General features: G+C 52.5%; 5 protein-coding genes across 22 annotated transcripts in view; 1 reads left to right on the top strand and 4 right to left on the bottom strand.

The window, feature by feature from the left end:
- Positions 1-37,114, bottom strand: part of MKNK1 (MAPK interacting serine/threonine kinase 1) — a 43,351-nt gene extending 6,237 nt beyond the window's left edge. For 2 of the 5 annotated variants that reach the window (XM_043963748.1, XM_043963751.1), the window contains exons 1-10: positions 36,997-37,114; positions 27,645-27,835; positions 25,168-25,233; positions 22,138-22,239; positions 18,496-18,593; positions 16,595-16,674; positions 14,306-14,379; positions 12,084-12,188; positions 8,044-8,099; positions 2,359-2,454 (exon numbers count right to left, since the gene is read on the bottom strand). In XM_043963748.1, the coding sequence (XP_043819683.1) occupies positions 2,359-2,454; positions 8,044-8,099; positions 12,084-12,188; positions 14,306-14,379; positions 16,595-16,674; positions 18,496-18,593; positions 22,138-22,239; positions 25,168-25,183 (627 nt within the window). In that variant the 5' untranslated portion in view covers positions 25,184-25,233; positions 27,645-27,835; positions 36,997-37,114. Of the gene's footprint in view, positions 1-2,358; positions 2,455-8,043; positions 8,100-12,083; positions 12,189-14,305; positions 14,380-16,594; positions 16,675-18,495; positions 18,594-22,137; positions 22,240-25,167; positions 25,234-27,644; positions 27,836-34,904; positions 34,956-36,996 lie in introns of those variants that run through there. The other 3 variants (XM_043963750.1, XM_043963749.1, XM_043963752.1) reach the window with 3 other exon arrangements.
- Positions 37,115-42,442: 5,328 nt separating this feature from the next.
- MOB3C (MOB kinase activator 3C) lies at positions 42,443-59,571 on the bottom strand. Of its 8 annotated transcripts, XM_043963929.1 has the most exons (5): positions 59,369-59,571; positions 53,350-53,442; positions 51,840-53,177; positions 46,725-46,927; positions 42,443-45,868 (listed from the first exon to the last, which is right to left on the bottom strand). In XM_043963929.1, exons 3-5 carry the CDS (start codon positions 52,255-52,257, stop codon positions 45,839-45,841), a joined length of 651 nt encoding a protein of 216 aa, XP_043819864.1. In that variant the 5' UTR covers positions 52,258-53,177; positions 53,350-53,442; positions 59,369-59,571; the 3' UTR covers positions 42,443-45,838. The 8 variants fall into 8 exon arrangements, with proteins under 8 accessions (XP_043819864.1, XP_043819862.1, XP_043819861.1 ...); XM_043963927.1 differs by lacking the exon at positions 53,350-53,442; XM_043963926.1 differs by lacking the exon at positions 53,350-53,442 and having other exon boundaries at positions 51,840-52,295.
- Positions 59,572-84,074: 24,503 nt separating this feature from the next.
- ATPAF1 (ATP synthase mitochondrial F1 complex assembly factor 1) lies at positions 84,075-97,289 on the bottom strand. Of its 3 annotated transcripts, none has more exons than XM_043963268.1 (9): positions 96,949-97,289; positions 95,534-95,642; positions 94,580-94,630; positions 94,003-94,065; positions 92,693-92,743; positions 91,319-91,366; positions 90,910-91,005; positions 88,860-88,967; positions 84,075-85,153 (listed from the first exon to the last, which is right to left on the bottom strand). In XM_043963268.1, exons 1-9 carry the CDS (start codon positions 97,287-97,289, stop codon positions 84,959-84,961), a joined length of 1,062 nt encoding a protein of 353 aa, XP_043819203.1. In that variant the 3' UTR covers positions 84,075-84,958. The 3 variants fall into 3 exon arrangements, with proteins under 3 accessions (XP_043819203.1, XP_043819205.1, XP_043819204.1); XM_043963270.1 differs by lacking the exon at positions 96,949-97,289 and adding an exon at positions 96,441-96,796; XM_043963269.1 differs by lacking the exon at positions 91,319-91,366 and having other exon boundaries at positions 96,949-97,241.
- Positions 97,290-99,417: 2,128 nt separating this feature from the next.
- On the top strand, positions 99,418-100,345 carry TEX38 (testis expressed 38). The gene is made up of 2 exons (XM_044000180.1): positions 99,418-99,454; positions 99,804-100,345. The coding sequence occupies exons 1-2, from the start codon at positions 99,418-99,420 to the stop codon at positions 100,343-100,345; spliced, it is 579 nt and encodes a 192-aa protein (XP_043856115.1).
- A 1,478-nt stretch (positions 100,346-101,823) lies between these two features.
- EFCAB14 (EF-hand calcium binding domain 14) lies at positions 101,824-137,122 on the bottom strand. 5 transcript variants are annotated; one of them, XM_044000920.1, is made up of 11 exons: positions 136,823-137,122; positions 136,248-136,396; positions 127,733-127,878; positions 122,539-122,637; positions 118,508-118,618; positions 116,136-116,210; positions 115,041-115,232; positions 113,361-113,432; positions 109,091-109,205; positions 106,999-107,112; positions 101,824-104,496 (listed from the first exon to the last, which is right to left on the bottom strand). In XM_044000920.1, the coding sequence occupies exons 1-11, from the start codon at positions 137,062-137,064 to the stop codon at positions 104,303-104,305; spliced, it is 1,509 nt and encodes a 502-aa protein (XP_043856855.1). In that variant the 5' UTR covers positions 137,065-137,122; the 3' UTR covers positions 101,824-104,302. The 5 variants fall into 5 exon arrangements, with proteins under 5 accessions (XP_043856855.1, XP_043856857.1, XP_043856856.1 ...); XM_044000922.1 differs by lacking the exon at positions 115,041-115,232; XM_044000921.1 differs by lacking the exon at positions 116,136-116,210.
- Between the last annotated feature and the right edge of the window lie 1,972 nt (positions 137,123-139,094).

Raw genomic sequence — 139,094 nt, 5'->3', positions numbered from 1 at the left:
AGAACAAAGGTGGCAAACCTCAAGGGAAAGCGAGAATGAAGGGGAACAGGGTGTGCATAGGACTTCCACTTCTACTAAGAAGCACTGGTTTGCCAAGAGGATGGGGTCCTGGTTAAAAACCCAGGGAAGTGGCTCAAGGGGCTTCTCAGATGACAAAGAATCAGAAACCAGAGTTTCGTAATGTGAGGACATAGGTGACCTGACACCACAAGTTACTTGGGGAAGATCTCTACTTCTTCCTGAGGTCAGTCAGCTAACAAGCACTTATTAAGCACCAACTGTACGCCAGGCACTGGGTTAAGTGCTTTGGATTCCAAAAAAGGCCAAGACAGACACTGGCCTCCAGAAGCATCCCTTTCAAATGGAAAATCTATAAACAGACCCAACGGCGGGCAGCTAGGTGGCACAGTGGATAGAGCACCAGCCCTGGAGTCAGGAGGACCTGAGTTCAAATCCGGCCTCAGACACTTAACACTTACTAGCTGTGTGACCCTAGGCAAGTCACTTAATCCCAATTGCCTCACTAAAACAAAACAACAGACCCAACGGGTTGCTCCTAGGAGAAGCTGCCTCTGCATAAACCAAAGGTTCTGTTTAAGTGGGGAATCCTTGTATTTGGACCGCATCCCAACTAAAGAGAGGCTCGGGGCACCCCAGGAACGCCAATTCTCTATTAGAATGCCAAGCAGTTGTCAGTGGTTTTTTTAATTGATCCAACCTGTGTCCCAAGCATTTAGTTATTCTATTTGTTAGGGTCTGAAACTAGAAGGAACCTTAGAAAACCTCTGGGGGAGCTCTTTGGCCCCATTTTCAAGGCAGCCCCCCATAATCAGTGCCCATCTACCCCAAGACACACTTGATCTCACAGTTGTCTTAATGAAGCTGCTCATGGGGAACGCTCCCAATGAAATGAAATCTCCCAATCTGATGAGAGATGGGGAGGATAAAAAAGGATTTTTGTTTGGGGCAATGAAGAGTTCCTGGCTGCAAGAAGGTAATCTGGAGTCTGAGAAGCCAGCAATGCTTCCTTATAATGACACACAAATGGGTGCCTTGCATCTTTAAATATGTTTAAAAAAAGGACATGCAGGAAAATCACTAATGAAGCTTGTAAATCTCTTAAAAGAACCTTAACAAGAAACGGATCTCAAGTGTGTTCAAGAGAAATAGCAGAACGTCTGGGCTCCCAGAGGCCCCATCTATGCCTCGAATGTGTCTGAGAGGAAGAAAACAACAAGACTTCTCATCCAGCCCCGCAGGAGTTGAAGAATCCTCCAAAGAGGGGGAGGGCACTCTGGGGTGGGGGGGGGGGGCGCCTCATGAAACCACTGACCTTAAATTGGTCACCTCAAGGTCACCCTGGGTCCATAATCTGATCCCATCCCTTCACACAAACCCCGCCCCCTCCCAATTTCCCTATTTCCACCATCTTCCTAGGTCTCTCCCTCACCCCCCATCCATAGCCACTGAGCTGGTAGAAGTGAAGCACCAGAGTACACAGAACACTGGGGCCTGGTGTCAGGAAGCCCCGAGTTCAAATCCCACCTCAGACACTGACTGCAGCCTCAGTTTCCTCAGCTGTAAAGTGGGAAGAATAATAATAGCAGCCACCTCCCAGGGTTGTTGTCAGGCCCAGATGAGATATCTGCACAGTGCCTGGCACATACAGTAGGTGCTTCATAATCGCTTGTTCCCTTTACTTTCCCCTCCCCTCCACTTGTGTGGTCCCCCTCTAGTTCAGACCCTCCTTGGCCCTGTGTTTCACCCTCTTCCACACCAACCTCCCCCACCTGAGCTCCTGCCACCTTCCCATTACGTCCAAGATAAAACAAAGGCCTCTGCTGGGCCTCCCCAGCCCGGCCTCCACCTGCCTTTCCAGCCTTGGCAGCCGTGACTCTCCTTCCTTCTCTGCAGACTTCTCGGGGCTCCTCCTGGGGGCCTTCACTTCTGAGGGCACTGACTGAGCCCCATCGCTGGGATGTCCTCCCTCCTCGCTTCCCCGGGCAGGGTCCTCCCCTCCTCCCTGCTCACACGCCATCTCCTCTAAGTGGCCTCATCTGGTTTCCCTCCCGGCCTTCCTTCCGAAAGTCCTTGCTCTGTGCTCATCTCGGCAGGGTGGCTCCAAAGTCTGGGGGTCTCTGAAGGCCTTTGGGGGATGCACATGTCCCGCCCCCCCCCACCAAGTCTTTCATGAGGACAGCAAGTTTCCTTTTTTCCGTTTGCACCCCCAGCGACCAGCACGGTGCCCGAATCACAGGGGTCCTTTAAAACGCTCCAACTGCTCTACACACACTTAGCCCTGCAGCCCTGGTGGCTGTGGCGGGGGAGGGCACAGGGAGACAGGACCAGGACACTCACCGGTGTGGTCAGCTCTGGCGTGGTGATGGGGGTACAGGAGTTGTTCAGCTTCACCCCACTTCCCAAGTCAAAGTCACAGATCTTCACTGGGGACACCTGGAATGGACCGAGAGCACGGGTTACGGGGGGCAGTGGTCATAGCAAACACTGACTCAGTGTGGCCTTCCTCGAGGTGGAGAGAGCCTGCTGCTCGGCACAGTGCCTGCCCTCAGGGAGCTGACCAACGAGAGTCAGCCTCGCCACAGGCAGCGTAGGGCTGCCCTGACCCGCACTGAGACATTCTCAGCTCCCTGGGCCCCTTCCTCAGAGAGGTCTTGCTACCCCCCCCCCCATGGGCTGGCTTCCTCAGCTGGCCAGTCCCATCATTTCCTAGTGGGGAGGCTCTGGCCCTGCCCAGACCTCTTCCTACAGCTAACTGTGCCCAGGAACCCAGAGCCACAAGAGAGTCGTGGTGGGAGGCATGTGCCCGAGGTAGAAGAGCTAGCTATGATCCCATGCTGGCTTCCTCTGTGCCCCCAAACTCAGCAGTGTCACCTTCTCCCAGAAAAGCCCCACCCCTCCTGGTCACTAAGGCCAATCCCACCGCGTCCTTGGCCCCATCCCCTCTTCTCTCTCCCAGGGCCAGGACCCAGAAGCTACCACCTCCCCTACTCTGGGGTCCCTGGCCCCTTTTTCATCCATCCACCAACACGCACAGGTTTGCTGCACCCTAGAAAGCCTTCCAAGAGCCTTCCCACTGACCGCTGCTCATCCTCTCCTCTCCTCCCTCTCTGGGCCAGACTACTGGCAGAAGGTGCCCGAATGCGGCACCTCCAGCTCCTGGCTGTGCCTTCATCCCCTGCCAGCAGACTTTCATAGCTACTTTCATAGACTGGACACACCCTAACCACTGCCTCCTCACAGCCCAGCTCTCTGGACACTACTCATTCGCTTTGCATCGGAACAAAGAGTCACAGTATATGACGGATGAAGGGACCATCTGGCCCAACCCATGCACCAAAGGAATCCCCTCACCCAAGACACACTGGACCAGTAGTCCAAGAAGGGAGAGCCCCTTGCACGGGGGGTGGGGGGGGGACATCGGCTATAGAGCTATCACAACCCTCGCCCAAGGAAGCAAAAGTGACCCCGTAGGCATCCCTCAGATTTGTGGGACAGCAGCCAGAACGTGACATGACTCTGGGAAGGTCAACCTCATTTAAAGAAAACATAAGAGCCAGATTTTACAAACATACTCGTGTGGAGAAACCTGAGAGGGCAAAGCCTGGCAGAGAAGCTGGAGGCAGAAAGACAATGGAAGGAAAATCAGAAGCAAGACTTTGGGGGCAGATCCCTGGCTCCGCCCAAAGGCTGGAGGCAGAGCCAGCGGGACAAGCGGGAGCCTCTTGGCACAAGAGCTTATAAAATGTCCTGCCTTCCCTCAATCATTTCAGTTCTCAAAAGTTGGAAGGGAACCGTTGTCTGAAGCGGAGCCTGACCACAGGAAGGAAGCAGCTCCTGAAGGGGAGAGGATGGGACGCCTCGGGAGGGAAAGGAAATCCAAGCAGTGTCACCCGTCCCCTCCTCCATCCGGGGTTCAGAGGAAGGAGAGGCAGGATCCCATAACTAAGAATGAAATTCAAGCACGCAATGCTGATGACAAAGTGTGACAATTCTGAGAAGGAAGACGGAAGGAAGTGAGTGTCAATGTGCACTGACCTCACCACTGACTTCACAAAGCCTCACGGGGGAAGAGTGATTGCATCAGTCAAAAAGCAGGACCCCCATGGCAGGCGGAAAACAGGCTGGGTCTGGAGGTGGAGGGCCAGGGTTCAAATCCTGCCTTGGCTATTTTGGACAAGTCACTCTTCTCTGGCCTCGGAGGGCCCTTCCGGGTCTGGATTTAGCCATTACAGATGACGAAACAGGAGCCCTTTATGAATGCATCCTCCCAGGATGTACTTAGAGACATAAACATAACCACCAAAGAGTCAGAACTCTTTCAGAGGGCCGGGGTCGGAACATTCCTCTTTCCTCTGTTAAGAAACCGCAGAGTCTAAGTGCGAAGTGGGTCTTGTTCTGCTGGTCCCCATCACTAGACTGTAGGGCTCAGCTCAATGAGAGCTTGATTTGGTTTTTCAGGGAAGGTTGGATGGGAGGAAGGTTGATGGAGAAGTCATTCAAGTCAAAATAAACCCACCAAAGCTTTTTTTTTTTTTTTTAGTGAGGCAATTGGGGTTAAGTGACTTGCCCAGGGTCACACAGCTAGTAAGTGTTAAGTGTCTGAGGCCGGATTTGAACTCAGGTACTCCTGACTCCAGGGCCGGTGCTCTATCCACTGCGCCACCTAGCTGCCCCACCACAAAAGCTTTTAAAAACAAAGCCCCACAAAGACGACAAGTGCTAAGGTAGGTAAGGGAGGTTAAAGACGGCGGGGAGCCACAGGTCCACAGGAAGGCTCAGGACTATGAGAAGCCATCTGGAAAGCCTGGAGGGAGTCAGGAGATCCAGAGGGAGGCTGGACAGGGAGGCAGGAGGCCTGGGTTCTAATCCCACCTCAGGCATTTATCAGCTTGGTGATCCTGTGCAAAGCACTCGCCTCCTAAAATGAAGGTGAGTCCTCAAAATGCCTGCTTCCGAGGAGGGTTGGGAGGAAGGCACATGGAAAACCCGACAGTGCTATCTCAGACCTATTACTGCTCCACTAGAGAGCAGAGAAAGATTTAAGAAAGGCTTAGAGCACGGCTCAAAGGGCAGCTGGGGGGAGCCCAGCCTGAGAGCTGGGAAAGGTCCCCATTTACAGAGTAGCTAAGTACAGCCACAGAGGGCCCAGGCCCAAGATCTCATGGGTAATGGAACAAAGAATGGAGAGAAGAGAAACCACTCGATTCTCATTCTGTCTCTTTTCTTTGCCATGGAGATTTAAGCCTAGTGGGGACTTTCTTTATTTTGGAGGCAACTGGGGTTAAGTGACCTGCCCAGGGTCACACAGCGAGTAAGTGTCTGAGGCCAGATTTGAACTCAGAGCAGAAAGGTCAAAACAAAACCAAGATAAGTAAAGATAATGAGAGCACTTAGCAGCCCTTGAGCTGTCCAAGTTACAAGGCCCAGATAACTACGTTGGAGAGCTGAAAGAACTGGTGGATGGGAGGACTGAGCCACTGCCAGTGATCTCTGAAAGTTGTTCCCTAATAAGCAAGTGAGTAAAGGGTACGAATGAACAATTCTCAAAAGAAGAGCAAGCTACCAACAAGCATATGCCATAATGCTTGAATGAGAGAAATACAAACCAAAACAATTCTGAAGTTTTTTTCTTTTTTGGGGGGAGGGCGGGGCAATGAGGGTTAAGTGACTTGCCCAGGGTCACACAGCTAATAAGTGTCAAGTGTCTGAGGCCGGATTTGAACCCAGGTCCTCCTGACTCCAGGGCCGGTGCTCTATCCACTGCGCCACCTAGCTGCCCCCTCAATTCTGAAGCTTCACCTCAAACTCTGTGACGACAAAGATGAGAATAGACCGTGGGGCTGGGGTGGGAAAACAAGCACACAGGTGCATCGTTGGTGGAGCTACAAATCACTGCCGCAATCTGGAATCACACAAAGAAAGTGACTCTCTGACTCAGAGTTCACATGTCCCCCCCCAGGAGGTCATTGATAAGAAGAAAGTCCCCCGATGCACCAAAATATTTAAAGGAGCACTTTCTGTGATAGCAAAGACCAGGAAACAAAGTGGAAATGTGCAACAGGAAGGCACGGAATCTTCGTCTCACTAGGCTGAGAGAGACAACGAGTGTGAGGAATAAGGGGAAGCCTAGAAAAAAGGGGCACGATTTGAAGGAACGTGAAGGAACATACGAAGCAGGGCCAGGAAGACGAGCCACTCAATGGTGACAACTGTGGAAATGGGAAGAAACCAAGCGTGAAGGTAGCAAGTGACATCATCGCACCTGGCCTCAAGGAAGAGACAGAAAAGATTCCCTCCCCGACCCTTCATGGGGGTGGAGGCCCATGGACAGGAGGGGCACTGCTCCTGCTGCAGACTTGTGGGATGGATTCAGTGGTTTTGTCATGAGGCACAGATCTCTGGGAGGGAGGTGCAAGGATTTGGGGAGAAATCCTGGTGATGTAAAAAAGATCAACGGTTGATGATTTTCTTCAAAAGAGATCACTGCAGGCTAGAACGCTAGGCCAAACTGAATCAGCTGCAACTTAACAAGAGATAAACACAGCATTTTACACATGGGTTCAAAAGCCTGACTTCCCGAATACAAGCGAGGAGAGGCATGTCTCAAACAGTCTGGGGATTGGGGGGAATCACAAGCTCTGTGGCAGTCCAAAACACAAACGTGACCTTCGGCCTAGCTGCTGGAAGAGACAAGGCAGGAGGAGAGAGGCCTGCCCTCCTCTGTGCTGGTCTGACCACCTCTGGGGGGCCAGGCTCAGCTCGGGGACTCAGTCACCAAAGGCCAGGGATGAGGTGGAGCATCCCTGGGAGGGCAGCCGGGAGACCAGGCCCCGGGAGGACCAGCGGAAGGAAGCAGGGCCATGTGGCCTGGAGAGAAGAAGCTTCAGAGGTTCAGGAGATGGCTCTTCAACTCTCCGAGGCAGGAAGCCACACGGGAGAGGCCCCAAAGGGCAAAAGGAGGAGTCATCAGCGACTATTACAAGGATGCAGATTTCAGTTCAAAACATGAGAAATCTCCCTTCCTGCCCAGCAAGAAGCAGGGTGGCATGACAGGAGCCCTGGGCCTGAGGTCAGAGGGCGGGAGCTAGAACGAGGGCTCTGCTTCTTACCCCTGCTCCAGGCCTCAGTTTCTCCCCCTATAAAATGAGGGGCTTGGCCCAGGTGATCTCCAGGTTCATTCACTTCTAGCTCTAAAGCTCTGCTCTTGTGAGCAGCTATCAGGGCCCTGGACTGGATATTTATTCTCCTGGTTAATGACATAAAACTAGAATGAGCTGCCTCGGAAAGTGGCGAGTCCCCCATCCCAGGGGTCTTCAAGCAGAAGCCGAGTCACCACTTGAGGACAGGAGCCGTCCGGCTGACCACGGATGGACTAGGCCTCGGAGTTCCAACCCGGTTCTGCAACTCGACGGTTCTGAGCCAGCTTCTGAATTACAGGCGCAAACTGAAAGCAGCTCTTAGCCCTCTTGTCATCCTTTCCTGCAGTCACTGGACGGCGCTGTTAGGTTTGCAAAGCACTGCTTTTCAACCCCGGGAAGGAGATCATTCAGTACTATTGCCCCCATCTCACATATGAAGAGACTGAAGTTAAGTGCCTAGCCAACGGCCACCGAGCCAGTGCTAGACTGGCTGGAGCCTGGGCCTTCTGGAGTAGGTGCAGGTCCTTTCTACTACTCCACAATGTCCCAGATTGATAGTGTGCACCATAAGCACGCAAGGAAATGCTTCATGCCAAACTCAGACTTGCTTTCTGGAAGGAGTCTGGGAAGGGGTTCAGAGCTGGGCCCCCCGGAAGGCCTTTCTTTGCGCAGATCAGGCATATTTTAAAAACTGAACACACTACCAAGCTTGCCTTGCCACCACTGAGAATGAGCAAAGGAGCCTGGGGACATGCACATTCGGGAATACTGAGAGAGGAACTCTCTGGGGTCCAGCCACACAAGCTGCTCCAGGCTGGAGCCCTCCCTGAGACTTGGGGCCAGTGGCAGGCTCCCCCCACCCCAGCATCAGGGCCCGAAGTACCTCTGAGGGAGATTCACACAGGATGTTCTCTGGCTTCAGATCCCGGTGAGCGATGCCTGAAATGAGGGGTGGGAAAGAAATGGTTAAAACACATACAATTATTAGACATTCCACACGCAATTAATTTTTTTCAAATGCTGCTGCTCGCAGATTAATTCCCAATTATGGTACATTAAAAAATTAACGAGCTGCAGGAGACAGAAGTAAGCAGAGCCATAGGGAGGGCCCCCCTGACTGGGGAGCCTGCGGAAGCCAGGCCGAGACAGCCAACTGACTTCAAGCCATCCGGCTTTGAGCGCTGCCGTGAGGGAGGACAAACTGAGGGCAGTCGAGAGCCCAGCAGCCCAGAGTGTTCCAGACAGCAATGCAGGAATAATTAGGTCCTCATTTAGGAGCGTCTCAGGGGCATCAGCATTGCTTCACCTCATTTCTTGTGTGACCACAACAAAAGCTTTCCGCCACAAGGATGCCCTGAATTTCCAGTGGACCAAGTGTTAACAAGTCTCCTAATGCTTGCCTAATTCCCCTCCCCTCCTCTGGCTGCAGAACAAACTGACTGTTGCAGGGGTTAGGGCATCCCAGGGATGATCTGATTTGTCCTTGGAGAGCACTGCAAGGGGACAGGACCAAGACCCTCTCTTCCCTGTGGGAGCCTACCAATGTGTGACCAGCGGTAGGCCATTATTAACCGCGGTCCTTGTCGGCAGAACACCCCTCCAGCTACCAGGTTGCCCTTAGGCACCCTGGGAAGCTGGTGGGACTAGACTCACTCAGGCCACAAGGTCATACTCTTCCTCCCAGCTCGGGGCAGAAAGAGCAGGTGAGCTCTACATCTCCCCATCTGAGAGCCAAAAAGAATCCTAGAATTGGGTTGAGCCAGGGCTTGAGGGCCTGAGATCCAGGCCTGGCCAGCTTGCCATCCCCATCGTGGAAGTCAACTGGAAAGACGGGATTTCCTTTCACAGACATTCCTACAGGCTCAGCTCCGGGGACCAGAACTTTTCAGAAATCTGTCTCTTCCAAAGTGTGCCCCCCACCCCGCTCAGTCCGCTTGTTACTGCTCCACACCAGCTGAAGCTTTGTAGAGCTGACTCACTTCATCCCAGCCACCTAATTGAATGAAAACCCGCAGCAACCGGGTTCCAATTTGCCCAAATGGAGCTGGACAACCACTGGGAAAGTACTTTCCCATTACAGCTAATGCTTCTAAAGGTGGCCGGGGGTGCCCCTCGCCTCCCACTGCCCAGGGCCGGGCAACAGGCCAGGGAGTCCTGACCCGGAGTCGCCGAGAACCACCGGACACCAGCCGATTTCCCCGAGGCCCTGCTGCGGCCTGGCTGGTATTTTAAAAGTACAGACCTTGTTTCCAGGCTGACCATTGAGGCCCTATCCATCTCGGCAGAGTAAAGTGATTTATCAAGCTACCAGGTTCAGTTGGCAATCGTTTTTCAGCCACTTCAAGGATCGTGTGATGGAGCAGGCCGACAGCGGGGAACGAGAATTCCTGAGACGGCAGCAGCTCCCCAGTCCCGCCCCCGCGGCCCCCAGCACACACCTGGAAGCTGGCCAGAGCCCAGCCCCCACTCCGCGCGGGGGCTCTCAAGGAGGCGTGACCCACTTTTGCAATCGACAGCGGCAGGTGGGGAGACGTTGTAAATCTCTGTCAGGCAGGTGTTACCTGCACGTATCCCAGCCTTCAGATGCGGCACCTCTGCCATTCATCACATATGCCACGCATCAGACACCCGCACTCCCTGGAATTCTCCTCCCAGGTACGAATCCTAACCCCAACCACACTGTCTGAGGGAGGAGGCCGAGGACAAACAAGCGGAGGGGGGAAGGTACAGAGTCTGGAAGCATGACTGTGTGTGCACATGGGTGATGTGTCACACGGCAGACCGTGGTCTGATGGGGGGCACACGCTGCAGTGTTTGCTGGCTGAGCGGCCTCTACACCGCTCTCAGACACTTAGGCATTACTTTACACAACGGTGTTTCCATATCTATCACTGTTGTCATCATTATTACAGGTACTTTCCCTCCTGGCTCCTATTATTCCAAGGAGCCAGGTGGTACAATGGATAGAGCACTGGGCCTGGAGTGCAAATCCCATCTCAGACACTTCCTAGCTGGGTCACCTTGGACGAGTCACTTAACTTCTGTTTGTCTCAGTTTCCTCAACTGTGCAATGGGGATACCATTACCTCACAGGGTGATCACAAATGAGATCATCTCTGTAAAGCTCTTAGGATGGTGCCCGGCACACAGTAGGCACTACATAAATGCTTGTTTCTTTCCCCTACTTGACTACAAGTTCTGTGAGAACAGGACCATAACAGACTCTTTGTTACAGCCACACCTACACCTACCCCCAGGGCCTGGCAAAGGAGGCTACCCTCAGCGAGGGCCCAACATTTGTGGAACTGAACAACTTCAGAATCCTCCCAGCTAACTCACTGAAGTAAAAACTTCTACCTTGATTGAGCCCAGGAGATGAGAAAAATTTTTGAGGTTCAGTGTGTGTGACAGGCAAACACAGATCTGGAAAAGGCAACACAATCCCCCAAAGCCTTCATCGGCTCTCGCACAATTGTTGTTGTTTGTCCTTTGCTCACAAAGAGGACTGTGACATCGGGAGGCGATATCATGACTTGCAGTGAACTGGATTTAAGTGAGGGAGGGCTGAGCAAGGTTGCCACCCTCACCCTCTCCTCCAAAGCCTCTGGGTCCAGTAGCAGGTCATATATCAGGACAACTGGAGATGGCCCCAGATGTTTGAGGCAATCAGGGTTATGTGACTTGCCCAGGGTCATGCAGCTAGTAAGTGTCGAGTATCTGAAGCTGCATTTGAACTCGGGTCCTCCTGACTCCACTGTGCCACCCAGCTGCCCCAATTAGTTTCAGGAAAAGGCATAGACTAGAAGATTTCACCTCCCATGGATGTTCATCTGAGCATGCACCACCCCCTGCTCACACACCCCTCTATCGTGCATTCTTCTCCCTGCAAGGCTGGAAGCTCCTTCAGAACAGGCGGCCTGTGTTATCACTCATTCTATCTCACCCAAAGGAGGTGCCTTCACAGAGGTCAGAGGGGGGGGCAGGAGGAACTCTTAGATGAGGCATCGAGGATGCCCCAGACAGAGCTCTGTCCCCAGCTCTGCCTCTGCTGTCTGGTGACCTTGGCCAAGTCAATGAACTCTTCTACACCTCAGCGTCTTCGAAGATAACGCTTACACTACATCTTCAGCTTGAGAATGGCCATGGACAACACCCTTTGTTGACCCCAAAGTTTATAAAGGGAGTGGAAGCCATGTTAAAAATATAAGTCTCTTGAATGAAAACTATCTACCCACAAACGTAAATGAGAAGTCTACTACTGCTCCCTGCCTACGACGTCTGTAGGCCGGATGCAAAAGATAATTAGATCCACAACACACAGGCCCAGACTAGCTCACCAGTGTTTGACTTGGCACGCTTCAGAACGAACGTGTGCACCAGGAAAAATAGACCTCAGCCTGGGCCCCTCTAGACAGATACTTGTACGCTTGTGTAGACACACACCCATTTCTGAGGGGTCCTGGCACTCCCAGTGCAGTGGGATTGCTGCATTGAGCCCGCCAGGGGTAGGGCCCACAACAAGAGTCCAAGATAGCCCGGGCCCAGAGCCCCAGCTGTGCCAATTCTCCTGGCTAGGTCACTTTTTATGACTGGACTGCTAACAGTAAGCAGGGGACCTCATTGACGGAGGGCTTTGGGAAGGGGTACCGGCTGCTTGCTGGGTCATGGAGTAGGAATGATGTATCTTATGACAACTGACAAGGCTGCCCTCCATTTGACCAGCAAGGGTCATAGTCTCCCAGTTAGGGGCACAGTCCACAGAGTTCCGCTGAAAAAGAGAAAGAGGAGACTTTGGGGTCCCCAAGCTCCAGAACATCCATCAAACCCCAAACATTTGCCGAGCAGTCAGGCCTTTGAGCCTTTGAAGAGCCTCGAGCAAGGCGAGCTTTCAGGGAAGTGAACCCAGTGGCCCAGGTCACTCACCCTTCGTATGCAAGAAGTCCAGCGCAGAGGCAACATCCCGGACCACACGGCTGGCTTCCCGCTCATTGAAATGCTTTCGTTTCTGGATGTGGGTCAAAATAGAACCTTCGGCGAGAGGACAGAGGGGATGGAGAAAGGGGGTCTGTTAGACACAAGGTGGTCAGACAGTATGGTGACCAGACACCACGGGCTGCTGGGGAGTTAGGAGGGCGCTGATGCTCTCGGTGACACCGAACCATCCCCAACGTCTGGTTCGAGAAGAATATGGCAGAAAGTTCTGTAATAAGAGCTTAGCGTTTCTAGAAGGCTTCAAGGTTTGCTAAGCGCTGAACTCTATTTGATTTTTATCCTTACAACAACCCTGGGAGGTAAGTGCTATTATTCCCTCCGCTTTACAGATGGGGAAACTGAGGCAGGCAGCAATTAACTGACATGCCCAGGGTGATACAGGTAGTGACTGACAAGGTTTGAGCCTGGGTCTGGTGGTCTCCAAGTCCTGTGCTCTACGTCCTGAGCCATGTGCAAGCCAGGAGCCCCCTGCAGGGGCTACCTCCTGTCCACAGGGGGCCTCTCTTCAGAAGAATTGTAGCTCCCGACTACAGAGGCAAACACACATTGTCTGTCGCACCTTTTCCCCCCTCAGGATTCCCCACTCTGTGGGGAAAGCTAAAAGGATTTGGGAGGGAAGACAAAATGGGAAAAACCCATGTTTACCCCCCCCATGTACTCCCTCCTGGGTCAATATCGTGTGTTCCGAATCATGTCTTTCACCAGCGGAGGCAGGCTGCCCTGCCCTGCCTCCCACATTGGGCACAGAATGTGCCCGGGAATGGGCACATGGCCCAAGCACCTGGGTTGAGTGTGGGAGGGCTTTAGCCTGGTGGTCCTGCACAGTCTCTGGCTGAGGCTGCCTGGTTCCCTCAGATACACAGAATTCCAGCAAGAGTTAGGGGCTGAGCAGCCTTGGAAACATCTGAGCACCCCCCCCACTAGGGTGGGTAGTTCCCGCTCTGGACAGACAGCACACCACTGGCACATCAAGCTGAGCCCTTCACCGTACAGACATCTCTCGTTTCCCCAAATAAACCCGTGGCCTCCAGGGCTCTCCTGGTCCAGGCTGCCTTCCTCTGGACCTGCTGGGATCCACTCTCCCTGGCTCTGGCCTCACCAATCAAATCACCCTGCAAATGCCACTAAGAACCCCAGCTCCACCTCCAAGTAGGGGGCACACCTCCTGGAGGGAGGAGGGGGAGGCAGCTATATCTCTGCCCTGATGGATCGATGGAGCTGGTCTGGGCTCCATCCCATGTTTGCCCTGCCAGTCGCCTAGACAAAGAGGCTGCTCCCTTTGGGAGGGGTGGCTGTGAGCTGCCCAAGGGGCAGCCAGAGGCCAGAGGCCAACTTTCAGTTCTCTGGTCTATGTCAGCGATGACAGCGGCTAGTCACTCCCCCTCTTAGGGCCTGTTCCCTCCTGGATACTCCCTAAGAAGCCCTGCAGCTCTCACACCCTATGCTCCGTGAAGCATTCGGTCAATGACCCTGTGGTAGTCAGCTCAGCTGGCGCAGACCGAAGGCCGATGAAGCCAAGAGGGGATGCCCGATCCCCGGCAATGCCAACACACTTCAGAGAGAAAAGGTTGCCCCTGGGCTGGCTGTAGCCCACCTCACCTCTCCTCAGCCTCACTCAGGTGCATCCCAATGGGCTTGGAGTAAGGAGGGGCGGAACGGAACATGGGGAGAGGAAGCGAGCAGCTGGCTCCCTCAGCAGTGGTGCCAGGACAGATGGTGGGCCAAAGGGCCAGCTTCCTCCCAGCAGCTGGCACGCTGCTGGTCCCAGTCAACCTTGGCTCCAAGCCCTAAGCAACAAGGCTCTTCCCTCTTCCAGTGAATGTTTCTGGCATAACCGATGCATTCAAAAACTCCCAGCCCATAATTAATTTTGTTAAGTGGTGAATCTGTCAAAGCAGGGGATTGGCAAATTGATGACTAAATTTATCTATATGAGATTCCCATTATAATGAAAAGGCGCGTATAGAATGCCAAACGGCGGCCTTTTAAGCTGCACAAATGTTAATTATCCCCTTCCCCCAGCCTCCCTTCTCCCAAATCAAGGGCAGTTCTAAAGTCCTTCATCCTTTTCATTCCAGAATCCGGCTCGGGGCCTCTGGGAGTCGCGACGGATCATCGCTGCCCATGGCAGCAGCAGTAGCTACAGTAAGTACCTCCTTGCAGTTTCTCGAAGACCAGGTAAAATCTCGCATCGTCTTCAAAAAATTCGATCAGCTCCAAAATGTTCCTAAAAGGGAAGCAAAAAAAGAAAGACACGCTGGGGACAGTGGCATCACCCCTCCTTGATGGTCGCTGGACACCCTGCTGGGGGCCAAAACTCAAGCTGGAATGGGCATGCTGGCCGGGAATCAGCCGGGGGTGCGGGCTGGCTCCAGGTCACCTTATCTTTCCATAATGTTGGGTCCCTTGTGCCTTTCCTCCAAGCCCGTGCTGTCAAACCCCAGCCTGAAAATCCGCCAGGTAGGGTTATAAAAAAGTCCCGGTCACATTAGACCCAAGAAAACCCAGAGCAGCCGACGGTAAGCAATTGCGGTTAATAACGTGGAATAGGAGGCGTGTGTCCTGGAGGCAAGTATAAAATAATTACTTGCCCTCCTCCTCTCCCATAAATCACGGGGCAGTATTTACATGGCCTGGAGAAAATGGAAACATCTGTCAAACGGGCTGGGGGCCGAACGTGGGCGCCACCAGCCCCCGACTGCTAAGTGCTGCTTAATGAAAGAGCGGCGCTTTGCAGCCGTGGGTACTTGTGTCGCTCCCCGCTGAACACTCTCGTCTGCCCGGCATTACATGCTCTGCCAACAAGGTCGTCTTGTAGCTCAGCAGGGAGGCCGACCACCGGCCTGGATTCCAGGCGGGGAGGGAGGGATGGCAAGGGGGGCTCATTCGCTCACTCTCTTTCTTCTGTTTTTTCTTGGAGTGAAACAAACTGAGTTGAGCTTCTGATGCTGAAGGAAGAAGCCACAGGCTGAAAACCGAGCTGGGCCTCTGCCTATTATAGACAGGCTGACCCCTCCAAGAGAGGCCAAGGACGGAGGCTGCAGATGGTAACCGGCCAGACAGTCAGGCAACAAGAGCCCAGTAAATACCTACTGTGCACCAGGCCCCGCCCTCGAGGCACTCCCCCTCCGATAGGAAGAACACACAAACAATTGTGTACAAACGGCACACAGAGGGATCAACTGGAGATGACAGAGGGAAGAAGAAAGGCAGGAGGGGAACCAGGGGAAATGCGGAGTCGGGACATGAAGGGCACATCTGTGGGGCAGCCAGGAGGCAGGGTCCCCCAGTGGGCACAGGGTGCGAGGTGCAAGAAGACCAGACAGGCAGGAAGGGGCCACGTTAGGGGGGACTTGGAAAGCCATAGGGAGGATGGTCAGTTTGATCCTGGAGGAGTCTGGTCAGTTTAGTGAGTGCAGGGTTACATGAGGCCATAGGAAGTGGGGTGAAATCCCCAGCCTTCACCCCTCTGAGCCTCATTACAGAAGGACAGGGAAAGGGGAAGAGTGCTCCCTCCATCCTCCCAAAGTGGCGTCCTGAAAAAGCAATAAAAACTTCCTCCACTGAGATTTTCCGGCAATTCAACTCAACAAGCATTTACTAAGTGCCTACTACATGAAATGCACCATGCTAAGAGACCAGATGCAGAAATACAGGAGCCCAGACTTGGTCCCTGCCCTTGCTGGAGTGAGGGGATGGGGGGAGACTCCAGTAGGGGAGATACAAGGTGTACATGCACACACACACGTGCACGAGCATGTGCACACATACACACACACACACACAGGCACACACAGGCACACACTGAGCCACAGTCAGTCCTATTCAAGGGTTGAGAAGAGAAAGGCACAGAATGCATCACCCCTACAGAAGACCTTGATCAGAGCATGAATTGGGGACACCAACGTCAGCCCCTCCTGGCACTCATAAATCATGCCATTTCTCAAGGGCCCTGAGACTTACAAAACACTTCTCCCCCAAACAATTCAATGGGGCGGGCGGGCAGGTGGTGTCCAGGGTATTATCCCCACCTAGAGCCCAGAGAAGCCTGAGGGCTGAGACTGGAAGTGACCAGCTCAGGGTCACAAAAGAGCCAACCACGTTGTGCGAAGTAAATCAGTAACTGGGTTAGCTCCCGAAGCCAGGGAAGGGGGCATGGGCACCTCAGCAGCCAGCCTGCAGATAATGTGCCCATTACAAACTCTCCCCAGCCTCTGGTGAACCAAAGGCCCCAGGCTGGAATCCTGGCTGTGACTGTGGACAGGTCAGGGACCCCTCCAGGACTGAAGCTCAAATGTCAAGTGCTTTATAAACTGTCCTCCCCACCCCACCCCTCCCCCCATAGGGATGAAGGGGCAAGTCAGGGAAGTCCCAGGCAGCCCACTGCCCTGGTGGCAAAAGGGGGGACCCCTAAGAAGCAGCCAGGCCCCTCTCAGACTCACTTGTTGCCTTGGCACTGATACAATGTCTCTACCTCACGGAACACTCTGCTCCGACTATGCCCGGCTTGTTTCTCGATGATCTGTGGAATGAATAACATCGGTCAGGCATGAGCCCACAGGGCCTCGGGTGTAGAATGGAGGTGGCTAGGCTGATGCGTCCAGGCTGAGCCAAATGAAGGCCGCAGCTAGAGCCAGAGGGGGCTCTGCAAGCCCTACAGGATTCCGACAATGTCAGCTCTGTCCAGGAGATGGGTTGATGGCTGCTTCCCTCCAGAATCCAGTCCAGTTCCCAGACTCACCACAGGCTGGGTTTTGAGGTACAGCCAAACCCCAAACCATCCTGGCCCCAAAGGAACTCGCCTTCTACTAGGGCAAAGCTTCAGAACTGGGGGTTGGGAATACGTCTGAAAATATTCTGATGATTGTATTTCAACATGATTTCAATGTCATTGTTTCCCTTGTAATCCTAGGGATTTTATTTCATGCATTTAGAATAGGACTCTGAGAAGGGTCTGTCCCGAGGCCTCTCCAGACGCTCTGCCCAAGGGGTCCAGGACACAACAAAGACAGAACCCCTGGTCTAGAGGTTCTTCCAGACAAGCACACACAAGGCAATAAGTAGAGGGAGGATCAGAGCTGTGGCACCAGGGCAAAGTCTCACAGAAGCCAATGGGGCCTGACAGGTTGGGGCGAGGATCACAATAGTTTACATTAATACAGCGCTTCAAGGTCTGCAAAGAACTTTACACAGCATGAAGCAGTTCGTTACAGGCGTGAGGCACAGCCAAGGCAAAAGCATGGAGGCGGGAGACATCAAGTTCTGAGAGCAGCTAATAGACCAATCTTGGTGGACCAGACCTGGTGTGACTAGGTGGGCACAGCATGAAACCAGGATGGAGAGGTGACTTCAATGCCACACTTGGGAGGAGGTGGGGGCCCCTGAAAGTTTTATTTAAGCAGGGCACATCATGATCCAATATAGGCCAGATGTGTGGGGCATGGACCAAGGAGAGAAGAGACCGGAGCCAGGGAGCCCAATGAGAAAGCCAGCACAGAAGGCAAGAACGGAGGGGGGCGGGGCGGGGGGGGGGGGGGGGGGACACGACACATCTCCTGTGCTAGCCCTACCCCCTCCCTCTCAGCTGTGGCCTCTTCCTGCTTCACTGGAAAAATGGAGACTGTGGACAGTGGATAGAGCACCGGCTCTGGAGTCAGGAGGACTCGAGTTCAAATCCGGCCTCAGACACTTAACCCCAATTTGCTCACCCCCCAAAAAAAATATGGAGACCGTTCTGAGAGCCCCCTCTTCTCCCCTCCCCCTCACTGCTTCTTTCATCACCTCCTGGTCCCTCACAGAGTCTGTGTGCCTGCTCCTCATCTCTCTCTATACACACATACCTTTGATCCCAGTTCTCCCACTAATCTGCAGGACTGTCCCCTCTCATTGATCTTCCCTCTCTCCCCATCTACTGGCCATTTCCCTCCTGCCTATAAACAGGCCCACATCTCCTCCATTCTCAAGACACCCTCCCCTCAGCCCATCTATCCCTGCTAACTCTCCTCCTTTATCTCTCTTCCCACTTTGGCTAAACTTCTTGATAAAGCCATCGAGGCTACTCACACCCTACTAGGGATCTGACCTGGGAGGGCCTGACCTGCTCCACTTTTGATCTGGCATGGCTCACGCCTCCCAGGGGGCATCAGACAGGAGCTGGGATCGATGTGAAGGGATCCAATCAGCTTAGACCACTGAAGCTCGGGACTCCACCAGCCTCAGCCCCTCCAACAGCAACAGGAATTACAGGTATTCCATTCGTTTCTCAAAGGGTGCAGCTACACTCTGTAAGGCCACCCAATAACGGCTTAGAAACCCAGACCTGGGCCCATCTGGGGACACTCACCTTTACTGCATATTCTTTGCCATTCTGCAGACTCACAGCACCTTGAACTTTGGCATAGGCGCCTTCTCCGAGCAGCTCCGAGGTCAGTCTGTACAAATCTGGCAAGGAAGGACACAAGAACAAGGACAAAGGCTGTCAGCTGGTGGAATGGCAGGAGCGGCCTCCTGGGCAGAGCTCCCCCCAGCAGGCCCCTGGGCCCTCACCTGAAGAATGAGGGGGCCTGCCTAGAAGACCACTAAGCTGGGTGGTCATCAGCAGCCGGGCTCCCTCTCACCCACACAGGAGCTGAGAGGCAAGGGGGCCAGTGGCCTGTCAAACGCAGAGCCTGGTGGGGGCAGAGGGATGAGACGAGAGAAGGGCATGCTGGTTGCTCCAGCCGCTGAGGGAGGTTGGGCCCCCTGAGGAGGCCGGCCTGCAGTGAGGAGGCCCAAGCCTTCCGAAGGAGGTGCAAACCACTGCATGCCTGGCAGGCTCCATGATTCCCACGTCTGCTGTTCTCTAATTCTACCTCCTGAGGCGTCCTGACATAGGATCTTTCTTGCTGAGCAATGAGATCTTTTTTTTTGGGGGGGGGGGGAACTGGTTTTGTTTTTGTTTTGCAGGACAATGAGAGTTAAGTGACTTGCCCAGGGTCACACAGCTAGTAAGTGTCAAGTGTCTGAGGCTGGATTTGAATTCAGGTCCTCCTGAATCTAGGGCCAGTGCTTTATCCACTGTGCCACCTAGTGGCAGCCTAAGCAATGAGATCTTTATTGCTGACTCATGAAAACCCCCCCCAACTTGTGCCTGAACAAAATACCTTCTCATAACAGGAGGCCCCTGATCCTGTCTGTGGGCAAGGAAACGCTGCTAGAAACTGTGGGGTGTCTAGACCCTGCCTCTACCTGAGCCCGGCATGCTCCCGACGGCACCAGTGCCACTTACATCCTGTACTCGGGGATTGAGATGTCATGTCTCCTAATAGACTCGGTGCTTTGGAATCAGTCTCACAACAGCCAATGACAGTGAGGAGAACCAGAGATATCCCGGCCTGCCTCACAGAAGGCTCAGCATGGAAAAAATCAATTCCCTCTTGGTCTGCAGAGCAGGGAAGCAAGGCCTGAAGTGTTAAGGGACTCCATTCATTAATGGAATGAGACAAAGTAGAAGCCACTCTGTTCAATTAGCCCTGACATAACTGTTTACCAAGAATCTCCAAACCTCAGGGCAGGAAGTGACCTCAAGAGGCATCTAGTTCACACCATGCTAGAACCAAAAAGACTAGAAAACACCTCCAACAAGGGACTTGCCTCCAGGGAGAGGGACAGGGACCTCACTACCTGTGCCTCCTGAGAAAGCAGCTCTGAAGACCAAAACTGGTCTTTGTGAACACTCTGAGTACTAGGAGATGGCTCTCATGCTCTCCCGCCTCCCTGAAGAAGCCCTGCCTCCTCTTACACCCAGGGAGTGTACACACCACCAGGGCCTCAGTGCAGCACGTACGCTGGAGAAGAGAAGCAGGAGCGTAGGAGTTACAGGGAGGAAGTGAAGAAAGGAAACTGGCCGATGATGGGCACTTCAGCTGGGAGCTACTGAGACACCCAAATGGTTGTCAGAGGTGGGACTTGGACCGAGCCCACCCTGGCTCCGAGGCTGGCGTGCTTTCCACATCACACAGTCCTCCCCAGCTCATCCTGTTGAGCCAGTGTTCACCTTTACATGCCTGTAGCCACGCTCCCAGGCCCCACTGCCATCCCCCTGACCCATGCGTGTACCACCCACCACCCTCCCCCAACAGCTGTGGCCACAGCCACCCAAACAGTGGCTGGTTTGGATGGCTTCCATCACTTGGCAATCTGTGGTCCTATGACTTGCTCTGCTTAGCTACCAAGGACCAAGCCAGGGGCAAGGGAAAGCTGTCCAAAGAGGCAGATTTAGACTTGATGTCAGGAAAATTCCTTAATGACGAGGGCTGTCCTAGGGAAGGGTGGGGAGCTCTCCGTCCCTGGAGGGCTCCAAGGAAAGGCTGATGGTGTTGAGATTTTTGTTCAGGCATCAGTAGAATCAAATGGCCTCAAGGTCGCTTCAACTGGGAGGTTCTGCGATTTTGTCTCCTCCATCTAGAAGGTCCTCATGGGGCTGGGATGATGGATTCTCTCTGTTTTAGGATAAGTGACCACCCAGGGCTGCGTAGCCAGGAAGTGGCAGAGCCACTTCCCCTTGGAAGGGAGGGAGGCAACCGGAAGCTATGGCTGGGCAGGGCTCCTAGGGCCCAGTCATTCTGCCTAGGATAAAGAAACCCACTTCCTCTCTTCTAAGGAGAAGAGTGAGGGACAGGCAGCTGTGGGCAGAAGTGGTTAGCAGGAGGGCGGGTTTGGCTCATTTCTGTTGTGGTTCCCAACAACCAGAGTTTCTAGAGTGTTTGGAGTTTATCAAAGCACTTTACACTTTATCTGGTGAGGTGGGTACTATCATCTCCAGTTTACAAATGAGGAAACTGAGGCTCCAGGGCCTGTCAATGACTGGGCCAGGGTCATACCATTAGCATCTGAGGCAGGACTCAAACTTGGGTCTTCCTACCTCCAGTTCAGTATGTTATCCTCTGAGCCATGCAAGGATGGAGGGGGAAAGGCTATGGTGCAAAATGCAGGGATGAAAGAGCATTTATCAAGCACCTACTATGGGCCAGGACACAACCACAGAGGGGGAGTCAGCCCCTGCCCTCAGGGAGACAACGCTGGGATGGCATAGGTGGCCAGGGGCTTTGAAGATGGCGAGTAGGGAGATGGGGAGGGGAGCGCCAGGGCAAGGACTAGACCCTCCCAGCGGTGATGGAAGCCATCCACACCAGTCACTGTTTGGGTGACTGTGGCCACAGCAAGAGGCAGAGAGTTTTGGGGGAGGGCGGTGGGTGGTACACGCATGGGTCAGGGGGATGGCAGTGGGGCCTGGGAGCGTGGCTACAGGCATGTAAAGGTGAACACTGGCTCAACAGGATGAGCTGGGGAGGACTGTGGGGTGTGGAAAGCACGCCAGCCTCGGAGCCAGGGTGGGCTCGGTCCAAGTCCCACCTCTGACAATCATTTGGGTGTCTCAGTAGCTCCCAGCTGAAGTGCCCATCATCGGCCAGTTTCCTTTCTTCACTTCCTCCCTGTAACTCCTCCTCCTCCTCCTCCTCCCCCCTTCCCCATCCTATCAGCCCAGGCATCTGATAACTGACTCACGCAGGGGAACAAGATGTGCTGCCCTGGGAAACCTGAAGTCAGAACAAGGATGACAACATCCCTGATGGGGAAACTGAGGCAGAGAGCAATGGCGTCACACAGCTAGAGTATCAGAGCTGAGACATGACCCCAGCTCTGACCTTTCACTGACTGCTGGTTCCCATGGCAACCTCTCTGAGCCTCAGTCTTCCCTTCTTTCCCTCCCTCCCTAACATCCTGTCTTTAAGTCTTGGGAAGGGTACCACCCTGGTGGTTGGGCCCCAGGGGGACAGAAGCAGGAACAAGGAGGGGAGCTTGGGAAAAGGGCAGGGTGGAGGGGGCTGCCTGGGGGTAGGGGGACTTTGGGGGCTCATGGCAGATGAGCCCGTCCTTTTCTAGGGCACTACGGGGGCACACGAATCAACACATCCAGACCTGGAGAGCAAAGTACCCAACTGACCTTCAAACCTCTCGGGCAAGGAGTCGGTGGCTCGGGTCTTCCGCTTCTTCTTTTTCCTGGTGCCACTTTCAGAGATAGGAAGGGGCTCACTGCTGCCCATCTCTAGGAGAGAGAGAAGGAGAAGTGAATGAGAGCCACATCGCTGCCCCTCCACCCCAGCCCTGGAGGAAGGGAGGAAAAGCCAGGGAGGGCACAGGGAAGCCTCCACCAGAAGGAGGATCGATTTGCTCGGCCCCAGAGGCAGCAACAAAAGGCAAAGCCATTAGAGAAGATCATTAACTGTGAAAAGAAACTCAGACAGGCCGAGCAGGATCAAAAAAAAAAAGCTCAGGAGTGCCCAGACAAGCTCCCCCTCTCTCCCTGGCCTCCCTGCCCAGCACGTGAAGCACCAGAAGAGGAGACGGCTCTCTTTGGGCTCTGCGAAGAAAACCTCAGAAGGGGCAGCCACATGAACCCAGGTTCCAGAGGGGAGAGGCCAGGCTCCCAATCCTGCCCCTCCCTGGACTGCTCCAGGAAAGTCCTTGCCTTGGTTTCCTTGTCTGGAAAATAACCCTGCCCGCCCGCCCACCTGCCCTCTTCAAGGCTGTGGAGGGGAGAGACAAGCTCAGTAAAGACACACACGAGGTCTTCCTGCAGACTGGACATCTTGGGTTCCTTCCAGCCCTAAACCCTTTGATCTTAGAAGAGGAAAATGCAGAAGTGGTCAGGGTGCAGGGCAGTCTGGGTACAAAGGAAGTAGTGAATTACTCAGGAATGAATCCTTGCTGTTAAGGAAAGTGGAGGGAGAAAGACGACAGCCCCAGTTCTAATGGCTGCAGTACAGAGCAAGGTCAGCTGACAGCTGAAGAAGCCCCTTCACTGGAGGGCATGCAGGCCTAGAGGGACAGAGACAGAGAGAGACAGAGCCAAGAGAGATGAGAGACACAGAGAGAGAGACAGAGAGAAGAGAGAGACAGATAAGAGACATGGGGGTGGGGGGAGACAGACAGACACACACACACAGAGATCAGGACAAAGTGACTATGGACAGATGGACGTGGGCACCAAAGTGGGAGCGATCAAGGAAGCAGGTTCGAGTCTAAGAGGTGGAGAGAGGGAAATAAATAAAATCCTGCCCAAGGAACCAATCACAAGGCTGCTTTTAAGACCCTATAGCGAGGGCCTTGCCTGGTTCAAGATAAATCACTCGCAGCACATGCCACACACTGATCCAGAATGGAGGCTTAACACTCTTTGCCTGCAGTTGGAAATAATAAGCTTTCTCCAAGTCTCTGTGTCTAAATCCCCACCTGGGCAATTAAACCTTTACATCTTTCTGAAATAAGGGCCCTGGTGCACTGATGGGGGAGGGAGGAGGAGGCTTCTGGACGACCTTCAATAAACGCGGGCTTCGTTTTTTCTCTGGGACTTTAAACTGGAAGGGGCCGAGCTGCTGCTGCTGGGTCTGGGCCTCCACCACGGGCGGGCTCTCCCCCTCTTCTCTAAGGGCCCCAGCTGAAAACTACCAAAGAGCCAGCAGGCAGGCAGGCCTGCCTGGGAAGATTGATGCCCGCGGGGCAGCTCCCAGGCAGAGCTCAGACAGCCAATGGGGCCCTCAGTCAAGCCCACCATGTGCAAGCAAGGATGGGGGTGCACTCAAGTGTCTGACAGCTCAATCTGTGTGAAGTCAAACCTAAGCACTGCTCAGTCTCCATTATCCACAGTCACGGAGCAGACCCACGACCTCAGCCATCAGCTCCAAGCCCAGGCGCTCCTGAACCGTCCAACGCCCCCCAGAGAGCTCTGAGAGGCGTGCCCTTCTCCCCAGGCCCCACCTTCATTCGCTCAAACATTTATGAAATGCCAATGGTGTGCAAAGTTCAGATGAGAAAACAGCCCCTGCCCCCTTGGCGCTCAGCAATCCCCGTCCCCTCCCACACACATGGCACATTCACAAGGTGGGCCAACTCGAAGGGGGGCTGGAGGGGGCAGGGAAGAGAATGGCCTTGCTCTCGGGACAGCAGCAGCTTCCTCCTGCCCCTGGGGGCCAGCACAGAGAAAGGGGCTCCTGGCCTGCACTGGCACCTAGCTTGGCTCTTGGAAAGCCTGAGGACTGCCAAGGAGCCGGTGGATCTCTGGATGTCTCACCACCCTCCTCCCTTCCCCTGACCACAATAATCTGACCGAAGTGGTGAAGGCCAGCCTCATGCCAGTGACACTCCAGGAGAGGAGCAGGCAGCCTCTGCCCCATCAGCGAGGCCAAGACGTTCCTAGGACCCGGGCAAGGAAGTTCAACCAACTGCTCGGCTCCTTGGCTTTTGTCAGAGAAATGCTGAGGCAGCCCCTGGTGGAAGCAACACGCCTGCACACAACCAAGCTAGAGACGCGCATACTCCCCACGCAGGGCAAGCACTCGCGTGCGCGCACACACACACACACACACACACACACTCACTCATCCTCACACATGCAAACACATATGCGTGCATGAGCACACACTCATCCCCCACACACATCATATACACACCCACACACCCATACAAATCACACACACACACACACTCATCCTCAAACATGCAAACACATGCATGCATGCGTGCACACTCACCCCCCCACCACACACACACACACCATATACACACCCACATTCACCCATACAAATCACACACACAGACACACACACTCATCCTCAAACATGCAAACACATATGCGTGCATGAGTGCACACTCACCCCCACACCACACACACACACACACACACACTCATCCTCACACATGCAAACACATATGCGTGCATGCGTGCACACTCACCCCCCCACCACACACACACACACACACCATATATACACCCACACTCACCCATACAAATCACACACACACAGACACACACACTCATCCTCAAACATGCAAACACATATGCGTGCATACGTGCACACTCACCCCCCCACCACACACACACACACACACACACACACACACACACACACACACACACACACACACACTCGCCCCTCCACCCCACAGCCTCAGGCCTAGAAAACCCAGCGAGTACCTGCTCCCCTCTGCATGGATCTCAGCAAAGGAGGGACAGCACCTCAGAAGCACAGATGTGTGGTAACTAGGAGGAAAAATGGGGAATAAGATGGTGTGAAGACAAGCCAGCCAAGCCTTACTCTGCCACTGGTATCACTAGCCTGAAGCCTGAGGGCTCTTTCCCCTCCCCCTTGACACAAACCCAGCCTTTTTACCCCCAGGAAACTGACTCTTGTTTTTAGAGATTCCTAGAACCCTATACTGTTAGACCTAGGGGGGACCCTCTGAGACCAGGGGGTCTAACTCCCCAAGATTTTAAACACGGGGAAAGTGAGGGAATAAGAGGAAACATAACTTATCCAAGGTCACACGGGGCTCCAGCAAAAGCGGGGGCAGGGCTCAACCACAGGCCTTGCATCCAGCAGGCCAGGGCTTTCCTCATTCATTCCTTCATTTGTCAAATAAACACATGCCCCAGAAGCTCAGACTGGAGAAGGATGTCTGAGGGCCTCTGGCCCAGCCCCTGCCCAGATTCCCTGGCCCCGTCTCTAGGGGAGAGATGCAGATTAAATGCACTCGGCAGGTGCCTATATGGGAAGACTTAACAACTGGAGTCCTGCCAGACCATGGGATGAGCTGGTTCCCCATCACTGGGGCCATCTGGGCAGAAGCAGAGAGGGAAAAGAGGGTCCAGGACGGAGCCCTGGACGAGGCTCCAGCATGGGGGACGAGAGGCATTCAGAGATTATAATGGATGGTGTCAGAGGGAGCAGAGGGCAAGAAGGATGAGGACTGAGAAGAAGTCACTCAGGCTGATGATGGAGAGATCCCCGGGAACCTAGGAGAGAGTTAAAGGAGTGAGTGCTCGGGGACAGGGCTGGGCCTTCTCAAGCTTAGCCCCCAAAGGGAGGAGGGACAGGAACAACAGCTCATGGGCATGCAAGTGGAGGTCGTAGGAAGCTCAGGGAGACATGGCCCTGTCTGGGGCAAGGCAAGACTGAAAAGGGAGTGGGGATGCTGGAAGGGGAGAGCTGGGTCAGTCTTGGGAAGGACCAAGAGTGAAGGAGGAGGGGCAGCTAGGTGGCACAGGGGATAATGCACCGGCCCTGGAGTCAGGAGTACCTGAGTTCAAATGCGGCCTCAGACACTTGACACTTACTAGCTGTGTGACCCTGGGCAAGTCACTTAACCCCCATTGCCCCGCAAAAAAAAACCCCAAAAAACAAAACAAAGAATGAAGGAGGAGACCGTGGTGGAAGGCACATGAGTGATCATGATCGATGAGGAAGAGGAGGGAGAAGAGGCAGCCCATGGCCAGTGGCCACACACACGCACACACGCACACACGCACACACGCACACACGCACACACGCACACACGCACACACGCACACACGCACACACGCACACACGCACACACGCACACACGCACACACGCACGAGGTCTAAAAACACAGAGAGGGGGAATTCACTGGATGGTCTGAGGGAAGAAAAGATTTGGAGGGGCCCCTGTAGCAGGATGTGTACAAAGATTGCCACACAGCGGTGAGGGCCCAGCTGTGGTCATGACAGCAGGGATGTCTTCCCGCTTCATTCAGCCGCCCAGGTGTAGGAGTGACGCAGCAGGTGGGGGAACGAGACTGTGGACTGTAGTTCTTTTGGTGACCACTGCAGCCAATGTGTATGTTTTCTTACTAGCCTTCCTTCTGCACATTTTCATCCCTGCTGGCTAACACACTGGGGTGTGGGGGTGGGGGCAGGAGCCAAACAAATAGAAGTGACAGAACTTTTAGGGAAGAAGAGGCCTTGTGCAGGTAGACCTGAGCACACCTGACAATTGAGGATAGGCCCCCCCATTCACCCTACAGAGGCCTGAATTCAGAAGAAGATCCCGGGAAGGCAAAGACTGCAAACATGGTTACTCCCATTTTATACAAGAGAGAGCTGAAGCTCAGAAGAAAGTAGGGGACTGACTCAGGAGCTGAGCATCAAGTCTCTCTCAAGCCATTTCCCCAGGCCAACAGTGAGGAAAGGACCTGAAAAGTCCAAGAGGACTCACGTTTCTGGTCTGAGGAAGGGGATGTCAAGGGGCTGGTCTGACAGGTCAACCAGCGCACCATCAGAGAGGGCTCAACAGCAGCAATCAGCACGTGTGAGGAGTCTTTGGGACCCATGCCTGTAGGAATCTTGTATGGGAAAGCCCACGGTGAGCAGGTGGGAGATGGGAAGGGCAGGCACTTCCTGAATACATGCCGTGTACCATCCCTGGTGTTGTCATGAGGAAGGATCCAGAGCATGAACCACGGGGTGAAAGCGAGTGAGCATCTCTAGCTGGGCCACTTGGGAAAGCCGAGCCTTCCTGGCTAGTCTGGGATTCTGCTGGCAGCTTCATCCAGGCGCCCCCCACCCCCCTCCTTTCCCAAGCCCCACAGAAGAGCCGGTCCCAGCAAAGCCAAGCCCAGATTCCTTTAAACCATGACCTGGAGCGAGTTCTTACCTAGGCTTCCTCTCACCAGGTGAAGACGCAGACCAAGTGAATGTGCTTCTCAGTGGAACTTGAAACTGGCAAGGCTGTCTGTCCTTCTGTCCCGCAGCTTGGGGGTGCTTTCATCGGTCCTTGTAACTCACCTGAAAAGTGCAGTGAGCATTCAGTTCCCTAGTTGGCTGGTAGCTCCCCACAAGTGACATCTAAAAGAGACCAAGAGAAAGCCTTGAGCTCCCTGCAGGAAGGTCCAAAGGCCCCCTCCCAGCACGCACTCATGTGCAGAGCTTCCCCATGTTGGCTTTTTCATCATCAGACCTGAGAGCCCAAAAACAGGCCCAGCCCATGAGCACGGCACGAGGAACAGGAAGCTCTAAGACACTGCATCAAGGAGACATGAAGCCACAGTGAGAGCTATGGCCCAGAGACGAGAGATTCCCACGGAAAAAGAGCTCTGGGGGCAACTCAAGAGAGAGAAACCATGGGCATAGAGTCAGTCAGGCCACCTGAGCCACGTGCGGCATGCCTCAGCCTGGCCTAGAACAACCAGAAGTAGGGAGCTGCTGAGCCTCAGGCTTGGAGACAAATGGGCTCTCTCCTCCAAGACGGTTTTTGTCTTGAGGCTCCAGCCAGTGGTCTGGCCACTTCCCTCCCCTCAAGCCTGAACTTCCTCCCTCTACCCAAAAGTGCTGACTTGACATCCCTAGTGTAATTTCCGGGCTCCTGTTCAAAAACTGTCCAAAAGACCCTTCCCAGTGAGCAGAACCAAGAGAACATTGTACACAGCATCAACAGCATCGTGGGACAATCAAGACCGGTTCTTCTCCGCAATACAATGATCCAAGACAATGCCAAAAGACTCATGGTGGAGAATGGCTCTCCATATCCAGAAAAAGAACTACGGAGTCTGAATGCAGATTGAAGCCTAAGATTTTCGTTTTTGTTGTTGTTGTTTCTTCTTTCTTGTGTTTTCTCCCCTTTTGTTCCGATTCTTCTTTTACAACATGACTAATGTGGAAATATGTTTAACATGATTGTACTGTATAACCTATATTGGATTGCTTGCTGGCTTCAGGAGGGTGGAGGGAAGGAAGGGAGGAAAAAAATTTGGAACTCAAAATCTTACAAAAGTGAATGTCCGGGACAGTTAGGTGGCGCAGTGGATAAAGTACCAGCCCTGGATTCAGGAGGATCTGAGTTCAAATCCAGCCTCAGACACTCGACACTTATGAGCTGTGTGACCCTGGGCAAGTCACTTAACCCCCATTGCCCCACAAAAAACTCCCCCCCAAAAAACAAAACCAAAAAAAAAAAAGTGAATGTCAATGGGGCAGCTAGGTGGCACAGTAGATAGAGCACCAGCCCTGGATTCAGGAGGACCTGAGTTCAAATCTGGCCTCAGACACTTGACACTTACTAGCTGTGTGACCTTGGGCAAGTCACTTAACCCTGATTGCCTCACCCAAAAAAAAAAAAGTGAATGTCACTGGACAAGTCACTTAACCCCCATTGCCCCAGAAAAAAAAGAAAAAAAGAAAAAACAAAATTGTATAGAAAACAATCTTTACATGTAATCATGTAATTAGAAAAAAAAATAAAGGTCTGGTAAAGAAAAAAAAAGACCCTTCCCACCACCTGATGGAACTTGTACTTGGCTGCAAGGTCCCCCCTGGACTTTCTTCACACCATCAAAAGCCTCCATCGTGTCTCCCTCCCCCTTCTCATTCAAACAGAAAATCCCTTTTAATTATCTATCAGGGGCCAGCTGGTGGCCTGCTGGTGAGGGCCTGCTGTGCAGCCTTACACAGCCTGTCTCCCTCTGTCTCTCTGCTGCTCTTGGGCACCCTGCCGTTTTCCATTTTTAGCATCTATAGGGGAGCAGATTAAGAGAATTAGTAATAGCTCATATCGATGTACACCGTGTATCAGTATTTTCTGGCTAGGCCTGTGATTTCAGGGGGGCAGGGAACTTCCTGTGAGCAAACTCCTTCCATCAGTGCAGCTTTGCATCTGCCCTACAACTCAGTGTCAGAAAGACCCAGTGACCGTCCCCGGGCCATACAGCTAACAAGTGTCTGAGGCCAGATTTGAACTGGAGTCTTCCTGACTCCATGCCCAGTTCTCTAACCACTATACTGCCAGCTGCCCAGGTGGCAAGACACATTACGTTTCTGGCAGAGCTCAAGATTCAAGGAGCAAAGCCACCAACTAAAGTTCTAAGCAAAGTGTGCCAAGGATTGAGTATAGAGGGTGACACATATGACTTTCAAAGGGAAGAGGGGCAGAGAAGCCAAGGTGAGGAGTCACAGCACCTGGCAGGTAAACCTAGTGTCAGGCCAATAAACAAAGTCCAAACAGAAGGCCTGGCACAGTGGAGACAAATTTCTTTTCTTTTTCCTTTTTTTTTTTTTTTTTTTTGCAGGGCAATGAGGGTTAAGTGACTTGCCCAGGGTCCGGAGACAAATTTCAAATATCAACCATCTATTATGTACAAGGCTCTGTCTCCTCTGCTGAATCCTCCACCAGGTCACCCCCTCTACCCATAGGTCTCCCCCAGGGCTGTCTTCTTCTTCTGTACAACTTCACTTGGGGATCTCAGGAGCTCCCAAGGATTTAATTATTATCTCTATGTAGAATGCTGTCACAAATGGAAGGGTCCTTAGAGAATATCTCATCTAATTCCTACACTTTACAGATGGGGAAACCGAGGCTCAGAGATGGGGAATGAATGGCTAGCCCAAACTCAAAGAGCTACTTTGGGAAGAGCTGGGACAGCCCCAGGTCTCCTGCCTCCCTCCATCCCCAGGGTCTTTCCTAAGATGATTCCAGGAGGCCATTGATAATGTCAGTTACAAGATCCTTTAGGAGTTTTGCTAAAAAACATTCAGCAGAAGTCATTTTCTCCAACTGAACTCCTTGAGAAAACTTAAAGTATAATCTAACTGACACTCAACTTTTTACAGAAAGTGAGGTAGACCTGTATTCACTTCAGAGCCTGGTCTGCCTTGCAGCTGGTGCCTCCCATGATGTCTTAGGCTACTTCAATAAGGAAACATGCACAAGGTTCACTGAATTGAGTTGAATTTGGACTTGATGTAGGGGGAATCTCCTAACAATTAGAGCTAGGTCAGAAGGGAATAAGCTCCCTCTGGGGTAGAGGGCTGGCTCTCCCCCAACTCCCTAAGGGCCTTCTGGATGCTGGATGATAACTTGGGGGGCGGCAGGAAGATGCCACAGATATGGGGATTCTTAGACAGGTAGGGATTGGACCTGCACCCACTGAAGTCCCTTACAGCTCTGACATTTTATGAGCATGTCCCAAGCTAAAGTGAATGGCTAATTAAGAAAAAACCAAAACATTTTCCTCACCTGAATCCAGGTCCCAACACTAACCGCAGTCCCCAGGAAGTGTTGACAAGTGACGCAGAGAAGGCAGCGGCGGCTGACTCCTCAGACCACAGGGACAGCAAAGAAGACGCCATAATTAATGCCCTCCCTCCATTAGTCACATCCTCATAGCACCAGACCAGAAGCCAAGAGGGAGGCCAGAGGCCAATGAGGCTGGCATGACTTGCCAATAAAAGAGCCAAGGGCAGGGGATCAAAGGGTCCAGTTGGGGGCCTCAAAGTGCCTCACATTTCCAGAGGACTTTCAGGATCCCCTGAGGCCTCAACACAATGCCTGAGATGCAGAAGGAGCCCAATAAATGCTTCCTGGCTGACTTCTCAACAGTCCAGCAGGGAGGTGGTACAGGTACCATCAGCACTCTCATTTTACAGACCACACAAAAGCCTCAGGGAGCCCAAGTGATTCCTTCAGGGAACAAACCCTCTGACTTGTTCCTTCTGGCTCCATGCCCAGAGCTCTTCCCACCAGGCCAAAGGGCCCAGCGACTGAGGCCTGATCAAAGCTGAGGAGCCTGGGGAAGGAAGGGCTCCTGAACCCTCTTTCGACCCAAGCCAGGAGACTTTCCACAGCAGTTCAATGAGCACTCATCAGACGCCTCAATTGCATGGAACGGAAGGCGACCTATGTGCTTCCCTCTGGAGCATATGGCCCACCTCCCAGGACAGGGCCCTCAGGTACTGGGAAAGATGCAAACACCTCTGTTTCCAGTTGGGAGCCAGAAGGAGGAGGCCTGCCGAGTCACAGGAGGCCCCCTCAGCCCACGCTGCGCAAGCACCCTCTCCTCACCCGTGCTCAGACCCCAGGATGGAGGGGCCCTCTTCACTCCAGAGTCCAACCCCCATGTTCTGCAGATAGGACACCGAGGCCTGGTCAGGGGCATGGCCACTTAGTGGCAGGTCTGGAACAAGAATCCAGCACCCCGACAAGGTATCTAACACCCTGCACCTCTGCTGATAACCCCCATCCTTCTCAGATGCCCTATATCCCAAGGAGTCCCCAAACAAGCGCCAGACCCTCTGCCTGGAACGCCCTCTTTGCTTAGCCTCTGAAGACCAAGCCAGAGGCCATCTCTTCAGGAAGCCTGCCCAGATCGCTCCCATTGGGAACAAGCATCCTCCTTGGGCCTCACAGAGCCCCTCTCTGGTGCATGCATCGTGGGATACTAGTTGTCTCTGTATCTGGTCAGCTTCAGAGACGTGCTCTCTTTTGGGAGGGCAGGGATTGGGTCACACCTAAGCTATGTGCCTCCCCCAGGCCCAGCACAATGCTCTTCCCTCACAAAGTACTTTAAAATGGCTGTGTGGCCAAATGCTGATTACAGAGCTCAGCAGGGGAGGAGGATCTGGTCATGGAGATAGGGCATACTCCACCAGCTCCAGGGTTAGGAGAGAAGGGACAACCAGCAATGGCAGGGAAGGCCAAGGATGCAGAGGGCCATCTGGTGGCAACCGGGTCTCAGTGACGGCCAGAAGGTGGACAGAACATTAGGGCAGGAGTCTAAAACGAAGGGACTGTTTTTGAGTTCCGGGAGCACAAAGGAGGCACGAGCAGATACTCAGTGGGATGCTGACAGGAGGGGTTCCCATGGATGTGCCGAAAGAGAAGAGGTCCTAGGGCAGAACCCTGGAGTTACTCCCATGGGGCAGGGGGGAGACACAGAACATGGGTGGGATCCCTCAGAGGAAACCAAGGAGCGATCCAACATGGAGGGTGAGATAGAAGGGGATGGAAGAGTCGGGTGAAACCCAGGCAAAGAGAGAGGAGGGAGGGAGAGGGAGGGAAAGGGAAAGAGAGAAAGAAAACTGAAACAGAACAAAGAGAAAGCAGTGGGGGAGGGGGAGGGAGGGAGAACAGAAGAAGGAACTTTCTATAGAAAACCAACTGATAGACTTCTATCAATGAGGCGTCACAACAGAACCTAGAATTCATCTCAGAGAATCCTTGATCTCCTTGCCAAAGAGGGAAATGTAGAAGCCAAGGGCAATACCAGTAGATAAACTGATTTGCATTACCTGGAAGATGGCAAAAGACAATGAACAGGAATGTCTATCAACTGAGGATTGGCTGAACAAGCTGTGGTGTATGATTGAGATGGAATATCATTGTGCTATGAAAAATGACAAGCAGGATGATTTCAGAAAAACCTGGAAAGACTTACATGAGCTGATGTATAGTGAAGTGAGCAGAACCAGGAGAATGTTGTGCACAGAGACAGCAATATTGTTGGATGAAGGACTGTGAATGACAACTATTCTCAACAATACAAGGATCCATGACAATCCCAAAGGACTAATGATGAAGCATGCTATCCGCCTCCAAAGAACTGATATTGAATGAACCAACTGAAGCATGCTATTTTTCACTTTCCTTCATTTTTTCTTTTATTGGAGTCTTCTTATACAAAATGATTAATACGGTAATGTTTTAGATAATTATACACGGATAACCTATATCTGATTGTTTCCAACCTCGGGGAGGGAAGGAGGGATAAAATTTGGAACTCAAAACTGGAAATTAAAATGTTAATAAAAGAAAAACAAAATATGATGAACAATAATACCTCTTTTTTTTGGGGGGGGGGCAGGGCAATGAGGGTTAAGTGACTTGCCCAGAGTCACACAGCTAGTAAGTGTCAAGTATCTGGAGGCTGGATTTGAACTCAGGTCCTCCCGAATCAAGGGCCGGTGCTTTATCCACTGCGCCACCTAGCTGCCCACAATAATACCTCTTAATCTAGGGGAAAGTGGAGGGGACAATGATGTTGTAAAAAGCATCCATTGTTCTGGAACACAGCTCCCTCAAGCTTTAAAGTCTCGTTAGAAAGAAGAAAGGCTGGGTGGCCAGTGCATGAGTAAGAGAGATCCCCAGACACGGAGACAACAGATCAAAGCCCAATGGCCTTCTGAGAAATCTTGCCATCAAGCTAGACATAAAACAGGGAGATGTTTGCTCCCTTCCCCCCATCAAGAATGTCCAGCTCACAATCAGAATAGAAAGTGATGTCTTCCAGAAACTCCAGACTGCAAATGGCCCTAGAATGAAGGATGTCATGGCTTAATGCAAATATCTGGAGAACACTGGAGCTCCTGGGACACAGCAGTGGATACAGTGCTAGACACGGAGTCAGGAAGACCTGAGTTTAAATCCAGTCTCAGACACTTAGTAGCTGTGTGACCTTGGGCAAGTCACTTAACCCTGTTTGCCTCAGTTTCCTCATGTGTCAAATGACTTGGAGAAGGAAATGGCAAACCACTCCAGTATCTCTGCCAAGAAAACCTGAAAGGGGTCAGGAAGAGTCAGACATGACTGAAAATGACTGAACAACAAGACAGAGAGCCTTGGTTCATAACATACAAGAATCAAATGAAGGAGCTGGAGGGCTCTTTGGCCTAGAGGAGAGGGATGAGGATGGGTCAAATGTCAGAGTGACAGTCTGGATATTTTTAGGCGCACATATTCATAACCCCAGGCCTTCCCCGAACTGCAAAAATGCCCTGGGGAAAGATGAGCACAGTCTGCAGGGATCCAAAGGGCTGCCATGTCACAGACCAATTGCACTTGTTCAGCGTGGCCCAGGAGGACAGAACAAGGAAGAAGAGGAAGAAGCTGCAGGGATAAACTTGGGCTCGATCTAAGGAGAAGCTTCACCCATTCCAAGTCAGAGTTGGAATACTGCGGCAACTAAAAGTGGGATATTTCCATTGAACTTACAAAGCTGAGCCGAGCCCTGGTTTATGCCCTCCCACCATCATCAGAAGAGAGACCGCCCCAGCGCTAGCTTGTTAGAGCTCATTTAGGGCCCGACAAGACAACCGGCTGGGCCGGGGAGCAGCTGACAAACACCCAGACGACCACAGATTTTCTTACCGGCAGTCTTCCTAGGCATCTGAGCCTACTGCTCCAGAGGGCAAGAGAACATGCCACCTGACTGACCTTCCTGTCATCAGACTCCCCGAGCCATTGCAAAACACATGGGTGACATATACGTGAGATGTGGTAACTCCAGGCAAAAGAGAAAGGAGGGGGCAGCTAGGTGGTGAAGTGGATAAAGCCCTGGCCCTGGATTCAGGAGGTCCTGAGTTCAAATCCAGCCTCAGACACTTTACACTTACTAGCTGTGTGACCTTCAGCAAGTCACTTAACCCTCATTGCCCAACCAAAAGAAAAAAACAAATAAAACAAACAAATGAATGTTTGGGGCAGCTAGGTGGCACAGTGGATAAAGCACGGGCCCTGGATTCAGGAGTACCAGAGTTCAAATCCGACCTCAGACACTTGACACAGTTACTACCTGTGTGACCCTGGGCAAGTCACTTAACCCTCATTGCCCTGCAAAGAAAGAGAGAGAGAGAGAGAGAGAGAGAGAGAGAGAGAGAGAGAGAGAGAGAGAGAGAGAGAGAGAAAGGAAGTCTACAACAGGGCCTTCAGCAGAAGCGAGGGGTAAAGACCAAAAGTGGGTCATGGGTCTGGGAAAGATGTCCAAAGGCCATGAATGGCCAAGCCCTGCCCTCCCCCTCGGTGACTTCTACCAAGAAAAAGGTGTCCCGAGAGCACCCAAGCATGGGGCTTGTCCCTGGTTGGAGCCAGCAAGCCTGGGCTGCCCCCATGGTCACCACCCCAGCTGGGGCCAACACAGCTGAAGCCAAGGAGGGTCCAGGTGTGTTATCTCAAGGTGGAGCAGCCTCATAAAGCCTCCGGAAGCCTCCTCCAGCAAAGACCCTCCTCAAACACACCCGCTGGGCTCACAGAATCCGAAGGAACCTCAGGCCCCTGAAGTCCAACCATCCCTGAACAGAAATTCCCCCCTGCTCCATCCCCAACAAGGGGGTGTGAAGCCTGAAGGGCTCCAGAGAGAAGGAGCCCGCACCTCCACGCCAGTCAGCCCCATTTCGCCCGGGGCCGGCCCTAACAGCAAGCTTCCTCTGGCTGGATGAGCGCTGGTCCGGCGTGGTTTGTTGTGTGCCAGCCTGAGCAGCGGCACCGGGGTCCTGCCAACCATCAGGCTCTGCGAGGCCACCAGACCCAGTCTCTTCCACCCAGGACAACTGCTATAACGTCCTGCGTCCTCACACCACCCCCCTCCACAAAGTCTTTTCTTCTCCAGGTTAAAAAGCCCCCCTTCCTTCAGTGGCTCCTCCTCTAGCAGGAGCCCTAGCCCTTCACCACCCTGGTCACCCTCCTCCAGCCCAGTTTATTAAGTTCTTTCTAAAAGGTGGCCCTCAGAACCCGAGGCAGTCCCCGAAGAGATAGGGTCTAGCCCCTTCCTCCTCCTCCTCACCAGGGGCTGCCGTGTCACACCTGAACCAGAAGACGGGAAACCCCGAAGGTCGGCCAAGAGCCACAACGCAAGCCCTGGCCACCGTATCTGGCAGAGGGTCCGTCCCAGTCTTGGACACCTCTAGCTGTCTGAAAGTGTTCCCCGACATGCGGTCCAAGTCGGTCTCTTTGGAGCTTCCCCTCCTGATTCTGTCCTCTGAACCAGGTCAATCCTCCCTCAACGCAACAGCCCTTCCCCCTTAAAGACAGCTGGGATGCCCCCAAACCCCCTTTCTCCATTTCAATGGCTCCTTTCACCAAATTCTACATCACACCGACCATTGCCCATCCTGGCTGCCCAGAACTGGCCACAACGCCCCCGAAGGGGGTTTAAGGTGGGCAGAGAGCAGCGAATTATCTATTCCCAGGCCCTCGTAATACAGCCCAAAATTCCAACAACTTTGTCGGGGCTGCCCCAGCCCACTGCTGACTCCCATTGAGCTGGTGGTTCACTAATACCCCCGCATCTTTTTCAGACCACCAGCTATCTGGCCACCAACATCCCTCCCCTCTTACAAGTACAACCCCCGCCCTTGCCCCCTCTTCACAGGACCCCTTGGAAGGGGGGGTGGCTTCCTCACAGACCCCTCCCCACCTCCTATCCAGGTTCCCCCTGCCCACCCTCCCCACGTTCCCCTCTCACCTCCGCCTCTCTCTTGGTCGCCCGCTTAGACCTGTGCCTAGGTCTTCTCGGATGGGTTACCACTCAGCTGGGAACCCGGAAGCACAGGGCGGAGCGAGGGCGGGGATACACCTGCGCCTTGGGCCCTCTTGTAGCCAGCGAGGCGATCGGCCAGGTCCGCGCCTGCGCTCTGAAGACCTCCAGCCACCTCCCCCACCCCTCCCGGGAACCTCCTCTCTCCTAGAATAGGCGGATCGGAGCTGAGGCGGAGCTACGCATGCGTCCTGACGCTCTCCCAATCTCCACGAGGACCGCCCCCTCTCCCCTTTCCCCGCTCCGGCATAGGGGCGGGGCGAAGGAATGGGGCGGCTCGGCAGAAGAGCGCATGCGGCTCGATGCCCCCGGGGAGGGGGGCGGAGACGGAGGGAAGAGTTTTGCGCAGGCGCATTAGCATCAGGGGAAAGGCATGGGAATATTCTTGTTGTGGTGTTAGGGAAGCATATCAATCAGCCAATCAATAAACATTTATTAAGTGTAAACTCTGTGCCAAGCACTGGGAGAATTCCCATCTCCACAACCCAGGTTTATGTGGAGTGAGTGACTGTCAGGCTGCAGGTGGTTCCAGAACCTTTGGGAATAATAATCAATTAGCAAGCACTGATTAAACACCTGCTGTGTGCACTAGAATACTTATCCCCATTCTACAGATGAGGAAACAGAATCAGAGAGTAAGTGACTTAGAGGTCTTATAGTGTTGGAGTGTCGGGGATAGGATTTGTTAATTTCTTTTTTTTTTTTTTGGCGAGGCAATGAGGGTTAAGTGACTTGCCCAGAGTCACACAGCTAGTAAGTATCAAGTGTCTGAGGTCAGATTTGAACTCAGATCCTCCTGAATCCAGGGCCAGTGCTTTATCCACTGTGCCACCTAGCTGCCCCCAGGGATAGGATTTGAATCCAGTCCTCATCTCTGGGCCACTGTACTGTCCTTGGGATGGTGGTAGCAAAGGCTGCTCTTACCTCATTCATTCATGCATTCATTCAACAAACATTGATGAGGTAAGTGCCTGCTGGGCACACCGGGCACAAGAAACAGTCCGTGCCCTGAAGAAGCTAATAGTCTAATAGGTGGCAGTAAAGGGCTAGATCTGGAGCCAGGAAGACCTGAGTTCAAATCCAGCTTCAGACACTTACTAGCTGGGAGGCCCTAACCAAGTCACTTAACCTCTGCCTGCCTCAGTTTCCTCACCTGTAAAATGGGAATAATAATATACCCTCTCAGGGTTGTTGTGAGGCTCAGATGAGATCATATTTACAAAGTGCTGAGATTAGACAGCTAGTTGAGCATCTGGGGTTATATTTGAACTCATATCTTCCTGCTCTAGACCCAGTGTTCTACCCACTGCTCTACGCTCTACCTAGCTGCCTCTAAGACTCCTGGCTTCCAGCCCTGACCCTGACACTGAGGTGGTACAGAATCTTGGGCATGCTCCTTGCCCTCTGGGTCTCAGTTTTCACATCTGTAAGAAGACAGGGCTGCCCTAAATAATCTCTGATATCCTTTTGGAGAGAGAGAGAGAGATGTGGGAAGGGAGGGGAAAAAAGAGGGGAGGTGGGATGGGAGTGGGGTATGAAGTTCACCAGTTCCTTTGAGTTTTAATACCTTTTGGGATCGATCCTAACCGTGGTCCTGAGCATCCTCATTTGGGCATGTGTGGGTGCCCCTTAAGAAAGGTTGAAGCTTCCTATGTCTAATGCGAACCTCCACAGGTGCTGCCTATTAAGGCTATAGTTCAACAGTCTGCTTTTCCCTAGAATAACACCCCTTCTGAATTTTCCCTCTCAACTCCCACTATCATAGATAGTTGGGTCCTCCAGGGCACAATCTCAGGATTGGAGGAGGTAACTGGAGGTATTGAGGGTTTCCGGTACATTGCTCATGAGCCCCCATCAAGTGTGCTCCTCAATATCAGTCAGTCAGAGAGTTCATTAGCTTTTAAAAAGAGGTGGGATAATAAAACCAACTGGTATAGAATCAACCACCCCAAAGTCTGGGACATACCCTCTCCACAAATAAATGCATACTGAAGTGGAGGGGCCAGGGGGAATGGGGCTCAAGCTCAGACAGCAGTTGTGGCAAAGGGATACCTCACAACTCTGGACTGGATGAAAGTCCCTTTCTCTCTCCTTTCCTGGGATCTTTGTGAAATTCCCCTATGGTGTGTATCACGCTGTGTTGGGGTCCCAGGGTTGTGGTTATACTCCCTGAAGCTGCCTTTCTTTGGTGGGTCCAAGTAGTTTGTCCTCTCTCAGCTCCAAGCTGGATGCATTATTTGTTACTGGCCTAATCTCTCCAATGACAAGGTCAATTAAAGTGGAGAACTGAGGAGGAGTAGACTTTCAAGGCTAAGGCCTGTATTTTTCTTGGTAAAACAGAAGACAAGGTCCTTAGCTGAGTGGGAGAGACAGGATAGGGTTTATAGAAAGAAGAGAAGGTTTGGAAGAATCACTATAGAGATAGAAAATCAGTTAGGGAAAATTTATTCATTCATTCATTTATTCAACATTTATTAAGTGCCTACTACATGCCAGGCATACAAAATTAGGCAAAAGATAGTCCCTGAGGGGCTTACAATAGAATGGGGGAGACAACAAGCAAACAAATATATAAAGTAAACTCTTTGCAGGAATAAAATAGGAAATAATTTTTAAAAGGATGGCGCCGGAATTAAGAGGAATTGAGCAAGGCTTCCAGTAAAAGGTTTTAGTTGGGATTTTAGTTGGGATGTAAAGGAAGCCAGGAAGGTCAGTAGCTGGAGCAGAGGAGAGAGAATATTCCAGGCATGGGGGACAGTAAGAGAAAATTCTCAGAGTAGAGAGGTGGATCTTCTTGTTCATGGAATGCCCAGTGGGCTGGTGTCATTGGATAGAAAGAATACCTGGTGAGGAAGTATGGTGGAAGAAGACTGGAAGAGTATAAGGGGGTCTAGATTATGAAGGGCTTTGAATACCAAATAGAGCATTTTGTATTTGCCCCTGGAGGTGACTGGAGTTTATTGAGTAGGGGGATCCTGCATTCTAGGAAAATCACTTTAGTGTCAGTAGAGGTGACCAGGTAAAGCATGGTAGGGGAGGGGGTGGCCTTGGTAAAGTTAGAGTTGGGAGAAGGGAATAAGCATTTATATAACACCTACTATATGTCAGACACTGTGCTAAGTGCTTTTACAAATACAAATATTTTCTCATTTGATTCTCCCACCCCTGGGAGGCAGGTGCTATTATTTCCCCAATTCTATAGATGAGGAAACTGAGGCAGAGGTTAAGTGAATTGCCCAGGGTCACACAGCTAGTAAGTGTCTGAGTCCAGATTTGAACATGGGTCTTCTTGGCTCCAGGCCAGGTGCTCTATTCACTGTGCCACCAGCTAGAAGTGATTCACCCATCACTAACACTTCTACCCGAAGCAAAGATGGTGGGATGCTTGTGTTCTTGGGGGGCGGGGAGGGGAAGAGAATTTGGAACACAAAGTTTTTTATGTTTTTTTGTTTTTGCAGGCAATGGGGGTTAAGTGACTTACCCAGGGTCACATAGCTAGTAAGTGTCAAGTGTCTGAGGCTGGATTTGAACTCAGGTACTTCTGAATCCAGGGCCGGTGCTTTAACCACTGCGCCATCTAGCTGCCCACACAAAGTTTTTTAAATGGATGTTAAAATTGTTTTTACATGTAATTGGTGAAAAATAAAATTCTAAATAAATAAACAAGCAAAGATGATGGGGACTCCATTAAGGGAAAAAAGAATTCTCAGGGACAGGATGCATAAGGTATCCTATGGCCCTACATGATCCTTACATGTCTACCTCATTACCTTTGTACCTTTGAACCAACTTCCCCCAGGGCACGTGTGTGTGTGTGTGTGTGTGTGTGTGTGTGTGTGTGTGTGTGTGTGTAAGGGAGAATGTGCCTCTTGGTTTGGGGAGTGTTTTTATAACTTCTGTCCTCAATAAACATTCCTTTTGTTTTTTGGTTTTTTTTTTTAGTGAGGCAATTGGGGTTAAGTGACTTGCCCAGGGTCACACAGCTAGTAAGTATTAAGTGTCTGAGGCCGGATTTGAACCCAGGTACTCCTGACTCCAGGGCCAGTGCTCTATCCACTGCACCACCTAGCTGCCCCAACATTCCTTTTGTAAAAACTAATCTGTATCAACCGGTTGATTGCTATTGGAAAGCATATCAGATAGGAGTTCAAGAGTGAGAGCATTAGGGGCAGCTAGGTGTCGCAGTAGATAGAGCACCGGCCCTGGAGTCAGGAGTACCTGAGTTCAAATCTGACCTCAGACACTTAACTAGCTATGTGACCCTGGGCAAGTCACTTAACCCCAATTGCCTCAATTAAAAAAACAAAAAGAGTGAGAGCATTAGAAGCCACAACCCCTCCAAGTCATCCCTAGAACTCCGAATGCCTGCCGGGAACTCAACCTTCCAAGGAGTGGGGGTTGAAAGAGTGACCCCAGAAGAGGAAACTGGGAGAGAAGTTAAGTAACTTACCCAGCAAGGGCAAGGTTTGAACCCAGATCTTCCTGAAGCCAAGTCAGACTCTCCATCTGTGGCGCCTGATAACCTTCCTACTAGATCATCTTGCCCCTGCTGTCTCCTTTCTCTTTTCTGTGTAAGTTTCTCTTTCCCACGAGTTATCTTCTCTCAGCTGTCCTGCAACATCCTTCCAGAGAGAACTTGTGACACCACAAGGCCCCCTCTCACCCCCCTTTCTGCCCTCCTCCCTTAGCACTAGACAAGATAAGTCACGAGGCTCCTGACAGTAGTTTTCCATCCGGCTGTCTGAGGTTCCAAACCCCTTGGCCTTGGGGAAATACACTGCTGGTCCGCATGCTCCTTGGCCACCTGTGGGACCCACAGCTGACCTCCACCTAGAGGGAGGAAGTAGAAACTTAGAGAGGCTGTAAAGAATGGGGCCCGCCAGCCCATGGCCAGCGAGAAAGGACTGCTGATTCCCTCAGCCCCTCTCTGCTGTCTATCAATAGTGTGGTTAGAGCAGGGGGACAGTTATGGAGCCAGTAAGATCTGGGTTCAAATGCTACCTATGACACTGCCTGGGGGACAGTGGGCAAGTTACTGTTCTCAGAACCCCCAGGGAACTCTCTAAAACTCCTTGACCCCCTCCTCTGCATGGGGAGCAGGAGATAAACAAAGGGGGAGCATCCCCACAGATGAAACCCCAGATCCCTCTCTCTCCATTGCTTCTCTTTCCCTCCCTCCCCCTCCTCCTCCCTTGCTTTCTCTTTCTCTTTTCCCCTCCCTTCCCCCCTCTTTCTCTCCACCTCTCCTCTCTCTCCCCATCTCTTCTCCTCTCCTCCCTCTCCCTTCTCCCTCCCTCTCCTCTCTTTTTCTTCCTTCCCCCCTCCCTTTTTCCTTCTTTCTCTCTCCCTCCCTCCCACTACCACCCTCCTTCTCTCTCTGTCTCACTAGTCAACCAGCATTTATTAAGGGTCAACTATGTGCCAGGCACTGTGTTAAGTGCTAGAGATACACACAATCTAATGGGGAAGACAACACAAAACAAGTGTGTTCTAACAAGCCATAGACAGAATAAAGTGTGAATGATTATCCGAGGAGGGGGCACTCCCATTAAGGGGGATCAGTAAAGGCTTCCTGTGGAGTGTGGGATTTTAGGTGGGAAGTAAAGGAAGACAAAGGGCAGAGATGAGAAGAGAGGGCATTCCGGGCAGGGGTCCGTCTGGAGCAGGGGCAGCTCGGTGGCACAGTGGATAAAGCACCGTCCCTGGAGTCAGGAGCACCTGAGTTCAAATCTGACCTCAGACACTTACTAGCTGTGTGACCCTGGGCAAGTCATTTAACCCTCATTGCCCCCCCCCCCAAAATGCTTGGAGCTGAGAGATGGAGGGTCTTATGCAGGAAATAGCCAGGAGGCCAGTATCACCGAGTCTAAATGTACTTGGGGGGAGGAGGATGTTTAGAAGGACTTTAAACGCCCCATTAGATTGTGGGCTCCTTGAGGGCAGGATCACTGAGAGCCTTCGTTCTCTGAATCTGAGTTTATTTTGTACTGATTGATCCGCGTACGCGTTGCGTGTCTCCCTCCTCCCTTCTCTAGAAGAGATGGCTGGGGCTGTGTCCAGGTATTCTGCTGGCTCTTCCGCCTTCTGCTCAGCTTCAGCAGGCAGAACTGGGAGCCACGGCTGGTGGAGGAGGAGGAGAGGACTAGGGCTGAGCGGAGACTGGTTAAGCCTGGATGGAGGGTGAGTTAGAACTTTCCAAGACAGGCTGAGCTGCCTGGTGAAGAAGGGAACGACCATCCGTGCTCCAAGGAAGGCAGGATAACCTGCCAGGGTCCCTTCCTGGAATTTTGGGGCTCGTTACATTCCCCCCCCCAAGCAGTTCTAGGCCCCATGGGTGGGGCTGCCTCAGCCCGGGAGACTGCGAGCCTGGCCTTGGCCCAGAAAACACAGGGACACGTCGGTCCGGGGCCTCACGAGGTTCGCTTGCCGCGTCCCCCAGCCTGAAGGAGGTCCCGAAAAGGGACCAGAAAGGGTCAGGCTTGACTCGGAGAGGAAAGAAGCCCGCGCTAAGCCAGCCTTGGGCGGCAAGAGCTCAGATGCGTTTCGGGGGAGCCCCCAGCAGTTCTAGGGGAGCCCGGTATGGACTCGCCTCAGCACCTGGAGAAGCCCTGCAGGTCCAAGCTCCCAGCCCCTCCCAGCCCCAGGCTGAGCCCTCCCACCAGAGCGCAGAGTCCTCCCAGCCCCACCCTCGGCTGGGCTGACCTCCTCAGACCCAGGCACCCCGCACGGCCGGGGGTCGGTGCTTTTAAGTCTTTGGACATCAAAGAACCCATTTGGCCCGACATAGAGGCTCAGGCGGTCTTTCTTCTTTATTTTTCTTTGTTTAAAATAAAAACAATACGCTCTCCCTTCATTTAAGAAAAATAGCTTCCCTTTCCCTGTGGATCAGCAGTGACCCCAGCAAAGGGTGATTCCAATCCCTCGGATTGGCCACTGGGTGACGAGGTGGGGTGGGGGTGCAGAGAAGCCCAGGCTTCCTGGAAACCCCTCCGGGCTCTGACCCTCCCCTCCCCCCCAGTCTGCTTCCTTCAGTGTCTTCAGAGTGAAGAATCCCCTGGGAATGGCAAGAGTCAATTAGGCTCAGGTTTCTGGGGATGGGGGGGGGGGTCTTCCCCTACCCTCTTAAGTTTAGTCCCGGTTGGCTCTGATCCCAACCAAGCTTCTCTCAGAGTGTATAAGGTGGGCGGGCAAAGGTTCTGCTGAAATCCGGCATTCTGAGAAGCTAAGACTGGAAGCTCCCAGCGGGCAGGGACTAGCTCTGCCCTGTTTCACATCTCCCCCCCTGGAAAGGCCTGGCTCAGAGTTGGAGGAGGAGGTGGGGGGTGTTCAGTAATGATTGGCTGAATGAGTGGTGGACCTGACTCTGGCATCTAATTAGGGTAGTGAATGGGGAGGCAGTGGGGAGAGCTCAGCAGGAAGCCCCATGCACTCTTTCTCCACCTTCAACCCCCATTGAGTCTTCAATGAGTGTGTGAAGGATGGGTGTGTGTGAATGAACAGAAAGAGAAAGAGGCATATGGGTTGGCCACACACACACTCCTCAATGTTTCTCTAGCTGGTAACCCTTTACTTCAAGAGTGAAGCATCCTGGGAAAGTGGTTTTCTGGGGAAGGGCTGTAACAAAAGGGGCCAGATTTGTTTGGGGAAGAATCCAAGAACTGTCTCTTCAATCCAAAAAGCTTATTCTCTGATGTCTCGACAGCCTAAGAGCTGCCTCATAAGCCCAGATGGGCTTGGCCCAAAGATGTCTTTGCAGGCGCTCAGTGGGTGGCTTCCATCTGTGCCAAAGACCAAACAAGCAGCAGCAGAGCTCAAACTATAGCAAATGAGAGCTTGGTTAGATGCAAGGCCCACGTGGCTGGCAGGCCTGTGGTCAATCCCCAGAAAACGACTTGGGGGGACCTGTAAGAGCAGGAAGGTCCCTCCCTCCCAGCACAGCCTCAGTGAGGGCTTTCCCTGAGTCGAGAGGATGGATGAGTCTCAGGCTTGGGAAACAGAGTTGGGTCTGGGGCCTTCAGGGCAGTCTGGACCAGGGGCCCATCTGTTCATGGAGCCATCTCTTACTCCTTGGTTCTACAGAGTCCTCCCTGGGGGAGGAATGGTGGCACAGACACCCCCCACTGTTGTAAAATATTGTTCACTTACTGCCCCATCCGCACAAGGCCCTCAGCTCTGACACATGAAGCTGGGAGCTACAGAAGAATACACACCACACACACACACACACACATACACAGAGGCCCCCACACATGGGCCAGGCAGCCCTCAGCTCAATGCCTAGCACATGGTAAATGCTTCTCGACTTCACTCACAGCCCCTGGAAGGCGGGTGATCTCTCAGGTCACACTCAGGCCCTCCTGGCTCTGGCCCCTACGCTGTCTGAGAACTTTTGGTTCTAATTCTACCCCTATGTCAGGGATCTCCCCAAGGCTGCTCAGGGGCCTCGTCCAGCTTGGGGTGAGGGTGGGGGAGGACTCCCTAAGGAGATTTCAGACTCATGACACCCTCCTGCCCAGCGATTTCTGAAACATTTCCCTTTTCTGTCCATCTTTCTTCTGGGTCCTTTTGGAGACACTTCCTGAGGGAGAGAGTGTGGGCAGACTCTGGAAGATGAGAACTGGCATTTGGAGGGCTTCAGAGGAGGGGCACCAGAGGAGCAGAGTGGTGGTGGGTCTCTCCACAGCCACAGTCATGGGCGGTTGCCTATTCCCCACCAAGGTCCCAGGGGCTCCAGGCCAAAGGTCAGCATCTTCCCCAGGCAGTTGGGGGCTCAGTGACAGATCCTCTCTGTCATCTCTCTCTGGAACATCAAAAGTATGAAGAAGGTCAGGACTGAGGATCCAGAAGGCCCTTCTCTCCCCCCACCCCCACCCCAGTACAGTCTTCCTTGTATCTGGGGCAAGTCTCCACTGAGCTCTTAGGTCTTCATGAAGGTTTGGGGCAATAAAATGGTAACGGGAAGGATCCCTGTATAATAAGACCAATCTCTGCCTCCCCATCTATCTCGCTGGCACAATCAGAATTTTGTGCATTAGGCTTTTTGTCATTTTTTGTTTTCGTGGGGCAATGAGGATTAAGTGACTTGCCCAGGGTCACAGGGCTAGTAAGTGTCAAGTGTCTGAGGCTGGATTTGAACTCAGGTCCTCCTGAATCCAGGGCCAGTGCTCTATCCACTGAGCCACCTAGCTGCCCCTACATTGGGCTTTCTTAAGCCCAAGACCATCAAGCCCCAAATAGAGTGGCCAAAGACGTGAGGCTATGGGGCCTCCCACCACAAAACCACAACATGGACAGGACTGAAGAGGTGGACCACACTGCCCTCAGTAGGCAAGAAAATGGCCTTGAGAGGAAGGATGGTGCAATGCCCACAGAAAAGAGGGCAGAGCCTTTCCAGGACAGGGCTCCTGTGTGACCCAAAGCCTGGATATGAAGACATGGAGCCTTAAGGCAGGAGAGCCAGGTTCAAAGCCTGGCTCTGATACTCACTAGCGCCATGACCCTGGGCAAGTCACTTGGGCTCTTGGGCCTTGGTTTCCTTCTCCATGAAATGGGGATAATAATGGGGAATGGTTTGTAAGCCTTTAGGCCCTGGACAAATGGACACAGTGGGCAGGGAGGCAGGAGGGTCTGCGAGCAAGACCTGAGACCCATCTTACCAGTGGCTCCAGCTCCCGGTGGTCCACAAGGCTGAACTCCTGGATAAAATAGTAGAAATGCTTGTAGCAGGTGTTGACGTGGGCCTCTGCGCCCATCGCGATGATGCCATCAAAATGGTGGATGTAGACATGGACAAAGACCCGGAAAAGGCGGGTCAGGATCTTGGTGCACACTTGCTGGAAGTTCTTGGGGAAGGGGACTCCTGCATGTGGGGGAAAAGGATTTGACTCAGAATCTAGATTCCGGGATCTGCGTTCCCAGATATCTAGGCCCCTGAACATACAGAACCTTAGACATCTGGACCCTTGGACATCTAGATAGTTGGACCCTAGACATCTGAACCCTAGACATTAAGACTCTAGGACATCAAGGCCTCTGGACATAGGGACCTCTGGGTCCTGGGATATTCAGACCCCTGGACACTGGGACCCTGTACAATAGTCTCCTCAGGGGCACCCCGTCCCCATTTCCAAGCTCATTTCCCTGAAGAAGAGCCAGGACACAAGGGGCCTTTGCCCCATTGTGAAGAAAGAGAAGAGGTTGAAATTCATCTCCCCTTTATGCCTCACTCTGGGGTCGTGCCCTGAGTCTCCCCGCCGGGTGCACCACTTCCTGCCCCTCTGATCCTGCCTTCACTTTCATTCTGAGAGCAGAAAATGGCATTCAAAGCTCTCTGTAATCTGGCAGCACCCCACCTCATTCCATCACCCTCCTCCACACACTGTGCTCCTGCCAATGAGGAAGGTGCCCTCACCCATCCTCAATCCCACCTCTAGGCCTTTGCTTAGGTAATTAGTTCCATAAAGTCCTCCTTTTCTGTCTTTCCCAGATCAGTTCAGTTCAATGCAATCAATATTTATTGAGTGCCTACTGCATGCTAGACTCAGAGAAGCCAAACATGGAGTGGTTTCTGCCTGTGAGGAGCTTACATTCTCATCTTCCAGTCTTCCAAGCCCCCAGGAAGCCTCCTTTGCTGGTTCCCCACACTTCTGGCATCTTCCCTGCTAGACTGCACGTCACGCTGCATTTGTCCTCTTGAACTAGATAACATCATGTGGACTGCTTCCTGAGTGTCCCCCTCTTAGACTATGAGGGCCACCAGGACAGGGCCTGGGCCAGAAACTTTATGTCCTCATCTATCCCCAAGCACAGGTCTCTCCATATAGTAGGCACCATATATCTTAATAAAGTGGCGTTGAATTGAACGGTCAAGCTTCCTCCCTTCGTGTTGTTCAGTCATTTTCAGTCGTGTCTGACTCTTTGTGACCCCATTTGGGGTTTTCTGGACAGAGATACTCCAGTTCATTTTTCAGATTAGGAAACTGAGGCAACCAGGGTTAAGTGACTTGTCCAGGGTCACACAAGTAGCTGCCCCTACTCCTCCCTTTATCCCTGATGCCAAATGGTGACATAACCAGTGATTCTACTCAATATTGGGAAAGATTTTCTAATACTCTAAGCAGTGTGGGCAGCCTTCTCAGGTAGTGAGCTCCCTGTCATGGGAGATATGCAAATAGAGGCTGGATGGCCACCTGTTGGAGATGATGTAGACAGGTTTTTCACTGGAAGTAGATGACTTAAGAGGTCCTTTCCGAAGGGTTCTGTTGTCTTACATATAGGCAATTACACCCATATTTTCCAAGAGAACAATGTTATCTTAAAGGTGTGGCATGGAATATGCATATGGAAAAGGGGAGGGTCGGAGTGGCTGATAGAGGCCTATGATTGGTTCAAGGGGAGTGTGAACCAAGACAGGAAGGGAGGCAAGAATGTTGTGGCAAGGGCCCCAAAACTACCTAGCATGTAGTCTGGAAAAAAAGAAAAAAAGGCTTGGGGATGACTTTCTGGAGGAGGGAGGGATCCAGGGGAGAAGGAGTGACCAGTTCAGCCACCAGAGGCTGGGAAAAAGACCATCTCTACCTGTACCTGGAACCTAATCATTGTGGGGTTTGCTTTCCCCCAGTGACTGGGATTATCCAGCCTGGGTAAGGGAGACAGCGTAACGTAGACACTAGTCATATGGGACACCTGACACAGCAGGGTCTTGAGGCCACGTTGTGTATCTGTAATTCACTGACCCATAGGAGCTTCTACTCTGGTGTGGATGGGAGGTGGCTCTCAAAGGCTCTGCCAGGGGTCCAGAAGCTCTGGTAGACCTTACCAAGCTGGAGAGACTTTGCGTTAAGGCCCAGAGATGGAGCAGGACTATTGTCTGAGGTCAGAATCATGGAATCTGAGAGTTGGAAGGGACCCATCCAGAAAGAAAGCTCTACTTTACCATCCCAGACAAGGGACTGTACAGCCTCTGCCAAAAGACCTTCAAGGAGGGGAAGCTCACCACCTCCTGAGATAGCCCAATTCACTTTAGTAAGTTCCTGAGATAGCCCAATCCACTTTAGTAAGTTCCTGAGATAGCCCAATCCACTTTAGTAAGTTCTTCCTGACTAAATTGGCATCTTTGCAGCACCCTCTTTCCCTCCATTGTTCCTAGTTCTGAACTCTGGGACCAAATAAAACAAGACTAATCCTTCCTCAATATTATATCCCTTTAGGAGGCAGAAAGCTGGGAAACAATTTTTGAGGCCAGTGCTTCTGATAAAGGCCTCATCTCTAAAATATATAGGGAATTAAATCAAATTTATAAGAATCCAAGTCATTCCCCAATTGAGAAATGGTCAAAGGATATGAACAGGCAGTTTTCTGATGAAGAAACCAAAGCTATCTATTCCCATATGAAAAAATGCTCTAAATCTCTAATGATTAGAGAGATGCAAATTAAAACAACTCTGAGGTACCACCTGACACCTATCAGATTGGCTAAAATGACAAAAAAGGTAGATAATAAATGTTGGAGAGGCTGTGGGAAAATTGGAACACTAATGCATTGTTGGTGGAGCTGTGAGCTGATCCAACCATTCTGGAGAGCAATTTGGAATTATGCCCAAAGGGCGATAAAGCTGTGCATACCCTTTGACCCAGCAATCCCACTTTTAGGTCTTTTGCCCAAAGACATCATGGAAGGGGGAAAGGGACCCACATGTACAAAAATATTTATAGCTGCTCTTTATGTGGTAGCAAGGAATTGGAAGTTGAGGGGGTGCCCATCAATTGGGGAATGGCTGGACAAGTTGTGGTATATGAATACAATGGAATACTATTGTGCTGTAAGAAATGATGAGCAGGAAGAGTTCAGAGAAACCTGGAGGGTCTTACGTGAGCTGATGATGAGTGAGATGAGCAGAACCAGAAGAACATTGTACACAGTATCATCAACATTGAGTGTTGATCTACTGTGATGGACTATATTCTTCTCACCAATGCAATGGTACAGAAGAGTTCCAGGGAACTCATGATAGAAGAGGATCTCCAAATCCAAGAAAAAAAAAGAAAGAAAGAACTGTGGAGTATAGATGCTGATTGAACCATATTATTTCTTTTGTTTTGGGTGCTGTTGGTTTTTTTTTTTCTTTCTATTTTGAGGTTTTGCATCACTGCTCTGATTCTTTCTCTTGTAACAGGATTAATGCAGAAATAGGATTAATGTTATTATGTGTGTATATATGTGTGTGTGTATATATATCTATATCTATATCTATATGTATAGATATAGATATATAGATATAGATATATATATATATATAACCTATATCAGATTACCTGCTGTCTAGGGGAGGGGGGAGGGAGGGGTGGGAGGGAGAAAAACCTGAAATTGTAAAGCATGTATAAACAAAAGTTGAGAACTATCTTTACATGTAATGGAAAAAATAAAATACCTCATACAATAAAAAAAAAATATTATATCCCTTTAAATACCAAAGACAGCTCTCATATCCTCTCCAAGCCTTCTCCAGGTTAAACATCTCCAGTTCCTTCAACAGATCCTCCTAAGACATGGGCCCAAGGCCATTCCCCATCTAGGCAACTGATCAACTTCTTAAATTCCCAGAAATGAACCGAGTCTTCCAAAGGAGTCCTGACCCAGGCAAAGAGCTGATCCCAGATCTCCTAGCCCTCTATCACCCTGTCAGGAAGCTCCTCACAGAGCCAGTGCTGCAAAGCACCCTGGGAAGTCACTAAGAGGCCACCTGAGAGTCCAGAGGAGACAAACACCTCAACCAAGGGTACAAGGCAATGACAAGCAAAGGCAGAATTTGAACCTACATCCTCTGACTCCAAATTCGACCTTCTTCCCACCACTGGGCTGCACCCCTGCCCTGGGCCTTTGGTTCTCTAGGATAGCTATGGCTTCGTCCCCCTCTGGCCTCTGCCATTTCCAAACCTTCTCAAGGTCTCCCTGAGACCCCAAGCTCTCCCTCCCCCAGGCCTTCTCCAGCCCTGAGGGGGAGGGTTGCTTCTTGAGGACCTGAGTGGACAGACCTCTCAAAGCGGGAGGGAACCTCCAAGTTCTCCTGGGCCCACCTCCTTCTCAAGGTGGGACCCCCAGGGAGTCACCCAGCCTCTGATGGAACACCTTTCATCTTAGGGAGCGCTTACTGGGAAAGCCCGGGCCAGTTCCGTGCTCTTGCCAACCAATATGAAGGCCAGGACCTGGGGAAAGGGAGTTTTTCCGTGCCCGTGCCAGAGTGCGAAGGGCTTACATCAGCACTGAGTCTACAGAGCACTGGGAGATTCCATTCCCCAGGAGGGAGCTGGGCCAGGCAGAGAAGGGGGCTGAGGCCCCACAAGCTGTAAGGCCTCTGGTATCTTCCTTGATCCATCCTCCCCCCACCCTTCCCGCCGTCACCCCTCCCCCCCACCCAGCAGACTAAGGTCAGGGTCTCAGCAAAGGGGGGGTGGCAGCCTGAGGCCAGAGGCCCAGCGTCTGGGCTGAGGAGATAAGATGAGACCCCTCCCCCCACCCTGTCTCCTACCCAGAGACTGTCTCTTGATGTCACAGTGCTGTCCTCAAGGAGTTCCCTAGAGTCCCAGCTCTAGGTCTCTCTAAGACCCCCGAAGACCAGAGGCTCAGCCCATGGATTCCAGAGCTGTGTCCCCACCCAGTCCAGGGCTCCCTGAGGGCAGGGTCCAGTCTGTCCCCCTCCTCTTCCTCCCCCCACAGGGCTTCCCGATGCCCTGCTCTTTGCCTCCCTCTCACGACAAGCCGGGGTACTCACCCACTTGGGTGGGGAAGACATCTTCATTGTTGATGAGTCCCTCGATCCAGTCCATGAGCAGCGACATGTAGCGGGGCGCGGGCAGCTTGGCGGGCCGCCGGTACTGCTGCTCATCCTGCCAGCGGTACTCGTAGCGAGGGCCGCCCGACATCACAGGGCAGCTGGCCTCTGTGCAGCACTCGCCCATGGTGCCATAGATGAGGTTGATGCGATTGAAGAAGTCCACTACGTGCACCGCCAGCCAGTCATTGATGCTTTCACCGGGAGGCAGCCGCACCACGGCCCGCAGGTCCAGGCCAGACTTCAGCGAGGCCTGCGCCTTCTTGTAGAGCTCAAAGCGCTCAGTGCCTGGCTCAAAGCGCTTCCGCGGCCGGAATGTCTTGTCCTTGTTGAACACCTGCTTCAGGCACAAAGCCATGGCTGGGGGCCAGGCAAGGTGGCCGCAGCTGGTCTGGCCTAGGAGAGATAGAAGAGCTGTGAGTGGCTAGCCCTGTCCTCGGGACACACTCATCATGGCCCTGCACCCGGGCAAAGACTTTGCAACCTGCTGGAGCCTCAGTTTCCTCATCTGTAAAACGTGGGGATTGGGAACGATGGTCCCAACCATCTCTGGATCTCTGAGCCGAGGGTATTGTTCCTGCCTTTTTTTCACACTGTTTCGGAAGCTGGAAGGAATGTCTGCCTTCCCCCCACACCCCTTCTTGCAATCCTGCCCATCTTTCCAAGTCCAACCCAAATACCCCCTCCTACAGGAAGCTTTCCCGATTCAGTCCACACTTGGCATTTATGAAGGCACTCCTGTGTGCCAAGCACTCATAGCCTGCCCGCCCCAAACTTCTCCCAGCAGCTTCCTGAGCCCTCGCTGATGCCCTCAGTGTGTCATGTGGAGTGCTGTCGAATGTGGGAAGAGGCCGGGCAGACCCTGCTAACTGAGCTCCATGAGGGGGAGGCCCGGGCTGGCTTTAATGGAAACTGCATCCCCCAGCCCCTGCCCCAGGCCACGGGCTCCACGCCTTCTCCATTTCCCCTATGCTCTATTGGAGCTGAGGACCAGGCCCAGCCAGCCCCCCTCACCCAGGGCCGGCCTGCCTCGATGCAGAAACTCCCTGGGCATTGTCTTTCTTGGAGAACAAGAATTTACTCAGCTCTGCTAGCAGGCCAGTTCCTGAGGCAGGGGGCTGGACACGGTGGCCTTGTTAACCACAGCTGCCCCATGCTTCGTGTTGGTCGGCAACGGGTCACTTCCTCCTGGATATCCCATCGTCTGTCCGGCCTGGGGATTCCCAGGGCACGGGGGAGGGACGTTTCTGCCCAAAAAGCTCTTTCCGGTTTTTCTGGCTGAAAGAGGAAAGAGACCAGCAGGATGTGTGGGCTGTAGGCTGGGGAGGTGGGGGGGAGAAAGGAGGGGCCACCCCCCTAGACTGACAGGGGCAGCCACAGAGGGGAAGGACTAAGCCAGTTGGCTCTCCAATTTCGGGAGTGGGGAGGGGGGAAGGATGGACTTCCTCACCCAGGAAGACTTGAATTCAGCTAAAGTGTGGCTCTGGGGCGGGGGACGGGGCATCAGGCATCACCCATTCCTGCCAAGGGAGCAGCTGGCTGCCTGGGCAGGGAAGGAGACAGGAACCATCTGTTTGTCCCCAGAACTGGAGGAGAGGGCGCAGATACAGTAGGGCACAACCTAGTCCTCGAATCCCTGACATCACATCTCCTACAAGTGGTCGTTCAGCATCTGCTTGAAGCCCTCGAAGGAGAGGGACCCCGCTATCTCTCCATCATGCTGGAGAGAGCTCTTGTTGTGGGGAAGTTCTTCCTGGCTGAGCCCCTGCTCCTGGTTCTGGCTCTGGGGCCAAGGAGAACAAAGCTCATCTGTCCTCTGAGATATGGCAGCTCTCCAGATCCATGGAGGCATCTCTCACGCTCCCCCTGAGTCTTGTTTCAGGAGGTTTCACCCTGGAGACTCCAGTGAAACAGGTGTGGCAGACGCATGCCCTTCACCTAGACACTCCACTTCTCTGTGGTGCCCCCAGCTGAGCACAAGCCTCCCCTGGCAGCCGGACCAGAGGGACTCTCCCTTCCTCTGTCCCACTTCAGGAAAGCCTGAGATCACCTTCACTTTCTTGGCTGTTATGCCACACTGCTGACTCAATCCTGATAAGACTTGGACCCTGCCCTCCCTCACTCTTACCCCTTTTAGCACTGTACCCTTTCGACACCTGCAGATTTGACGTGTCCAGGATTCATCATTGAGCACTTACAGGGCCCTACTCTTGTGGGGCTGCCATAGCATATGTTACTCTCTGTGGGGGTGGACAGGCTGGCAGGGACATCCTGTCTCTCCCAGCCTGTGAGTTCTCTGAGCAGGGATCGATCACAGGCTCCATGCTTATCCAAAGGGACCTGGTTTCACATGAACTAAAATTGTCCTCTGGCCTCTGTCAACTGTTTCAGCCCTATGTTGGGTTAGTGGTGGGGGTTGGGGGAGCAAGAAAATGGATGACTCTGCAGAAGCTTTATGTAGACACAGCTGCTGACTCTGGGTCTGGACAATTCACTTCCCTTACATATCAAAGGCTGACCCATTTAAACGTCTCTACCCACCCAGTCCCCCTCCCATCCCGGCCCATATTCTCAGGCCTAGGGAGGACACAGAGCCAGTTCATGTTGATCAGAATCCAAGCACCCATTTCCCTTCAAACTTAACCACCCCATACCTTCCAACACTCACATTTTTCTCTGCAAATGACCTATAAAACACTTCACAACCTGGTTCTTTCCTAACTTTCTAATCTTACTCATTACTCCCTCTCATGCACTCAACCATGCAGCTACACCAGCATTCTTGCTGATGCTCAAACAGAACACTCTATTTCCCACCTCCTTGCCTTTGCATGGGCTGTCCCTCATGCCTGGGATGCTGTCCCTCCTCACGTAGGCTTCCTAGTTTCCTTCAAGACAGCTCAACCAGGGACTTTTCATTCTGGTCTCTGTACTGTGTGCCTTACACATAATAGGTACTTAATCAATTGCGTAGAATAATAATTAATAATAATAATAATAACTCAAGTGTCTCCTCCTGCACACACCCATGACTGCTAGTCCTTCCCCTCTCCGATTACCTTTCCCCAAATCGATAGCTTACGGGTACCTCCTAATTTATGTTGTTTCCCTTATTAGGAGCTCCTTGAGGGCAGGGATGGGTTTTTTGCACAGCTCCTGGCATATAGTAGGTGCTTAATAAATGCATGTTGCTTGACTGTCAGTCCAGAGTATACTTTCTCCATCCTTGTCTTACACCTTCCACCTTCAAAGCAGAGGACGGACATGGGATAAGAGCTAGCAGCAGCTGGCACATTGGCAGTTGTCCAGGAGGCCCGGCCAGAGAGGACCAGGGAAAGGAAATGGCATTGAAGGCCCTTCACAATTGGCTTCTAGTCTGACTTTCCAGCCGCGTTTCCCTGACTTCCCTTCACACACTCTGTATCCCAGCCAAACCTGACCCTACACCTTCCACTTCCATGCATCTGAACAGGCTGGTGGGCACGCCTGGACTGCCTCCCTCTTCCTCAAGTCTCCTCTAGGAAGTTTGGCAGGAGGGGGCAGGGGCTTGGCCAGCTTCCTCTGAAGAGCCTGTTCTCCTCTCTGAGACCTCTTCTCTCAGGGATGTGGGTTCTGTGATGCCCGGGGAGATAGGCAGAGGAAAGGGGCTGACTCACCCATGCAGAGGCTGGGGATTGGTCAGGGGCTCAGCCCACTCTGCTCCTTCTTCTCTGAGGAGGGGGCCCCAGGGCACGGTTCTCCTCAATCTAATGCAGCAGGGGTGTGGGAACCCTCAGGCTGGTCACTCCCAAGGGATACCCCGGGCCTCCCCTGGGTTGCTGGGGCCTCAGCAATGCTCTAAGCAAGCCAAGCCCTCAAAACCTGGTTGGTTTGTTGTTGTTTTTCTTTCTGTAGGGTCTTAGTGACTCAGGCTGGGAGTGTGGGGGTGGGTCTTCTCCACTGGTGGCTTCCTCTCATACCTTAGAGCTGAAAGGGTCCTAGGGAATGGCCTTGTCTGGCCCCTTCTCCTGAGGAGGGCACACAAAGATTAACAATCATTCTCACTTTCCTGAGGAGTGTGGCTAGGGAGTGTTGGAACTGGGTTTAAAATCAGCTCATCTATCCATCCCACTGCACTGCCTCTCAAAGTCCGTCCGTCTGTCTGTCTGTCACACACACACACACACACACACACACACACACACACCCCTTCCTCCCAAGCAGAGCCGCTCTTTAAGATACAATCCTAAAACCCTCCCCTCTCCTCTTGTGCTTCTATCCCAAGAAAGGGCGCCCCAGGGAGACAAATCCATGACAGAAACCCACCCTGGGCAATCTCTGATTCTCCTCTAACTCAGGACCGGGCCTGTTGGGTCAGCAGGAGCCAGCTCTGTCTTCCCTGAGCCCCTGGAGAGAGTCAGGAAAAGTCCACTAATGAAGGACCAGAGACCGAACCTTGTGGGGAGCAGGGAAAGGTCCTAGCCAAGTGAGCCCTAAGGGGTCTCCAAAAAGAGAAGTTGCCTTCCTGCCCGGAGCAGAGGGACTATACATTAATTACAGTGTGCAGGACTAACGCGGGCTTTGGGGAAGCCCTGGTGTGACCACTTGGAGGGATGCCTTGTTGCCTCTTTTTTCCCCGGGCTTTCAGAGGTCGGGCAGTGTCAGTTGCTTTGAGTAAGGCCACATCTGGGGTGATGGCGAGGGGGCAGGAGAATGAATGGGGTGAACTTTCTAGAGTGAAGAGGGAAGAGGAAGCAAGGACAGGAGTTGGGAGCCTGCCTGCTCATTTCTCTGAGGCTCTGGGGTGAACAAAGTACTTTCCCCATAGACCCCCCCCCAGAAGGGAGAGTGTGAAGACTAATTGTCTCCATCTTACATCAGAAAAAACTGAGGTACTAAGCGGGAAAGCTGCCCATCAGCATTAGAAATCAGCCTCTTTCCTGACTCCTAGTCCAGTGCTGACCTCTGGAGGTGACCATTACCAAAGATTGGATTCAGATGAGGAGTTGGGGGGGGGGGCTTGTCCAGAAGCGTTGCTCCTCCCTCCCTCCTGCCCCACCCTTTGGGGGGTAAGTCATTAGCCTCTTTGGGCTTCTCCCAGAAGGGGAGTAGGGGTAAGATTCCACTCCATTGCCTCAGTGGCCCAGAGTCTGTGCACCAGGGGTGAACCCCTGTTCCCCAGCTCCCTGTCCCCCCCACACCCCTGCTAGCTATTCTGGGGGATGGGCTGATGAAGTGGCTCTAGCAGTTTCCAGCTTAGAATAGGCTGCTCCTGTGACCCAAGGCCCAGAGAAGGAGGCACCCCCAGGGCCAGGGCTCTGTTCTTGTCTCTGAAGCCCCAGTGCCCAGGACAGGGCAGGTGCTTGCTGATGGAGGACTGAGGGACCTTGCCGAGGGATCTGGGGCAGGTAGGAGTCTTCCTTAGCCTCAGTGTCCTCCTTTGTAAAATGCAGAAAGCAGGGAGGGCTGCCCCTAGCCCCAGGCCCTCCCAGGATTTAGGTGTGGGCTCAGAGAGATGAGAGAAGAACAGCTCTTTCTCTGCAAATAGAAGAATCGCTGTTTCCGGTCTCCACTGGCTCCTCCCTAGAGTCACAGAATCTCAGAACTGGACTGGGCAGAGACCTCAATAGTATGTGGTCCAACCCATCCAAGAAGGAATCCCCACTGTAACGTCCCAGATCAGTGAGCATCCAGCTTCTGCTCCAACTCTCCCGGGAGGAGGTGCTCACTGCCCCTCCCACTCTGGGACAGCCTCTACACCCCCCTCCCCCAACTGCCCCCTGTTCTGCCCTCCCAGACCAAGGCTGATCCCACACCCCATCCTCCCCAGGACAGCTCTGAGACCTTGGCCCAGGAGGGTTCCAGAGAGGCCCTGCCCCCTCACCTCCCTTTTATCCCTTTCCTCCCCCACCCCCATATACATGCCCCATTGCCAACCCTAAACTCTCCCTGTCTTCTCCATCTCTCCCCCTCCAAGCACTGGCTGCTGGATCTCTGATGTCCTCTGGAGGCTTTTCAGGGCCTCTTTTTTTTGTTTTGTTTTGTTTTTGCAGGGCAATGGGGGTTAAGTGACTTGCTCAGGGTCACACAGCTAGTAAGTGTCAAGTGTCTGAGGCCAGAATTGAACTCAGGTACTCCTGAATCCGGGGCTGGTGCTTTATCCACTATGCCACCTAGCCACCCCCTCGGGGCCTCTTTTGATGAGAAAATCTCAGGCCTGGGAGATAAGAAAGCTGGCCACATGAAGGAGGGCAAGTCTCTCTTCTTGCTTAGCCTCAGTTTCCTCAGGTGTCACATAGATTCCCTGATCTCTTCTGTTCCCTACAGCTATACTATTCACTAGGTAGAGCCAGGCCAGGGTCTGGGGCTTCCCCACTCTAGAAGCTCTGGCAACCCAGGGAAGTCACCCAACATTCTGGGCCTCGGTTTCCCCCTTTGGAAGATGGGGGCCATGAGGCCAGCCTGCCTAAAAGGACTGGGTGAAAAGGAAGCTCTTTCCCCATCACCCATGACTGACTGGCCTCACTCAGGTCTTACCTCCCTGTGCATCGGGTCAATACATCCTACCTTGCCTCGAATCCCAGTCCCTTAGGAAGTTCAGCTGTATAGGTTGGGGGAGGGAGGGCACTGATTTGGGAATCTCCAAGTGTCACTAACTTCCAGTAGGACTCCAGATAAGTCCCTTCCCTCCTAGGTAAAAGGCATTTTCTAAGAGCCAATTGATTTCAGTTGCCTCTAACACCTCCTCCAGGAAGGCTGCCCTGCCCAACCCCACCCACATGAAGTCACTCTGAGTGGGGCGGGCCCTGGAGCTGTACCGGGTCTCAAGGTGATTTACGACTAGCAGGGACCTCAGGTATCATCACATCTGCCTTCGCCCCTCCCCCACTAACATTCCATTTTACGGAGGGACAAACTGAGGCGCAGCCTGGGGCTTAAGAAGCTGCAGTTGGGAGGTAATAAAAAGACAACACTAATCCAAGGTCGCTTTCCCCTCGCGATTTAAGGCTGGCAAGGTTCACGCTAACAGAAGGGAGCTCACCGCAGCCCTAGTGGGCAGGGGTTGTGACCGTGCCCATTCTCCAGAAGAGCCAAGATTGGGATCCAGGGCTTCTGCTCCCCACCTCCGGGCTCCGTCCATTACCCCATCCGCCTCTTGGATCTGAGGCGCTGGGTAAAGCATCTCCTTATTAGAAAGGGGCTTTCCTGAGGGCGGAAGCCTGGATTCCCCCACCCCTGCGCCCGTGACCCTCGCAGAGCCCTCCTCCTTGGCCCCAGTCCTGGGTTCCCCTAGGCGCTAGGTGCCTGGTGCGGCGTCAGCGCCTCCGGGCCCCGGCCAGCCCCTCGAGGAGGGTCCTCGAGGTCCGGCTCCGGACTCCCGGGGCCCGGGCCCCGCCCGGCGCAGTGGGTGCGCTAAGCGCTCGCTCGCTCGCAGGGTCGAGCCAGATTCCGGCGAGGGGCGGGGTCCCGGGGTGGGGAGGGTCACTCACCGGGCACCGGCACTGCCTGCCGTCCGTTCCAGGAGGCGGGCCGGCTGTCCGGCTGTCCGGCTGTCCGGCTGCCCGTGCGCCTGCCTGCCTGTCCGGCTGTTCCTCCGCCCGAGAGCTCGCTCTGTTCCGCGCGGGGCCGGCCGCGGGGCGCGGGAGGCAGCTGCGGCTGCTGTTACAGTTCGCCCAGCCGGGCTGAGGCTCCGGTCAGGGGGATCGGGACCAGCCCCGCCTCTGGCCCCGCCCCCGCCACGCTGCCAGACCTGCCCACGGGCCTCCCGCCCCCATCCTCCGCCCCTCGGCACACGAGCTTTATTCTCGCTCTTCTCAGTGGGCTGCTGGGGGCGACTGCTCCGTGACTGGGCCTGAGACCTGTCTCTGGTCCTAGGCTGAGCCTGGACGCTGGTCCTTGGCCGAGCCCTGAGCCTGGTCCTGATCCTGATCCTGGTCCTGGCCCCAGTTTGAGCCCCATCAATGGTACCAGACTAATGACAACAACAATATTTATATGGTACCTACTTTGTGCCAAGCACTGTTAAGTGCATTTCAAATTATCTCATTTGATCTTCACAACAACCCTGACAGGTAGGTGTTATGATTATCCGCATTTTACAGGTGAGGAAACTGAGGAAAGCTACAGTTAAGTGACTTGCCCAGGGGCACACAGCTAGTAAGTGTCTGAGGTGGGATTTGAACTCAGGTCTTCCTGACTCCCAGACCCAGGTCTTCCTGGGTCCTGTGTGTGCCAATTCTTTGGGCTGGTGTTTTAAGTAGTAAAAGCAGAGGGTAGATCTTGGGGGTGATATCTGTTAGCCATTGGGCCACAGGAGAGCTCCTTCCCTCCCTTTTGTGAGCATCAGGCACCTTCTGTGTCTGAAAAATGGGGCCAAAGATTCTGGCATTTGCTCCCTTCCGGGGACACTGTGAACAGTTTTGCAGAAATTGTATTATTGCCTTCACACACTGCTCCTGAGATCAGGGATCAGGCAGTTGGTGAGGGAGTGTCCAAGGATAGGGAGTCCAGTCCCACCTGGGCCAGCTCTCCCCAGTCAAACCAAGCCTAAAACCCGACATTACTGTAGCATGCTGAGGTTTGCAGAATGCTTGATGTGTGTCATCCCATTTGGTCCTTGCAATGACCCCTGTGAAGTAGGTTTTATGCAAGGGTGCTGACTCCATTTTAGAGAGGAAGAAAATGAGGTCAGAGAAAGGAAGTAACTTATCCAGGGTCACACAGCTAGGAAGAAGCCAAACTGATTTCCTACAGCCAGGCTGCCTGAGTCCAAGTCCAGATGCCTTTCCGCTGTGCCACACTGCTTCCTGGGACTCGGAGGGCCTGCCCTGGGGAGAAGGAGCATCCCTGAGCCCCTGGGTCTGCTAGGGAGAGAGGATGAAGTCTTAGGATAAACTCTGGCTGGGATTCTTTGCCTCGTGTGTGGAGTCATGGGTATAAAGGGTAGTAGTTAGGGGCCCTGAATAGGCTGCCCAGTCTGTGTGGGGGGAGGGGAAAGGAGGAGGCCCTGGAACTCTGCCCAAAATAGACACTTCCTGAATGTCTGTCAGGTCAAGGGGGGGTGATTTGAGTCGCCTCCCTATCTCTTGGGGTGGGGGCAATGCAGAGAAAGTTTGGTAGAAGGGGAAACCTCCAAGGCCCAAGACCCAGGAAAGTTTGGTCTGGTCAGCAGTCCATGGAAAGAGGCCTGACCTGGGGGCCAGCTCCTAGTCCTGACCCTTCTACCCACCCTTATGTGTGACTGTGGGAAGGAAAGTCATTTACCCTACCAGGGAGTCAGATAACTGGCTGGAAGCTGGAAGCTTTTTTCGTAGATCAGGGGAATGCTGCGGGCTTAGTTTACCCAATATCTCATTCAAGATAGCTCCAATCCCACCTTAGCAGCTAGGTGGCGCATTGGATAGAGCACTGGCCCTGGAGTCAGGAGTACCTGAGTTCAAATCCAGCCTCAGACACTTAACACTTACTAGCTGTATGACCCTGGGCAAGTCACTTAACCCCAATTGCCTCACTAAAAAAAAAAAAAAGAAAGAAAGAATCCTACCCTGGTCTCCTTTCACGCGCCTGCCTTCTATCTTCCCTCTGCTCTGTCTATATCTGGTTTGCACATAGCTGTCCATAACCCTTGGCCTGTCCTTGATCTTGGTGCTTTCCCTCTGGGGATTACCTCCCATTTGTCCTGGATATCTCTTGTTGGTACCCAGTTGTTTGCCTGCTTTCTCCCTTCTTAGACTGTGAGCTTCTTGAGGGCAGGAACCGTCTTTTCCCATTTTTTCTTATTTTCGGCACTTTGTACGAGGCCTGGCACATGACAGATACTAAATAAATACTTGTAGACTGATGGCATCTTTGGAGACAGGATGGAGAGACATGGCTTAGAGCCTAGTTTCTTAAACTGTGGGTCTCAGAATGTGGCGGTTGTGGAAAAGCTTGGCAACAATAAAAGGTTATGCATACCTTTTTTATATTCCTACATACCCCAGGGTTGTGTAAGAATTTCTCAGCTGTAAAGGGGTCGTGAGGGGGAAAAAATCAAGAAGCCCTGGGTTAGAGGATAGTACAGAGAGGTTAATTCAGGCCTGGACGATGGGGCAACCCAGCGTGGAGGGCAGGCTTTGGTAGATGACTCTGGGGCATATTCCGCTTAGCTCTGAGCAGCCCACTTTGGGAAGGATGCTGACAAACTGGAAAGAGTCCAGAGGATGGAGACAAGATGGCAAAGGGACTGGAGACGGTGCCGTAGGAGGACCTGAGGGAGGTTGATATGTTTATCTTGGAGGAGAGAAGGCTGTGGGAAGAAGGGAGTGAGGCATGATAGCTCCTTCAGGGTTTGTCCTGGGGAAGAGGGGTTAGTTTCATTCTTCTTGGAAAGGAGAGGTGAGGTTTTAGCTGTATGATGTAAAGAAAACCTTCCTGCCAATAAGGACCGTCCCAGAGTGGAGGGGCTGCCCATCACTAGTGGCCTTTGGTCGTCTACTGGTTGGAGGTTATTGAGATGGGAATTCCTGCTCAGGTTCGGGGCCTAAATAAGCTCCCTCCAAGGTCTTTTCCAACTCTGAAATCCTGCAATTAGAAGTCAGAAGAGGGGGCAGCTAGGTGGCATAGTAGATAGAGCACCAGCCCTAGATTCAGGAGGACCTGAGTCCTCCTGAGTCACTTAACCCCCACTGCCCCACCAAAACCAAAACAAACAAACAAACAAAAAAGAAGTCAGATGAGCCGAGTACTAATCATAGCCCTGACACTGACTTAGGTAAAACCCTTCTCCCTGGGCCTCAGTTTCTCCTTTGGAAGGTATTGGGCCTTTCCAATGATAATGTTCTATGAATAGATCCCTGACAGACAGTCTCGTTTCTGCCTCTTCCCAGCCTTATCCCCAGCCCTGCTTCTGCTGCCTCTCTCGGGGGACGCAGTGCAATGCAAGTTTGCTGTAGGATAGGATTTCGGAGCAGCTAGAAGGGAGTGTAGCAGTCATCCTGAGCAGGAGGAGGCCCAGAGAGGGCCATTGAAGTGACCAAGATCACTGATGGGTATCTAGGCAGATTCAAACCCAGGCCTCTTGTCCTGATGGGCAGGCCAGGGCTTCCATTCCCTATACCTCTGGCAGAGAAGTGACCTCGTGGCCCCAGCCTCCACCTTCCCACAGCTGAATAAACCTGGATCCCCCACTGGCCTGGACTTAGAGCTACACTTGCCTCCCAGCTGGCTGTCTCCGGCCTGGAATAGAAGGGAAGGTCAGAGGTTAGGAGGGCATGACTCCTGCAGGGAGCCTCAGGCGAGCAGCTGTCCCAGCAGAGCCCCCAGGGCTGGGGGAAGGGTAGGAGTGAGGGCCCCAGGAGGGCAGGAGAAAACTGGCCTGTGGTTTGCCTTTCACCATCTGCTCATCACCTTGCCTCAACCCCACTGCTCACACCCAAAGGTCATCATGGAATTCATGGAATACCTAGGAAAGGTGAACTTCCTGGCTTTGGCATCCACAGCCCTACACAAACTAGGACCAACTCTCCTTCGAAAGCTATCTAATACTGGACTTGGGAAGACTCAAGTTCAAATGCTGCCTCAGACATTCACTAGCTGTATGACCTTGGGCAAGTCACTTAACCTCTGTTTGCCTCAGTTTCCTCATCTGTAACATGGGATAATTAATAGCATCTACCTCCAAGGGTTGTTGTGGGAATTAAATGAGATAACAGGCATAAATCACTTTGTAAAACATAAAGCATTCTCTAAATGCACGCTGTTATTACTGTTTTTAACATCACCTACATTTCCAAGTATATTCTTTCTCTTTTCGCCTTAGTGTCCCAGAGAAATATCCTTTGTAACAAAGAATGAAAAAGAGGGGGCAGCTAGGTGGCGCAGTAGATAAAGCACCGACCCTGGATGATTCAGGAGGACCTGAGTTCAAATTCGGCCACAGACACTTGACACTAGCTGTGTGACTCTGGGCAAGTCACTTAATTCTCATTGCCCTGCAAAACAAACAAAGAATGAAAAAGAGAAAAAAGCAGCTCGCTGAACCCAAGGAATACAACTGAGTTTGACCATGAGGGTGTAGGGGGTGTTCAGGAGGTCCAGCACCCTCTGGTGGGAGGCCTGCCAAGCCCCTTCCTGGGCAGCTCATCCACCCTTGGTGTCTGTCACCCAATGCTCACCTGTGGCTCCAAGGAGCCACTGCACCCTGGGGCATCATCAGTCGTCCTGACTTTTGTCCAGTCACTGGCCTTTGATGACTCAGAAAGAGAGAACGAGGCTGACGACTTGGTGCAGCTCTGCCCCTCTGAAATCCACTCATGTCACATTCTACACCTGTAGCCCCCCACCTCTATAAGTAAGGGAGGAAGGTACATTGTCTTCATTTACTTCTCCTAGGGAACATGCTTGGTCTTTGTCATTCTAAAGAGTTCCATGTCCGCTAATAACACACTTTCTGCCAGGGTCCTTACCTATCAGAGGCCCTCAGACACTTCTGCTTCCTGACAAGGGTTATCTCTAAGTCCCCCTCCCCCCATATCAGCCCCCAGCCCCATCTCCTTCCAGACGTCGTAGGCATTGATCCTGCCTGCCTGCCCCGCCAGCACCCTGAGCCTGGGCCTTTCCCCCACCCATCGAGGAAGGCCCTCCTGTGTACCAGCCTGTTCCAATAGGCCCCTGGCCCTCTCATAGAACCATTAGTGCCCCTGGAGGGGGTGGGCAACAAGCTTCTCCTTCTCATGTGGCTGCAGCTTCTTAAGCCTCTACTCAATAGTTTGATCCAACAAGCATTTATTAAGCACCTGGTGAATGCAGGCTCCCTGGACACTGAGACAAAGCCAGAAAGCAGGCCTATACCTGCCTTTAAAATACCTATGAGTATATGTTTGGGGAAGGGGGGGCAATTAGAGGTGGGAGAGGCCAGATACAACCTGAAAACAGATAATCACAAACCATGGAAGAGGGAGGGCCCCCAGAACCAGGGGGATCAGGCCAGGCCTCACTTTGAAGGCGGGGGGAGCAGAAGGCTCTATTGAAGTTTAAGGAGGAAAGCCTATGAGTTGCCCCTCCCAAACCCTTCAGGAACCTCTGTTACTAGGGAGGTTGGGATGACGAGCCTGAACAAAAGAAGACTTGGTGAGGACAGGCTAAGTATTAGATGATTAAGTATTAGAAGGTCTCTCATGGGGAAGAGGAATCCACTCCTCCTTGGCCCCAGGGACCGGAGCACTGAGTGATGGGCATGAGTGGGAGGGCTGCAGCCAGGTGATATTAGGAAGACCATGGTAATGATCAGTGCTGCCCTCTGAGGGCTGGTGCTGCCTTAACAGGTAGTGAACCTCTCATCTCTGGAAGTATTAAAAAAAGGAAGCTGGAAGACCATCTTTCAGGGAGGGGCTTCCTACACATTAAAGAGGATGATAAGCCCCCTGAGGCCACTCTCTGCTCTGAGATTCTGTTCATTTCATGTAATTGGTATTTGTTAAGTTACATTGAATTGGTGGGCACAAGACATTTGGGTCTTTGGCAGTCATTGGGCATAGGAATGAGTTTCTCCATTTAACTGGGGCAGAAAGAAGGGTTTGAAGGTAGAGGACACAACCAGGAAGGAGGAAAAGGTGTGGAGTCCTGGGAAAGGCATGGTGGGAGATCCTGGGTATTCAGAGCTGGGAGGAAGGAACTGTGGGAAGGAGAGGGAAGGCACCAAGGGCAAGCCCTCCTGGAAACTTCACCTTCTTACTGGCTACAGGCACCCAGGGCCCCTGGACCCCTCTACACGCTCAGAAGGCTCCATGTGCCCTACCTTCCCCTTATCCTCACCAACTCAGCCATGTCACTTTTACTGGGGAAAGTCCAGCTCACTGGTGTGATAGCAGCCACAGCTTCCTGCTGGGCCCTGCCCTTTGGGATCGTGGGGCTGAAGGAGTGGGAGGGTGGGTGTGGGCGAGGGTGGAATGCTGCATGCTACTGCCCCCGCTCAGCGCTGCCAGCCTGTGCTCTCACTCCTGCCTTCAGTCTCTTCCCAAGGACATCTTTCTTCCCCTTATCAGTATTCCTTCCCCTTGCCAGGGCCTCCCAGCCTCATGCCCATCCCTTCCTCCAACTCCCCAGGCTCTGGCATCCCCTACCTCTGGACTGGCCTGCCTGGGCTCCAGTGCCTACCCCTGATACCCTAGGAAATTCCATTTCCCTGCAGCCTTCCCTCCGGAGATGGAACTTTCCCTTTTGGGGGGAGGTCACCACACTTAGAAGACAAGGAGGGGAGAAAAAGGGAGTGTTTTCCTGCCTCTCTTTCCCTTCCACTCCCCCTTCCCCCATGGAGCTTGGCGGGTCCAGCCACACACACAAATCCACAGTCATTACAGGGGGAAATGGAAGCCAGGATTCCCTGTGAAGCGCTTGGCTGTCTCTGGCCTCAGTTTCTTTATCTGTAAAACTTATCAATCAATAAACATTAAGCACCTATTAGGTGCCAGGCACCATGTTGAGCATAAATCAAGGGGGTTAGACCCGGTGACCCTAAGGTGCCTTCCAGCTCTAAATTTAGAATCCAAAGGTTCTGTCCCCCAGCTTGAGTATTTCCTTTTAGTGTAGTACATAAAACTGATTGAGTCAAGCAGGATAATAATCAATGGGATATCTGGCTACACTGAGAAGCCCAGAGTCCAGAGCTAGGGAACTGATCTTCCTTCTGCCCTCTGCCCCGACCACATCCAGACTTTTGTGCATCAGGAAATGAGAGACAATGTGGATAGAAGCCCTCCAATGTACCCTTAGCTGATCCTTGAGGAGCCAATCCAACCCTGTGCTTGATAAGCGAGCCCCACTCCCATTCCCAAGGAAAGAAGAAAGCAGCAAAGAAGACTTTGGAGAGCACCTGAAAGAGAATGGAGAGTTTGAGGCAGGCCCAAAGGAAGGAGTTAAGTGTGCTGGATCCCTGGGGAGAGAAGCCACCTCCACTGACATCTGTACAAGGAGAGAAACTGGACTATGGGTTGTGAGGAGAGAAAACTGAGGCATCAAGACCAGGATGGTCTTGAGCTAGGACTGAGCTAGGAAGAAGCTTTATAGAATAGATGCAGAATTGCTGGAACTGTTCATGCTGCCAAGAACAGAGCCGGTCATTCCTCGCTTTCCCCATCCTTTACTTCCTTCCCATTCTCTTGAGAGAGATATGTGCTCATTCCCCTGTTTTTGTTTCTTAAGAGTTTATTTTGCTTTCTATTTTGTTGTTTTAGAGCCACATTCACTAAGATAAAGGTGGTTAACCATTGTATTACTGATATTTGTGTTTCATTGCTCAAATGCAGCTAAGAAAGACAATAAAGGAGGAAGATCTGTGAGAAAACATATATATTCATATGCATATGTGTGTATATATACATGTATGTGTATACACATGTATGCACACATACATGTATCTCTCTATGTATTTGCCAGAATAATTTTCCTAGATGGGGGCTCAGAGCTATATAGATTAGAGAATAATTGATTCACTATTTTTGTAACTTTCCAGAGAAGGGGGGCAGGGAACTCCATGGACCTGGGTTGCTGTAGTTCAGTAATGTCTGACTCTTTGTGGCTCCTCTTTAGGGTCTTCTTGGCAAAGATACCAGAGTGGTTTACCATTTCCTTCTCCAGCTCATTTTATAGACGAGGAAACTAAGGCAAACAGAGTTAAGTGACTTGCCCAGGGTCACACAGCTAGTAAGTGTCTGAGGCTGGATTTAAACTCAGGTCTTCCTGACTCTAGACACAGTACTCTATCCACTGTGCTTCCTGGCTGCCCTTGGACCTGGATTACTCTTAGGCAAAGGATAGTACTAGGGTTGCCAAGCTGGGCTGAAGAGAAGAGGGCTAGCTACTTCCTCTTTCTGGCCCTCACTTTTATGTACTCTGGTTCATTACTCTCAGTCATTTCTGTCTTTTCTACTGGGCATGACTTTCTCTCTAGTCTTCCCCTCTGGAAGAAGAGTTTTCTTTTCAAACCCACCACAGGAAGACAGTGGGAAGATGAAGCAGTTGAAGGGACCACCTCTCATACCAATCCCAACTTGCTCAGGAACTGTTCGATTTTCAGTGTATTTACGCCTTGGAAATCTGCAAATGTTAAAGAACTGGGCTTGACTTATTGTTTTCTTGATTGTCTAAGCTTAAGAACATAATAGAGAAAATATTAATAATGCAAATTAAAAGTGTGTCGTGGGGCAGCTACGTGGCGCAGTGGATAGAGCACCGGCCCTGGAGTCAGGAGGACCTGAGTTCAAATCTGAACTCTGACACTTGCCAACTTACTAGCTGTGTGACCCTGGGCAAGTCACTTAACCCCAATTGCCTCACCAACCGCCCCAAAACCCCAAAAAAACAAAAACAAAAACAAAAAAAGTGTGTCGTGTGAAAAAAAAAATTCCAGAGAGCCAGTTGTTAAGCATTCACCAGTGCATCCCTGTGTGGAGCTGGAGGTGAGTATGTCCGATGGGGCAAGGGTGCTATGGAGTCATCATTTCAGAGTTCCATGGGGCCCTACAGAGAGATCAGAGCCATCACTGCTACTGGAGGCTGCCCAGCAGGCACTGCTTCCAGGAAGTTCTCCCCAGAGAGACAGTGCCACTGTCACTCCTGGCATTTGCATGAGGCAGGTGTGAGAGGCAAATGCTCGGACACCAAGACACGGACTGTGGGACCAGGCTGGGAAGGAGTCCCATGCAGCAGATGCAGCATTGTTGGAAGCCTTCCTGCTGCTGAGATCACAACTGGCCTTTCCTCACTTTTCCCTCCCGTGCTTTCTTCCCAGCATCTCACTCTTTGGGGAGACGAATAAGCCTTTTCCCCAGGTTCTAGTTCCTGACCAGGGTTACACGGCTCATAAGTGTTAAGATGTGAAACTTGGTTCCTCCTGGCTTTGGATTCAATATTCTCTCCACTCCGTTCTACCAAACCACTCCTCCTGTTTTGCTTTCTATTTCACTGTTTTATTTTTTGTGTGTCCCCTACTGGACTTCTCTTTTTTTCCTTTTAAATAGTATTTTATTTTTTTCCAATGCAAAGACAAATTTCAACATTTATTTTTTAATATAAAATTTTTGAGTTCCAGATGTTCTCCTTCTCCTTCCCCTTCCCTCTCCCCACTTCCTCAGACAGTAAGCAATAGGTTATATATGTGCAATCATGTAAAGCATATTTCCGAATCCAGAGTCAGTACTCTATCCACTGCACCACCTAGCTGCCCCAAAACATATTTCCATATTAGTCATGTTTTGACTGTTGTTTTAAATCCAATTCCTCTAAAATAAATGTGGTTATCCATTGTTGATTTATGTGTTTTATTACTCAAATAGAGCTGAGAAAGACAGCAGAAGGGGAATGAGAGCAAGCGAGCGAGCGAAAGAGAGAGAAAGAGAGAGAGAGAAAGAGAGAGAGAGAGAGAGAGAGAGAGAGAGAGAGAGAGAGAGAGAGAGAGAGAAACAGAGACAGAGACGACTTTTGAAGCTGATCTGTGTCTGCCAGGGTAGTTTTCCTGGCTAGAAGCTCAGAACTATAGAAAAAAGAATTATTGTTTTTTATAACTTCCAGATTAGTTGTAGGCAAATAAAACAGCAGCCTTGGGGACAGGGAGGAGAAGAGTATGAGCATGTTGCAATTGGTATGAGAGGCGGCTCCTTCAAACACCTCCTTTTCCCATTGTCTTCCTGTGGATTTGAAAGGATGCTGATCATCCTTGGTTTTCGAAGAGGACCAATGACATCATGGCAAATGTCTTGACTCTTCTTCCAGAGGGGAAGACTAGAGAGAGAGTTGTGCCCAATGGAAAAGACAGAGAAGGCTGCTAAGAGAGTAGGGACCCACAAGGGTGAGGACCAGAAAGAAGGAAGTAACTAGATCTCTCCTCTTCAGCCCATCCCAGCACCCCTAGTATCACACTGCTGACTCATTTGCCTTAGACTCATCCGGGTACTTGGGGTGTTGGGCCACAATCCTTTTTGTGAGGCTTCTACCCTCCTCCCTCCCCAGGGAGTAGGAAGGGTGTATCACAGGCTCCCATTGGCTCTCCTGGGTATCAAGGAGGTGGCTCCTGGGATATCCAGTCTACCAGCAGTCTTCAGTGACCTGTGACACAGGCATTACTGTGTAGGGAGGATTTTGACAAAGGAGAACTTGCTGAGTATGTGGATGAAGGCACTGGAGCCATGTCATAGGAGGAATGGGTATTTAGTTGGTAATGATATAGACACAAATTATGTAGATTTTTGTAAGGTGTTTGATAAAGATAAAACTATATCCTTACTAGTATCCCCCTGTTCTCTTCTCTCATTGCCCCGTCTCACCTGGACTATTGCCATAGCCTCCTCGCTGGTGTCCCTGTTTTCAGATTCTCTCTCCAATCCATCCTCCACACAGCTCTAGTAGCTTCCTTTTGACTTTAGGAGATAAAATACAAACTCCTCTGGCTTTTAAAAGTCTTCACAATCTAGCCCCAACTTACCTTTCCAGGGTCACAACTGAATCTTTCTGCCTCTCTCTTTTCTTTCTTTCTCTTTTTCTCCTTTCCTTCTTTCCTCCTCTCTGTCTCTGTCTCTTTCTTGGGTCACCACTGTCAGTCCCTCCCTCTATCCTTGTCTGGCTACACCTGGAGTCTCATGGTCAGTTCTGGACCCACTGATTGGAGTTCTAATTTTTTTTGTTTGCAGGGCAATGGGGGTTAAGTGACTTGCCCAAGGTCACACAGCTAGTGTCAAGTGTCTGAAGTCGGATTTGAACTCAGGTCCTTCTGAATCCAGGGCTGGTGCTTTATCCACTGCGCCACCTAGCTGCTCTGACCTGCTGATTGGAAAGACATTGATAACACGGTGACTATCTGGAGGAGGGCAGTGCATCTTCCTGGAAACGGGCTTTGGGTTACCATAAGGACTGAAGGATGTAGGGATATTTAGCTTTGGAAAAGCTTTGACTTCTCCCTCCTTGTAGGCTGCCAAGCAAAGGCTGGATGACCACTCACTGGGAATGTTGTAGAGAGATTCCTGTTTCAGGTCTGGGTTGGACTGATGCCTCTGAGGGCCCAGGCAGTTCAGCTCCCAGGACATCCTGAGGTTCTCTGAGAAGGAAAAGAAGGAGGAGAAACTTCTACAACTATGCCCAAAGGGCTATAAAATGGTGCAAACCTTTTGATCCAGCAATACCACTAATAGGTCTATATCCCAAAGAGATCAAAGAAAATGGAAAAGGACCCACATGTACAAAAATATTTACAGCAGCTCTTTTTGGAAATTGAGAGGATGCCCATCAGTTGGGGGAATAGCTGAACAAGTTGTAGTATATGATTGTGATGGAATACTACTGTTTTGTAAGAAATGATGAGCAGGATGGTTTCAGAAAAACCTGGAAAGACTTAGATGAACTGATGCAAAGTGAAGTGAGCAGAACCAGGAGAACACTGTTTAGAGTAACAGCAATATTGTACCATGGTCATGACTTAGCTCTTTGATCAATACAATTATCTAAGCCAACTCTGAAGGACTTGATGAAAAAAGCTAACCACCTCCAAAGAAAGAACTGGTAGTCTGAATGCAGATTGAAGAATAATTTTTTCACTTTCTTGATTTTTCTTGCTTTTTTTGCAATATATCAAATATGGAAATATGTTTTGCATGATCTCACATGTATAATTGATATCATATTTCTTGCCTTCACAGTGGGTGGGGGAGAGAGAGAATTCAGAACTCAAAATAAAAAAGAATGTTAAAAATAAAATTAGAAATTGAAAAAAAAAGGAGTTTCCAGGAAAGCACAAAGAGTTTAGGAGGGGCCAATTCCACAGGGCCTTGCAGCTCAATGGCCAGATGGTGAGCAGTCTTGTTCCCTGAGTTCAGAGAGGAGGGAGGGTTAGGTGATAATGCAAGAAGGAATCCTTGGGTTTAGAGGCACAGTTTCACCCAGAATAGGCTTATACAGGGTCTTATTATCAGGACAGCTGAGGCCTCCAGCTGTCCAGGTCTAGAGAAACTTCTTTTGATGACCCCAACATTCTACCCCAAGGAGAGAGACAACAGCGCAGCCCAAAAGGCCAGGGGCCAGCAGGCATCCTGGACCCAGGAGTGCCTCCCTTGGGTACTTGGGAGAAGAGTGATAAAAAAGATTGCTCAGCACTCATGTGATGAGGAGCAAGGGGATGGACTGGGCGAGGAGGGCCTGGGTGGGGTGCTGTTGTCCTTGCTTTGGGGAACTCTGAGATAGCCACTGTGATGGGCAGAGGGCAGAGGGAGAGCAGGACAGGCTGTGGCTATACTGAATGCCTAGCTGGTCAGCTGGGCACCAGTCAGACAGTGTCCACAGTGACATGACCCTGTAGAAGACAGTTCCATACCCACCCACCCCCCAAAAGGAAAGGATTGTGTGAATTCTCATTCACAAGGCTTCTGCCCCAACGGATTCCTAATTGGTTTTCTCTCAATCTGGAGTCTTAGATCTTAACAGTGTTAGAGCTTGGTGGGATCTTTTTTTTTTTTTTTTTTGGTGAGGCAATTGGGGCTAAGTGACTTGTCCAGGTTCACACAGCTAGTAAGTGTCAAGTATCTGAGGCCAGATTTGAACTCAGATCCTCCTGACTCCAGGGCCGGTGCTTTATCCAGCTTGGTGGGATCTTAGAAGAAAAAACAAAGAATGTCAGAACTGGGAGGGACCTTAGAACAGAATATAGAACTTGGAGGGACTTAGGAACGTGGAACACAGACTCAGCTGGGAGGGAGCTTAGAACTTAGAACATGGAATGTCAGAGGTGAGGGAGCTTAGAACATAGAACACAGACTGTCAGAACTGGGAGGGCCCTTAGAGATCTCAGAGCCAACCCCCTCATTTTACAAAGAGGGAATCTAAAGTCCAAAGGAATGCAGTGACATGTTCACAGTCATACTGCCCATGAATCACAGGGCTAGGACTAGGACCCTGGTATAGTATACCTAGATTTGGCCATGCTTTTAAAAAAAATAACATTTTATTGGTACCGATACCATTTATTTTTGACATTACTTAAATTTTCCCCTGTATTCCTCCCCTTCCCTCCTCCCAGAAGGGGGAAATAATGGAAGGGAATAAGCATTTATTAAGAGACTACTGCCTGCTAAGCACTTTTACAACTATGATCTCACTTGATCTATTTATTTTTTTATTTTTTATTTTTTTATAGTGAGGCAATTGGGGTTAAGTGACTTGCCCAGGGTCACACAGCTAGTAAGTGTTAAGTGTCTGAGGTCAGATTTGAACTCAGGTCCTCCTGACTCCAGGGCCGGGGCTCTATCCACTGCGCCACCTAGCTACCCCGATCTCACTTGATCTAAAGAGCCGTTCCTTGCCACAACGATTTAAAAAAAGAAAGAAAGAAAGAAAAACAGGAATATAAGGAAAAATCCAGCAAAACAGACCAATACATTGACATGGTAATATAGTCACTATTCTAGAGCCACTGAGCAATTTCCGCCAAGGGGGGGGGGGCGGGGCTCTTCTCTTCTCTGGGGTCAGGCTTGTCCTCGGCAATTTTGCACCACTGATTGTTTTAGGGCTATTCTTCCCATTTCCATTGCTGCCATTGTAGATGGGGTTTCTTGGCTCCATTTCATAAATTCTTTCGTGCTATTCTTGTGGAAAAGATAGAAGGGAGTGGGCTAGACAATAGGACAATGAAGCTGATTCGGAAATACTTGAATGACTACACTAAAAGAATGATTGTTAATGGTTCCCTGTGAGTGTGGAAGGAGATCTGAAGTGCAGTACCCCAGGGATTTGTGGCTGGCCCTAATCACAATAACAACATTCATATCACACTTGAAGGTTTGTAGGGGGCAGCTGGGTAGTGTGGCACATAGAGCACTGGCCCTGGAGTCAGAAAGACCAGAGTTCAAATCTGACCTCAGATACTTGGCACTATGAGCTGTGTGACCCTGGGCAAGTCACTTAACCTTGATTGCCTCAACCATCCAGGGCCATACCAATAGTCCTGATTTATATCTTAATGGCTCTGGAGGATAGAATAAAGTTGGTGACTTTTCTCGTGCCTCCCTCCCTTCAATCCAATTCACTGTAAGTCATGGTTCTCTTTGAGAATGGAGGACAAAGAACAACATTTGTAAAGTAATCTGTGATGATTACTTCAGCTAACCCTCACAACAACCCTTGGAAGTAGGTGCTAGTATGTTCCTCATTTTACATACAGGGAAACTGATGCAGACAGAAGCTAAGAGACTTACCCAAGGTCATATAGTTACAAAGTGTCTGAGGCTTCTTGTGAACATCATAGTGACTCCAGACCCAGGGCTCTGTGCACTATAGTGCCACCTGGCTGCCATCTGTCAAACTATTTAGTATCTGTTTAGCATTTTTGTCCAAGATATAGGTAAAGGCATAGATGGTGTGTCTATTCCCTCTGCGGATGATACAAAGTTGGAAGTGATGGCTAACACACCAGATGACAAAATCAGGATCCAAAAAAAGATCTTGATGGGCTAAAGCCTGGGGTGGAGTCTAAGAAGTTGAACTTTAGTAGGGAACAGAAGCAGTCTTACAGTGGGGTTCAACATTGACTTTACAAGGTTTGACAGGAGTTTGTCTGAAAAAGATCTGGGAGTTTTAGTGGACCACAAGCTCAGTAGGAGTCATCAGTGGCAGCCCCTAAAGCTACTGCCATCTTGGGCTTCATTAAGTGAGGCAGAACCTCCAGGAATAGGGAGGTAAACCCCTCTGTCCTTTGCTGTGAGACCACACAGGATAGCAGCCAGAATGAGGAAGGGCTTGGACTCCAGTCTCCTATGAGGGTCAGTTAAAGGAATTATGTAAGTTGGAGAAGAAAAGACTGGGTGGGATGGGGAGAGGAAGGGGCTATGATGGCTCTACTCACATTTTTGAAGGGCTGGCTAGTGGGTGAGAGATCAGACTTGTTCTAGCTGACCCCTTAGGGCAGAATGATGAGGAGCAATGGTGGGGTGGAGGTGGGGACCTGAAAAGAGGCCAGTATTGTCATGATCTTGGAAACATTTCCCACCAGTGAGAGATGTCCCAGAGTGGAACGGACTGCCCCAGGAGGTAGTGGCATCCTCCCCTGGGGGAGGGGAGTCTTCAAGCAAAGGCTGAATAAGACCACGCATCAGGCATGGTTTAGCTGAGATTCTTTTTCAATAACTGGACTCACTCTACTGGATGGCTTCTGGGGTCTCTTCTAACTGTAAAAATTCTGTGATTCTGTGAATGGAGAAGTTGTAGCTAGAGCTTCCTGGTATGTTGAATAGAGCCCTAGCCCTGGGCACAAGAAGAGTCAGATTCAAATCCAGCCTCAGATATTTACTGGCTGTGTGACCCTGGGACAGTCACTTCACCTCTGTCTGCCTCAATTTCTTCATCTGTAAAACATCCCCTCCTTCCCAGGGTTGTGAGGATAAACTGAGGTGATATTTGTAAGGTGCTTAGCACACAATAGTACTGTATACACCAGGAGCTTAATCAGTGCTTGTTTCCTTCGTTTTAAAGAGGAAGAGGCACCTCAAACTTATCCAGAGACTTGACTCCTTCCCACCAAATAAAGAGATGCTCATTACATAGAAGACCATTACAAATAGTGAATATTCAGCAAATCCATTTATTGGAGTGGTTAGAAAGAGAGATCTCACCAATGGGGAAAGTCCCCAGCATCTCTAAAGAGCCAAACTGGTCATCAGGGATCTACTGAGAAGCCAGCTTTTCCTGCACGTCTGCCTTCTAACGCCTCTCCTCTCTCTGCTCGGCTCTCTCCCTGAAGAGTCCTTGACAACAGGAGTCCTCTCAGAAAGCCCAAGAGAAGGTCTCTCCTCTCAAAGGTTCAGGAGTCCACTCTGCCCCAAGGCAGGTAAGCAGCACAACGTCATCATTCTCTCCACCAATGAGGAGAGCTGTATGCAAATGAGCCAGAAGCTAGGGTTACATTTTAGTGGGAAGGGGATAGATTGATTTAGAGTCAAGAGACTTGGGTTCAGATCTTGACTCTGATGCTTACCACTTCCCTGAGCTTACTTAAGCTTCCCCTCTATGAACCTCAGTTTCCTCCTTTGTAAAATCTAATCATCCTAATGGTATTATATAAATGAGAGCAATAATCATTAACATTGGTTGTGAAAAACCTCTAACTTTTGACAACCAGTGTTCCCGGAAAGACTGGTGTAGCTTCTTTGACTGGAATCAGTCCTACCTCAGTCCCTTACCAGCCTCAGTAAGCCTCTGTCTGCCTCAGTTTCCTCAACTGTAAAATGAATGGGTATAATCATATCATCTACCTCCCAAGGCTGATGTGAGGACCAAATGAGCTAACACTTGTAGAAAGAATGCTTTGCAAACCACAGCCCTATTTAGAAATGGGATATTATGAATAATAATGTGCTTAAAGACCAAACTACCATGGATTCCAAAGTTTTCCCTTCTCCAGGCTGACAGTTCCAGTTGTTTCAATGGATTCTTCCTTCCTTCCTTCCTTCCTTCCTTCCTTCCTTCCTTCCTTCCTTCCTTCCTTCCTTCCTTCCTTCCTTCCTTCCTTCCTTCCTTCCTTCCTTCCCTCCCTCCCTCCCTTCCTCCTTTCTTTCTTTCTTTCTTTCTTTCTTTCTTTCTTTCTTTCTTTCTTTCTTTCTTTCTTTCTTTCTTTCTTTCTTTCTTTCTTTCTTTCTTTCTCTCTTTCTTTTCTTTCTTTCTTTCTCTCTTTCTTTCAAAAGGCAATCAGGGTTGTGACTTGCCCAGGGCCACATGGCTAGTTAGTGCCAGGCGTCTGAGGCTAGAGTTGGCCCCAGCTCCTCCTGACTGCAGGGTCCGTGCTCTCTCCCCTGCATCACCTCGCTGCCCCTGCTTCAGTTGATTCTCACATGGTATGGCCTCCAGGCTCTTCACTGGCTCCCCCACCTTCCATCGGGCCATCGTCCTTCTTTTTTTTTTTTAAGTGAGGCAATTGGGGTTAAGTGACTTGCCCAGGGTCACACAGCTAGTAAGTGTTAAGTGTCTGAGGCCAGATTTGAACTCAGGTCCTCCTGACTCCAGGGCCGGCGCTCTATCTACTGTGCCACCTAGCTGCCCCTGGCCATCGTCCTTCTTAAACTGTGCAGCCCAGAACTAGACACAAAGCTCTAGATGAGTCTGACAATGACAGGGTAGAGAGGGGTGATTGACTTCCAGTTCATGGGATCTAAACTGCTCTAGTGAAGCCTGACATGACAGGAGGCTCTAAGGCTTCAGAATAAGGTTGCTGGATGAACTTCAGCCTGATTTAATGAATGCCTTCTTCCATTCAACCCACATTTCCTTAGCACCTACTGTACATGGGGCCTGATGCTTGGTGCTGGTAAGATATTGCCCTCACCTTCATGGAACTCATCATCATAGGGTGCAAGGATATTCAAGCTGGAAATGACCTTGCCCCATGACTTTTAGAGATGGGGAAACTGAGGCCCAGGGAGGGAAGGCAACTTGCCCCACATCACATAGATACTAAGGAGAAACTTCAGGATGGGCAAACCCAGGCTCTCTGGTTCTTAACCCAGGCTGCTTCTTCCTATATAATAGAGTTGGAGGATTAGATGTGAGGACAGCTATGATATAAAGAACTCCATAGGGGTGCCTACCTGAGACACAATGCCTGTTGGGAGTCTGGAGGTGGAAATGATCGCTCCCAGCTAGGGCTACAGGGCAGGTCTTACGGATGAGTGGGCAGTGGAACTGGGCCTAGAGGTTCCGAAAGTGATGTCAGTGGGAGCAGGTTGATTAGCCCGCAAGATGACCTTGACTGCGCGGTCTCCTCAGCAGCTGCCCTGGAGCCCAGGACTCTGATAGCGGGCCGCCAGGTTCTAAAATGAGGAGCCAGGCATGGGTAGAGAAGTCACAACCCATCAATCCCATCCCCAATGGGGTGTGAGTCTCTTTGCTAAGATCTATGGCTGTGTCTGCCATCTACAATCCTTGTCGGGCTTCTCATACATCATTTGCCTTTGCCTACTCACCCATGGGCCCAGAAACTGCCTTCAAGAAGCCCAGGCAGAGGCCACAGGGACAATGAACCCCCCCCCCCCACCCCAGGACAGAGGCTTTCTGCACATACAGCCTAGTCTTGACTTTTCACACAGATGTCACTGGACTGGGATTCCAGTGGTCCCCCAATCATTGGGAACGTCCGTGGCTTTGGGACCAAGTCTTTGAGATTCAGTAGATTCAGACCACTCCATTAGAGAATCCAGAAGGGACATCAGTGGCCACCTCACTGAGGAAATTGGGGCCTCTGAGAAGCGGGGTAGTGACGGGTATGTCCCACCTGTCATTTAAACCAGGTCGCCCATTTCCCCGGCCCGATATTCTTTGCCCTTCACTACCATTTTCCTCAGGGCACTTTACACAGAACAAGGAAGTTCCCTTGAAGGTCCAGCCTTGAGGGCGGTGGGAAGCTCTCCTGCTTCCTAGCTGGGAACTAATGTCACCCTTCAAGCGTTCCCCGGAGGAAGGCTGTAATTAAGTGATCTCTATGGTCCCTTCCTATTCTAATAGTTGAGGAGTTTAAAAATAAAATCATTATCTTCCCTCCCTTCCCCCTCAAATACAAGTCTTCCCAGGATTCTCCAAAACCATTTCCCTCCTCATCTCTTACAAGACAATAGTATTCTACATTGCCACTGGCAGAGTAGATAGAGAGCCTGCCTCAAAGCTAGGAAGACCTGGGTTCAAATTCTACCTCTGAGGGGGCAGCCAGGTGGTGCAGTGGATAGAGCACCAGCCCTGGATTCAGAAGGACCTGAGTTCAAATCCGGCCCCAGACACTTGACGCTTACTAGCTGTGTGACCCTGGGCAAGTCACTTAACCCTCATTTCCTTGCCAAATTCTACCTCTGACATACAATAGTTGTGTGACCCTGGACAAGTCACTCATCTCCTGTTCTAGGCAGCTTCCCAAGAAGTCACTGGCTATTCTGCTTTTGGAGAGAATTTGCTCATATCTGAGTCCCCCAAATCAATGAAATCACAGGCCTAGTCCCTACTCCCATCTTTGTTTCCCCCCGAATTTCTACAATGAACAAAGGTGCATTTTCTTTTTAAAAAAAAGTTTGTTTTTGCTATTCTGTACTTGACAAACCCCAATTAGTATGGACATTTCCTTCTGTAAAAAGAGAAAGAGGATGGTACTTGAATCTATTACAACTTGCTTTAAAACAAACAAAAAAACCCAACCAATCAAAACAATGTATAATGGCTGACCAAATTATGGCATATGAAGGTGATAGAAGAGAATGCTGGGAAGACTTGTATGAACCGAGGCAGTGGAATGAACAGAACCAGGAGAACAACTTAGACTATGGCATCAAGATTGTAAAAATGAGTCACTTTAAAAGACTTAAGCTGATCAAGCAATGACCAGACAAAATTCCAAAGGCCCCTGACATGACAGATCTCAGCAGAAAGATGATGGATAAGATGCAAAGTGGAATAGACATTTTTGGACATGCCCTAGATGGGAATTTGTTTGGCTTGACTATGCTTATTTGGTACAGTTCTTTTTTTGGGGGGGGGGGCGTGGAGGACATTGGGAGAGAGAAAAAATGCTTGATAATTGAAAAAAAATTTACTTCATTAAACAGTTTTAAAGCTGCCCTGCCTGTTTATATCTCCCTCTAAACCTCTTTCCATTCTCTTTTGTTTCTTTAAATGTTCTTTGATGATCCTTTTTCTTTCTTCTCCCCCTCCTTTTTTTGACCTCACTATCACTTACCTCAATTAAAGCTGAAAAGGAGGATGGGAAGGTGCCTGTTTGGGACCGTGGAAAAGAAAGTTAGGAGTGAAGCCTGGAGAGGAAGAAGACATGGCAAGAGAAAGGGACAAGGGAGGAGAGTGAGTGAACTTCTGCTGCCACTGTTCTGGGGTGCGTGTGCTTTACATTTTGTATCAGTTCAGCTATGTCTTTCTTCCCCTGCTTCTCTGTATTCATCTCATGCAGAATAAGATACAGCAGAATGAGATTCCATTTCATTCAGGTACCGCAATTTGCCCAGCCATTCCTCAATTGATGGGTATCAACTTTGCTTCTAATTTTTTTGTATACCATCCAAACTACTGTTATAAATAATTGCTGTGTATGGAGACTTTCCTTTCGTCAGTAGTCTCCTTGGGGCAATTGGTGGAATCTTTGGGTCAGAGAGTGAAGACATTTTAATCACTATCTACATAATTCCAAATAAGTCTCCAGAATGGTTATACCAATTCACAACTCTACCAATAATGCATCAGTGTGCCTTTCTCTCCCACACTGACTACTCCCATCTTTTGTCATCCAAAGGATTGGGGTTTTTTCATTTCTCTTATTAACTTGGAGGATCATTCTATATGGCTGTTAAGTTTTCAATTCTTCTTTTATTCTTTTTTTTTTTAGTGAAGCAGTTGGGGTTAAGTGACTTGCCCAGGGTCACACAGCTAGTAAATGTTAAGTGTCTGAGGCCAGATTTGAACTCAGGTCCTCCTGACTCCAGGGCCGGTGCTCTATCCACTGCGCCACCTAGCTGCCCCCTCAATTCTTCTTTTGACAATTGTCCTTTTGACTGCTCATCTATTAGGAAATGGCATTTGAATTTGTTAGTTGTCTATGTATCTTGGACAGCAAATCTTTGTCATAAATATTTGACACAAAGATTTTTTTCTGCCCTTGCATAATTTTTCATTTTCCATCTTTGTTTTAAGAGAAGGCTTGCTCGTTAGGGGAAGGGTATATTTGGATATGAATATGACTTAGTTTTGATTTTATTGGTGCCTTTTGCTTCTGAGTTACCAGAAAATGTTGGGGCCCAGCAAAGGAAAGTCATCAGGGTTGTGCCTGATGTTTCAAGTGATCCGTGCCTATAAAGGGAGAGTGTATGGCCTCATAGCAGCCTCTTGACAGAGTTCTAGCAGGTTCTGGCCTGACTTTCCTTGAGAAGCAATGTGGTATATTGGGGAGAGTGATGGACCCACAGTCAGGAAGATTTGAGTTCAAATCTGGTCTTGGACACTTACTAGCTGTGTGACCTGGGTCAAGTCACTTAACCTGTTTACTTCAGTTTCCTCATCTGTAAAATTGTGATAATGGCACCTAACTCCCAGGATTGTTGTGAGGATTAAATGAATGTATATAAAATGCTTTTGCAAACTTTAAAGTGTTATATAAATGTCAAGTTTTATAGTACTTAATATTTGATTTCTGGAAATTTGGGAGTTTGAGACAGACTCCATGCGAGTGAAAGTGAGGGCATGAGTCTATGACAACTTGGAAATTAAGAAAGGGAGATGACCTGCATCCTGTCTGTGTGTCCCATAAAGTACAATGACCAAGGCAGGAAGGCTGGCAGCCAGTTTCTAGTCCTAGCCCTGCTCCTGACATGAGCAGTGACCTTGATGGAGTCATCTCTTCCTTCTCCAGGTCTCAAGTCCTTACCTCTGCAGGACAGGGCCAATGACGTTGCTGCCAAGACTGAAGGGTTCTGGGCAGTGTGAAAGTGGGGGGAAAGTCTTTGTTGGGGCAGTCCTGGGGCCTCAGGGTACCCACTCATCTTTGGAGTAATCAGGTGAGCCTGATGTCTGGGAGTGCTGAATGGACACGGTGGGGGGGGGGGCTCTTGCGTCTTGGGCAAGAGGTGTGGTCAATTTTTAAACCATCTGTGGGCTTGTGCTAGGCCCCAGCTAGTGACGGGAATGTGAATGGAGGGTCTACAAGGAACACCTGGGGGTAGTCTAGAATCACAATCAACAAGGACAGACTAGGCATCTCCGACCTCAGAATCTGCTGGGAGGCACCTCTCTAGTCCCTCGGTCTAGAAGATCTGAAAAGTGGTCATTCAGCCCGTTTGAACACATCCTGTGACGGGGAGCTTGCTCCTTCCTGAGGCAGCCCGCTTTGTTTTTGGACACCTCTGCTTGTTAGAACAGGCCCAGTAACAGATCCTGGGAATCTCTGGGCCCCTTACAAATACTTCTCTCATGGCCCAAAGCCCGTTCCTCCCAGTTACTGGTGTTTGTGTCCTTTATCCCCCACCAGGCTCTTAGAACAGGGGCTGCATCTCCTGTCCCATGCCTTGATCTGTAGCACAGATCCTTAGATCCAGAAGGCTCCCAGATGTCCAGGTTCCTTTCACCTAACCAGGAGCCCCCTCTACGATATCCCCCGTATGTCATTCAGGTCATCACCATGTCCCCCTAAGTCTTCTTGGGTGGCTCACTGGACCTGGGCATCTGGAAGGCCTGTTTCCTCATCTCTAAAATAAGGATCTTAGCTGCTTCCCCAAGGGCTGCTGGGAGTTTCATGAGAGAACATAGATCCTAGCCATTTCCTTCCTCTCCAAGCTAATCCCCCCAAGTTCCTTTAACTGATGCGGTTCCGCCGGCCCAGCATCCAGGCCTCATGCCAGCTAGGCTGTCCTTGTCAGAGATGCTGGCCAGCTTGTCAGCAACCCTCATCGGTGGTGCCCAGGCATGACCACAGTAGGGGGCAAGTCCCTCCGCACAACGAAGGGGCCACTGGCTGAAGGGCCATGAAGAGCCTCATCAGGACCAACAATGTCTCATGCTGCTGCTGCTAACAGCAGTTGCCATTCAGCTTTTGTTTGAAGACCTTCGGGGAGGGGGATCCTCCTAAAGCTGCAGCCTGTCCTGCTTGAGATCACCCCAATTGGTAGGAAGCCTTTCCTCATACCGAGGAGAAATAAGCTAGGTCCCAACCATTATGAAGATTGCCTAGTGAGGCATTAAGTTCTGAGTTCAAATCCAGCCTCAGACACTAGCTATGATCCTGGGCAAGTCATCTGACCTCTGTCTGCCTCAGCTTTCTGAACTGTGAATTGGGGATAACATCCCCTACCTCCAAGGGTTGTTATCTCATTATTTGGCTAGTTTAAAGCTCTAAATAAATGCTATTTTGTTTTGTTTTTTGCGGGGCAATGAGGATTAAGTGACTTGCCCAGGGTCACACAGCTAATAAGTGTCAAGTATCTGAGGCTGGATTTGAACTCAGGTCCTCCTGAATCCAGGGCCAGTGCTTTATCTACTGTGCCCATGTCTTTTTCTTTCTTTCTTTTTTTTTTTTTTTGCGGGGCAATGGGGGTTAAGTGACTTGCCCAGGGTCACACAGCTAGTAAGTGTCAAGTGTCTGAGGCTGGATTTGAACTCAGGTACTCCTGAATCCAGGGCCGGTGCTTTATCCACTGCCCAACTAGCCGCCCCCGCCCATGTCTTTTTAAAAGACATGGACATAACCAGATAGCTTGTGCTTTGTGCCTTAAAGGGACCCTTGGGGAGGGGGTGTCTCAGGGCTCTGGTCACCACACTTCTTCCCACCATTCCTAGCTCTGACCCCCCAGGCCAAGGTGATCAGGTCTACTCCTTCATGCTCCTCAGCCCTTAGTTCCTTTAGTTGATCCTCAGCAGAGGTTCCTTGTCTCCTCGATATCCCAACTGTCCTAAAATATGGCGCCCCAGACTGACTATACCCATCTGGTGCACTCCACGTTTGGACAGGAAGCCCAGATCAGCTTAGGCCCCGGCCATCGGGGGACTCCGCTGATGTGTCCAACAAGGTGAGGGCTCCCGTAGCCTGAGCTGCTAACTCCCTCTCCCTCCTCCACTAGTGCTGTCATTTTTGTCTCTCTTGACCATTTAGGTCAGGCTCATGTCTGCTCCATTAGATCTAGCCCACGGTTGCTGCCGGCCAAGAGCCTTTGGGCCCGGAGTCTACCACCTCACACTCCTGGAGGGCAGGGCCAGGCTGTCTTTCTGCTCTGTGCCCTGAATGTAGCAGGTATTTTGAAGAACACTTGCAAACTTGGCTAGCCCCATCACCCGGGTGCCATCTGAAAATGGACAAGCATGCCCTCCCTACACTTCAGCCAAATCATGGATAAACAGACCCAACCACTCTGTGAGATGCGTCCACATGCAGAGAACGCAGAAACCTCAGCAAAACCTCTGCTCTCCCATGTCCAAATTCAAGGTAGGAGAAGGAAGTTCATGGGTGGTATAAGGGTGGGGGTGGGGGTGGGAGATGGCTGGCTGGGGTTCTGCCTCTGCAGCTCCATCACAAAGAGGACTCTAACCTCTAGTACCTCACCCAGTGGGGTGCCTGGGGCTACAGCCTACGAGTGGGCCCCAATGAGGGGGGAGATGCAGCCCCAACTTTACAAAGCCCCCTTCTTGCTCTGGTGACTTCACACATGGAGATAACGAGGCTGGAGCCAGAAGCGTTTTTATTGCTCGCTCAGGGAATCAGGCCCCTCTTGTTCATAGGCTAACACCAATGGGGCTCCAAGCTGGGGAACGCCACCCTGAGATTCAGGGTGGGGAGCCCGTTTTTCTATCTATGTGTATATTCAGACTGTGTTGGTTCACCCTGTCCAAGCACACAGAACCTGGAGAGGGTTTCTAAAGGGCAGGTGAGAAGAACGAGCACACTCAGCAGTTTCCTGTCAAGGGGCTATCGAAACTATCTCGGGGGTGCTGCTCACTGTCTCCACCAAATGCCAGCCCTGGAGGTCACAAGAGGGCACCCGGGTCAAACCCGCACAGTTCCAGCTAAACCACGCGGACACTTCTGGAGGAAGAGGCCAGGCCCCCAGAGACGCCTAGTGGGAGCATATCAAGGGTGTGAGAGCCACATATGGGGCCACAGGGGGCACGTCGGCATCTTCTCTCCTTAACTTCACGTAAAGGACAATCCCATCACTCTGGGGCTGATGGCAGACCACTGGCATGCAATGGCAGCATCACACTTGGACATTGCAATATGTTAACAATGTCAAGTGTCACTGACCTGGCTTCCACTCACTTCCTAAGGGCAGCCTAAAGAGGCCCGAAGAGAACTCTTAGAAGACCTCACCCTTTGAGATCTAAAGGCCCGCCGGCACCAGGGCACCAACTCCGGGATCCCCCTCAGCACAATAAACACCCTGGGGTGCACACAAGAGGAGTCGTGTGTTTGTGTGTACACGCACGCGTGCATGTGTGTGCACGTGTGCGTGTGAGCGAGCTCGTGTGTGTCTATGATGCATGGTGTCCCTGGACCCCTTTCTGCGAATGACCACCACCCACCATCAGTACAGTACAACAGCCCAGCTCTAGGCTGTGTCCGGCTGTTGTGAGGGTCTCAGCTCAGCTGCAAGGCCACTCTGCTCCAGCTCTGCGATGACGGACATGTATTTGAACTCGTTGGGTCGCAGGTTAAAGGTCTCTACCAGGCCATAGGTCTCCTGGCGGTCGGTGGCATAGAAGAGCTGCACCTGGTTGGCGATGCACTGAGCCTCAGGGACTTTCTGAAAGAGAAGGGCACATGGTTAAGGCCTCCCCTTCTGGCCGCAGCGTCCCATCTTCGAAAGGCCCTCAATGGATGAGAGAGACCCACAATGGATGTGACACAGTCAGGGACTCGAAGAGGAGCGTGTCATCTTTTAGGAGATGCAGGAGATAGAGGAACCAAAGGCACGACTCATGGAGGCAGCCGAATCCACCCAGTGTCACTGCACAACAGAGACAATGGGCACAGCGAGCAGGAAGGAGAAATCCTGGCAGGCCTCCAGGAAGAGGCGAGGCTACTCCCGGGACTTGAAGGCATGCACCAGGCAGGTGGCTGCCGGTGTGGTCTGACTTCTGGGGGGCCAAAAAAGCCCTCTTCCTGCCTTGCCCCACATTAGTCCACAGGGCCTAAAGCTCCCAGTGTTAAAGATGGGTTCATTCGTGTTGGGCATCACACCCCCTCTCCTGGTTTTGTTTCAACATGCTCGTCCCCTGGGAAGGTGATAAATGGGGAACGGTGGGCCAAGTGATGGGTCTGGAGCCAGAGGTCTTGGGTTCAAGTGCCACCTCTACCAGTTGCCTGTGTGACCCTGGGTGAGTCACTTAGCCCCTCTCTGTGTGGATCCCTTGCTCTTTTTGTGATGAGTGTGTGGAGTGGCCACCCCGGTAGCCCCGGCACACTTCACACCAGGCACTCTCAGAATAGGGGGAGGTTCCTGGAGAAGAACTGCCCCCCACAGTTATAGTCAAGCCCCCTCGGGGCCCCAGGGGCAACCCTGTAGTGGGGGAATCCATGTCCCCTACATACTCCACGAGCTCCTGGGCCCCCACCAATGTGCCTCCAGATACAGACTCAGTGACTCACGAGGATGATAGACAGAAAGCAGGACTACTTCTTAGCAAAGACAAAAGAAATAAAAACAACACTTACAGGTACCCATAGTTTTAAAAAGTACATGAAGGGGCAGCTAGGTGGCACAGTGGATAAAGCATTGGCCCTAGGGTCAGGAGGATTTGAGTTAAAATCTGACCTCAGACACTTATTAGCTGCGTGACCCTGGGCAAGTCACTTAACCCCAGCTGCCTCCAAAACCCCTCTATTTTTTAAAAAGTGCATGAATAAAATATAAAAGATCACAGTCCACATATAAACTCTCACTAGTATCTGTGAGAATGGCCACACATGTACAGAGACCTGCCAAGGTGAGAGAGAAGTGAGGAAAATCCACGTGCTCTCGGTAAGTCACCCACGGAACCACACACTTCTTTCTGTCTCAGGACCCATCCCCCAAACATGCTTGCAGAATGCAGCTTCGGGGCTAAGCTAAGCCGAGGCAGCCCACACCTCCCTGGGTGACTTCTGGGGCCTAGCGGTCAGCTCTAATAGCCATCACTTCCAGCTTCACCCTTGGGTGACTGGCTTCTGAATCCCACCCTTGCACCTCTCTCACTCCTCTGGCCAGCCAGCATGTCCCTTACTTGTAAGCCAGTTCTAAGAGCCCTGTCTCCTGCACACCGCGGCATCAGCAACAACCACTCTGCATACGTCTGGCTCCACAGCAAATCATCAGTATCTCCTAGACTTGGAGCTGGGAGAGAGCTTTGTTTTACAAATGGCAGCTCAGGCCGCGAGAGGGAGGAGCCTGTCCGGCATTACCCAGAGTCAGCAGCGCGGCTGGCGCCCACACCCAGGGGTGATACCAAGTCGACTCATGCTAGGGGGGACCTTTTGGTTGTTTAAAGAAATCACCGACTCCAAGAATCATCACGTCATAGCAAGGCTGAGCCCACCCTGAAACAAAGACGCCACGCCCCTCTGGTCACCTGCCTGGCCTGCTACCTATGTACCAGTGTCCAAGGCTTTGATATTTGTCAGAAGTACTCACGAACTACCAGCTGAGCCAACTTGCCTCAGTTTCCCCCACTGCCTCATTCTCTTGGACTCAATATCACATACCATGGTAGTTAAGGTCACATAAAGTGAGGGGGTTGGATCAGATGACCCCCGGATGGCTTCTTGCCTTACACCCATGATCCTCAGTGGCTGGTTGTGAAGAACAAATGAGATGTTTCTAACAGCACCTTCAAACATCACAGAAATGCTCCCCAGCCACTAGACAGCTCTGCTCAGAGGGTAAGTTAGTCTCCCCGAGGTGTGGGTCCTGGTCTCCTGCCGTCCCAACCGAACATTTAAATGGAGCGTCTGCCTTGAGAACCATCTGTCAATTAGTGGTGTGTCCACTGGCCACCACTGAGGCCTCTGACTCTGTCTGAAGCCCATACATGCACAGGCCATTCCTCGAGCTCATCTCTGTGACTAGGTCTTTGGTGAAAGCATTCTGTTCAGAACGAAGGTGATTTAGAGGAATCCCAGCACACATCTTGTCTAAGGCCATCTTGTGCATGAAGAATCGTGAGGTCCACAAGGACTGAGGCTGTGGGCCGAGGTCCTACAGCCGGGTAGCGGCAGGGGTAGGATTAGAACTCTTGGCCGGGGCAGCTAGGTGGCACAGTAGATAAAGCACCAGCCCTGGATTCAGGAGGACCCAAGTTCAAATCCGGCCTCAGACAATTGACACTTACTAGCTGTGTGACTCTGGGCAAGTCACTTTACCCTCATTGCCCTGCCCCCCCAAAAAAAAGAAAAAAAGAAAAAGCACCCTATGCCTCTGCCTCCTTTATTGTCATAGTACCAATGCTTTGGGTAGTATGGCCTGACACAATGGACTTCGTCATTCTCACCCCTCTGAAGCTGGCACAAGCCCACAGCTTGTTTCCAGTTTCTACACCACGATGGAAAGTTATCCCAGGATTTCTCTGGCCCAGTGACCTTGACCTGGGGGCACATGAGCTGGAGGGATCTCCTCATCCCCTTTTTCTGCTCTAAGGATGGGGAACCCCATGCCCCACATTCATTCTAGAACCACAGGGAACATACTCTCCCAGTATTGAGGGTTGTTATCTCAGCACCTGATGTTGGGGACCTGGCAAGTTTTCAGTGGCCCCTGAACGGTCTGATGCAGGGCAGTGTCTGCTCTTGGCCCCTGCTCCCAACTCTGGCTTGGGGTCTGGCCTAGTGCTCACTGCAGGCTCTCCTCTGGTCTGGATATTCCTCTGCAGGCTGGGCTAGACACTGGCACCTGCCCTGCCCCTGAGGACCGGGCCTCTTCACTGCCGCTGCCTCAGGTCTGTCTGCTTCTTACCTACCCTTGGTCTGCCGTGGATCTGTGCCCTGGACCTGGCTAGGGGGTGACGAGGCTGCCAGCTGGCATCTGTCTGGGTCTGGGATGCCCACTCGTGCTGAGCACCGGGGCGCTCTGCCCACCTGGGCTGGGGAAAGGGCTCACAGCGACTTCCCCTAATTTCCCCAGCAGGACCCATTGGGGTATTTTCTGGCTCTGTCTGGAGGAGTTCTGGGGGAGCTGGCTTCCCTCCTTCCTGCTCCTCTGCCACCTTGGTTCTGCCTCCCCCTCTCCCCCCTCATCTCTACCTCCTGGCCACCCTGGCTTCCTGCAAGTGCCAACTAACACCTCCCTTCTACAGGAAGCCTTTCCTGTCGCCCTTCGTGCTAGCGTCAGCGCCAACCCTGTGTGATTAGCTCTAATGTATTCCTGCCTATGTCTTGTCTGTACCCAGCCGTGTCTGTGGTCTGGGAGCTCCCTGAGGGCAGGCACTGTCTCTCGCCTCCAGCCAATGCCAGAGCCTCACTGGCCTGGTCGGCCTTACCAGAAAAGTGGAGTCCATCTCTGCCGTCATGAGTACGATGCCCTTCTCCTCCTTGAGCTCTGGGAAGTGGTACAGAATGAGCTGGCTTGACGCGGCCTCCCCTCGAGTCTGCGGAGGAGAGAGGTACAAGCCAGGCTCAGCCCATGCTGCCAAACCTGGGGGCACAGGCCCCCCGAAATGCTAGTCCTTTCTCCCTGGCCATGGGAGCCAGCAGGATGGAGGAGCGTGTGCAGAGGCCTGGCAGGGAAGCAGCCTCGCCACCCCGCCTGCTACAGCAGCATGGCCTTGAAGGCCACCACAAGATGCTCTGCAACCGGGCCTGTTCCCATTGTGGGGCTGGTTTCACTGCGTCCACGAGCCCTGAGCCCGCAGCAGGGAGGGGCCCAATGGTCGGCTGTGCTGGCTCCTTCATGGTCATTTATGATAGTTTCCCAAAGAAAAGCAACAAGTGCCATTCATGCAAGAAGGAAGGAAGTTACAAGGGGCACAGGGGGTCCCATGGGGGCACTTGTCTTGACACCGTGGGTGTGGCATCCATTTAATGGGCTTTTAAGCACCTGCCAGGGGCCAGGCACTGTGGATATGGAGCCAAAGGCCCCCAAAGAGCCGCTGCCTTCAAGAAGGCTCAACCCCACTGAGCCTTAGAGTGAGTACTCTGAGGTTGGCCACGGGCCTGGGAATGGTCGCAGGGTCTCTGGGAGAGAGGAAGGCTGGGAAAAGATACAGCCGAGTCTGGCTCTGGATGGCTGAGGGAGGTGGCCCCCGCTGGTAGGCCTGCCGGAGCCCAAGGGGCTGGAGGCTGGGATCGGCTGCCCAGGCACGGACTTGGGGAAGGAGTGAGGAAACTGAGCACGAGAAGGATGTTTCTCAGCTGCCCAGCTCACAGGTCGGGCAAAGTCCTTCCAATGGTTAATCAGGGCAGATGCGGCGCCCTCCTCGGCTTCTCCTACTCTGCTCCTTGCCCTCAGCTGCTTGGAATATGGAGTTCCATTTGACTCAGTAATTCAACAGTAATGACATCAGCCACAACTGCGGCGCACATGCTGCAGGGTCTGAGCCAAAAACCTTGAGAGGAAGGTGATGCCAGGGTTTTTACTCCAGTTTTACAGAGAAGGAAACTGAGGCTCAAAAAGATTGAGGTCCTTGCTCAGGGTAAGTGCATGCATCTGAACCCAGGCCTTTCCCAGACACTGGGCCAAGCTGTTTCCCCTTACTGGCTGGGTGACTCTGGGTCACAGGGGCACTCCCTCCCTCCTGGGGCTGTTCTAAGCTTTGCATGCAGTGATTTCACTCTTCTTTCCTAAACCCTTTGAGGTGGCTTATGGTGGGTGTGTGTGTGTGGGGAGAAGTGGCTGGGAAGTGGGCTGGACTGAATAATGATAACTGGAAGACCAAGGCCCTGCTCTCAAAAAGCAATGTACAGAGGAGGAAGTAAGAGAAGTGCAGAAGGGGCTGTAACATTGGGGAGAGCAGGACATGGGGCGTGAGTGAAGGCTGAGATGCTCAGGGGCTTTAGAGGGGCAGGTGTCCTGCAGCTGGGTGTATCCAGAGGCTCACTTTCGTGCCCACCCAGTCTAAGATCCTGAAGCCATGCTGACCATGGAGAGGCCCAAAGTGGATCAGACACGGCACGACCACTCCAGGCCATGGGGGTATAAGGACACGTGCTCCTGCTGTCTGGCAAGAGCTGTCAGGGAGCTCAAGGAGCACTCACCAGGCTGGGGGTGCAGGAAGCATTTGTGGTTATGAAGCATAAACCCACAAAAGAGAATTAAAGACGCAAGGTCACGGATGCTCAGAGCCTCAGAAGTGCTGTCCAAGGTACCTCAAGCATTCTGAGGGAGACCTCCCTGGGGTTCTGGGGTCAGGGAAGGCCCCTGAAGGAGGTGGGTGTTTAACATACACTCCCTCTTGAGCATCAGAGCAAAGGCCTGGGCCGGTTCTAACCCCTGAACCTCACTTCCTAGACACAGTGGGCAGCCTCTGACGCTAGCCCAGAACAAAGCACCCCGGCCAATGGCCCAGCAGCCCTGCGAGGTCGCTCACCTACCTGGATGTTTATGAGGGCAGTGAAGTGCAGTTCTGGACCTGACCACTGTCCCACAAAGAACTCGTAGCCTTCCCTCCTGGGGAGCGCACACAGGAACTGCAGGAAGGAAGCACAGGGTGTTTCTGCAGAACCTTTCCAACTCATCTGGTCTCTGGTTTGTTGGCACAGAGTTGTCTGCACACTTTCTTGCCCACTGGGCTGTGAGCTCCTTGATGGCAGGGACTGTCTTTTCCCTTTCTTTTATCTCTAACATTTAGCACGGTGCCTGGCACACAGTAGGTGCTGAATGTTCACTGACTGACCACCCAGCTCTCCTGAATTCAGAGGATGGAAAACCCAGCGGCAGGTGCAGGCAGCTAAGGCCACAGCCCCCTCCACAGCCCCCTCCACAGCGGGCAGATGAACTTACAGATGGACACTTCTGGGCCCGGCTCCAGATCAAGTCGAACGTTTCTGCCTGCAGGTTGGAAACCAGAAAAACCTGACTCCCCACCACAGGAAAAGCCACCACTTTCTCCCCTGAAGTCACCATCTAGGCCTCTTACTGCATCCAAGAATGAGCTCCTGAGCACCAACACCGGACAGAGAAGAGAACCAAGACAAACCAATGGCCTTCTTGGGCTGGATGCCAGCAGGCCCCCAGAGGGTCAGCCCTCAGGGCGCAGGCTCACCCCATAACTATGCCCCCCCCACCCCCCACCAGCCCAACAAGGCCTCAGCAACTACTAGAGCAAGAGGAGGCCATAGGTGAAGCTGCTGCTTCTTTTTTTTTTTTGGCGGGGCAATGAGGGTTAAGTGACTTGCCCAGGGTCACACAGCTAGTAAGTGTCAAGTGTTTGAGGCTGGATTTGAACTCAGGTCCTCCTGAATCCAGGGCTGGTCCTATCCACTGTGCCACCTAGCTGCCCTCCATAGGTGAAGCTGAACCCCCTCCTCCTACTGCTCCTTGTTCTGCCCCCGAGGCCATGCTGGTTGACCAGGAGATATGCCCTTGCTCCTCCAGGGCCTGCATCATCCTTTCTCTCTCGAGGCACCTCCCTACAACATGTCACTTAGAACGGATGACAGGCCCCAGAGGAGGTCAGACCAGGCCTGGGCCTGCAGGAGGGGCCCTCTCTTACGGTTGCCCAAGATCGCCTGCGCTGTCTTGGTGCTCCTGTCCCACTGTGTGTAGCCCCCTAAGACGCCCACATCACTTCCAAACTGCATGCAGACAGGCTCTCCGCCCTACACTTGGGAACAGGTTTTTGTTCCCATGTGTGAGATCCCACATTTCTCCCTCCCCAAATGTCATATGAGGTTCATCTCACACTCCAGCTTGGCAGCCAAGTTCTGATCGGTCACCAGCGTGCTGGCTACTCCTACCAGGGCTGAGTCACTGGCAGACTGGAGAGGCCCCTGCACCTCAAGAGCCCAGCATGCCAAGACCTCCCAGCTCCATTAGCTCTGGTGCACGTTAGAAACAGCATCTTCAAACAGCAAACCGAGGAGCAATAAGACAAACTGGAAACACCTCATCAGCCTTGCCCTACCAGCAAAGACTTGACACACAGAGACATCTCCGGGGGAGGAGATGGGGAAGGACAAAGAAGAGCCACAGATGCTAGACAGAGAGAGGAGGCAAGCTTAGCTCAGTGGAACCCTGAAACATCCTCCTGGAGAACATGGGCTCTCCAGAAGGATGGGGCACAGGAGCAGTAAAGGCACCCCCCCCCCATCCAGAGCTCAGGGCTGGTCATCACACTGCTCCCCACACCTTCATTCCTCCTCCCAAAGAACTTACAGGGATAACAGCGTAGACAGTGTCTTTTGTCGCAAAATACTGCTTCCAGATCTGTGAGGGGGATGAGAAACAGCAGTGTGAGGTCACGGGGGACCCAAGGGTGATCCCCGTCAGACTGAAACCCCAAGGACCCAAGTCAGGCCTCAGCACCAGTGCTCACGGTTCAGAAGCAGATGCCCCTGGACCACGGGAAAAGAAGACTTTCCCAATTATATTTTTGTGACGAGCAATGCCGTCCATCGGCCCTTGGTGAAGAAGGGACGACAAGCCGGTTTCCAACAGGTGCCCTCCTGGGTGAAATGTCCCAAGCAGAGCCTTGCTTCAGGGGGCAGCACCCCATGTTCCCCCAGGCATTCCGATCTGGCAATACCACCTCCTCCAGAACCTCACTCCCAACGACAGCATCAGTGGCATGCTGGGTAAGATCTCTGGGCCCCCAGGTCAGGGTCTTGTCTCAGATGGGGCACCAAGGGGTGCCCCAAAGGTCTGGGGGAGAACAGGACCTCATCTCCATGATGTGAACTGTGCAAAGCTAGGGTGGAAAGGGCTCCGAATGCCAGGGCAATTAATAAGAGCAGCTAGCACTTATATGGCATTTTGAAGTTTGTCAACTGCTTTTAGAGATAGTATCATCTGATCCTCATCATAACCCTGGGAAGTAGGTGCTAGCAGTACCCCCATTTTATAGATCAGAAAGCTGAGATAGACAGATGTTAAGTGACTTGCCCAGGGTGACACAGCCAGTCAGAGTCTGTGGTGACAGCTGAACTCAGGTCTCACTGACTCTAGGCCCAGGGCTCTATCACCTCACTGCACCACTCAGCTAGCTGTATGGCACAAAGTTTCTAAACTCATTCCAATCCCTTGACAACATGAGTAGTACAAATGGATCTACTTGAGGTTCTGGAGCAGGCGTGGGACAAGACAGAAGTGGGCTTTCTCCAAGGTTTCCTGGCTAAGATATGTAGGCAGAAAATGGGGAGACCACCAGGACACCTGCCACTGTCAGTGCAGAGGAGATAAGGGCCTTCCCTGAAAGTGTCAGAAGGGAGAAGCAAACAAAGAAAGGAGGCTAGGAAAAGGACAACAAGACTCTAGAGCCCCGGGTGCCGCCAGGCTGAATTCCTAGGACCTGGGGACCCAGTCGATGGGAGAAGTTCTCACCCTCTACTGGCCCCACGTCATTATCACCAGAGGCCCCACCCTCCCTCCCGGGGCCTTCAGAGTGGGGGCCCAAAGCAGTCACTTTCAGAGCTTGCCTGGGAACGGCCGTGCTGCTCACCCCAAGAAAGGAGATGGGAATACGCTACCTGCTGGATCTCTTCTCCGGTTTTATCTTTTACCATCTCGAGGTTGAAGATTGAGCTGAGAGTCTGAAATGGGAAATGAAGGCAGTCTGTGGGAGGTGAGGGGTGAAGGGGCCTCCTGGGGCCAGGCTGGGAGATTGGGGAGAGGGAATCTAACAGACACTGTTCATTCCCCAAGTCCAGCCCTGGTTCTTGCATTCAGACCGTGTTTCTGCACTCAAGGCCCCCGTCCTCTTGAGCATGGCCCAGAACGACCAGGAAGGGCCGGAGGATGGTGCTGGCTCCTACCAGTCACACAAGTCAGGCCGGGTCCCTTCACTGGGAGAGTGTCCTGGGCTGGGGCTGGGGCCCATGAAGACAAATTCCAGCCTCCTGGAATAGTGATACTGGCCCTTCCCCAGTCCCAGGGAGGCTGGGAACTGCACTGGGATACAGAGGCTGCAGGGACCAAACGGGTCTGTGTCTGGCAGCCAATCACTGAGCCTGCCACCACTCTCAGCCTGACCTACTAAGGAAGGGACATTGGCAATCTGGGCCAGGTACAGAACTGCCCCCTGAAATCCCAGCCCTCCGACCCTACCTTGTCTTTAGTGAATCCTCTCTTTGAAGACTGTTTCCCCAGGGCTTCCGTCTGAAAGAAATAAGTACATTGGTCTCTGCTTTGCAGGTGGGCAAGGGAATAGGGCCAGGGGAACTCCCTGTAGCTCGCTGTGAACCTTCAGGCAAGGGGACACTCCCAGCCTTCCCTGCCCCAAATTTGCCTCCTTCATTCCACTTAGAACAGCCATTCCAACCTGAGACATTCCCTGATCATCTTTCTTGGTGAGCGGCTGCACGTCAGAAGTGACTGCAGAGAGCAGAAAGGGCAGGGACCGGGTCAGCCGCCTGTCCTCAGGAACAATGTCCCTTCCCGAGGACCACACCAGCCCACTCTGCTCTGGCCTGCCCTTGGCTGGGCTCCCCTGGGAGACACTGGACAGGATGAAGCAGAACTTTGGGAGGTGCTTCTTGGAGGAGGTGGGAGTGGGGTAGTGAGGGACTAAAAAGCAGAGTACGTGTGGGGGATAGAGAAGGGTCTGGCTTGGCTGGGGGAGGGTGGGGGAACCACCAGCTGGGGCAGGGTCTTGGGTACTGGACAGAGAAGCTTGTTAGGAGCCACAGAGGAGTCTAAAAAGTGGGCACAGCCCACAGGCTGGACAGGGCACCCGTGCCCAGCTTGGCTTTGTCCTCACCCTAATGCCTTGAGGGACCCTCCCCCCTTTTCCTCGTCCTCCTCAAACAAGCAGAGGCTCAGAGGTCACTGATCCCAGGGCCTGGCCCTCCCAGCAGAGCTGCACCCATGCCAGGAGACGCCCCAGGTTGTGTTAGGGAGGGCCTGCTGGCGAGGGCTTTACTGCTCAGTCCTACTGCATCCAGGCCCCCTGCAGTGAGTGAGCGGCCCTCCTCAGAGGGCCCTCGCCTGACTGTTGTCCTCCCACCCCCCAGGCTGGGCTGTCAGGAGGGGGCCGCACTGGCTGCAGCAGAGCTCTCTTGCCTTCTGCTCCACACACTTGATAAAGTCAGCTTGCTTGGAGTGTCCCACTGGCTGCTTCCGTAGCTCGTGCCGCTTCTCCAGCCGGGACTCGAAGGCAGCGGGGTCAGATCTGCGGGAAGGTGAGGAAGGCCCGGGTCAGGACGGGGGAAGGGTATCCTGGCCTTGGCTACTTCACCCCTTCTGATGGCCAGAGGAGGACCTCCAACAGGATCCCTCCTAGTCCACAATGACCAGGTCTCTACTTTCTATGAGCGGCAGCATGGCCCAGGGACAGCCAGGTAGCTCCTTGCATAGAGCCCTGGGCCTGGACTAGGAAGCACCTGAGTTCAAATCCAACCTCAGACACCTTCTAGCTGTGTGACCCTGGGCAAGTCATTTAAGCACTGTCTGCCTCAGTTTCCTCAAATATAAAATGAGGCCAATCGCTCACAGGGTTTGTTGTGAGGATCAAGTGAGATATCTGTAAACAGCCAGGCATGCAGGAAGTACATTTTAATAAAGCCCTCTTTCCTTCCTTCCCAGGAGTCTTGGAGTTGCCTTCCAAGACAAGAAGACCTGGGCTCAATAGCCCCTGGCAATGTGACCTCTGAGGGTTCAAGGACAAGTGTCTTTCTGCAGGTCTGCAAGAATCTTCCAGTCAGGGGTGGGGTTCCTCTCCCCCAGAGGGGTCAAACACTGGGCTCCATGACCCACACCTGCCCACAAGGACCCTGGAGACTCAGGCCTTCCTTGTGGACAGCTCTGCTTGGGACAACCTGGGACAGGCAGCCAGCCAGCATTTGTTAAGTACAGACTACATACCTCCCACCGTGAGGCTCTAAGTCAATCCACCAGCATTTATTAAATACCAACTATATGCCAGGCTTGGCTTCTAACCTAAGTCAACCATTATCCGCCGACTATATACCTGGTGCTGTGAGGCTACTCAACACTGGATTGTGACCCAAGGCTGAAGAGGAGACTGGGGCCCTGGGCGTCCTCTGAAGGATGCGATCTAGAGATGCAAGGAGGAGCCCGAGCCCAGATAAAAACAGCTTCCGAAAACATCCCGGGGGAAGGGGGCTAGGGACTATTCTGCAGATGAGGAAATTGAGTCTCGGTGGCGGCGACAGGATTCGAACACCTGCCTCCAGGTTCCACACCGAGCTCTACCCACTGCACAGCCGCCCAATCTAGTGCAGGCATCCTTGCCCTGCACCTGCGCAGTTCGGAGACCTTGTGCCCATACAGTCTATGAGAGGTGCCATTAGCCTCCTAGCCCCACCCCTCCCTCGCACCTGCGCAATCAGTGGGAGATAGCCTTTTGCCCTCCCCCGCCCCACCTCTCGGCACCTGCGCAGTGGCAGGATCTGGTCCCCACACCAGTTATGGGGAGGAGCTCCTCTTCCTTCTTGCCCCGTCCCCTCCTTCCGCACCTGCGCAGTTGCTGGATTTTTTCCCGGTACTTGTCATAGTAGGGGTTGGTCTCGAGTTCGGCCTCGCCGCTCCCGGCGCTACGGCGCACGGAGAAAAGCCGCAGCTGCTCGGTCCCCACAAGCCCCAGGCCGAGGCCCGGGCCCAGAGCGCGGCTGCGCACGGCGCACAGGCCCCGGTAGAGGCCAGCCACCTGCAACACGGCTGGGCCCGCGCCCCCCGCCGCCATGGCCGTCATGGCTGCCGCCATAGTTTCTTCCTCCTCGCCCTCCACCTCTGCACCCGCCCCCACAGTTGCTTCCGCCGCCGCCGCTTCCGCCGCAGCCGCCGCGCGCCCCTCCATCCCCCTCCCCTGGCGCCGCCGCTTCCGCCCCCGCCCCCGTGCTCAAGGTTCCGTCGCAGAAACGTTCCTGCCCAATGGGCGGGGCCTCTTCTGCGCAGCCTCGAGCGGGGAAGCGGGGGTGGGGGTGGGGGGGAGTGGGGGGGAGTGGGGGTGGCTTCCGGGATCCTCTGAGCCTGGAGCTGGTGCGACGGAGGCACCTGTAGAATTCGAACTTAGGGCCGGCTCCTAGCGTCTTTTGGGACGAATCTGCTTGAGTACCTCCTCGAATGGGGAGCTCACTACACATTTGCCTTGTTTGCCTTGTTTGTGCTCTGAGGACCAGAATTTTGGAGCTGGAAAGGACCTGATAGAGGGGAGTGCAGGGACCTGAGTTCGAATCCTGATCTGGCCCGTAGGGGGTACTCTTGGACTTCACCTCTTTGGAGCTTCTGTTTCCATATTTACAAAACACAGGGGTTGGACAAAATCAACAAGCATTTATTAAGCCCCTACTACTCAGGCACTGCAGAAGCACTGGGGTTACAAAGAAGCCCCAAAACAAGGTCCCTGCCCTCAAGGAGCTCCTCTAATGGGGGAAATCACATGTAAACAACGGCCTAGAGGCAGTGCAGGGGAAGGGAAGGGAATAAGCATTTATACAGCACCTGCTGTGTGCTAAGAACTTTTTACAAATATCTCCTTTGATCCTCACAACAAGCATTTGAGGTAAGGACTGTTATTCCCATTTTACAGTGGAGAAAACTGAGGTAAACAGGTTTTTGTGTTAACCTCTTAACTGCAGGAAAGAAGCAGTGGGGGGGTTGTAACAGCTAATAATTATCAGAGGCCTCCAAGGAGGAATTAATTCATAAAGAATTAGATCCCAAAGGGATTTTATTATTTTTTAAAATAATAAGATCCCAAAGGGATTTTATTATTTTTTAAAATAATAAACATTTTTATTTATAGTTTTGAGTTCCAAATTTTATTCCTCCTTCCCTCCCTTCCCTTCCCACTCTCTGAGGCAGTAAGCAATCAGATATGGGTTATACATGTGCAATTATGTAAAGCATTATTACCATATCAGTCATTTTGTACAAGAAAACTTGCATAAAAGAAAAAATGAAAGTGAAAAATAGTATGCTTCAGTCTGTGTTCAATCAATATCAGTTCTCTGGAGGTGGATAGTATGCTTCATCATTAGTCCTTTAGGATTTTCTTGGATCATTGTATTGGGAATCATTGTCATTCACAGTTCTTCATCAAACAATATTGTTGTCTCTGTGCACAATGTTCTCTTGGCTTTGCTCACTTCACTATACATCTGTTCATACAAGTCTTTCTGGGCCTTTCTGAAATCGTTCTGCTTGTCATCTCTTATAGCCCAATAATATTCCATCACCATCATATACCACAGCTTGTTTAGCCATCCCTCGAATGATAGGCATTCCTTTGATTTCCGGTTCTTAGCCACCACAAAAAGAGCTACTATCAATACTTTTGTACAAATAGGTCTTCTTTTCTCTTTGGGAATGTCCAAAAGGATTTCATTTTATTTTTTATTTTTTTTAAATAAATGCTAAGTATTTTTATTAATAGGACATAAGCCTTTGATGTCCCTTTTTTTTTTTTTTGCAGGGCAGTGAGGGTTAAGTGACTTGCCTAGGGTCACACAGCTAGTAAGTGTCAAGTGTCTGAGGCTGGATTTGAGCTCAGGTCCTCCTGACTCCAGGGCTGGTGCTTTATCCACTGCACCACCTAGCTGCACCCCCCCCCCAAAAGATTTTAAAGGACATCAAGTCTAACCTTCCGATTTTATTGACAAGGAAACAGGCTGACTTCCTCAGGATCATTCTGTGAAGTGGTCAAGGGAAGTTCTCTCCCTGGTCTTCCTGACTAACCTGACCTCCCAAAGAGAGCCCCTGACCTCAGGGAAGGGCGACCCTTTCATTTCAGGGCCCCTAATTGGGCCCTGGGGGCAGCAATGGTGACAGTGTTTGTTGTCAGTTTCTTTGTCCCAGTGATACCCCAGCCTCTAGAATGTTCAGGCTCTGGAGCCTGGCAACCTGTAGAAACAATGATGCTTGGGGGTCCTGACCTTGTGGTAGTTAGAGGAGGGCCAGGAAGGATTGCCCAGTCCTCTGGCCTTATGGACTCCCGAGGAGAGCGGCTGAGCATCCCTGGTGGTAGGTGGCTCTTCTTTCCTTCCGCATCCGAGAAAAGAGAGCAGCAGGGACAGCCGTCTGAGTGGTGGGAGTGGGGGTGGGCCGGACCCTTGTCCCATGAGCTCCCCATGTCACTCCTGCTGGCAGTGGATGTCTCCCCCTCGGCCCCTGGGGCACCTTGAGGGTTAAAGTCGGTTGGTCTCTCATCAAGTGGGAACTCCGTGTGGGCAGGGGCCATCCCCCTGTAGAGATCCCCCACCCTCCCTTGGGGTGCCAAGGAGTGAGCTTGCCAGAAAGGAGGGGGGAGGCATGCTGCTGATCCCATGGCCCATCATCAGTTAATGCTGGTCCTATTGTCTCCTCTCCCAAGTCTGGCTCCCACTGTACTTCGGGGTCTTGGGACTGTGCTCTCTGGTTATCGGCGGCTGCATGGTCTTCCTCCACTGGAGGAAGAAGGTTCGGAGGGAAGAGCAGGCCCAGGAGTGGGTGGAGGTGATGCAGGCAGCCACCTTCACCTACAGCCCCCTCCTCTACTGGATCAACAAACGTCGGCAGTATGGCATGAACACCGGAGTCAGAGTGGATGTTCCAGTGGCCAGCCCCAAGCCAGAGGCCCTCAAGCCGCTGACTAGCCTCCAGAAAGGAGGGGGCAGTGCCTCCTCAGCAAGATTCCTCATGTCCCCGGCCTCTGCGCCACCCCTGGGCTGTTACCCAACCCCAGCACCACACAACCCCATCTTCCAGGAGGTGACCTTTGCCCCTTCACTGTGCAACGTGCCACCCATGGTGAACCACTCTGCCTCTTACCCTTTTACCGCCAGTCCTGAGAGGAGTGTCCAGTTTCATTCTCTGCCAGCTCTGGCCGTTGGCGACTATCGCTTTAAGTCTAAGGGCTTGGCCTTTGAGCTGTAACTTGCCCTGTTCTGATGGCATGGGGAAGGGTGTGTGGTGGGGGGCCAGGATGCCCTGGCAGCTTCCTCTAGATTCACCCCCATGCAATAATCTTTTTTCTTAAAGTTCATGGTTTCTGTCTTCTCAATTGCCTTAATTGCCCATCCTCATCCGATTCACCTTCAGCAAACAAAAGTCTGATATTAAACTTTTTAATTAATAAAATGTTAAAAAAAAAAAAAGACACAACCTAAAGTCTTGAGGATGGAGGGTGGGGTGGAGGCTGTGCCAGATAAGAGCTGAACCTGACACCATGGTCTAGACCATTATTTGACCAGAGCCAGGTTCTTGACAGACGCAGGAGGCAGCCTTCCTTGTCTTGGGGTGAGCGATGCCACGGCTACTTCCAGCCGGTGACTCGGCAGGCCTCCTCCCCTTCTGGACTGCTTCCTTGTCTGCCAAGTGAGGGGCGTGGGTTGGTTCCCCAATCTCCACGTTCCCTTCTGGCTCTCAGTCTCCTTTTCCTGGGGTAGGTATGGTGATACATAGGGCTATGGTTCTCCAAGTCATCCAGCTAACTGGTACCACTTGGTGACCAGCAGCACTGGGCTCCTTCCCCCAGTAGGCCTGTGCCCAGGATCAGAGCAGGCAGACCCGCTGAACATGGGTCCAACTGCCCGGGTCTTCAGGCTACAAAGCAGTGAGCCTTCCATGCCTGGCTCTGCCATGGGGAAGCCCATCCTAAGGATGTCAGGGTGGAGACCAAGGCTCTAATGATAATTGATCTTATAACAAACTCTAGCACTTCAGTTTTGAGAAGTTCTTTCCTCATAAGCGACTAGGAAGGAAGGAAGTGGGGGGAGGGAGGGAAGGCAAAGGAAGAAGCAGGTTCTGCAATGGGACATGGGAGGTCACATGCTCTGGGGAAAAGCTGGTGTTTTAAGGTGTGACCTACCGACCTCCTCCTGTGGCTTTGCTTAAAATCCTCCCTGCTGCGATTGATGGATCTGCCCCAAACTCCTTGTTCTTGCAGAAAAGGAATGCTGGGATTTGGGAGTCAAAGTTTCAGATCTCAGCTCTGAGCCTGCTCATTCCTCTAGTCTGTTTTCTCATCTGTGCCATTTGTCTAAGGACAGGGGGATTCTTGTTCATGTGTGGGCTGTGCTTGTTGGCCCTGAAGTTCCCACCTTGGAAGTCCTGCCAGGTGTGAGAACTCTGACCCTCTCACAAGTGCCTGTGAAATCCCCTTTGTGCTCTCAGGCCTGTTACCCCTTCCCTAGGCCATGCTGCCCCAATTCCTCTGAAGATGTTGCAGGTCACTTAGCTACCTCTTATTTTTGTTAATTAAAGAAATGGGCCATGAGCTTCATGTGGTGGTTCTTGGTTCTGCCCACCCCAGCCCCTACAACCCCATCTTCCAGGAGGTGACCTTTATCCCTTCACTGTACGACCAATGGATCCACTTGTGACCAAGCTTCAATCACAGACGCAGTCAGGGCAAAAGGAGGAAATACGTTTTATTTAGAGAAATTCAAACTTGTTACATGTTATTAAAGTGCAAGGCTCCTGTCTGGGATGGGGACCCTTAAAGCCAGCCCAAAAGCAGGAAACATCCATCCCCTCTCTGAGTGTGGGCCAACCACCTCCAGGGACAGAAGACACCCACCCATCTCAAGATGAGAGTGATAAAGGAGATGACCAAGGACAAGATGGCCCGTGCTCTGCCAAATGTGGCTCCAATAGGAGAGTAGGGGCACATGCCAAGGGGTCTGTGTGTGTGAGAGATAGAGACAGAGGGAGAGAGACAGGGAAGGAAGGAGACAGAGAGTAAGAGATGGGGGAAGGAGGGACAGTGAGAGAGGGAGACACAGATGAAGGGGAGAGAGGGGGTGAGACAGAAATGGGGGAGGTCAGCGGCTGATTCAGTTACTTGGCAGAGACGTGCTTTGACCATGGCCTGTGAGGGGCTAGTCCAGGGATGGATCACATCTAATGAAGCAAGGGACACTGCCCCCCCCCCCCCATGCCCCAGCCCCACCTCTCCTCTGGGCAATACACCTGAGATATGACACTATCCCTCAATGACCTCCCTTCCCTGAACTGGCCAGTTCACAGGCAAGAAGCGCCCCCCCCCCCTACGTCAATCCTATTCTGCCTCACTTTCCACGTGTGGCTCCTCAATCAAACTCAGAATCGGGGAACTGAAGGCAGGAGATTCAGTGGGGCCACAGAGGTGAGAAGGTAAAGTATATGAAGAGCCAGGTTCCCGGGGCACTTGCACAGCTATACCCTGGAGGGTGGTGATGGGGGGCGGGGCTGTCACCTGCTGCTGGGCCTGGAGGAGGCACATTAACTGACTTTTTAACTAAGAACTACCCAAGGGCTCTCCACTCATCCATGACCAACGGCTCTGAATTAAGGGCAGCCTGCATTGCCTCCTTAGGTGTGTTTAATGGAAATCAGTTTTCAAAACAGTTCAAACAAAACCAAACCCTTGCAGGTGTAGACATACACAAGCCTTATGGTATGATATATACAGCTCTTGGAGTGATCACTTTTATTGCTAGAATTTTATTTGGTTGTTAGAGAACTTACGGGGACACGGGTATCGAATGGTCACAGGCCTGGCCAGGATGGTGGTCTTGGGCACCCGGGAAGGGGGGGGGGCCTGTGAACAGCAGACAAAGTCCTCCTGCCAGGCAATGGCGTGCTGCGCCCAGAGAGGGATGCAGGGAGAGAAGCCTGTGCGGTGGGGATTGGACACATTGGGGGGGGGGGTAGCCTGCTTATCCCTAGCTGATCTTCACACCTGACGAGGTTTCTGTGAATCAAGTTTAAGTTCAGGGCCATGCCAAAGGAACAGCATTTACCCAAGCATGCACGATACTTTACTGCAAGGTTGCGAAGGGCCCAACACCAGGACAAAGCTCATCTCCAGCCTCTCTGGTGCCCACTGATGAGCTCTGCAGACACTTCTGGGAATGGCAGATGGGCTGGAACTTACTGCCCGGGAGGCAGAGAAGACTCCCCCCCAGCACTGGACAAACACCAACAACCCCACCGTTGGGGGCAGGAGAAGAAAAGATATTGCACTTGCTAAGATTTGAGGGGATTCTAGCCTCCTGTCTTGCCCAAGGGCATGACACATGGGACATTTCATATTGTGACCTCATTGCCTGCAAAAACCTGTGACCCCAGTGGTGGCAGAGAAGAGGTAGCCTCCAGAGCACCCTGGTGCCCAGGCCACAGCCACACGTGAGGGATGAGCCCGTGTCCGTCCTATCAGCTGGAGGGGAGGCTGGATCCCAGGGTGCAGTGCCATCCTTTCCTGCAAACACTTGAGCGAAGCTCAACAATCTGAAGAGCGTCCAACAAGGCTGGGGGGCTCAAAAAGCCCTTGGCTGACTCTGGTTGGGGCCGGGTGAGGGGCAGGGGGCCGCTCAGTGAGAAAACCCCAGGGATGCCGCAGCCCTCCTGCCTGGGTCATTTGGGAAGTGTCTAGACACTAATGGCTGATCTTCGACTGTTTTCTCACTGTCCCCCAGTGCATACATTTCCCTGTTCAATGTCAACTACTGACGAATGCTTGGAAAAGGCCTCTCTTGGACAGAAAAGACAAGATTTTTCTGGGTTTCTATAAAGTGCAGCTAATTTAAGGCAAATTTATGTAAAATAGAAAATAGGGGTTTCTCTCTATATATACACGGATTTTCAGGTTACAGACACAGTCTTGCTCCTCAAAAGGGACCAGAGAGGAAGCAGGAAGCGACATTCCCACAGGCGCCCTACAAGCACCGTGACTGCTGAGCATCCGAGCAGAAGGAAATGTTCTCTTTAAAAAAATAACCTTTATCTAGATTCTCCAAATGAGAGGGGCCGTGCAGTTCTGCAAACGTGGGGAGTGGTGGGCTGAGGGAGGGGGGATGCGGCCGGCGGTGGCTGGCTGGCTGGCTGGAGGCCCGGACGGGGCTTCCAATTCTAGTTCTGCTCCGTGTGCTCAAGGCCTAAAGCCAATCTCAACTCCGAGAGCGAGTATCTCCCATCTCTGTCTGTGTCAAACTTGGCCATGCTCTGGGCAGACGGGGCAGCAGAGCCGAGCAGGTCCCAGAGATCCTGGTAGGTCAGCTGCCCCTCAGGCCCCTGGCCCATCCTTCGGAACAAATCCAGGAGATCTGTTGAAATAGGGCACTCAATTATCACCGGTTCACTCCTGGGCAAGCTGCTTGGGAGGGCAGCGGTTGCAGGAGAGGCCAGGAGCGACAAGGCCTCAGCTGCAAAGAGAAGTGGCCTAGGGGGCTGTCAGCCAGGAAGCCTGCAGGGTCCCACCAAAGGGAGTGAGGTGACAAGGATTTCTTTATAGCAGCCCCCAAGGAAGAGGATGCCAGGGGTGACCCTAGTCTCTTGGCTCACAGTGCCTTGTGGTCACCTGCTAAGGTTTGGAGCTGGTGCCCATTTGATAGAGGGGACAGTGACCCTAAGGGCCAGGGGCAGAGTGTGGCTGTCTTCTTCCCCACCTGGCTAATTCCCTCCAAAATCTGCCTTGATACCAATTGGCAGAGGTAGAAACATGCTGAGTCTTGGTCATGCTGGGTAAGGTTCTGAGCCTGAGGGGCAGTCACTGCACCTGAGAAGAATCTTCCCCCACATCTTCACTACCTGCTGGGGCAGGGCAGCCTGCTCTGGGATCCCTGTTAGCCCGATATCCCTTATAGGAACAGAGATGCGAGCTGGCCACCTCAGCAGAGACCCCACCGGACTGCTCCTGAGCCTGAGCTTAAAGCCCAATTGGGAGAAGCAAGAAACAAGCAGAACTGCGCGGTGTTCTTTCTCCAAGACCTTCTTCCAGTCAGGACGAGCATTTAGGGCCAGAGGCTCAGCACCAGGGTCAGGCTGGCCACAGCACCTCAGTGACCCTCTGCGGGGATTAGCTACAGATGCTGGAATTGCTCATAGTAAGTGCTAGGGGGCGCCAGAGGGAAAACCCGGCTTCCTACATCAGCAAGGACCATGGTCAAGGCACTTAACCCACCTGCCAGTTTCCTCATCTGTAGAACAGGATGACAAGACCACCTACCTCACAAGGCTGCTGTGAGAATCAATGAAACAATTATAAAGTGCTCATGGCCGGCACACAGTAGTTGCTTAATAAGCTTCCTCTGGGGTGTTCCTAAGGTCCATGATGTTGTTGGGAAAGCCTCAATTGGCTTATACGGTTTGTTGGTGCTCACACAACATCCTGGCCCTTAACTACAAGAGTTGGCTGCCCACTCGTCCAAAGTGAGTTCCCAGGGTACGGCTACACTGGGCCTCCCACCCAGTCAGCTCCTGTCCTGGGGTCTGTCTCCTCAGGTGGCACAAGCCTCTTGGTGTGCTTGTGGGCAGGCAAAGGGGACAGGGAATGGGGCCAACGACTCAAGTGAATCCAACGTCATTCCAAATCTCAATGGAAAAGGGAAATGCAGGCCACACACTCCCCTATAGAAGAGCCAGAGCAGACCACCCCCCCCCCCGGAAAAAGCACCCACAGCACTGGACAGGAGGGCTGTCAGGTGATAGAGGGGTTACATTCAGGCTGTTTGGCCCCAAAACCAGAACTGGGCACAGTGGGAGGACACTGAAGGGAGGCAGAAGCAAGAATCCCCAGAAGTAGGGAAGACAGTAGTGAGGAAGTAGTGAGTCCCCTGTCATGGAATGCATGCAAGAGGCTTGGGATCTCAGAAGCCAGAGGTCAGCCTAGAGCTGACACTTCTCACACCCTTTAAAAAATGAGGCGACTCTTCTTGAATGTTTCCGTTAGTTAAGCTGCAGGCTTAGATATACATTAAATGGATGGATGGATGGAAGAGATTCTCCACCCTGGCCATCCATGCCACCCAGAGCTGAAGAAGGTCTTCTCCACTTGGGGGCTCATGGGATCTTGGGCTGCACTGAAGGGTGTGGTGGTGAGGACAAGGGAAGGGAGGGTCACTCTTGCTCTTGCTCCTCAGAACCACTTGGAGGACTGTATTCTGTTCTGGGCAAGATGGTGCAGGGAGGATGTTGACTGGCTGGAGAGTGTCCTGGGTGGGGCAGCCAGGAGGAGGAAGGGACCCCAGTGGCTGCCAAGTTCAACCTCGTTGTTTTACAGACGAGGAAACCAAGGCCCAGGGAGGGGCCTGAGTTCCCACGGGCACTAAGAAAGAGAAGTAGAATTTGCATCCAGGTTCTCCGATGCTAGACCAGGGATGTCTTTCCACGGAAGCACACTTCCTGTCAGAGGGCAGAATTAGGGACAAGGCATGGGAGCAGACAAGAAGCAGATCTGGGCTTAAAGGAAAGGCTTCTTAACTAACCATTAGCTGCCCCACAAGGTAGTGGGTTCCCTGTGTTTAGAGATCTCTGAGCCAGAGCTGGATGGATGACCCCTGGCCTGGGCTGCCCTCAGGGCCACACCGACTGGACTAGGAGGCTCCTCACAAGGGACCTTAGAAGAGACCCCTCATCGTGCGGCCTGGGAGGTGCAGCAGTCCTTTAAAGTACTCGGATGGCAAGGGTCTGAAAGTGGCATCTGAGCCCAGCTCCTCTGGCTGGGCTAAGGCTCCACTGAGACTCCTTCACAGCCACTTGGCTGTGGGGTCCCCGCCCTGACCCTGTCCCCCAATGCCTCTGTCCTTGCCCTGCCCTCTCAGACTCACCTGCTGGGCTGGAGATAGGTCTCAGATGGGCAGCTGTCTCCACCTGGTTTCCAAGAGATCGTCGGGAAAATTTGGGGAGTGTGGATGGCTTTGGCTGGGCACTCTGTCTTTTCTCTGGAACAGAGATAGACGATAGATTGATCTTAGGGACCCCAAACTAAGCCAGTACAGAAAGTCCCCTTTGAAGTCAGCTGTAAATGGACGGCATTAAGGGCATCAGCAAATCTGGACGCAGGGTGACGAAGGGTGGGCCGCAAGGCCACGGTTAGGCTACAATCAGAAGAGGCCTCATAGGGAAATGAGATCCAGGGTTTGCTTCCGGGTGTTTTTTCTTTGTCCTCCTCCTTCTCCAAGGACACTGCACCTGGAGTTAGACAAGCCTAGGCACTGCAACCCTCGGCATGAAGTCCCAGGGAAGGAGGGAGAAGGGAGAAGAATGCCGAAGGGTGTCGGGGAGGGAGGGGAGAGTCCCTGCCACTGCCTGTGGGAAAGGTGGTTGGGCCTCCTGGCCACTAGCCGGTCAGTCTGCCTTGTTCCTGGAGCCAGGCATGAAAAGGTTCCTTAACAAGCCATGCCACATGGATGCCTCTTTTCTTGACAGGACTGGTCAGACAGGGGCTGAAGGCTGTAGCCCCTTTTTTCAGGGCACCAGGCAAAGAGTCTTCCTATATCATCTCCTGAGGATGAGGACAGAGGGATAGAGGCTCAATGAGGGGACAATCAGGTAGATTCTGAAGCTGCAGAGGGACTAGGCCCAAAGAACAGGCCTGAGTGGACCAGCTTCAGGCTGGAGAATCATGGGGAGTCACATCTCCAGCTGCCCCTTGGACACTGACCTGGGCGTCCCACAGGCATCTCTAACTCAGTATGTCTACGAGGCCCGTCTCCCCTCTTCCTAACTTCCCAGGCACCCTGGGTCATAACTCTGCCATGCTCCTGGACTCCTCCTGCCAGCCCTTCCCACGTGCACACAGACCCTTCCTTCCTGGCCTGCCCGGCCCCTCCTCTACTCAGCTGCCAGTGTGGCTTCTCTAACAGGCAGGCATGCCCATGCCTCTACTCCTGAACGCAGCTCCCAGCTGCTCGCCTGATCCAAGAAAAAATGTCCTGGCATCTCTTCCCAGACTTGTTCCTCATCCCCCCCCCCTCTAGGGGCCCTGCTGAGGTCAGCAGGGTTTCTGTGGTCCTCACACCCAACACTCCATCTCCCATCCCAGCACCTTTGCACAGGCTGTGCCCCCTTCCTGCAATGCCCTCCCTCCTTGCACCTTCCAGCACAAGATCCTAACCCTGCCCCCATTGTTCTCATTTATTTAACATGGTTACACATGTGCATGTTCCCCCCCCCCCCATGGAACGGAAGCTCCTTGTGGGCTACTTCATGTAGGTCTCTGCATCCCAGGGGGGTGCGGGGCCACAGACGGAGGGCTGGGTTTGGACAGTGGGGCCCGCACCTCTCTGGGCCTCAGCCTCCTCACCTGTAAAGTGACCAAACGTCCCTTCCACGCTAAGAAACACCCTGGCAGAAAAGGCAAGAACAGCCCCCAATGCACACGTTTACAGACCCAGGGCTTGGGCTGAGACACCAGAAGAACCTCTGGGCACTCCCAGGGGCTCTGGGGCCCAGGGCATCCAACAAGGTGCCCGCCCAGCTGAGGGCAGGGCCCGAGGGGCCTTCCCCGAGGGCCGAGACATGGGGCTGCACCTCACCCGGCATTGGTGGGGATGGCAGCTTTACAGGGGAAGCTCTTAAAGAAAGGGTGGCTAGCTGTCCTTCAGAATGACCAGGGATGGTCCTTTTGAGAGGCAGGCAGCACAGGGCACCAGGGAACTTCCGAGCCCCAGAACTCTCTCTGGGCTTTCCATTTAAAAGCGGTGACTCTTAAGGGCTGACCCCTAAGCACCAGCTCAGGTCAATTCTCTGAACCTGTGACAGTAACGCTCCTGCTCGTTCAGAGGCAGGAAATTCTGTCTCCGACTCATCAGGTCCCACTGAGCCCTGACAGACTCGAGCCTTCAGCCCCTTCTGTGCCGGAGCTCGGGCCGGCTTTGGGGGAGGAAGCATTCCGAGCTGGGCCAGGGGCTCACTCACCTTCCTCGGAGGCCTCCTCTGGCGGCCTGCTGGCCTCCGGCTTGCCTGTGAGAGCAGTGATCAGTTGGAGTTTCTCCCTCAGCTGGGAAGCCTGGGAGTCTGGGCTGTCTTCTTTCTGCCCCAAACAAAGACCAAAACAGGTTTATGGGAATAACTGGCCAGAGTCCGGATGGCTAACACACTGGTGAACCTGACCGCTACTCTCACAAGCTCAAAGGCCATCTCCTGTAAAGAGGATTGGGTGTGGTCTGCTTGGCCCCACAGGGCAGAACCTGGATAAATGAAAGCAACACACATGTACACGTATACAGCGCATGGATTCTGTCCAAGAATATCAGTCGATGCCGAGAGGATTGCCATGTGGTTAGATGTGGCCTCGTCACTTAACTGCTGGGATTGCAACGTGAAATGGAGATGCCGCTCACCCTCCTGCCATCGGATCCTCGCAATAACCTGGACATGAAAGCATCCATCTGTCAATGGTGAGGTTACAGGCATTCAGAGGAGGAGCAGCCATGTCTGGCTGGGGCTGAGATCAAAGGGCCAGACCCCAAAGGGACCCACGATCTCCTGGTGACTGCAGAAGGCAGCTCATCCTGACTGACTGTTGCCAAAGTCCAATCCCCGACTCCCCATCACCCCAGGGGCTTCCCCCAAGGTCTCTTGGTGTCGAGAGCAGCAGGACACCTGGACTGTGCTCCTTCATCCCTCTGGTGACATCCTTTGTACTTCCTGGTCTGTTCACATCCACCACACGCCTCTCCATCACGTCCCATCAGCGGCAGTCTCACACCCTGGTGTCAGAGGCAGGCTTTGGTTTCAGGAAGGACACGGGGGTCATTGGTTCTCTGTGACTGACTGCTCCTTGTCACGGCCCCTCATTGTGGAGATCCTCTGGTGTCCTGCCCTCTGGTGAGGTCACCAGCTCCCACAGGGTCCTCCCTTCAAAACTCCTAGGGAGCTGACTTGCAGGTCTCTGTGCCTAGCCCCACCCTCCGCAGGAGTGGTCCTGCACCTCCCACCACCCCCTGTATGTTCTGAACCAGATGTCCCAGTTAGTCAGGGAACCAGCACTTAGCGCCCACTACGTGTCAAACGCAGCGTGTCCAAGAGAGCTCACTATCCTTTCTCTCCAAAGCACCTCATTCCCTAACTCCCCAGTCCTGACCTAGGACTCCACCATCCTCCTAATCAGCGGGCTGCCGCCCTCCCTCCCTCCTTCCCCTCTGGCCCATTCTCTGACCTTCCACAGCCACCACTGGCTCAGGTCTCCATCATCTGTCACCAGCCTCTGACTGGGCTCTGCCCTCTCTCATCCATCTTCCACCCAGCACAGGTCCACTTAATGGGTTCCAGAGGCTCTCACACACAAGCTGGCTCCAGCCCACCCTTTCCCATCATCCCCCTTCACTCCCTCTCATCTGGCCAAACTGGCCTTGCTGCTCCTCGCACACAGTGTCCCGTCTCCTACCTGTTTTTTTTTTGTGTTTGTTTTTTGGTGAGGCAATTGGAGTTAAGTGACTTGCTCAGGGTCACACAGCTAGTAAATATCAAGGGTCTGAGGCCATATTTGAACTCAGGTCCTCCTGAATCCAGGGCTGGTGCTCTATCCACTGTGCCACCTAGCTACCCCCTCCTACCTGTTTTTGTACAGGTTGCGGCCTCCCCCCTGAGAATCTCGTTTCCTTCAGCGCCTGGCTCATTAGCAAGTGAGCTATTTAAGGGGATGGACTGTTTGCCTTTCTTCGTACCCTCAGCAGAGCGTAGTGCCTGGCACACAGTAGGTGCTTAATAACTGCTGCTTGTGGACTCCAACATCACCTCAACGGGCAGTTTTGGCTGAGCTCCTCAAGTACCAGTGCCTCACCTCTATATTAGTCTGTATATGCTCAGACACCTGCGTGTTGTTTCACTGATGGGATGTAAGCTCTTTGAGAGCATTTCTACTTTGGTCTGTTTAGTGCCTAGAATATAATAAGAGCTTAATAAATGCTTGCTCAATACCATTGTGCCCCTCCCCCTCCATTGCTATTCCTGAATTTTGGGTCCAACTCATTGTCCATTGGTAGTATCTGCAAAGATACACAGAGATTCTGATGGGCAAGCTCTCCACTTTGCCCACCCCAGTGCACGGCAGTCTGTAGAACAGACATCAGGCCTCTGCTGGGTTTTTCGCGGGTAGAAGTCAGTCCATACTTTGGCACGAACATGGGCCTTGTTTTACAGGCCCTGTGATGAGATGCCATGTGGGAGGAGGCACTTGGGGAGGGTGCCAGTATGCTGCATTTTCTCTATGAACCACAAAAGCAAGGCCGAGATCTCACGCAAGGTTCCTTCTGTAACATCCACCACAGATTCTTGTAAGATGCTGACACACACACATGGCAGAGAGGCCCTATTGGAGTAGAGTTGCTGAGATAGGGTCTGGAGCGTGAAATTGTGGTCTCCTGGGGAGTCCCAAGGAGTGGCACTCTACTGGTGAGAGGGTCTCGGTATCTTTCCGAGAGGTGATCCCTTCTCCTAGCATGGCTTCCCACACACGTGGCCCACATAGTCAGCTTTTTCCTTCTGCCCTCTCACTATGTGCCAACCCTTCCATGGTTCCTTCCTTCCCAGAGTGTTCTAAAGCATACACTGATGCTGGTGGCCGTCCAGGCTGGATGAAATCCAGAGGCCGAGGCCCTAAAAAGGCTCATTAAAGTATGGAGGGCGTCCTGAACCTCACTGGACCTGATTTCCACCCCTCAAAGTGCTTCATGTCCTCGGGGTCAGTCAAGTCAAGCACCTGGGTGTTTTCTCTGGGGGGCAGAGATGGCTTTCTGCTGGACTCACCGCACCCTGAGGAGAATCTCTTAGCCAGCTAGAGGACTGCACAGCTGAGTCGGCCCCTCGGCCCCTGCTACTGGCGGTGAGCAATCTGCAGGGAAGGCCAAACTGCTGCTGGGCTGAGAACGCTATCGGTCTGGTGACTGTTGAAGGTGGCGAGCCCATCATGTCCAACGCCTTCCAAGTGTCCTTGTAGCGGATGGGGTCAGAGGGCACCATGCCACCAGTGTTCTTGGGAAAGGGACTGAGCCCCACTTCAAAGCCCCAGGGCCAGGGCCCAGAGATCCGGGTGATGGAGATGGAGGTTGGCCGAGAAAAGCCCCACGTCTCCTGGGGGTGAGGGGGAGGAGTTGGTGTTCCACAGCTTGGGGGTCACACACACCTATTTCTGGGTTGTGGCCTTGCTTACCCTGACACTGTCCTTTGAGGCCTTCTCACTGAGCCCAATCTTACTGCTGCAGATGGGGGCCTAGTCAGTGTGGTGCACCCCAGCACAGAGCAGCCGCGAGCCCTGCTCAGGCTGACCCCAGCGGGTGCCCCGCCCCAAGAGAGGTACCTGCAGTCAGGGTGGAGAACGCAGGCTGAGGCTGTCTCCACTCTGGCCTTGTGCTCGGCCCCTCCCACTGTGCACCCCCTCTCTGCCAGGACCTTCCTCCTGCCGCACGGGCTCTCGAGGCAAGTTCTGCCTCCTCAAGCACGCCTGAGATCAGCTCTCCTGCCCTGGATAGCAAAAAGGTCGTCACAACAAGATCCATTCTGCCCTCGCGGGTCCAATTGCTCCCTAATTCAGGCAAAGGCGTCCGGGGCTTGGGAGAAACAAGGGCCGTGCTGAGCTGTTGCCTCGCCTGTACTGCTTTCCCATGGCCACCGTGACTCCCTTGGGCACTGGTGTGGCCGCCCTCTCCAGTGTGGGAGAGATTCACACACACCCACGGTCTCAGTGTTCTCGCCTGACCGCAGAGAGAAGCCGAGAGAAAAGGCAGCAGAAGCCAAGCTGGGGAATGGCCATGATCTCACCCACACCATGGGTGGTGTCTTCAGGGCTGCCTCCAAGGGCATTTCCATAGAACTCCCCAAGTGGAGAGGCTGTTCTCAGCAGAGTTGGCACCATGGAGAAGACTGTGCCCAAACTCACTCCCCCCGCACCAGTCAGAGTGCAGGGAAGTCTCCAAGATTTTTTACAGATCACTTTTCTGGGAAGAATGAAGAAGGGAACAGGCTGAAGGACGACAAGAAGCCGGTCAGGGCTGTGTGTGATGTGTGTGTGTGTCCATCCACATGGAGTAGAGGTAAGATGGTTTAGAGAGGACTGGCACCTTTGGTGACCGCCATGAAGGAAGGGGCAGAGCTGTTTACTTGGGCAACGTGGCTGCTAAGACTGACTACCAAGGGAAGCAGTAAGCTGAAGGCCCGGGAATGCTGCCTGTTTCTTTTTCTCCCTTACCTTTAGGATCTGTGCTTGTCCCCCATCTGTCCTATGAGAGTCTCTTTCCAGAGAAGTAGCTCCATTGGCCATCTTGAACAAGAAGAGAGGAAGAAAGGTAAAGGAGGGAGGGAGAAGGTGGGGGGAGATAGAGAGGAGGAAGAAAAAGAAGGGGGAAGAGGAAGAGGAAGAGAAAAGGGAGGGGGAGGAGGAAGAGAAAAGGGAGGGGGAGGAGGAGAAATTTCTTTAGGACAAACATCAGAGCCTCCTAAAACATGTTGCTTTTTTGAATCTCAGCTACATCATGTGGAAGGCTGGAGAACACTTTCAGGGGGACAGTAAGTGATAAAAGAGGAGCAAAGGAGCAGAGAAGCAGAATGACAGGGCAGCTCCCACCAGCAGACCCAAGCTCCTCTCTCTTCCTTGCAGACAGTGGGCTGTGCGGCTGGGCCAACCTAAGTCTCTCTGGCAGGGGACGGCAGAGTCCCGAGGCCCCAGAGAACACACCGTCTAGGTTGCCCAGCCTCCTCTATGCTTTGAGGAGTCCAAATGGAAGCCTTTTAATCTTCCCAGCTCCGTTTTAAGTGACTCGTCCTGGTGATGGACAGCAGAGGGAGGAGGCTGGTTAGGGCACTGGCCAAGCCTGGCCAAGGCAGAGAGACCCAGATTTGGGGCTTCACTGGATTCAGGGGCTCAGGAGGTCTTGGTCTGTGGCATCACTTCCCATACTGTGCCTGACCGACTTTGGGCATGTTCATGGAGAACCACATGCATGCAGGTGATGAGAGGGGGCCACACTGATGATGAAGATGTGACACCTTGCATAACACATCACCTAGGATGACAACAGCATGATGAGTGGAAAGAATGCCCCCTTAGAGTCAGATGGCCAGAGTAATGAGCTGTTGCCCATGGCTTTCTGCTCTGTAAGATGGGGCGGATACTAACACATGCACTGCTGACCTCCCAGGAATAGTGTTAGGAAGCTGTGCTTCATTTAACCTGAAGCACACGATCTTCCCTGATGCGCAGCACAGCAGAGAGGAAGGTGCCCAAAACTCAAGCTGGGAGGTCAGCTGGCTCTGCTGGGTGCTAGATGGGAAACCTCGGGCAGCTCACCTGCCGGCAGAGGTCTCCATCCCCTCACCTGCAGCCTCCCAGGCTTCTTGTGAGCAGAGCCCTTTGTAAGCCATGAAGCCCTGTCCTAGGCGGGTACTGCCCTGGCAGCCTTTGGCAGTCAGACAGGGAGTGCCATGGGCTCTTCCCTGGTCCCTGACATTTAAGTCTGAGCTCTTGGCCTCCGTTTTCTCATCAGTGAGCGGTCCTCCCGCTTGTAAATCCAGAGTCTATGGGACAGCCCAGACTTCTCATGGCCCTTCCACACCTGCACATGCCACACGGGAGCCCAGGGTGAGGGACACAAGCAGCAGGATGGCATGGCCCAACCTCTGGTGCCTACAGAGGGGTCTTAGGTTGGCCATCTTTTCTGTAACTCACTGTCCTCCCCTGTAAAATGGGAGTGATGGCTCCTGCTCCATCCCTTCACCACATCCTGAGGATCCCATGAGACAATGGATGGGAAGTGCCATGCAAATGCCATGTCTGAGTGACCATGTAACCTGAGAGAAGCCTAAGGGCAGCCACATGGACAAGGCACATGGTGGTGAACAGAGCACGGCCCGAGGACCCAGGCATTCTTACCAGAGTGAAGGACAGGTTCTCTCTCTTTCCTAACTTGGTCAGAGCCACCAGGCTGCTTTCTATGGAGTTGACTCTCTGGCTCAGATTCCTGACTGTCCCATCCATCCCCAGAAGTTTAAGGTCATTCTGTCTCTGGTACCCCACGAGGGTACTGTTGACCTCTTCTAAAGAGCTCTGAAGGTGCAGCATGTCCTAAAGCAGAAACAGAGCATGTTGTGGACTCCCTCTGGCCTGGGGATCGCTCTGGAAAGGCCAGAGAGCCAGTGGGACCGAGGACCTGGGGTCACGCCCCATGGCTAATGCTGCCTCCCCTTTCCCCAGCTCTGCCCCCTCTCCACTGTGGCCCCGGCTGGCTCCCACAGGAGCCATCTGACCTCGGGCAAGGGAAGAGGCTCATTACCTGAGTCCCGGGAAGTGATTTCTCATGTTTGCCCTGCCTGCTGGCAGCAAAGCTGGCGGCGTCATTAATGAAGAGGCCTGTCCATGTGAATTTATCAGAACAATACCACCTTAGGAATGAGACCAATTACTGAATTGGCTTATGTAACACCACTATTACAAACTGCATCATTCACTACAAGATCCAATTATTTTTATCGACATCCTCTGGTACTGATTGCTATTTATAAGAATGGATATTCTTGGCTTGACAAGATATTGAATCTGAGGCTGTGAATGCATCTCCAGGGCAGAATGGCCTCTCTCTGGATGGTTCTGAACCCAACATCTAACTGTTGGATTTCTTTCCTCCCAGCCTGTTGCCATCAAAGGTAAGTTTTTCTCTGACAGCTGGAAGTTCTGAGAATGGCTCAGGCTGGAAGATACAATTTCTGAAGGGACGTGCCCTTCATTCTGCTTGCTCAAACCTCTTCTGTCAGCTGTGCTGATTCTAGGGCCCCTGGGGCAAATGTAACTGGAAAAAGGGTTTATGGGCCTGCTCCCCATGAGCTCCACCGACCAGAGCCAGGCTACGTTAATACTGACTGTGGGCAAAGGTCTGACATGGTGCCACTGACTGAATCCAAGTGGTTTGCCGGATACCTCTCCCAGCTGGGTATGTTCTGTGGGAAGCACTGAAGAGGGGGCAACAAGTACCTGCTGGAAATTCTCTCTTGGACTTTTCCTGGTCAGGCCTGGGGCCTTACTGCTCTCCTTTGAGAGGTGCTGGATCTAGTAAGAGCAACAGAAGAGACGAGAGACCACGACTGAGGCCCGGCTCTTTGTGGCCTTTCACTTTCTGATACTGAGAGGGGACCCAGGCAACAGCTGACACACAGTGGTGAGAGCCTGGGCGGGGAGAGCCTCAGGGGTCTCTGTGCCCCCAAAGGCATCAGGCCTGGCCCTGGCTGAGGCCTCCAAAGGGCGCACAACAGGAGGAGCCAATGTTCTTTCCCTCTGTCACTTACTGTCCTCTTTAGTCAAAGGGGTAGCATGCTAGGCCTTGTGCCAGGTGCCAGAGACAAAAGTGTCCCTGCCCTGGAGGAGCTCACAGAAGCCAAGCCCTCCCTATGCCCTCCGGCCTCTAGGCTTTGCTCATGCCAGGAGAACCATGGTAGACTTGGAGTCGGGAGCCCCTGGAGTTGAGCCCTGGCCCCCTCATCTGTAAAATGCCAGGCCATCCTCCAGCTCAGAGTAACTGGCCGCTCCCTGAATCTCCATCTCCATCACTCGCGGCTACTGAATTCTGACCCAAACTTGAGAGTAGAGGCAGAGGGGGCTGCACAGTATGAGGAGTTTGGAGGCGGCTGGTCCCCTTTTCCTCCCGGGCCTTGCCCCAGGCTCGGCCTACACCTAGGACTGAGTCAACATCTGTTGTCCTCACTGTCACTGCTTAACCTCCGTCCCTTGAAAGTGCCATGCCCCAGTGACCGTCTTTACTGGAAACTTCCTGGAGGAGTTCCGTGTCCCCTGGATGCAAGTGGAGTTTTGTACATGGATTCTCTGCCGCTCTTGCAGGCCAGGCTGGGTAGAGACCCCACTCTGGTGCCTTGGTGAAAGCACCACATCCTCACCCTTCAGGGCTGGGCAAAATGAGGGCTTCCCATTGTGGCATATGTGCTGTGTGCACGCAGACTCGGACAGACAGACAGACACACACACACACACATGCGCGCGCGGCCTTCCTGGCATATGGCCAGGCAGCTTGAAGACAGAAACTTAATTATAATAGAATGCAATCAGCGGCAGCAAAGTGGCTTCTGAAATCTTTAACTCTTTTATGCATTCATTTTGCCTCAGCTTGGATAATGAGCAGAAGAAATGTCTAAGGGAGGCCCTCAGTCCCCACTCCAAACTGTGTCCTTTGGGGAAACAAAAGAACCAGTCGCTCTGATTCTTCTGCAAGGGAAGAAATGGTGGCACCATTGGGGAAAGCCTTTTTCTCTTAGTGCCAAGGGCCCCCCTCCCAGGAACCCACTTAAAGAGGGAGAGAAGTTGAGGCCAGGCCTGGGGAACAGGCAGCGTCTCAGCAGCCATCCCTGCCTTTGCATTGGCAGTGACTTGAGCAAGAGAGGTAAGGGCAGGAGTGGCAAGTGTTGGGAGGTGGGGAGTTGGCACTTTGTCTTCTGCAGAATGATGGGCTGGGTGATTCTAGGCTGGACAGTGCAGTGGGGAGAGCACTGGGCCTGGTGTCAGGAAGACCGAGTTCATAGGCGGTCTCAGACACACATTAGCAAGTCACTCTACCCTGTCTGCCTTGGTTTCCTCAATTGTAAAATGGGGATATTGACAACACCTGCCTCCCAGGGTTCTTGTGAGGATCAAAAGGAGCTCCTACTAAAGTGCTCAGAACGGTGCCTGGCACACACAGGACATCATAAAGAAATGCTTGCTTGCGAGCTCGCTTGCTCTCTCTCTCGTTTTAACACTCACTTTCTTACCCTGGGTAAGTCATATCCCCAGCTTAGCTCTAAGCCTCAGTTTCAGAATCTACAAAATGGGCATGATCACATTCTTCAGCCTGTAGGGACAGCACTGTATTTACAGAAACAGGAGCTCTCTTGTCACTTCCCAGAAACGCTTTGTATCTTGACACCAAGACTGAGTCCCTGGAGCCCCTGGGCCCGCTCCATTTGCCTCCCACCTTGTGCCCAACACAAAGCTGGGCACAGGGATGGTTCATGCCTCGGACTCCTGGCTCCATGCAGACCACCCAGAGGGGCGAGGACCCTGGGACAGTGTGACACCGGGCTGGCTGTGGCTACTTTTCCCCTCCTCTCCCCTCCTCAGGTGAGTCTCCCACCCTTGCTGGGAATCCAAGTCATGGACGTCTGCTCTGCGGGGGTTTAATCATGAATGCTTCATAAAACATTCTCACACGTGCTTTGTGCAGATGTGGCATCAGAGAACACACTTGGCTTTGACAAGGCTCCTCCCTGCCTGAGAGGCTGGCTCTGCAGACAGGCTGGCTGACAGAGGGATGGGAATGGAGGGTGGGCCGCCTCTGGGCTGGGGTGAGAATTGCTTACCATGTCACTCCGAAGGGTCTCAATGGTGTTTTTGTGCTCATCGACTGTTTTCTGTACGGCCTCCACAGCAAGACGGACGCTGTTTAAGGTGCTCCCGATGGAGGCCACGCTCTGAAGAGGGATGAACAGTAAGGGTGACCCCAAGGCCAAAAGAAACCCCATGGGTACTGCAGAGTTCTGGCTCACCCCCAAGTGACTTCTCAGGCTTCCTGATGCCCCGAGGAGAGCGGGCACTGGGAGCTTTTTTCCAGGAAGGACAAACTCTCATTGTATGCCCTTAGGAGGTCACCCCTTTCTCCGGGAGCAAAGGGCTCAAGCTCTATGGCTCCTTGCTGTTCTAAACATATGACACCAGCATGTCAATTTGGGATCGATTACTGCGTGGCCACTTGAGGCCAGGTGCTGCCATCTTGGGCAGCCAGCTGAGGGAACTCACATCCACACTGCTTGTCCTCTCTGGAGAAGGGCCAGCCTCAGGGAAGGAGACGTTGCCCTTAGGGCTCCTCGCTCTGCACCCAGAGGAAGGCCCAAGCAGGCCATGCCCATGTTTGCCTGTGCCAGCCCTGCTTGGGAGTGGGATAGGCGTCAGCACCCACCTCTAAGGGAGGCCTGTGCCAAGGAGTTGAGGAAGATCTTGTAAAGTGCCACCAGGGCATGTGAATTTTGCTAATTTATTAAATTGGTGGCAATTACATACAAAGTATATGGCCAGCACAGTGCACTAAGTCCGTATTCAGGAAAGCCTGAGTTCAAATGTAGCCCCAGACACTTCTAACTATGTGACCCTGGGAGAGTCGATTCACCTCTGGATGCCTCAGTTTTGCCCCATCTGTAAAATGGGAATCATAACTAGCCCACCATAAAAGTGATCTGCAAACCCCAATGTATTCTATCAATGCTAGGTATTGTGAAGATGATGATGTCACATTACAGCTGAGAATTTTAACAGGGGTCAGTGGCTGACTGCTTGTGGCTGATTTTGTTGCTGTTTTTCAGTCGTGTCTGACTCTCCTGTGACCCCATTGCGGTTTTCTTGGCAAAGATCCTGGAGTGGTTTGTCATTTCCTTCTCCAGCTCATTTTACAGGTGAAGAAACTGAGGCAAACAGGGTTCAGTGACTTGCCCAGGGTCACACAGCTAGTGAGTATCTGAGGCCAGATTTGAACTCAGGGAGAGGAGTCTTACTGATTCCAGGCCTGGTACCACCTAGCTGTGACTGATTTAGCCAAAGACAAAGGTTTTGGGGAATGAGTCCCATTAAAACCATGTCTGTGGGCCACCTCCTACTGCCTGAGCAGCGAGTTCAGATCAGTTAGTGCCCAAGTCTGCAGGAGACCTTGGCCAGGAAGTGTCTCTCTGCCAGGTCCTGAGGCCATGTAGTTAGAGATGCTCTGCTCTCCAAGGAGCCTTCCCCGGCTCTCTGCTCTGCACTCCCAGCATGCTCTCAGTGCCTCAGTTATAGGGCACAGGGCTCAGGCCTTCACTCTAAGCTGCTGGAGAGCAGGCATGTGCATTTCCTATTCTTGCTTCCCTGGTGCCTTGTGAGAAGGCAGCAGAAGGTGAACAGATGTTTGGTCATGAATGAACTGGAGTGTCATGGACCTGAATTCATTCATGGGCACCCCATTCTTCTTTGGCTATGGAGGGCCAGTCAGTCAAGACATTTATGGGAGAAAATGATGGGATTTGGCAGGTACTCAAAGGCTCACCTGGAGGTTAATCTAAACTGACTGAATTAGGTGAGAGTGATTGACTGCTGATTAGCCTACTTCAAGTTAATTAGATTGTAACCACACCTGACTGGCCCTTAAGAAGGTATTACTCTGGGCAGCTAGGTGGTGCAGTGGATAGAGCACCGGCCCTGGAGTCAGGAGGACCTGAGTTCAAATCAGACCTCAGACACTTAACACTTACTAGCTGTGTGACCCTGGGCAAGTCACTTAACCCCAACTGCCTCACTTTAAAAAAAAAAAAAAAGGTATTATTCTCAGAAGCTAAGGACTTTGAACTCGACTGGAGATCACCTTCAAGTCCAGTGAACTGATGGATTTGGATGACACCTGCCAATCAGCTGGAAGCAGTGTGAAGGACCGCCTCTGCTCCAGACCTATAAAAAGCTTCCACACTCAGTTTGAGAGGAGTTCATGGTTGAAGCAGGCTTGTGGCAGAGGACTTGAGGAAGAACCCAACCAGGCTGAAACTCCAGGCTAGATAGGCCTTTTCTTAACTTTCTGAACTCTGCGTGAATACCTGGTATGCTTTAATAAATGCTTAATGCCCAAAGACTGGTGCTAAAGCTTCTCATTTAAGGTAACCACACATTAGATTTTTTAGACATCACATTTAGATTTTTAAACATCACATTTATTAAGTGCTGACTGTGCCAGGCACTCCGCCAAGCCCTGAGTATACAAAGAAAGGCCAAAAAAAGCCAAGTGTCTGCCCCCAGGGAGCTCCATCTGACATTGCCTGCAGATAAGATGACGTAATCAAGGCTCTGGTCCAACCCCCTTGTTTGAAAGAGGAAACAGGACATGCTCAGGTTACTCAGAGTCCTCGAACTCCAAACCCAGGACGCTACCTCTGTGAGCTCACAAACAAAAGCCTCGATATAGAAGTACTTCACCACTTTTGAGTTCACCTGATTCAAATATTTACTGAGCCTGTATTTGGTAAGTGAGGCCACCCTCTAAGGGCTGGCACACAGGAGCAGGGCGTGGACCTGGATACCTCAGTCTGACTGTTTAGCCCCACCTGCCTCAAGTTCCCCATCTGCTCCTGAGTGGTCAGGACAGAGGTGCACACCTGTGTGGTGCCCAAGTCCCAGTCCAGTATGGAGTGTGAATGCCCCCAAAGGTCTACACAAGTGATTTTCTGGGCAAAATGGTTTGTGACATGTTGCTTTTCACTTGTATCTGCATTAAGGGACTCTCATCTACTATTTGGGAAAAGGCGAAAGCAGCTTCTGTCTAGCAGAATGTAAATGACTATTAGGGCAGGTCAAAGGAGCAGAAGGGCCAGGCAACTCTAATCTTTGTCCTGGGAGGGGACAGCCACCCCTACTTCCTGCTCCTTGGCTTTCTCCACCATTTTTGGTTTTCATCCTCAGGGGATGCAGGTCACTCCTTGGCCGGCCATTCAATGCCTCCCAATTCACTGCCTTCCCTTCTGGCCTCCTCCGCTGTTACCCTACCTGTCCATTCTGAACTCGTCAATCTGCCCCTAAACTGCCAGCCAGCTTTGCTTCCTCTGTGCTTCGGGGACACAAGACTAGGCACTGGTGGGGGTACTGGATTGGGAGCCAGAGGACCTGGGTTTCAGATCTAGGCTCTTCCACTCACTACCTGGGTGATTGTGGCCAGGTCACTTAACCACTCTGCACCTCAGTTTCCTCAACTGTAAAATGAAGTGGCTGGATTAGCTGGTCTCTAAATGAGTCCATGCTGTTAGGTTGTTCCCCAACCCTGGAGCGAGGCTCACTATCCCTTTTCAGTCTGACTTGGCTGCCACTTCCGTGAGAAGCTTCTTCCGGCCTCACACAGGCCCCATCTCCTGTACTTGCACACATACAGTCAGGTGCCATTGGAGCAAAGAATGAATCTTGTGCGCCAACATGCTCTGTCTGGAGCTGTGGGCTCCATGAGGGCTGGGATGTGTCTCTATGCCTCCCCAGCAGCCAGCATGGCCCCTGCAAAAGTGTCTGCAAGACTTACTGAGGGGGACAAGGGAGCATGCCCTAGACATGAGGCATGGGATCAGCTCAGTGTCTTTACCCCTCAGCACTCGGAAAACTATACTGATGCCATTTCCTGGAAGATGAGGAATGGAAGAAGGCCTCCCCAGGGTACAGTAAGGATGCCAGGGATCCAAAGATTCCCCACCCCCTTATGGGGGTGGCACAAGGATGACAGACACTTAGAAAACCCAAAGAGCAGGAGCTCTCAAGGCTCGGAATCAAGGCCTGAACCACTGCTGCCAAAGTCTTCTTGTGACCCCCTCAGTGAAGCTGGAGCTCTGGGTCATGCCCTTACCTTCTGAAGGCCCTCGACAGTTGCAGGCAGGCTGATCAAATCCGAAGCCGATTTGAGGTTGGCTTTGAGGTGGTTCACTGTGGAAGTCAACAAAGCAATCTGAAAAGATACAGAAAAGCACATTCTGGAAAACACGATCCTCTTCAAGAACTCTGGGCCTCAGGCTCTGCTACCTGGTGCTTGCCCCCATGGGGATACTTGCTCCCTGCTGTGCTGGGGCTGCCCAGGCCTGGGAGTCTGGAGAGGCCCAGCAGCCCACCCAACCTCCCTCCACCAAGGCTGTGGACCTGTCGCACTGTGCCAACAGTCCTTGAGCAGAAAGAGGCAGCGCAATCTGGAGGAGTCATTTTGGGCCTAGAATCGCACCCAAGCTATTCACTGATCTTCGTGTGCTCGGTGGTCAAAGTGGTAATGCATGGTGTGCAGCAGGAAGTGTGGAGGAATGTGTAAGGGGCTAGAATTCTAGTTAGTCTGTCTAAAATATCTAATGAGTGGTGGCCAACAAATAGAAGCTTTAGCAAGAGTTAGACTTTTAAACATTTATTAAGGAGAATAAGAATTTGGTAAAGAGAGAGAGAAAGGCCTAGATTCATCCATCTATTAAAGGGAGAGAGCATTCCTAGCTCCACCTCAACCAGAGTCCTGACGAAAACGGGCGAGAGCGCCAGCCTTGCCCCATCTTCCTCCCACAAGCAAACGTCAGTGATGCCAAAGAGCCGCACGTCTTGCCTTCTCCTCATGGTGGAGCTTTGTCTCCAGCAGATGGCGTCATTCCAATCGTTACAAATGGGAGCTTGGGGGATCTCGCCCTGCTGACGGGATCTCACAGCTCAAACCTGTGTACTGTGGCAGACGCCCAGGGAACTTGAGTCGCTCACCAACGGGGGGGGGGGGGGGGGGGGGGGAGACTCCATGCTTACAACTCAAAGCAGCTCATTAAAACCTGCACCGGATCCAAACCCAAAGCAGCTTTGCCCTCCCTCTGTAGGGACAGTGTCAATGTCCTCAGCCCTCCTCGGACTCCATCTAGAGGATGCGGGTCAGGACCAAGGCAGAGAAGTGGCACCTGGAGGGTGAAAGGCCTGGCCCTCCTACTACTAAGAACTGGCTGAAGCAATGAAGGATGTTTAGGGTGGAGAAGACTCTGTTTGGGGGGGTGGGTGGAGAGGAAGGGGAATCATGGGAAAGAGGGATTCATCTTGCCCTGAATGGCCTCAATTGGCTGAACCAGGAGAAAAGGTGGGAGCTATGGAGGCATAAATTCAGGTCTGATGGAGATACTTCTGAGGCTCAGAGCTGCCCCTGGGTGGAGGGGCCTGGGGCACAGGCCCCCGGCAGCTCCCTGTCTGTCTGTCTAGGCTGTCACCATGCAGATCTCAAGTAAATGGGATGTCTATTGACTGATAAGGTTATTAGAGAGGATTCTTGAGGTAATGTGGTAGAGTGAGTGAGCTGAAGATGGATTCAGGAGGACATGGGTTCAAATCCTGCCTCTGACTCTTTTAGCTGTGTGACCCTGGGAAGGTCCCTCCGAGCCTTGATTTCCTCATCTGTAAAATGGGGCTCTTCACAGCCTCTCTCTCCCAGACTGAGTCAAAGCCAGCCTTTGTCATTCCCTTCTCAGGTCTTACTAAGCAGAGTCAGAAGCTGGGGGGAGTTGTGGGGGGAGGGGGGCGGTGGCTCTGCAGAGGCCTGTCCATGAGGGCTGGAGCCTGGCCCAGGCTGTTTCCTTAGCTCTCTCTTCTGGCTTGTTCTGCTGATGGGGGCTCTGGCGCTCCACCTTCTGGGAAGTTACCCTTGCCAGAAGCCCTGGCACCTCACTACCAGGCTACCCCTGTGTGCAGGAGGGGCAGGCAGACAGGTTACAATGGTTCTATCTAAGTCAGATGCTCCTGCCTCTGCCCTGGCTTATGCCAAATTCTGCACTGGGAAAGTCCCACCCGAGCTAAGCTCTGATGTATGCCATGGGCTCCATCCCTCATCCTTTGCTCCTGCCCCTTCCCACATGCTAAGATAGGAACGATGCATCTTACTGTGGTGAGAGCAACTTCCCCAAAAGAATTGACTACCCAGTCTTGTGCTGGGACACTGAAGATAGAGGAGGAAGAGAGATGCACAGCCCCTGGTCTCAGGAACACCTGATCTGGAGGCTTCAGGGGGTGGAGAAGGAACCTACAACATACAGGAACAACTCTGCCCCTAGTGGGGCAGAGCCAACTCACCAACAAGGGAGAGAAAGTCCAGGCGTAGACACCACAGTGATCATGAAGCCCCACTGTGGGCCAGAAGGGAAAAAACCTGCACGAGGTAGGAAGACTTGAGTGTAACTTAGGCGGAGGACTGGGAGAAACGGAAGGGAGGGAGTTGGGAAGAAGGGAATCTAGGCCAGGAAGAAGAAGCCACTGAGCAACACGAAGCGATGTCAACAAGGGAGGACAGAATGCGGTTATTCACATACCCGGCCAATCAAAAGGTGACTGTTTCCACCAGGGCTTCTCCCCTGATGAAATATAAGGCCGGAACAGAAGCCACTGAATCGGGGGCCCCAAGGGACCGTTTGCTAGTGCCTGGGAGTGGTACTTGGCAAGTGGACCACCAGAGGCCTGGGGAAGGCCCGTGGCATCCTGGGGACATGGAGCTGCTACCTTCACCATGGAATGGAGCATAGCTGCCGGGCAGGGCTGCCACTCACTGCCTTTAGGTGACCTGTTGGCTTTTTACTTGGCTGCCAGGACAGCTGATCCCAAGTAAACAGAATCCCTGGAAGGAGTGCCCAAAGCCAGCAAACTGAATCTGGGCCCTGGGCCCTGGGAGGATGCTGGGGTCCGCCAGTCAGGGGCCCACTCTGAAGTAGACTCCTCTTCCACCATGCCAAAGGAGTCGGGGAGCAGGCCTGGAGGGGCAGGATGGAGCGGGCCGCTCTCCTCTATCTCCATGAATGGAAGGGTCTAAAGAGCAGAGCTCATTGAAAGCTTTAAAGATAAATTCAAAGCGGGAAGGATTGCACAGCACAAGCCCAGGGATGAGTCAGCCAGAGCTGCTTAAAATAAACCCGCTGCGCACATTATGAGCCACCTCGACGAGCACGAGTAAAAATAGCCACTGTGGGCGATCCCTCATCATGCACTAGCAGCATCACACACACACTGTTTCTACTTTGGAGAGCAAACGAAGCCCTCCTGGCCCCAAAAGTCCAAAGGGACCTGAGCCTAAGTCAGTGCCTGTCACTGCCTGGGAGGCTTAGAATTGGCCACAAGGGAAGAGAACACAAGAATCTGAGTTCGGCTTCCTGGACAGCCGGCAAGCCAGGGAGCCTTAACCCCAATTTTTCTGATCACTATATTTCTCCATTGTAATCCCATTTATTTTGTTTTACTCATTAAAACCATGAATTGGAAGAGTCTGTAGGCTTCACCAAGATACCAAAGGGGAGTCGGTGGCAGAGAAAAGGTGAAGAACCCCTGGATTTAGTCCTGCCCCATATTTACAGATCAGGAAACCGAGGTCTGGAAAGGTAAAGTAACTGGTCCAAGATCTCTGGGCAGAAAGTAAAAAAGCCAGGATATAAATGCAGGTGGTGTGACTCCAAATGTAGCCTTTGGCCACCCTCTGCCCCTAAGCCTTGAATGTAAGAGGAGCAGTGGGGGAGGGATGGGGAAAGAAGGTCCTACAGAAAATCAGGGGAGGCTTCAGGGTTGAGGAAGAAGCACACGACTACAGGTCACCAGTGTGAGGCCCTGCACTGGGTGGGTCCCCTGGCTGGAGGCAGGCCATGATGCAGATGCCCAGAACCCATCAGGCTTCCTCTGCAGCATGCCAGCCTCATGAGTGGCTCTGAGGACAAAGAAAAGCAGGCCTGGCACTGCCCTCTGCCCAATCCACAGGAGGAGGCCTGGGATGGGAGGGACTTTCCTGGAATCCTTGGTATTGAGTCAGAAGGGGCCAGGGGATAAGCTCTAAACTAGGCCCTAGTGAATAGTGGGGCCAGGGAAACCAAACCCAAACTTGGGAAGCTGTGAAGCGACTCCCTGAAGCTCAGCTCAGACCTGAGTTTACCTCCTGATCTTTCCTCTTTCCAAGGACTATCTCAGGGGAGGAACGGCAGAAGGAGGGGCGGCGGCTGATAGGGAGGGCTCTTCTCCTTCAGGGCCCTCGCTCCTAGCTGGGGCACTATGGGCCTGCATTGGTGCCCAAATGGCAGATTCTGATTGGCTCTGGGGGTACCACATAAGCCTAAGCTGAATAGAACTGAACACCCTCCCACTGCTTCTTTTCTTTGCTCAGTGAGTTATGAGCAAGACAAGCCAGTGAGCTCTGCCCACACCCCAAAGCTGGGGGTGACCCTGGGTGGTGGCAGAGGGGACCTGGCATCCCTTGCTCTGGAGCCCCTGCTGCCTGTGTGCCACCCCTTCCGGCAAAATGAATCTAAGAGGGTGGTTCCCCACCCCCCCAGACGCAGCCTGACAGCTTGGAGAGAGGGGACGAGGGGCAGAACAGCTCTGGCTGCCTCTGAGTCTGGCATTTTAATATTTCATGCCAGAATCACAGAATCTCTGCGTTGTAAGGGACCACAGAGACCAGCTAGTCCAGTCTGGGACCCTGAGGCTATTGGAGTAAGAGGCAGTGCAACAGAATGAGCCATCATTGTCTAATAAAAGGCCTGCCCACAGCATTCAGTATCTGCAGGGCATCTATCATTTTAACGATTTACTTTTATTTGGTAATTAAATTGCTCCAGGAAAGCACCAATAACTCAAGAGCTTCTAAATCGCAGTCAGACATCGGGACTAGCAGACCACACTGCTCTTGGGTAAAATCCTAGAAAATACACAAATCCCACAAAGCCCAGGAGGACTTGGGAAGCTACAAATGGTAGTTTCTTGTTTCCTCCTTCCATTTTGGCTATCCCGTTTTCAACAGGGTGCCTGTTTCTGTGCCCCTCGGGCAGGTCCACCTCACTGTGGCATTTCAGGAACTGAGCTTCTGGGGGGGGAGGGGGAAGCACCTTTTGGCACTGACCACATCCCTCCACACCTGTCTCAGTCAAATTAGGACAAGTACACGGCTACCTCGAGCTGATGGCTCTGCCCCCACACCTCCTGAATTACCCAGACAGGAGGCAGTCTCCATCACCTGGGCCTTCTCTGCGCTACGGGCAAGGAGCTGTAGAGCAGTGCAAGCAAACCCCTTCTACCTGTTTGGCCATTTCTGTGATGTTTATCCAGATTTTGCTCAAGCCCAGGTCTCCAGATTCAATCTTCTCCAGCTGCTTTTGTTTGTGGAGGAGTTCTTCATTTAGTTTGGGGATCTCTTGGAATGAGCTTTTCTGATTAGATTCCACTAAAACCAAAAATAAGAAGGATCAGCAATAGCAGCCAGTAATCCCTGTGACCCAAAGATGAATGAACGTCGGACTATCTAAGCAGAGAGGGGAGCTGGGGGGGCGACAAGCACTGTTCTGTCTGTGCTAATCAGACTCGGGGAGAGGAGCAGCTCATATCCTTGGGATACAACAGGACGGACAAAGAGGAGGGGGAAGAGCGGCAGAGTCTTTAGACTGGCTACTTCCTCCCTGGAGGCTCCTAGTCCCCCCAAATCTGCAGAGCCCCGATTTTCTGAAGTGTTAAATGGCGATAATCTTTGCCCTGCCCTCCTCCCAGGATCCTTGCGAGGACCTTATCTGATGAGATAACACCTGTAGGCGCACTTTGTGTGCCCCAAAATACACTACAGATGTTAGCTGGAAACAGGCCTTCAAATGCGCAGTTAACATTTGGCATTTTCTATCACACTGACCTTAGGCTCAGGACAAAGGTGGGGAGAATCATCCCGTTACCACATGACTTAGCTAAACCTTTCCAATCTTTTCCTCTCTAAGACCTTAAGCCTGTACTGTAACCAGGCTACTCACCAACCACACTGGCCCATTAAGCAAGGAGAGGACTGAGAACAGAACTCTGACCAGCTCAAAGAAGATTTAGGCCTGGCCGGGGGGAAGGATTTATCTTGGGTATCAGGTTATTGAGAGACATGTGGGGCTGTTGATGGGGCCTTGGCCTTGGCAATTTTGAGATCAAAGTCCTCTTTGTCTATCTGTTCACAGAGGACCTGGGGCCTCAACAATCTACAAGATGAAGACAGACGATGAGCCGCAGTTATACTGCTGGCCACCCTATGGCTGATTGATTAAAGCTCCTTGTAAAGAAGAAGAGAATGTTGTCTGCATGAATAGCAGCCTAGAGCTCAAAATGAAAGCAGAGAGGGAAGGAGGAGAAGGGAGAGGAGAGAGAAAGATGGACAGATATGCTAGCTAATGTATGGCTTGATGCTTTCACTTTCTTTTTTTTGGGGGGGGGTTCTTTTTTTTTTCTCACTCTCTTTTAAAAGACCTTCAAGATTCATGGGGCCAGCACCAGTGAGCTCTGGAGGATCCATACAGTTTCTACAACTTTAAGAGACAATTTTCAACCCCACTGGCACTCAAAACAGCCAAGACAAATGAAACACACACATATACACACCCACACTTCTCCCCTTTCCCATAAGCCAAAGCTGTTTGCATGCTCATTATTACATGTTAGCTATTGACTAACTGCTATAAAGGGCCAGTCATTAATAGTTTGAGGAGACACCTCCTCAAATCTTCACAGGGTGGGAACGAACTGTTAGGTAGTGTGATGAATGAAAAACCCGAGAAACAGAGTTTCTGGGTAACTAATAATCAATTTATTAATTAGGTTTGCTAATAATCAATAAATTGGTGGTCAGTGGTTTCTCTTGGTAACCAAAGAACCCTAATAGAGATACTGAATGCTTACTTTTTATTTTGAAAAGAAATGCCCTTGACAGGAAAAATCAAGCCTGATTGGTGGACATTTAATGAGGTGGGCTAGAAGCCTTCAACTCCTCCCACTAAGAATGTGGCTTGATCATGAGACTGAGCTGCCTCCAGCTATCTGGACAGGGGACTCCATCTCCACCCAGACCAGGTTAGGACATGGGCTGATTCTCTCAGGGCAAGAATTTACCTAGACCTAGATTAGATTCTGTTTATACTTCAGACAAAAGTTACAAGTCCTAGTTGGGTGGGGTCCTGTTCAAGATGGAGGAACATGTAACAGAGGATTAGGGCAATCTCCTGTCAGCCATGTCCTTCAGAGACTGGCCAACTGACCTACAGGGGCAGGTCCCTGAATGAGGAAATAAACAGTATGGCTCCTAATTAACAATGGGATATTAATATAATAGAAAACAATAATTTCTCTCAGTAGAGAAGGGAGTTGACAGTATTCAGGGAAACTCAATAAAGCACTATACCAAGAAAGGGAAGGGGGTGGCGGCAGGGCAGGTGGCCCCCTGCTTTTCACCACCAGCACCCTTTAATAAGCCACATTAGGTGAGAGATCCACACAGCCCAGTCAGGGTAGCAGAAAAGGCCTGGGTGGGCAGCCTCGCCCAGCTGTATCTTTAGGCCAGTCACCCCCACCCCTTTCCCTTGCTGAGTTTTGGTTCCTCATCTGTAAAATGCGTGTTCTGAGCACATGAGAGTGAGGCTCCCTTCCACCTTGGAGAAGCAGACTGCTGTCATTGGTCACCCTATACAGAGAAAGTGAGCCTTCTGTCCCTTTGGTCACCAGCCCTCTAGGGAAGGCTTCATCTTAGATACAGGTAGGTCAAAAACAATGAACAAATTAAGCACCGACTCTGTGCCAGTCATTGTGCTCTGTGTGGGGGATCCAAAGACAAAAGAAAACCATTCTCTGTCCTCCAGAAGCTGGCCTTCCATAGAGGGGGCCAACATGCACATGTATCTGCACACATCCAATCAATGTGAGGAATCGGTACCTGGGGGCAGGGACTCTCCTGGATCAGAATGGGTTTCATGGTGTGTATTTCAGCTACAGATAAAAAACCCTGGTGGATGAGACACTGGTATGCCCATTCCTAATCTTGTGGCCCAGGGCAGCTAGGTGACAGCAGCCCTAGATTCAGAAGGACCTGAGTTCAAATCCAGCCTCAGATACTTGAAACTAGCTGTGTGACCCTGGGCAAGTCACTTAACCCTCACTGCCCCGCAAGAAAACCAAAAACCAAAAACCAAAAAAACCCCAAACCAAACCTAATCTGGTGGCCCAAAGTGGCTCATCTTCATTTCCTAAACCCCAATGAAAACCTCCGTCATGATTCCAATACAAGTTTTCTTTCTCTCCTGAGTTAAGTGACCCTATAACCATAGTTTGTCAGATGTGCCTCCTTCTACATTAATCTGGACTGCATGCCAGCACCCTCTTTGCCACCCCCCTTCACACTTGAGCTTGAGTGTGAGCGCGAGCTCGTGCGCGCGCGCGCGCACGCGCACACACACACACACACACACACACACACACAGAGTTTTGGAAGGGTGCTCTGGGCTATCTGTTCACAGGACCCTTGGTTTGGCACTGGGAGGGATCTCAGCAGACACTGAGTCTAACCTCCTCATCTGATGGGGAACAGAAGTGACTTGCCCAAGGTAACAAAGGAGTCTGCATCAGAGGTGAAATGGAAGCCCAAGCCCATCAGCTTGTTCCATTGCCTAATGGTGCCTAGTTTGAGAAGGTTATTTACTGAATCAGGTAAATAACTGGGTGTAGCACCCAGACTGGCCAGGCACGAAGGTGACTAGATAGCTGACTGGCTCAGAACAGTCTCCAGACTGGCTCCGTGAGCACTGCTGAGGTCGTGCTCATTCTGATCCCGGGCTGGCAGAGGCTTTTCCATGGGCCATGACAGAGTTGGGCTCCAAATCACAGAATCTGAGAACAAGAAGGGCCCTCTGCAGCCATCCATTCCAAGCCACACACCAAAAGACGGCCCCCCCCCCATACTGGATGTGGGGACATATGGCCTCCACAGAGGGGAGGCTCTGGACAGCCCTCCCGTAGGATGCCCCCACCCCACTGCCCCTGGTTCTGCCCTGCAGGCCAAGCAGAAGGAAGGGACCCTCCCCTGGAGGATGGCTCTTCAGAGACTTGCACAGACAAGTCCTCCCAGGTTTCCAAGGGCACAGGCCCTTCTTCTCCAAGCAATCTCAGACCGCTGGCCCTTCCCCAACCTGTTTGCCCCCCACCATGGAAATGCTCCAGCTTCTCAGTGTTCTTGAGGGTTCCCAGACCTGAAGATATTTCAATGACATCTGACAAGGAGAGAGACAGCCACTTCCCTGTTCCTGGAAGCACCGCCTGCCTTAATGCAACTCAAGATGGCATCAGCTCTTTTCTGTGATGATTCATGTTGAGCTTGTAATCCACTGAAACCCCCAGATCATTTTCAGAATAATCCTGTCTCTCCATGCCTCCCCTACCTTATTCTTGTGCACGTCTTTCCTTTTATCCCCATGACATTTCATCTTCCTGAATTTAGGGCAAGATTCTAAGGCCCGTCGTGGTCACTGTGCATCCTGACCCAGTCATGCAGTGGGTTTGTTAGCTGCCCCTCCTAGCTTTGAGGCTTCTGTAAGTCTGAGGAGCAAGCCAGTCGTTAGTAAAAATGAGGCAGCACAGGCCCCCCAACAGGTCCCTGGAGCGCTCTACTAGAGAACTCTAGCTTGGTGCACAATGAATCTGTAACAACTGTTCTCTGGGTGCAGACATCTAGCCATTCTGAGCCCCTCTGACTCCGTTACCCAATCCCTATCTCTGCATCTCCTCCTGCTGAAGAGTGTGAGGTGACCAAAGGAGCCAGCCCAGGCCTAGGATCCCCAGGGAAGGAGTGAGAAGGAGCCAGGCAAGTCCCTGGCAGCCAGGGAGCTCCTGGAGGCTGGAGGCCAGCACGGGCACTTTGGTTAAGTAAACAGGAGGAAGTGTAGCCAACACTTCCCAGTGATTAATTCATGAGCTTTCAACACCCAAGCACCTCATGCAACATTGATGCCTGGCTGCAGGGGAAGAGTCCCGGCTGCCCACTGGATGAGTCCTTCTTGGTAGGTGCCTCCCAATGATCCCTGTGCATGCTGGGGAAAAAGGCAATTCAGAGGCTCTTTCAGGCAAACATCTACACCCTCATGTCTGGGTAAACACCATTCAAGAGAATACTCCAGGAAGCCCAGATGGACTCCACTCTGTTCTCTCACCTGTCAGGGAGGCTCCGAGGAGCCAGAGGGGGGGGGGGGGAAGGGCTGGCTGCTGGCCTCCTGTCTGATGAGGAGCGTGGAGGCAGCATCACTGCCCAAGAAGGCTCCTCATTTCAGACCTCCCTGGCCCTTCCTTGACAACATCTGTCAACAGGGTGTGGTTTCCGGGCTGGCTTCCACAGGCACTGCCTCGTTCCATCCTAATGAAGTCAGCAGCTAGCCCTACAGAGCATTCTCATCTTCTAACTGAGGAGTGAAGTGAGCAGTGAGGGCCAACACAGACAGGGCTTAAGCCCAGGTCCCTGACATGGAAGCCTCACCACCCACAGGAGGCCTTTCCCCATTCCTGTTCATGCAGGTGCCTCCTCTCCACTGACTAGCTCCACCTTCTGCTGCCTAGAGCTTATTCTTTGCATTAGACTGCGAGCTCCCTGAGGGCAGGGCCCAGGTTTTGGCCTTTAACTGCATCTCCGGCACACAGCAGGTGCTCAGTCCATGCTGACTGACAGATTTTTTAGTGGTCCATGGACAGGGAGAGGCTGTGGCTTCTCAGAAGGTCCTGAAGAGGGGCAGACAGCTCCTCTTATTTCGGACACTTACACAGAGCTAATTATCGAAGTCAGTTTAAAGCAAATGTTTTCAAGAGGTTGTTTAAGGCCAAGGAGGGGGAACAGGGCAGTGACTGGCAGCTTTTCTTTGGGAGCCTTGATCTCTTGCCTGACCGGCCTGTCATAAGCTCTGGTCATCCTGTCCCTTCTTTGCTCGAAGTCCACAGTCACTGTTGGGCAGCTGCAGTGTGTAAGGGAGCACATGGGACTAGGGAAGGGGGGCAAAGTAGGCTGCGAGGCCTGACCTGCGAGTCCTTCTGGAAGCCCCAGTGCTGCAGGCTCTGCAGCCTCCAGAGCTTCCCAATCCACTGACGTCCTAAGTAGATGAAGCACAAGGCTGGCGTTCCCCCCTACTCACCTCCAAGAAGGGGAGACAACCAGAGGACCAACGTATCCCTTACAAACCAAACACTGGCGTGAAGGCAAATGCCAGCTGAGGTTACTTCAGCTACGGCTGCCGCCTCGCCATCGCGTGCCCCCACCCCATACTAAAAGCCACAGAATTCTAAGAGGGGTAGGACACAAGGTGTCCGGGGGTTATGAAGCACAAGCCAAATAGAACTCTTCTTCCACCAAAGTCCTCCCTGATGTCTGGCTATGGTCCGGAGGTGCCCAGGACTCTGACGGCGTGCCGGCAGAGGCAATGGGCCAGGCCCTCCCACACTGACAATACCTGGGCCCCACAAGAGACAAGCTCCATCTGGAGGAGGGCTCAGATCAACTACCTCATTCATCTATCTACCGAGGCCCCAAAAAGGTGACACGTGGAAGGGAAGTAAAAGCCACCTTGGCTGTGGCACTCCTCCCCAACAATCCCATCCCCTGGGGCTGGGCTTAGGATTCACATTGCTGGACTAAAGCATCCCAGAACTGCTAGCAGCCGGTCATAATACTCTACTCGGCAAAGGTTCTGGACACGGGCTGAAAAGGAAAAATGGCTCAAACATAAACCCCACTCCCTCATAAACTAATAAAGATGAGGGCACCCAAGAGAAGAGCTACAGGCCCCTTCAGTGAGGTGTCAGAACCAGTCAGCATCTGCTCCTTCTCCAAAGAAGGTCCCAGGAAGCTTAATTACGGGCTGGCTATCTTGGGACAGACTGGGAGCCTGAATGATCACGGGCAGCAGAAGAGACAGGCCTGGGCCAGAGGCACCCTGTGATGGCAGGACCCCACTAGGTGCAGGAAGGGTAGGTGGGAGGAGTTTCCTCTATGTTTCCAAGGGCTTTTGGACTGTGGGCGAGCTTGGCTCTTGTGGTTCCCTTCTACAAGCACATTGCCAAGGGTGGCTGGCATGCTTACCAATCACAAAGTGAACGGGCTAGCCTAAATACAGTTTTAAAGGGTTAGCATAAGCAAGAAAGTATTTTCTTTTTTTTTTTTTTGAGGGGCAGTGAGGGTTAAGTGATTTGCCCAGGGTCATACAGCTGGTGCGTGTCAAGTGTCTGAGGCCGCATTTGAACTCAGGTCCTCCTGAATCCAGGGCTGGTGCTTTATCCACTGTGCCACCTAGCTGACCCTCTGAGAAGGTATTTCTAAACTAGGGGTGACAGGCTAGACCGTGTTCTGAAGGGAAGCTACTCCACAAAGCTGCAAGGTGATGTAAAAGCAGAATGTCTTCACCAAGAGGCCCCTCCTAGAGGGGCTGGAGGCCCATGAGTCACTGGAGAGCTTTAAGTCAAGGCTGAGCTGTCCCTCTGAGCCCCTGGGGAGAAGTTAAGGCTTTCTGGGGAGCGAGGAGCACCTCCTAAATCTAGCCCACCTTCAGACTCCCTGAAACACAACTGAGTCCCTTCACAGGCCACCTTCTTCTCTGCTCTCCTTGGCCAGGCAGGCCCTTGATTTCCCTCCCATGGGAGGGCCGGTGTGGACGAGGCCCAGAGCACTGCGCTCATGGCTCTTGTGGGGAGCACAGGGTTTCAAGCACTGTTGCTACCCCTCTGGCCCTTAGCAGCACCTCAATAATTAAACAAGTAATACACTGAACCGCCTTCCCATAAAATAAGCTCCTTACTTTCTAAAATATCCTGTTAACATTCACAGGCGGTGAAGTTAATTACAACTTGTAAAAGATGATTGTGAAAACAAGTACAACCTATTAGGGGCAGGAGGAGGGTGGGAAGGTAAGTGGATGGAGGCTTTTCTGGGAGGTTGACCTAATTAACCAAACTCACTGGCCCGAGTCGGGAAGACACTGGCAAATGCCCAGTTTTCCTCCTTTGGCCCATGGGCCTATTTATTTTAAGAAGTTTTCTTGTCCACACACAAACACAATGCTGTCATCCATGTTCTAATCTCCATTTCCACCCAACAGAATACTCTGGTATAATAATAAACACAGTGAAGCACAGCAAACACACTGACCACGGCTATGCCTCCTCGAGCACCCAAAGCCCACCACCCAGCAGCCACCTACACCAGCACTTTTAGGACACTTCTCTTGTCCTGGGAAAGGCTTGTACTCAGACCGGACAGGGATCTCTATGCTCCGGGGGCTCAAAGCCACAGAAGGGCATTCACAGTTGTCTCAACAGCGCTGTGGTCCGGCTAAGTTCCTGGTAAAAGCTTGGAGCAGGACGAGAGGTCAGAGGTCATCTAGTCCAGTTCCCTCATTTCCCAGACGAGGAAACCAAGGCCCAGAACACGCAGCACCTTGCCCAGGGTCAGAGAGGAGGGAAGAAGCCAGGTGTGGAGCCTGGGGCCCTGGGCTCTGCCTCTCTCTCCTTACCCTCCTTCCATCATTACTCTTAGGTGTGACCCTGGGGTTCTGGAGCAGAGAAGCCCCCGAGCCCCAGGCAGGTGCTTCGGGGAGCACCTCCGGCCACCAGCGATGCTTGTTTGTGGCCCCAGCGCAGGGGAGCCGGGCAGAGGGGGGACCCCGGGAGAAGTGGGGGCCACCCCCGCAGGGCTCTGCTCCAGGACTCCAGCTGGTAGACGCAGTGTCAGGGAAACCCTCCTAAAATCACCGGGCTCGACGTAAGGACACTTACAGATCCTGAACTGCTCCTTGAGGGCATCCAGGTCCTCCTTGAGGGCCACCTGCATCCACACCAGGCCCACGCAGGCCACCACGCACGCGGCCAGAAGCACGAACGCACACAGGGGGTAGCAGACCTTGCAGCAGCGGAAGTAGTCTCCTCTGGAAGCAAGGACAGACCGGGGGTGAGCACGGGCCGCAGCCCGGCCACTGTCCGGCCGCTCCCATGACCCCTCCCCACCCCGGGCCGCAGCCCTGGGTCTCAGGGCTGGCCAGCCTAAAAAGCGCCCCGGCCTGGGGCACCTGCGCCGGCAGGGAGGAGCCCTGGTGTGGGCGCCAGAGCCCCGGCTTCAAAACCAGCCCGGACGCTCGTCAGCTGCGCGGCCCGGGAGATCGGGCCTCCGCTTGCCCGCGGCTGCTCCCCCTGCCGCGCCTTGGCGCCGGCTGTCCCTCCTGCCTGGCACGTCCTCCCCGGGCCGCGCCCCATCCGTGCCCCGGGACCCTCGCGCGGTTGGGGCGGCCAGGGGGGGGGGTCTGCCTCCGGCCCCACCCCGGGCCCCCGCCCCCCGCCGCGGCGCCCCCTCCCACCTGGCGAAGCGCGCGCGGGCGCCTCCCCCGCCGCCGCCGCCGCCGCGCTCGTCCTCGTCGTCGTCGTCGTCATCGTCGTCCTCGTCCTCCGAGCTGGACGCAGAGCCGGAGGCGGGCGGCTCGGTGCGCAGCAGCCGGTGGCCGGAGGCGCCCTTCCAGGCCCGGCGGCTGCGGCGGCTGCGGCCGCGCCCGTCGCCCGGGCCCAGGCCGATGAGCGCGTTCAGCTCCTTGCGCTTCTTCATCTTCTTGGGCGGCGTGAGGGGGCCGCCCGGGGCCGAGCAGCAGCCGCCGGGCTCCAGCGCGGCCCGGCCGGGGGAACGCGGGCGCAGACGGGGACGCGGAGGGACGGCGCGGGCTGCTCAGCCGCTCTGCTCCCCCGGCGCCTCCGGCTCGGGCTCCGGCTCCAGCTCGGCCTCGGGCGGCCGCGGGCTCCGCTCCCGACCCATGGCCCCGGCCCGGCCCCGACGCTCCTCCCTCAGGGCCGCGGCCGCCCGACCCGCCTGCCAGCAACGCGCGCTCCTATTGGTCGCCCTCGGTGACGTCCAGCGGGCTCGAGCGCCAGGGCGGGGCCTCCTTAAAGGGCCCCTTGCCCTCCTCCTCCTGGACCCGGAGCCGCTGCTGCTGCTGGGTGTCAGACACTGCGCGGAGCGCTTGGGGAGCCCAGCACCCTAATTCTAGAGCTGGAAGAAGCCACTGACCACACCCCTCCCCCCGTGGTACAGATGGGGAAACTGAGGCCCAGGCCTCTTTCCTAGAGTCCTAGAGTCGCCAGAGTAGAGTTGGAAGCGACCTCAGAGGGCATCACAAATCCACTCCCCCCACAGTACAGCGGGTTGGTGAAGCCACCCGCCCACAGACACACGGACGGGACTCCCGGTGCAATCCACCGAGCTTCCGGAGCGCTGGAAGGAGCCGGCTGACCTGAGCCGGCTCTGGGCGTTCTCCGTTTGCACCTTTGCACCCGGAGGCGCTGGGCCAGATGCTCCAGGTCACCTCGCTGGGTGCACGTACCGGGCCCGGGGGTAGGGTTCCTGGGGATAGAAGAAGGAAAAACACTCCCTGTCATCCAGGAGCCCACCCCCTAACGGGGGAGACCCTCCTCCTAAAATAGACGGGTGGGAAGCAGCCTGAAAGGGTCAGGGCTTGCAGGGGGTGGGGGCGCCAGCGCTGATCCTCATTTGCCCCCCTTGGGAGGAAGGATGCTTTCCTTTTTCCTCGTGGCCCCCAGAGCCGAGCTCGTGGCCTGGCTCCGAGGAAGGGTTCGTAAATGATTGTTTGAGTCCTTGTACGGGTGAAAGCATCCGGCCCAGACGGAGCTGGGCAGCATCCTGACTCCCAACCTGGACCGGCTGCCCTTCTGAATCTCCAGGCGTGGTTCATTTCAACGCTCTTGCCTGGTTTCTTTTTCAGAACTGGCCCAATGCATCTGAGGTCAGGGAGTGGGATGAGTGGGGGAAAAATGCTGGGTGAGCCAGGGAAGAAAACCAGTTATTATCTCAGCGCTTGTTTCCCTCTGGATGCGGGCCGGGACAGAAATGCCCCTTGGTTTGAGCAGCCCAGGACCCAAGTGCTCTGCTCTCTTCTGCCTGCTGACAGGCCTGGAGTCCAGGCCAGTGACAGACAGCTAAGGATGACTGTTCTCTAAGAACCAGCCCTGCCCAGGGCGGAGGGAAGGACTCCTCTCCAGGGCAGAGGCTGGGGATCAATAGTTTGGTTGGCAGCCACCTAGGTGCCAGATGGGCTGTGATCCCCGGTAGTGAAGGGAGGGCACTTACTGCCCAAGTCACATGTCCTTGCTGTTTTTGTGGGCATGATTATGGCTTTGGGAAACAGGAAATGCTAAGTATGAAAATAAAACCAGATGGGTTTTGGGGGAGCTTGGAGAGGTCCCAGGCAGAGTCAAGCTCAGCTCCTCACTTCCCCTTCTGTCCCCAGCTCTGACTAGCATGCCTGCCCACCCCTCCTCCAGTGGGTCTGGGGAACAGTGGGGAGGTGAAGGCTTCTCACCCACACCCAAAGAGGGAGTCTAACACAGCCTAGGACAGCTTTTGGGCACCACTTCAGTAAGTTTTAGGATCTCCCCAGGAAAATGGCTTAGGCCACAGAGGGTGGGCAGGGGGCTTGGGTCTCAGAGGCACAAGCCAGCCCCAGCCCCAGCCTGAGCCATCACCCATTGCAAAGACTGATCCCTCAGCCCTGAGCAGCCAGTTTTGGAGAAGCTGCCCCCGTATCACAAGGAGGGAGGTGGGAAACAGTCCTAAGGGGCTTGTCT

This window comes from Dromiciops gliroides, chromosome 4 (genome assembly GCF_019393635.1).
Source record: "Dromiciops gliroides isolate mDroGli1 chromosome 4, mDroGli1.pri, whole genome shotgun sequence".
NCBI classification, from domain to species: Eukaryota; Metazoa; Chordata; class Mammalia; order Microbiotheria; family Microbiotheriidae; genus Dromiciops; species Dromiciops gliroides.
This window is presented reverse-complemented; position numbering and strand designations above follow the sequence as displayed.

Coding starts and splice junctions, on each gene's coding strand:
- MOB3C (XM_043963929.1), bottom strand. CDS start 52,257: ATGGCTTTGTGCCTGAAGCAGGTGTTCAACAAGGACAAGACATTCCGG. Junction 46,928..51,839: donor TGTCTTCCCCACCCAAGTGG/GTGAGTACCCCG, acceptor CCCCACATGCAG/GAGTCCCCTTCCCCAAGAAC. Junction 45,869..46,724: donor ACCGGGAGCTGGAGCCACTG/GTAAGATGGGTC, acceptor TTGATGTTCCAG/AGAGAGATGACAGAGAGGAT.
- ATPAF1 (XM_043963268.1), bottom strand. CDS start 97,289: ATGGAGGGGCGCGCGGCGGCTGCGGCGGAAGCGGCGGCGGCGGAAGCA. Junction 94,066..94,579: donor GAGGATTCACTAAAGACAAG/GTAGGGTCGGAG, acceptor TTCCCATTTCAG/ACTCTCAGCTCAATCTTCAA. Junction 85,154..88,859: donor AGATGGACTCCACTTTTCTG/GTAAGGCCGACC, acceptor CTTCTCTTTCAG/AAAGTCCCTGAGGCTCAGTG.
- TEX38 (XM_044000180.1), top strand. CDS start 99,418: ATGGACTCCCGAGGAGAGCGGCTGAGCATCCCTGGTG. Junction 99,455..99,803: donor GCGGCTGAGCATCCCTGGTG/GTAGGTGGCTCT, acceptor TCCTCTCCCAAG/TCTGGCTCCCACTGTACTTC.
- EFCAB14 (XM_044000920.1), bottom strand. CDS start 137,064: ATGAAGAAGCGCAAGGAGCTGAACGCGCTCATCGGCCTGGGCCCGGGC. Junction 116,211..118,507: donor AGACCCTTCGGAGTGACATG/GTAAGCAATTCT, acceptor TGCTCTTACTAG/ATCCAGCACCTCTCAAAGGA. Junction 113,433..115,040: donor AGAACCTGTCCTTCACTCTG/GTAAGAATGCCT, acceptor TTCTTGTTCAAG/ATGGCCAATGGAGCTACTTC.